The 143077-nt window shown below is 47.6% G+C and overlaps 2 protein-coding genes and 2 long non-coding RNA genes across 6 annotated transcripts in view; 3 read left to right on the top strand and 1 right to left on the bottom strand.

Moving 5' to 3' along the window:
- Nucleotides 1–23393: 23393 nt before the first annotated feature.
- On the top strand, nucleotides 23394–37193 carry LOC144737847 (uncharacterized). 3 transcript variants are annotated; one of them, XR_013589082.1, is made up of 4 exons: nucleotides 23399–23463; nucleotides 23792–23882; nucleotides 34090–34800; nucleotides 35663–37193. It is a non-coding gene; the product is annotated as an uncharacterized LOC144737847 (long non-coding RNA). The 3 variants fall into 3 exon arrangements; XR_013589080.1 differs by lacking the exon at nucleotides 23792–23882 and having other exon boundaries at nucleotides 23394–23463; XR_013589081.1 differs by lacking the exon at nucleotides 23399–23463 and having other exon boundaries at nucleotides 23486–23882.
- An 18938-nt stretch (nucleotides 37194–56131) lies between these two features.
- On the top strand, nucleotides 56132–98416 carry LOC144737849 (uncharacterized). Its single transcript, XM_078620722.1, has 6 exons — nucleotides 56132–56248; nucleotides 76773–76909; nucleotides 79877–80096; nucleotides 81955–82108; nucleotides 82887–82941; nucleotides 97709–98416. The coding sequence occupies exons 1-6, from the start codon at nucleotides 56185–56187 to the stop codon at nucleotides 97745–97747; spliced, it is 669 nt and encodes a 222-aa protein (XP_078476848.1). The 5' UTR covers nucleotides 56132–56184; the 3' UTR covers nucleotides 97748–98416.
- Nucleotides 98417–129859: 31443 nt separating this feature from the next.
- LOC144737851 (uncharacterized) lies at nucleotides 129860–132215 on the top strand. The gene is made up of 2 exons (XR_013589084.1): nucleotides 129860–130493; nucleotides 131326–132215. It is a non-coding gene; the product is annotated as an uncharacterized LOC144737851 (long non-coding RNA).
- Nucleotides 132216–141908: 9693 nt separating this feature from the next.
- The window catches only part of LOC144737846 (very-long-chain (3R)-3-hydroxyacyl-CoA dehydratase 2-like), a 40000-nt gene continuing 38831 nt past the window's right edge, over nucleotides 141909–143077 (bottom strand). The window contains exon 7 of the mRNA XM_078620717.1: nucleotides 141909–141988. Coding sequence (XP_078476843.1) covers nucleotides 141909–141988 — 80 coding nt within the window. The remainder of the gene's footprint in view (nucleotides 141989–143077) is intronic.

Here is a 143077-nt window from a genome sequence, read left to right as displayed (position 1 = left end):
GACTGCCTCTTTGATCTGGGTCCGTTCAGGCGCGCCCACTCGGTATGCGGGGAGTTTGATGGGTCGGGCTGCACCTGTGTCAATTTGGTGCTTGACCAGGTCGGTCCGGCCCACGTCCGAATCGTGCTCACTGAACACGTCGGCGTACTCCCGCAATAACCCGCGCAGCTGATCGGCCTCCCCCTTAGGTAAGGCTGCCCAAGGCACATGTAACGCATCCTGCAGTGGAACAATCTCGGCTCGGGGGGTCGGGCCGACCCGCCAGGCCAGATCCTGGCTGTCCTCGGGGCGGCCAGGGTCCTCCGCCCAGAGTGCGAACACCGAGTCGTTCGAGTGGCAAGCGTGCAGGGGATGTACGGTGGCTACCGGGGTGCGTCGTCGTATCATTGCCGGGGTACTGTGTGGGTTAAACACACGTATAAACAGCCGGCCCCCATCTGCGTTTACCAGTGTGGCTGACCCTACCACCCCGTATCGCGATGCCAACTCCGGGTGAGGAGTCAGCATTACCTCGCCCGATGGTCGGTGGGTTGGGTCGGTGGAGAGGGTTGCCACTGGCACCAGCATCTCGGCGAGAGGCCCGATGGTGACGGCCGACACCAGCGTAGCGGCCACGGGTGTGAAGCGTGGGCGATTCGGCTCCTGCCCTAGGAACGGAAACCGCTCCCCGCTGCCCTCCACCGTAGCGCATCGTTGCCGGGGCTGTACGTTAAGTCCCAACTTTTCTAGGAGGTCCGTTCCTGCAATGCACTCGTGGCACAACACACTCGAAACGTAGAATTCCTGGGTGCACACCTGGCTGCCTATGCGGACGTGGCTCTCCCTAGCAGCCCCATTCCGGCTCCGCTCGCCGTGTGCAGCGCGCGGTCCGGGGCCTGCAGGTGACGCACGTCGACCCCGATCGCGCTGCAGTGCGCTGCGCTCACGAGCGAGGCCACCGCCCCCGTGTCCAGCAGGATTCGGGTACACACTCGGTTTACCTCCCCTTCCACCAGCGACGTGGCCCCCGTGATCCCCGCCACCAGCTCCCGCAGCCAGTCGCCAGGAGTCACCGTTTCCGTGGGCGTTGTTGCTGGAACCTGTGTGGAGATCACTCGCTCGCCATTATCACTACAGCTTGTTTGTGTCGGGGCTACGTCGATTTCACCCCCCGGTGGTCCCCTCTCTAGGGAGGCCTTAGTGTTTGACCTTAGCTCTTGTCTAGCTCGGGCGACCTGAGGACAGTCCCTCCTGAGATGCCCTCGCCGATCGCACACATAACACGCCCGGGGAGGGGTGGCGGCTCCGTAGTGGGCTCTCTGCCCACTCCCTCCTCCCCCAGTGCGCTGCTGCTCATACTCTGCTTCTAGTCGGGCTATTCTTCCAGTTAGCCCTCCTACCGTGGAGTCTAGTTCCCCCATCTCGGATCGGATGGTCTCAACGGAGGATTGCAGTTTGGTCATATTCTCACCTACGTGGGTTACCCTCTCACCTACGTGGGTTACCCTCTCACCTACTTGGTTTATCATATCTCCCATACCTGCCTGTAACCCAGCTACCCACCCGGAGTTGTTTCGCTGGGTCTCTGGGGCTCCCTTGCCCGTCCCCTTACTGCGGTGGCGAGCTCCTCCTCCTCGTCCGAGAGTAGGCTCGCTACGGCGCACTCTCGTCCCAGCCCCCGGAGCTGCGCGCGTTCGCTGTGAATTCTTTCACACTTACGTGCGCGCTCGACAAGGGTGTTAAAGGGAAGACGTGGGCAGCTCATGTCTGGCTGCCACCACGCCGTGCGAGACAGGTACCGCTGGATTTTCTCGGCAGCCAGTCCCTCAATAACCTCAGTTGCGTACCCCGGGCGTGCGATTTTTGTTAACTCGCGCACATCCTCGGCGTAATCACGTAGATCTTCGCCAGGTTGGCGACGGCGCGCCTCTAAGGCCGATTTTGCTTCCTCCTCGTCACGCGTGCCAAAACGCGGATCGAGTCGGCGCATCAGCTCCTCTAGCTGTGTCTGTGCGCTCGCGGGTAACGCTTCTACAAAATCGGCTGCCCGCCCATCAAGATTCATATTAAGTTGACGTACTGCCTGCGCGTCCGTCCATCCATTAATTTCCTTGGCCCCTAAGAGATTGCGGGCGAATGCCTTCCATGAAGGGGCCCCCCTGCCGGTAAATATTAGTCTTATTTTAGCGTGAGGTAACGCTGGGGTCCGTACCCCACTTCTGACACCAATTTGTGGGGGTCGCTAGCCCCCGAGATCCCTCCCTCGATAATACTAACGGCCGGACTAACATCATCAATCGCCCCCCCGCTGCTAAGCGAACCGCCGCTAGGCTCCTCACCCATGGTGTGGGAGCCGTCACCCGAGGATTCCCCTCCACCGCGGGTCCGCGTAGCAGGCATGGTTAACCACGTACGCGCACACCAGTTCAGATCTTGCTTCCCGCCTTGGCTATTATTGCTGCTGCATTAACCACACAGATACACACCCATTCCGTCACAGTGGACGTTCAGGATCTCTATCGATGCCATTTGAAATGCTTAGGACATTATGTGCAAGAGGTCAATTAGAATATACATATAGAAAGTTTCAATCTAGATTTGAAGTTTTCGAGAGTACAGGGATCCATACTCTTTGGTTATATCGGTAAATTTACGTAGGCATGAAATAAAATAAATTAAACTAAATCATGACGTTTCGATTGCCATGTCGTTATTGCAAGAATGTTTCTTGTTGTGGTTTCCCACCTGATGATGATTGCTTGTGTTGCAATCGAAACGTTGTGATTTAATTTATTTTATTTTATACCTACGTGACTTTACCGAAAAAAACAAAAAAATGTCACTTAAAATTATTCAGCTAAATTTGCACAGCAACGCCACCCACTACTGTGAAACTACAGCAGTCTGTGTGAGACACAGCTGCACCTATCTAAAGGATAGTCTGGCGCCATGAGAATGACAGCACCAATACTAAGCACACTCACTGGCCATGTCGTTATTGCTGTTTCTATTCAGCTCGAATTAATCCGCCACACATTCCACCCACGGACGATGGGAAGATGGCGATGTCTGCCGTAGCAGCAAGGTGGAACGGTGTCGTGTTTGACAGACAACCATCACAGTTTTACCATGTCTAGTGGTGGTCTCCCTGTTACAGGTTGAGTCACAAACCGCACCTCTCCATAACAAAGGCTCAGCCTTTGTTATGGAGGCTCAGCCTTTGTTATGTAGTCTATTCTTAGTCTTAAGTCTATTCTTAGTTTTAAGCATCACCTTACAATATTAATAAAAGTATGCGGCCCTTGCCCCACCACCTTCTCCAACCATTATATAAACGGAGTGTTAGCTTCTGCAATCTCTCATTTACTTGATACAGCTGTCGTGGCTGTGACGGTACCACCTGAAGACGGAAGCTTGTGTTGCCTCCGAAACGTCGTGATTTTAATTTTTTATGTTATTTTATTTTACTTTTTAATGTTTTTTACCTACGTGACTTTACCGAAAAAACCTAAGAATATGAATCATTGCAGTCACGAAAGCTTCAAATCTAGAACGGTGTCGTGTTGTCTCTTCACAGATCTGAGCCAGCTCAACCCTCCTCCTCACTCGTCCAGACCTTTGAAGTGAAGACAGAGGTTGTGGAGAAGGAGACGAAGGAAGAGGTGAAGAAGGAGATGATGGAGGATGAGGTAGAGACAGAGGAGGAGAAATCGGAGGAAGAGAAGGCAAAGGAGGACGAGATTGTGATGGTGACAATGGAGGACACGGAGGGAGAGGAGAAAGACAATACAGAGATGGAGGACAAGGAGACAATAAAGGATGAACAGATGGTCGTGGTGGAGGACATGGAGACGACGGACAAAGGGGAAACAATGGTTGTGGAGGAGGAAGAGAAAACGGTGGTGGAGATGGTGGTGCCGGAAGTTGAGGAGATGAATGAGGAAGAGATGGTGCTAGCGGAGGAGAAGAAGATGGAGAAGATGGAGGTGGCACAGGAAGAGGAGGAGGTAGAGGAGAAGATGGTGGTGGAGGATGAAGAAGAGGGGATGGAGGAGGATGAGACGGAGGAGAAAACGGAAGAGGTGCAGGTGGAGATGCACGAAAAGAAGAGGAAGCGAGGGAGCCTCGCTCACTTGGCGACAGCGATCGCCTCACTCCTCCGCCGCGTGCTGCTTTGTGGTGGCAGGTCCACCGCCCAGTAGAGGTGGTGGCGGTGGTGGTGCATCGGTGCCAACCACTATCCCCACACTACCCGCCCACCCCGTGATACTCGCTACACAAACCACACGGGGACATTGTGCCGATGCCATAGGTTACGCACCCTCAGTGTCAACATCAAGCACTCGGGGGAATATGGACGTGTTGTTGTCACTGCTCGCTGTCACGCAATACAATGACAATGTACATTTAGCATGAACAAAGGCAAACATTTCTACGGGCGGGAATAGAGATTTGTTATATCAAGTATTCAATAGATGAAATACTCCCAAATATACACATTGAATTTATTAAATCGATAAATTCAACGCCAACCCAGGGCAGGTTCGTGCATTTCTCCCAAGTCTGGGTTCATAGCGTAGTGCTCTATCCACTGCGTAATCGCTCCACTGTGACACATTACCGGTATATTTCAGGTGTGGGAGTCTGTTGTAATTGTATACATAGAACCCGTTATTTACATGAAGGCCAAAATATCAACCGTTTCCCAATTGTGGCTTGCAATATTTATACTGTAATCAGGTTTCTTTAACAATTTCCAACTGCGATTAGGCGCCTGGTGCGAGCGCGATACCGTAGCAATCACAAAAAATATACCGGAGGGGGAAAAAACGCGTGTTTAAAACTGTTATATAATCCGTGCATATGCCTGAATTTTCAATACAAATAAATAAATCAATATAACGGTCGCAGAAAAGAACAACTGAGACTACCGTATTCACAAGCTAATGGCTGAACGCAAAATCCAATGTTTCGCTGGCTACAGTCCCATTCCTCAACTGGGACTTGCGTGATGCTTTGCGTTTCTGCGCGGCCCAAGTGACGCAGCGAATAACAACGGCTACTACGACAAATCCGCCCTGCGCTAAATAGAGCAATAGTTTATATACTATGAGTAGAATCTAATACCGTACATGCGTAGTGCTTAATTGTTTATTTTAAAAATGGTAAACTTTAAACGGCCAGCGTGTTTATTTGCAATATTTAAGTCGGACACAGAACTTAAATTACAGACGCCTTTCCACGTGTGACACGCGCGAGATCCGCGAAAAGAACGGCGCTTTCCTCTCATCCATCTTGCTGCAGTCAATGACGCACTTGTGTTCAACAGTTTGTGCCGTGTAAGGCAGCACCACTCCTTCGGCCCCTGCTGGTGGGCTCGCGGATCAGGTGTTTGTTCGGCACGTAACTTGAAATTCGAATGGCGCAATGTTTGTGCCGCGTGTATCCAAACGATTTAAATCTCAGCCTTGAATGCAGGATCTTGATGAGATAATTGTTAAGAAACGTTTGTGTAGGCTGCTGGTCAGTGCAGTTCATGGAGTGTCGCAACATCGTGGCGAATATCCAATTGTACAGGAAGCCAAGGCAATGGCGCCGATTTGAAAGTTCATCTGACAGTCCACATGTTCACTTTGGCGTCGATGAATCGACTATTTGATTGAGCAATTGCTTACCTAAAGTGGCAAATAGAAACGGTGGATTTCTCACATGCTTATGTGACGTGGGAAATATAGAGTGCGGATCGGATGGCCCCTGGTGTGTCCCGCGTGCCCGAGTGTGATGATGCATGGTGAGTTAGTGAGTATCATATGAGTGCTGGAGGGTACGTGTAATGTATCTGGTCAGTGTTGTGTCTGATCAGTGTTGTGTCTTGTGCGTGTTAGTTGAGTAGTGAGTGATGAGTGTGTGGTGCATGGTAAGAAGTGTCTTATGGCGAGAGAGGTGGGTATTGAATGAGGAGTGTGAATTGTGGTTGTTGAGTGTGAAAATTGTGGTGATTTTCGATTCGTGAGTGTGAGTAGTAACAGATGGGTCGTGAGTGTTGCATGGGGAATGTCTTTTGAGTGGCATCAGCTAAGCGATGGAAGGTGAGTGTCTGGTAAAATATGAAGCCAGTGGTACGTGTGAGTTTTGAGTAGTGGCAGGTGACTTGTGAATGTCTGGTGAGGGTCTGGTGAGGGTCTGGTGAGGGTCAGGCGAGTGTTGTCTGGTGAAAAACCAAAGCACATTTAACATGAAGCCTCATACGGACATAGCAAGATGTGCATTGCACAATATTGGCGGCTGGTGTGCATTTCGGTTAGAAAACAAATCCAAACAGCGATCGCGCGCTGCCCGTCTATATTTAGCAAAATCACGCCAAACCTGTTTGACCAGGACTCGTACTCGAGGTGCAGGGTTCGGAAAGGGCCAGGGCAGCGGAGGAATGGTTAATGGCGTGGATAGGGGGACAGTGTGAATTTAATCTCCATTTTATTTTGTAGTCTTATTCAAGTGGATGAAAATCCATGGCATTTTCGTCGATTCTGAATATTCGGATTTAATTTAGACGTTATCTTCGTCTTGTCAACTAAAACAGTCAAACATTTACTCCACTCATTAAATTTTGTGTGAGAGGCGAGCAGGGGACTTGGTAATAATTTTCATATAAATACTAGAGGCAGCCCATCTTATTTGCGGGGCGAATTTGTCTAGTCAGTCCGTGCATTTCCCTTGTTTTCTAGACCCCGGACCCTCAGACTCGTAGTCACTCAGATTCCCAGTCCTCGTATCCCCTTTGGAGACAGCAGACAATGCAATACACATTAAGTCTGATGCACTGATAAAATCATACTTTGCACAACATTTGCATGTGTCCCCAGCCAACTGAGACGCTCCCCCAACTCCCAATACAGCCCCTACAATACATGTATCCCCCCTATCTCCCACTCTAACCCACATCACCACTCCACACCTAAATGACCCCTCCTTAACACCACAACCACTCTGCTACCCTTATGCAGCCTTAATGTATCCCTACTCATACCACCACTCATCCACACGCCACTCTCCGCATATACCACCACTCACCCACACCGACACACCACCACTCCCCTCCACACAACACTACTCACCTCCAGAACCCACTCACCCCATCCTAGACCACAACTCACCTCATTCCACACCACCACAATAACAGCCGCATTTCGCCAATAATTACTCGTGGCAACATTACATCACTTGTGCCAGGCTACGTGCACCTAATGGCCACGTAAATTGTCAAAGGACTGCTGACGGGCTAGACCCAGGTGGGGTAATTGCCTGAAATGACTGAGATGCATCACCTGCGCTCCCCGTTGTGCCAATTGTTTCGTTTAAGCTGCCCGGCACTCTGCTCGTTGTTGTGAGTGTTGCTCCTCTGCCCTCTGGTGTTATTAGAGGGCAACTGCATCAAATGGCCAGCAGAGTCCTTCATGAGCCGTCTCCACAGAGACTGATTTTGACATAGCTGGTACCAGTCATCGGAGCATCCAATCAACATCACATTCTCCTGTACCGCATTGATCCGGCCAAACAGAAGCTCCTTCGACATGTGGTGGCTGGGCATGCAGGTTACATGATTCAGTCAACACAGCTTCGCCTGTCGGAGTAGCTCACTGATGGAATTGTGTCCAGATCGTTCAGCGATCTGTGAGATACTCATAATCCAGCCTGCTTAAACCCAGGATAGATTGTAGGCAGACCAGCCTGAATGTTTCAAACCAACTGAAAAGCGGGGCCTTTTTGTCTTGTCTGCCTACGTGTGGTTCGCGTCAAATGAGTTACTTGAAGATGCTACCTACAGTGAGCTGGGTCTCTTCTGTATGCCTCTTCAAAGAGAAGAAACAAATCCCCCATATAGCCTTTAACAGACTGCTAGCGAGGCCAGCACAGTTACAAACAACACAACAAACTCTCTCACATACGCACATAAAGACAGTCCCACTCAAAGTAACACACTTCCAACAGAAACATAATACATTCTCACACATAAACAAATGCACGCAAAATCACACATTGCAAAACAAAACATGCTATTTACATCAGCCCGACTCAATGACATCGAAGTGGCCACGTAACACAGGGAATTGATGCAACAACAGCAATCATGTTGTATCAGGTTTGTTTTCCTACCAGCTGATTATCTGGTGTAGCGGGAGTGAAGGCGCAAACCACCCTGTAAAGACACCTGGTTGTGCAAGACGCGTTTTTGGAGCCTACGTAAATCTATGCCTAATAGGTGTACTGTATGTAGTTGTGTTTACTCATGCCCCGGGTCCTCATTGCTGTGAGGTGTGTGGGGGTCGCTAGCCACCGAGATCCCTCCCTCGATAATGCTAACGGCCGGGCTAACATCATCAATCGCCCCCCCGCTGCTAGGTTCCTCACCCGTGGTGTGGGAGCCGTCGCCCGAGGATTCCCCTCCACCGCGGGTCCGCGTAGCCGGCATGGTTAATTACGTACGCGCACACCCACACACAGCTCTGCGCGGCACTCACTCAACACTGACCACTCGCGTTAGGATCGCGCACCTGTATTATACACGTCGTGAACGTGCGCGCACACACACATACAGCTCCACACGCGATACCCACTCTTGCGCCGCTCTGCGCCGCGCTGGCCGCTCACGTTATGATCGCGCACCTGGGGTACGCCGATTACGCACGCCGAGAGCTTACGCATACACCGTACCACACGCGTTCACACTTATAACACGAGATTACACGAGGCCACGATCAGCTATTAATGATTTATTATCCGCTACCTGGAACTAGATGTTAAATCAGTGAGTCGACGAGGCTGGCCTACGCTGATACCTCTATACCTATTCCCGATTTATCTGCTATGATTCTAATTCACCTTCTTACTCACTGTTAAGTGTCCACGGCGGTCCGCTGATCCTTGTGCTAACCGCGTGCCTCGGGGCGTCGCACGGACGTCCGGGTCGCTGGCTGGAGCTGCGTCTGGTCGCCTAGCGCTGGAGTAAGAGAGCGATTTCCCCTTTGCGCTCCCCATTTATCCTGATTCCCGGACCCGGGCCCCTACCCCCTTCCCACGCACCGTGCGCCTTCGCTATGCTAATTAATCCTTTGTCCGCGCGGCGTAAACTCCAAACAATGGCACGCGCCCCCCTCGCCCGGGCCAGGCAGCTCCGCGGTGCCTTTGTTCCGCTAATCAATGAGCGACCTGCACGGCGCAAATTCCAATCAATCCTTTTCTCACGCACCGTGCGCCTTCGCTATTATTGCAGTTCAGATGCGCTGCGCGTTTTCTAATGATGCTCCTCCATCACAATGCTTATTCCCTCTGCCTGCCCCGTCGATACTCGCGTGTGTGGGGGGAAATGCGCCTCAACCGCGGTGGCCGAATGCCCCACGCCGCGACCACACCATATTAAGGCCGGCCGCAGCGCCGCGGTGCCACGTAGCACGGGGGAGGTCATCCAATTCCCTGATCGCCGGAAACCGTGAGAGTTAATCCCGATAAGGATTTCTCGGATAAAAACCGATCGATCAGGTGACCTTCCCTTCCAGCTCTATGGGGGGGGGGGGGGAAATGTGTGCGGGTGTGTTCATGTGAGGTGTGGTGAGGGGGACGCGGGGTCGGCTCCGTCGCTTGGTGGTGGCGAGGTCATAGGTGGGGCGCCTGCTGAACGGCTTCGTGGCGGCGGCATGACATAGCTCCCCGAGGTGCTGGTCCCCGTCCCGGGTTGACTGGAGCACCTCGCTTGGGCCGCGCCCACGAGAAAACGTTGCGGGGTCCGGGGGATCCGTCTGGACCTTGTGGCTGGTCTCGGGGCGGGTGGCGCCGTCCTCTGTAGCTCCTGCGGCGGCCTCCTCCTCCACTCCAGCGGCTCTCCCTGTCCCTCGGTACCTGTGGGCTGGGGCACAAACTCAGCAGCGGAAGGGTTTAGGAGCCGTCGTCCGCGCCGCCCCCTGGCGGGGTCGGGGCGTCTCGGGGGCCCGGCGGGGCCCATGTAGGGTGCGAGGCCCCCCAACACGAGGGGTGCGGGTACTCGGGGATTTCGGGGCCTTCAGGTGACGGGGTTCTCTCTCGCCGGGGCCGCTTTCCACGGTTTTAAGCGGCAGACGTTGACCACCGTCTCTCGATCCCTCTCCCCGCCATAAATTAGTACCGTCCAGGGGGAGATCTGTCGCACCACGGTCCAGGGTCCCCGCCAGTAGGTCGTCAGTTTCCCCACCTGCCCGGCCCCGACGCGAGGGGTGTGTAGCCACACCTTAGCGCCTGTCAGGAATAAGGGGGGTTCCATGCGGGGTCGGGTGCCCTGTTCCTGCCGCCGATGCGCGGCTTCCCCTTGCGGGTATGCTCGGCCTCGGGCTTCTCGCAGGGTCTCCAACAGGTGTTCCACGGGGCGGCTTCCCTCCTCCGGCTGGGCGGGAGGGACGCCGAATAGCAGATCTGCGGGTAAACGAGACTCGCGGCCGAACATCATTAAAAACGGGGTTTGTCCCGTCGACGTGTGTACGGTGGTGGCGTAGGCGAAAAGGGCGTAGGGGAGGTGTTCATCCCAATCCCGTTGATTTGCGGCCGCCATACGTTTGAGTTTCCCCGCTAAGGTCTGATTCATGCGCTCCACCATACCGTTCGCCTGGGGGTGGTACGCTGTGGTTCGGTCCTTCTGGATTCCGAACTCTCGGCACAGTGCCTGGAACAACTCGGCCTCGAACTCGCTACCCTGGTCGGTGAGGACTCGTTCTGGGATCCCGTGCTTAAGTACGTAGTGTTCCACAAATGCCCGGGCCACCACCAAGGCCGTTTTATCAGGGATGGCCACTGCCACGGGGTAGCGGGTGAAATACTCTACTGCGACTAGGATATATCGGTTGCCTCGATGGGATCGCGGGAATGGCCCCTGTAGGTCGATCCCGACCAGCTGATTCATGCGGCTGACGCGGAATGGCCTTAGGGGTACCTGGTATTGTGCCGGTTTCGGCCCGCACTGCTGACAGGCGCGGCAGCCCTGTGCCCAGGCCGCCACGTCTTGTGCCAATTTGGGCCAGAGATACTGGCAGCTGCTCGTCGTTTAGGCCCGGGAAGGCGCAGCCGACGTCCTCCTGGATCCGTCCGATCGGGTCCCGAGCCGCGGGTCCCGCGCTTGCCGGGCGGTCGACGGGATCCTCCGTGCCACCTGTGAGGGCCTCTGTGGCGCACACTGCACTCTCTCTCGCTGGGGGGGGGTCAGTGGCCGCGGCCTCTCGGGGGTCCGTTGCCTGCCGGCAGCGTCCCCCCGTGAAACACGGGCAGGCCTCCTCCGCCCTCGTCTCGGCGTACACCGTGGGTCGCCTCGACAGGGCGTCCGCGTTTGCATGCGTCCGGCCAGCCCGATACTCGATTTGCAGGTTGTACTCCTGAAACTGCGCCAACCACCGGGCCATCTGCCCCCGCGGCTCCTTGAATGTAAGAAGAAACTGCAGAGCATAATGGTCAGTGCGTACGCGACATCTCCTGCCGTACAAATACGGCCGGAACTGTTTGCATGCGAAAATCACGGCGTACAACTCTTGGCGGGTCACGCAATAGTTCAGCTCGGCCCCACTCAAGGTCCGGCTGGCGTACGCGATGACTCGTTCCGTCCCATCCTGTACCTGTGACAACACAGCGCCCAGCCCGCTGCTGCAGGCGTCGGTGTCCAAAATAAAATCGGTGGTAAAATCGGGGAAAGCGAGGGTGGGGGCGTGGGTGAGGTGATCTTTGAGAGTGGTGAAGGCCATCTGGCAGGCCCCCGTCCACTGGTAGGGGTGCTTAGGGGAGGTGAGTTGGGTGAGAGGGCGTGCAATCTCGCTGAATCCCTTTACAAATCGACGATAATAGGTGGCAAGCCCCAAAAATGATCTGATCTCCGTCAGATTCCTTGGCCGTGGCCACTCCACTATGGCGCGTACCTTCTCCGGATCGGTGTGCACGCCTGCCTCGCTGACGCGATGCCCGAGGTATCCCACCTCGCGTTGTGCGATGTAACACTTACGTGGCTTGAGCTTGAGATGAGCCGCTCGCAGTCGCTGGAACACCTCTCGAAGCCTGGACCAATGCTCAGACAAAGATCTACTGAACACTATCACATCGTCCAAGTAAATCAGGCACTGTTCCCATTGCAAGCCCCGCATCACCAACTCCATCAGCCGCTGGAACGTCGCAGGCGCATTGGTGAGTCCGAACGGGAGTACTCGAAACTCGAATAGCCCCATCGGGGTGGTGAATGCGGTTTTCGGCCGATCCTCCTCCGCCATCTCCACCTGCCAGTACCCGGACGCGAGATCGAGGGTGGAAAAATATCGCGCTCCGGCGAGGCTGTCGAATGTGTCGTCGATGCGGGGTATGGGGAAGGCATCGCCGAGCGTGACTGCATTTAGTTTACGGTAATCGACGCAGAACCGGGTTGACCCATCCTTTTTCGTTACTAGTACCACTGGGGCTGACCAGGGGCTCGCCGAGGGCTGAATTATGTTATCGCGAAGCATGTCCCCAACTGCCTCTTTGATTTGGGCGCGTTCGGGTGCGCCCACTCGGTACGCAGGGAGTTTGATGGGTCGGGCTGCACCGGTGTCAATTTGGTGCTTAACAAGATCGGTCCGACCCACGTCCGAGTCGTGTTCACTGAATACGTCGGCATACTCCCGCAGTAACTCGCGCAGCCGATCGTTCTCTCCCTTAGGTAAATCCGCCCATGGTACATGTAACGCGTCGAGCAGGGGAACGACCTCGGCTCGGGGAGTCGGGCCGACTCACCAGGCCAGGTCCTGGTCACCCTCAGGACGACCGGGGTCTTCAGCCCAGAGTGCGAACACCGAGTCGTTAGAGTGGCGTGCGTGCAGGGGGTGTACGGTGGCTATCGGGGTGCGCCGTCGCAGTATCGCTGGGGTATTGTGGGGGTTAAACATCCGCATAAACAATCGGTCCCCATCTGCGTTTACCAACGTGGCGGATCCCACTATCCCATACCGTTTTGCCAACTCCGGGTGAGGAGTTAGCATTACCTCTCCTGATGGTCGGAGCGCGGGGTCGGTGGGGGATGTTGCCACCGGCACCAGCATCTCGGTGAGCGGGCCGATGGTGACTGCCGTCGCCAGGATAGCGGCCACAGGTGCGAAGCGGGGGCGCGTCGGTTCTCGTCCCAAGAACGGTATCCACTCGACGTTGCTCTCCATGGTGGCGCATCGCTGGCGGGGTTGCACGTTGAGTCCCAGCCGTTCTAAGAGGTCGGTACCTGCGATACACTCGTGGCACAACGCACTCGACACGTAGAACTCCTGGGTGCACACCTGACTGCCTATGCGGACCTCTAGAGTGGCTCTCCCCAGCAGCCCCATTCCGGCTCCGCTCGCCGTGTGCAGCGCGCGGTCCGGTGCCTGCAGGTGACGCACGTCGACCCCGATCGCGCTGCAGTGCGCTGCGCTCACGAGCGAGGCCACCGCCCCCGTGTCCAGTAGGATTCGGGTACGCACTCCGTTTACCTTCCCTTCCACCAGCGACGTGGCCCCCGTGATCCCCGCCACCAGCTTCCGTAGCCAGTCGCCAGGAGTCACCGTTTCCGTGGGCGTTGTTGTTGGAACCTGTGTGGAGATCACTCGCTCGCCATTATTACCGTCTTTTTGCATCGGGACCGCTTCGAATGCACCCCCAGATGGTCCACTCTCTAGGGGGCGTTGGGGTTTAACCCCGGCGCGTTTCTAGCGCGGGCGATCTGCGGACAGTCTCTCACGAGATGCCCTCGCCGGTCACACAGGTAACACGCACGGGGGGCCGTCCCGTAGGAGCCCCCCCGTCCGTTCCCTATCCCCCCTCCGGCACGCCGCTGCCCCGACTCTGCCTCTAGTCGAGCCACTCTCCCAGTTAATCCTCCTACCTCGGCCTGGACCGTCTATACCATTGTCTCCAGCGCAGTCATGTGTGCCCGTACTTGGGTTACCTTGTTGTCTACTTGGGTTACCTTGTTGTCTATCTGGGTTACCTGGCCGGAGACATCCTTTATACCCGTTTGTATACCGGCAACCCATCCCGGGGTTGTCTCGCGGGACACTGGAGGCTCTCTTTCCCGGCCCCTTACCGTCCTCGCGAGCTCCTGTTCCTCCTCCTCGTCTTCCGAGAGCAGGCTCGCAATGGCGCGCTCTCGTCCAAGCCCCCGGAGCTGCGCGCGTTCGCTGTGAATTCTTTCACACTTACGTGCGCGCTCGACAAGGGCGTTAAAGGGAAGACGTGGGTAGCTCATGTCTGGCTGCCACCACGCCGTGCGAGACAGGTACCGCTGGATTTTCTCGGCGGCCAGTTCCTCAATAACATCAGTTGCGTACCCCGGGCGTGCGATCTTTGTTAACTCGCGCACATCCTCGGCGTAATCACGTAGATCTTCGCCAGGTTGGCGACGGCGCGCCTCTAAGGCCGATTTTGCTTCCTCCTCGTCACGCGTGCCAAAACGCTGATCGAGTCGGCGCATCAGCTCCTCTAGCTGTGTCTGTGCGCTCGCGGGTAACGCTTCTACAAAATCGGCTGCCCGCCCATCAAGATTCATATTAAGTTGACGTACTGCCTGCGCGTCCGTCCATCCATTAATTTCCTTGGCCCCTAAGAGATTGCGGGCGAATGCCTTCCACGAAGGGGCCCCCCGGCGGTAAATATTATTCTTATTTTAGCGTGAGGTAACGCGGGGGTCCGTACCGCTTCCGACACCAATTTGTGGGGGTCGCTAGCCCCCGAGATCCCTCCCTCGATAATGCTAACGGCCGGGCTAACATCATCAATCGCCCCCCCGCTGCTAGGTTCCTCACCCGTGGTGTGGGAGCCGTCGCCCGAGGATTCCCCTCCACCGCGGGTCCGCGTAGCCGGCATGGTTAATTACGTACGCGCACACCCACACACAGCTCTGCGCGGCACTCACTCAACACTGACCACTCGCGTTAGGATCGCGCACCTGTATTATACACGTCGTGAACGTGCGCGCACACACACATACAGCTCCACACGCGATACCCACTCTTGCGCCGCTCTGCGCCGCGCTGGCCGCTCACGTTATGATCGCGCACCTGGGGTACGCCAATTACGCACGCCGAGAGCTTACGCATACACCGTACCACACGCGTTCACACTTGTAACACGAGATCACACGAGGCCACGATCAGCTATTAATGATTTATTATCTGCTACCTGGAACTAGATGTTAAATCAGTGAGTCGACGAGGCTGGCCTACGCTGATACCTCTATACCTATTCCCGATTTATCTGCTATGATTCTAATTCACCTTCTTACTCACTGTTAAGTGTCCACGGCGGTCCGCTGATCCTTGTGCTAACCGCGTGCCTTGGGGCGTCGCACGGACGTCCGGGTCGCTGGCTGGAGCTGCGTCTGGTCGCCTGGCGCTGGAGTAAGAGAGCGATTTCCCCTTTGCGCTCCCCATTTATCCTGATTCCCGGACCCAGGCCCCTACCCCCTTCCCACGCACCGTGCGCCTTCGCTATGCTAATTTATCCTTTGTCCGCGCGGCGTAAACTCCAAACAATGGCACGCGCCCCCCTCGCCCGGGCCAGGAAGCTCCGCGGTGCCTTTGTTCCGCTAATCAATGAGCGACCTGCACAGCGCAAATTCCAATCAATCCTTTTCTCACGCACCGTGCGCCTTCGCTATTATTGCAGTTCAGATGCGCTGCGCGTTTTCTAATGATGCTCCTCCATCACAATGCTTATTCCCTCTGCCTGCCCCGTCGATACTCGCGTGTGTGGGGGGAAATGCGCCTCAACCGCGGTGGCCGAATGCCCCACGCCGCGACCACACCATATTAAGGCCGGCCGCAGCGCCGCGGTGCCACGTAGCACGGGGGAGGTCATCCAATTCCCTGATCGCCAGAAACCGTGAGAGTTAATCCCGATAAGGGTTTCTCGGATAAAAACCGGTCGATCAGGTGACCTTCCCTTCCAGCTCTATGGGGGGGGGGGGGGGGAAATGCGTGCGGGTGTGTTCATGTGAGGTGTGGTGAGGGGGACGCGGGGTCGGCTCCGTCGCTTGGTGGTGGCGAGGTCGTAGGTGGGGCGCCTGCTGAACGGCTTCGTGGCGGCGGCATGACAGGTGCACGTGATACCACTACGCCACCTGCCGCCCGAGCCATCATAGCCATGTTTAATTATTTGTGTCTACTCAACGTAATTTGTTGAATCAATTAAATAATTCATTGATTAATTTTTCTAACTCATTCGTTAAAATAAAATTAACACTGGTGTGGTGAAGAAAAGCGTGGATGGTGCAGCATATCCATGTGTGAGTCACAGGAATGTGAATAATCTTCCTCCAAGGTTACAACATCCATGCCACGACAGGATCCTTCCAAACATGCAAATTGTGAAAAATAACCTGCAAATTACTCAATTTGCATTACACAATAGTATAGACCCCTGTTACAACCTTTTATGGTAATCCTGAAAAGGATTCTTGAGACTCGGTAAGGAATATTGGGTAAACAAGAGTGGTACCATCGAGGACTCCGATTTCATGCTGTACCGTCCAGGCGTGCGCTTGTGAGATTGCCTTCCATGTATATGTGCGAGCTGATTTAGTAAGATGAGGTGCAGAACTATGAACAACAGTAAAGACGACCATTTCCTGGGTAGTTGGTCTTACAAGCTATATGGCAGGTGTCAGCATGAAGGTCAATGACCTTCAGACCGATACTGGAGGCCGCTTCAAGCTCACGAAATATGGATGGAATATTAATAATAATTTATGAAATTTAGGATTTGCGATATTTTTGTAGTGTAAGGTTATCACGAAAGCGTTATGTTTCACAAACATAGTCTGCAGACGTTTAACAGTCGGAGTAGATGTTGCTATGTGCAATCCCAATTGAGTAATGTGTGAATAACATTGAATTTTTACTATGATACCGGCACGCAATGGTCTACTATTTTTAAATGACGTAATGTGAAGTTAACGTACACTGTGCAACAGAAGAAGTGTATTTTGTGGTTAAAATACCTGCAGTATTTGCCAGGGCCGCCTAACAGATTTCAGTGACGAACCTCTCCAGCAAGTGACGAAAAATCTACTGCTGGGCCATGTCACCACCCAATGTAAAGTAGAAGACTTGGACTATGGGATTGGCGGCTTTCACGAAATAAAGATCTCCCGTATAGCCTTAACAGACTGTAGGGGCAAGTGCTGTTAGCGAGCACCTATGAAGGCCGCAACGATACACAAGGGGGTGGGTGGCCAGCACCACGCCCGACCGCCTTTGTCTCCCCAGTGGCAATGTTTACACACCGCACCAGGTACTCATTTGAGGCTGAGTCGACCAAGGGGAGGCCCGGGACCGGTTCAGATAATCGTCACTGGTGTTGGCCGTGAGCGGGAATCGAACCCATGTCGCCGGGTTCATAGCGCAGCGCGCTAACCGCTACACTACCGCTCCCCACGAAATGACAACTCGGTGACCCACAATGTGGAGACTGTTATGGGGTCATCTATTTAGTACGTACGCAAAAATCTGTCAAAACTTGACTCTTCCTCCCCTCCCTCGACGCACGCGTACTTTTTACACCTCCCCCCCCCCCCACCTGCGTACGTATGGTTGACGCACCCCTCCCCCGAATCCTATAGAACGGCCGATATTTAATCCACGCAGAAACAATCAAGGATTAATGATTTTAACGTGTTTAAGCAAACAGATAGTCCACCTCCGGACTATCTAACTCATTTGAAGGGCAATGTAGACAAATTATTATCGAGCCCCCCCCCCCCGTTTCCTATGCATACGTACATTATCAGTAGATCTCCCATATGCAAGCATACGCATTTGGGTTAATCCCCCCTCCCCCTCCATGCGTACGCACTAAATGTATGGCCCCTATCTATATTTTCAATTACTTTAAAAATATGAATTGAACAAAGAAGAAGTGAGAAAACCACTTGAAAATAACTAAAGAAAGAAATCCAGTTTAAACAGATACGTTTCAGTCGAGATTTAGAGATTTGTCGTGTCTCATAAGTCCTGACCTCAATGGAAAACGAGTTCCAGAGTTTAGGTGCCGCAATTGCAAAGGCAACGATCACCCAAGTGTGAAGCCTAGACCACGGGACTGTGAGCAATGCACAATCTGAAGATCTTAATGATCTTGATGGAAAATATAGCTGAAGGAGATCATGAATGTAGAGAGGAGCAAGTCCATTTAAGGCTTTGAATACCAGCAAGAGAATCTTCAAATCAATACGAATATAGACAGCAGCCAGTGAAGGGACAGGAGCACAGGTGTAATGTGATTCTTAAAGAGTGTACGTTTCTGTAAATAAGAGCGAACACATTGTGAAGTAACACCAGCAATCCCTATTGAGTATTCTAATCGCTCAAGAAGGACCCCATGGTCAATGGTGTCAAACTCGGCACTGAGGTCAACCAAGACCAGGACACCGGCCTGGCCATTATTTGCTGTCTCGGTGTTATGCAGAGCCCTGAATCCTAATCGACAGGGGTAGGATATGTTATGAGGCCAGATGCTGGTATAAACGAGAGGCCACAGCACATTCTAAGATATTAGATAAGTAAGGAAGGTTGGAGATTGGACGTGAGTTGTTGGGAAGCTTAGGGTCAAGACCTGGCTTTTTCAGAAGTGGGGTGACTGCAACCATCTTAAAAAGTGGTGGAAACCATACCGGTGTCAAGGGACTTAATGAAGAGGCCAAGGACAAAAGGCGCAAATGCAGAAATAGGGATCAAACGGGCAACATGTAGGTCGAGAATCAGGGATCAAACAGGTGAGTTCCGCAGTTGTAATAGCGAGGAACGGAGCCAACAGAATGCACTCGAACCGGGAAGAGGGTGGGGGAGATCAAATGGAAGCAGAATCCAGGGGACAGATGTAAATTGTGAAAATATAGTTCAAATTGTAACCTCAAAGAACTGCTGAATGGTGCCGCAGTCATCACTAGAAGAGGAAGAATTTGAATGTTTTTCCTTATTCATAGGATGACTGCAGGTAGAATATAAGATACGGGATTATCATTGATTTTTGCCATCCGAACAGCAATATAGGGTAATTTAGCTACTGAGATGTTGTTGGAATTACATGAAGCTGTTGTTTAAAAAGCTGATAAATGAATGGTAAGAAAAGACTTTCTCCAAGCACATTCAGCACTACTAATATTTGATTTGTGTGCCCTCAGATCAGTAATGACTAGAAGAGATCCACTGATTTTGGAGGGGAACCAGACGATCACGTATATTTGACAGAACAGAATGACTTAATTAAGCAGTTTCCTCAACAGAGAGATGATATTCCTGAGAGAGGGGAGAACGGGAGAGGGCCTGAATAAGAGATGTCGGGGTCATGGATGTAATTTTGCGTTATAAAATGCTGTGTTTCGTGGACAGACCAAAAGGGGGCATAGGGACATCATAACGAACCAGTGAATGATCGGAGATTTCTGGGTCCATGACATTTAGTTCAGTTATTGACAGTCAAAGACAACACACGAGGCTTAAAGTGTGTTCACCAGCGTCAATGGGCATTTTAATATGCTGAGTGAAGCCAGATACTTTAGGATGGTAAAAAAAAACCCTAGCAGGTGGTATAGATGGGACAACGACAATGTTTATTGAAGTCACCACATGGCTAAATACACAACCGGACGATTGCGTAAAGAGGAATTTCACTTCTAGATTTGAAGCTTTCGTGACTGCAAGGATTCATATTCTTAGGTTTTTTCGGTAAAGTCACGTAGATTAAAAAATTCAAATTAACAAAAGTAAAATAAAAAATAAAATACAAATCACGACGTTTCGGAGGCAATACAAGCTTCCATCTTCAGGTGGAACCGTCACAGCACGATAGCTGTATCAAGTAAGAGAAATTCCAAGAAAACAGTCCTTGTTTATATACTGGTTGAGGGTGGGAGGAACCAAGGTGGGCTCTGAATATTATTTTTGTGAGGAAGGTGAGTGACGTATTTATTCAAATTTAGCCAGGCAGGTGCGCATAATGCATTTCCCAAAAGGGTTCTGACGCACTATGTTTGTGAAATGACGTCAGGAGTCCCGAATATGACTGCATTTTTCAGAACAAGAAACATCAGTTAAAATGACGCAGGTACATTCTGACAGCTCTCGAGACAGGAGAAACATTATTTAAGTCAGTTTCTAGCCTTCGTCGTATATTTAAAATAGTATTTTCGGTACTAATTAACATGTTGCATACATTGATGTGGGGTTAGTAATGAATATGGCAACCGAGTGAGTTTATCCTGAGAATTTAGCAGTTTGGAATAAGTTACCTGTTTTTGTTGGTTAAATATTTTATGTTGCCACTAAACCCTACGAATTTTTCATACGACAGTGAAATTCCTATTCTTATGTTTTTTCGGTAAAGTCACGTAGATACAAAATTAAAATTAAAATTAATCAAAGTAAAATAAAAAAAAAAATCGCGACGTTTCGGAGGCAACACATGCTTCCGTCTTCAGGTGGAACCGTCACAGCACGATAGCTGTATCAAGTAAGAGAAATTCCAAGAAAACAGTCCTTGTATATATACCGGTTGAGGGTGGGAGGAGACAAGGTGGGCCCTGAATATTATTTTTGTGAGGTTCGGTGCAGCTGAAGCACGCTGTTAGGAATGAGCCTTTGTTGTGTAAACTAGGTGCGGCTGATGTAAAGGTGCGTGTAAATGGGACTGAGCCTTTTGTTATGTAGAGGTGGTGAGGCTGAAAACGCTGCCAGGAATGAGTCTTTGTTGTGTAGAATGGTTGAACTGGGAGGTTCTAAGAGTTGTTAAGGTGCGGCTGATGTAAAGGTGCGGCTGCTATGAATGGGACTGAGCATTTGTTATGTAGATGAAACAGCACTTTGCTACGTTGCTGGGATTAATTCTAGATTTGCCAAATATGTGTGGTAACACTTACGGCAGGAAAACCAGTGTGTTAAAAAAGAAGAAACTATACGGTAACTGAAGAATGGTGCCAGTCAAATAAGGTGGTCCAAATATGTGTAGTTAAATCTTTTTAGCATATATATGTGTGTGTGTGAGATTACTCTGCTGAGCTATTTAAAACGTAGTTAATTTAAAATTTTACCTACGTGACTTTACCGAAAAAACCTAAGAATATGAATACTTGCATTCTAGATTTGAAGCTTTCGTGACTGCAATGATTCATATTCTCAGGTTTTTTCGGTAAAGTCACGTAGGTAAAAACATTAAAATTAATGAAAGTAAAATAAAACAAAACAAAATAAAATGTGTTGCCTCCGAAACGTCGTGAATTTTATTTTGTTTTGTTTTATTTTACTTTCATTAATTTTAATGTTTTTACCTACGTGACTTTACCGAAAAAACCTGAGAATATGAATACTTGCAGTCACGAAAGCTTCAAATCTAGAATTGATAGCCAACATGTTCATGGAAAAGTTTGAATCAGACCCCATCCAGACATCCACCCTGCGTCCTTCGCTGTGGAAGAGGTATGTGGATGACACTTTCGTCATTTGGCCACATGGCCTCTCAGCATTGAACCACTTCTTGGACCACATCAATTTCAGACACCCATCCATCAGATTCACCATGGAAGTGTAGAAAGATGGTAAACTACCATTCTTAGATATTCTGTTTGAGAGGAGACCTGATGGATCCTTGGGACATTCTGTCTACAGGAAAGCCACCCACACAAATTCCTACTTGAAACCTGATTCCCACCACCACCCATCTCAAAATATGTATCTCATCAAAACGCTATACCACAGAGCTCAAAGCATTTCTGACCAACACCACCTGGCCAGTGAATTCAGACATGTACATCGGGCCCTCAGGATGAACGGATACTCTGACCGCACCATCCGCCAAGCTGTTTCTCCCACCATACAGAAACTCCGATCAAAACTATCACGTTGCCATACATAGCAGACGTGACCAAAAAGATCTCCAAAATTCTAAACAAACATAAGATCCAAGTCCGATTCAGTACAGTACATAAAATCCGTGATCTAATTCCAGCTGTGAAAGATGTCATTCCTGACTTACAATACCCTGGAGTCTACAAACTGAGTTGCAGTTGTGGTGATTGCTACATTGGAGAAACGAAACGTCATATCTCTGATCGTGTCCGCGAGCACAAGTCAGATCTGAAACTGATTCTTCCGCCGTTGCCGATCATTGCTACAACGCTGTGAGCTCTCATGAAATTGTCTTTTCCGAGACCAAGGTGCTCTGCAAACCTCCTGGCTACCATCAAAGGTTTGTACACGAAGCCATCCAAATATACAAACACAGACATAATTTCAACCGTGATGATGGGTACAAACTTAGTAATCATTGGAAAGATGTTATTAACCATGCTAAAAAGATGTAACTACACATATTTGGACCATCTTATTTGACAGGCACCATTCTTCAGTTACCATATAGTTTCTTCTTCTTTTTTCACACACTGGTTTTCCTACTTTAAATTTTACCACACATATTTGGCAAATCAAGAATTAATCCCAGCAACGTAACAAAAGTGCTGTTTCATCTACATAACAAAGGCTCAGTCCCATTCATAGCAGCTGCACCTTTACATCAGCCGCACCTTAACAATTCTACACAACAAAGACTCATTCCTGGCAGCGTTTTCAGCCTCACCACTTCTACATAACAAAAGGCTTAGTCCCATTTACACGCACCTTTACATTAGCCGCACCTAGTTTACAAAACAAAGGCTCATTCCTAACAGTGTGCTTCAGCCGCACCGAACCTCACAAAAATAATATTCAGGGCCCACCTTGGCTCCTCCCACCCTCATCCAGTATATATACAAGGACTGTTTTCTTGGAATTTCTCCTACTTGATACAGCTATCGTGCTGTGACGGTTCCACCTGAAGACGGAAGCTTGTGTTGCCTCCGAAACGTCGTGATTTTTATTTTATTTTTATTTTACTTTTATTAATTTAAATTTTTTATCTACGTGACTTTACCGAAAAAACCTAAGAATAGGAATTTCACTGTCGTATGAAAAATTCGTAGGGTTTAGTGGCAGCATAAAATATTTAACCAACAAAAACAGGTAACTTATTCCAAACTGCTAAATTCTCAGGATAAACGCATTCGGTTGCCATATTCATTACTAACCCCACATCAATGTATGCAACATGTTAATTAGTACCGAAAATACGATTTTAAATATACGATGAAGGCTAGAAACTGACTTAAATAATGTTTCTCCTGTCTCGAGAGCTGTCAGAATGTACCTGCGTCATTTTAACTGATGTTTCTTGTTCTGAAAAATGCAGTCATATTCGGGACTCCTGACGTCATTTCACAAACATAGTGCGTCAGAACCCTTTTGGGAAATGCATTATGCGCACCTGCCTGGCTAAATTTGAATAAATACGTCACTCACCTTCCTTACTCACTTATAAAGCCCCATGCAGGAGACCACAGCGAGACACCTGGAGAGAGCATCCATCGTGAGGAAACGCATTTCGGAACTGAGTCTCAAGGTTCGTTTTTTAAAAGCCCTTGTGCAAATACAGAAAATATATATTTGATATGTATATATTTATAAAGGCTCTGTTGGTCAATTTCTCAAGCTTTCCCTCTTTTGGCCGGTACTCCAAGGGTGTGTAGCTATTGTTAATTATTAGTTGGCGTGTTTACCCAGGGAAACCTCACTGAGTCTCAAGACTCTATTCGAGGAGGTTTCTGCCTCGTTTTCACAGTAGGCAGTGATGTTGCTCTGTGTATAATCCCACTTGAGTAATTTTAAAGTAATTTTCAGCATTGGAATGTTTTGGCCAAGACAAGCTTACATTTTTTTTTCACAATCAGACCATTTCAAGTTCATGAGCTTGGCGGAGTGTTGCAGTGCGAGGACCATAATAGATGGTGACCGACTTGGGAAGGACTTAACCCACCCATGGTAAGATCACAGTTGATTGTGATGATGGGATGTGGTCAGAAAACTAGATGTGGGCGACTTTGTGATGTGTGCGTTTGAGTTAATTTAATTTGTTTACATGGATGTTCCCGTTTAGCCAGGTTCCTGACTGTTTTACAAGGAAGATTTGGTGGTGCGTGAGCACAGCAACAATACAGACAAAAACATCAATATTGCAGACAAGTACAGGGTCCTGAAGGAATATGGCACAACTAACAAACTCGGTATTTAACGGTCGTGAACTAAACACATGCGAAAAAAGTTTTAATATAATGGAAGCAAGATGCGCCAAAAAAGTTAGGTAGAGGTGAAAAAAAGCTCTGTGTTTTGGCCTAATAGGGTTAAACAGAGGGGGAGTGAAGGGAGTTAGTTTTAAATATTAATAAAAAAGACACATCTGAGGCTACGGGAGGGAGTTAGAGGAACAACATGATCCTTTTTTTAATTGGCTGATTTGATTAAACCCTTTGGGTTGAAGACAGCCCATTGATGGACTCTCTGGATTTCCATCGGGGAGAGATTCGAGTTGATGTACAGGTTGCAATGATGAGTTCTATAGGGAGCGTCAAGGGAAAAATGGAGGGCAGAGTGGAGGGAATGAGGAAGGCGAATTAAGAGGTGGATAAATAGTCGTATCACAAGGCTGGATTTCAGTGTTGATGTGGCCTGCAGATGTAAAAAGCTTGCGTGCTGCCACGGCCGTATAATTATGAACTGCGAGCGCATCACAATTTATGCAGATATTAGCATCACGTGCCGCTTTACTAATGATTAACTCTCGATGAATCAATACTCTAACGTGGCTGTCGGTTCGACACTGAGCGGAATCGATATTATAGACACCTAAATTCAGGTTTCACAAAACCTTATACAGTATTGGCAGAGACGCGCCCCTATGGGACAACATACTTTCTTCCATACATAGGCAGATAAATGATCGGTATTTTTGTCAGGTTTCGATTTTAAATGTTTCGAGTGCAACACCTGGCAGGCTTATGAGCACACAAAAGTTAAATTAAAAAGGACTGGCGTATCCTGAGCTGCGTTGCCAGGGAAACCGAGTCGATCCGTATGCTAATTACAGTCGACTCAATTATCCAAGCTAATGACGGGAAGGACGGCCGCATATAACACTGGTCTGCAGCCAAAATGCTTATGAAATAAATGTAGTCCAACCTTACTAATTCTGGGTCACTGAGAATGAAAACGATGCTTAAAATTGTTGATTGGCTCTAGTTTTCAAGATATGCTACTGGGTCAGTATATATAACCCTTGACTTGGGAATGGCGGAGGATTAGTGAGTTATTAAGGGAAGGGATCTCAGTTTAAACCAGAAATGACTAAAATACATCTTTGACTGGGTTTGGACAGTACTTGCTTTTTGAGTAAAACAATTAATGATGCAATCTGAACCTGGTATTGCATCATACGTGATATGAATTGCATAATCTTATTCCTAGAAGTCATGGATGATGCAATCATAACTATACTTACATCCCTCTGGTGAAAAAAATGCCCTATATCAGCTCTAGAAATCACAGTGTCGTGCTCTCTTATTTGTCAGTGTTTGATTTTGCAAAGGAACACATTTATGTTTAGCCAAAGCGAACAGAGATGCCTCGTACTTCTCTGAACAAACCAGATAACTACTGCTATGTTTGTGGTGAAGCCACTTTTGCATCACAAAAGCCCAGTATAACCACTATGGTTAAGAAAGCCTATCACCTTTATTTTGGCTGCAAAATTGGAGATCAGGACAAGATGTGGGCCCAACCCATATGCTGCAACACTTGTGCAACAAATTTTCGCCAGTGGTTGAACAGGAACAGGAAATCTATGCCCTTTGCAGTGCAAATGATTTGGAAAGAGCCAACAGATCATATCAGCATTTGTTACTTCTGCATGGCACCTCCAGTTGGGAAAGGTGTGTCAAAGAAGAAAAGTGGACTGTGCAGTATCCAAACATTCCATCAGCTATATGCCCAGTACCCCACGGAGAAGGACTGCGGATTCCTGATGCACCAGAATCATTCTCACCTTGAGTCTGACGAGGGAGAGGATGAAACTTCTGGTCCTGAACCATCAAGGTCACATGACTTAGATTTTCTCCCATCCTCCTCCTCTGAACCACACCTCATAACACAAGGTGAACTGAAAGACCTTGTCAGGAATTTGGAACTACCCAAGAGAAAGGCAGAGCTGTTGGGCTCAAGACTACAGCAGTGGAATATCCTGGCAGGTGATGTTAGGGTTTCCATGTTCCATGACCATCAAAAAGACCTTGTCACATTCGTTTTCATGAAAGGTGATCTTGTTGCCTGCAACATCGATGGTGTGATGGCAGCCCTCAACATCGTTCATGATCCAAATGAGTGGAGACTGTTCATTGATTCATCGAAGATGAGTCTTAAAGCTGTTTTTCTGCATAATGGCAATGTTTTGCCATGAATTCCAGTTGGTCATGCAGCCCATATGAAGGAAACTTATGATAACATGAAACAATTTTTGAGGTGCATAAACTATGACCAACATCGGATGCAGCTTTGTGGCGATTTTAAGGTTGTGGCTCTCTTGCTTGGTCTGCAGACTGGATACACAAAGTACTGCTGTTTTCTCTTCGAATTGGATAGTCGTGCGAGAGATTCCCATTACATCAAGATAGATTGGCCACTCCGACCGTCATTGGAGCCTGGGAGGAAAAGTGTTCAGCATCCACCACTTGTTGAATCAAGGAAGATTTTGTTACCACCCTTTCATATCAAGCTGGGTCTGATAAAGAACTTTGTCAAAGCCATGGACAAAACTCAAGCAGCTTTCAAGTACATCCGTGAAAAATTTCCAAGGTTAAGTGAAGCTAAGATAAAGGAAGGTGTCTTTGTTGGTCCTCAGATTCGTGAACTTCTTCGAGATGATGCAGTTGACAGTGCACTGCGTGGCAAGGAAAAGACGGCATGGAAAGCATTCCAGTTAGTGGCAACAGATTTTCGCGGAAACAACAAGGCAGACAACTACAGGGAGTTGGTGGAAACCAGAGGCGGGCCGTCAGGGCCAGCAAGGCCTTCTCTGCTGGCCTAGAGATTGTCAGAATCAGAAAATAATAATTTTATTTAAAAAAATCATTAATGCTATATGTATTTTTCAAAGTTCGTTCCCATCAGTCTATTAACGTAATTTCATTGCTACTCTCTCCCTCAGTTGCACTGCTTCCAGTGCAGCTCATATAAATTCGAGCTTTTATCCAATCAGATTTTCCACCTGTGCTGTCTCCGGGTGAAAAATCTACCCTGAGGCCTTCAAAATTTCAAGTGAATCCCCTCTGCTGTTGAAGCATTTGGGGACGATGTTGTTGATTGTCATATTCTTTAACCAATCAGATTTCGAGTTTACCATGTTGGGCGTATTCTTTGACACGCCGGAGTCTTCTAGCTTGCCTAGCCGCCTACATTAGCACTTTTCGTGTGGCGTGATCGGAGGGCCAGATAGCTAACTGAAGTAAAACTAGCTAGCACATAACGTTGCATCATCAAAAAATTATTTAAACTTCATTTCGTGACGTTTAGATTTTTAGATGTAGTACTTTAGATTTTTTGTTTAGATTTTTACTTAGTCCTGTTGTTTTTTAACGCACAATGGCTGAAGGAGGAGAATAAATGGATTTGGTGGCAGATTTACTGGCAAAGCCTTTTTCGAGGAGGACCTTTCAAGAAAAGCCGGGCCTGTTACTAGCTATTTATTATTATTGCTTGCTTTAGGTCATTGCTGCTGGTGTGAATTATATTCAAATTCAGTGGCCTGACTGTGCCTTTGAGTGTGCGTGGTGGCATGTGCGTTTAGGCCCAGCAGCTTGGCTGGAATTTTTGGGGAAGCCTGTTGAATCCTGATTGTGTTATTTGTGTTTTACGGCATTTTTGCTTGCTTGGTGGTCGTATGAGCAAATGTGAGTGGTTGTTGTGAGTTTGTTCTTGTTTCTTTGGTAATGACATTGATTTGAGCTATGCGATGTCTATTTGTGATGCAGCCTCCTGTCGTACTGTGTAATAGTGGAACATCCTTGATGGTTTCAGTCACTATGTATTTATGTCTCTGCAATTAGTGTATTTTAACTCTCATAGGTGTTGAGCTTCATGTTAAATCACTTTATTCCACTCGATAAAGGTTACTGTCACTGTAAATATGGGGTGGTTACGTCGAATGACAATGTTCTTCATCTGAGGACGGCTGCTTGCGTTGTGGCCGAGACGTCGTGAGAATTATTTTATTATGTTTTATTTTTATTATTTTATTATTTCCATTCTACGTGACTTTACCGAAAGAACCAAGAAGAGAAATATCCTATAGCCCTAGTGTCATGAGGAGGTTATTCGAAGGCAGTTTAATTGCGGGAGGATAGCATTGAAGGCCTCGGTGTAAAATACACGGCCCTCCACTGGTGGAAACCCTCCTCAAGGCATACAAAAGCCTTGACTGCAACATTTAACCAAGACATTGCAACAATGGATAAACGCTATCAGGGCAAATGGAGCCCATCAATGCTTGTGGACTATTGCTGGGCAGTGACAAGAGATGCTCCATTTAATGAATACAAGAGACAAGCCAAGAAGCGCCGAGTAGACACTGAATAAGGACTAAACTATGTACTTATAAGGGAAGTAATAAAATAATAAAAATAAAACATAATAAAACAATTCTCACGACGTTTCGGCCACAACGCAAGCAGCCGTCCTCAGGCGAAGAATGAGAACATTATCAAGCTAGGAGCTTATGTAGGTGTAGCGAGGAGGAGCGCCTTAACAAAAGAATGTGCATATGAAGAGGAATTTAGCATACCAATGGGCAATGAGTAGGAGGTGGGCGGAGGGGTTTCAAAGTCCCATTATGCCCATGCATTATGCAGGATAAACAGCACCACGGGGGGGCGCAAGGAACAACGTTAATAAAGGAAAGGAATGTTAATGATATGTAGCTGCATTTACCCAACAACCACGTAGAAAACCAAAGTAAAAACTACATAAAAAACTAAAATATAAACTGATACTTACTATACTCTACAATAAGCTGAGTTGCTAACAACAAATAATAACTTACAATTCTACGTCGTAAGAAGTATATAATATACTTCCATCTAAACTTTATTCTCTTAGCATATACAGTACTATATACTGCCATAGATAAACCCAACATTAAATTATATACTGTATTGCTGTAAACCACCCTATACTTTATACATTTTAATATAACACTATGTATTATTCAACTCACCCTAATGTGTATCGAAATGGTTTATTACGTCCTTCCAATGATTGCTAAGCCTGAATCCATCTTCTCGGTTAAAATTGTCTCCGTGTTTGTATATGTGGATCGCCTCATGAACGAATCTCTCATGATAGCCAGATGGCTTGCAGAGAACCTCCGTCTTGGAGAAGTCAATGTCATGTGAGCCCACTGAGTTGTAACAGTGGTCTGCCACGGCTGAGGTGTTTGTCCTACCGTGTTTTAGATCAGCTTTATGTTCACGAATGCGGTCTGAGACGTGTCGTTTGGTTTCCCCAATGTAACTGCTACCACAGAGGCAACTTAGTTTGTAGACGCCAGGGTACTGTATGTCTGGAATCACATCTTTTACAGACGGTACCAGATCACGGATTTTATGTACTGTGTTGAATCGGACCTGGATCTTGTGTTTAATCAGGATTTTGGAGATCTTTTTTGTGACCCCAGCAATGTAGGGTAAGGTGATGGTCTTGAAAGGCTCCTCAACAGGATCTTTCTTGGTGGTTGGAGTGATGGCTTTGCGGATTGTGTAGTCGGAGTAACCATTAGCCTTAAGAGCTTGGCGTACGTGTTTGAGTTCACTGGAAATGTGTTCATGGTCGGAGATGCATTGGGCTCTATGATATAGAGTCTTGATGAGGGAATTCTTCTGGGATGGATGGTGGTGGGAATCCGGTTTTAGATAAGCATCCGTGTGGGTGGCTTTCCTGTAGACAGAGTGGCTCATTGAACCATCAGGTCTCCTTTTGATTAGGACATCCAAAAAGGGTAGCTTGCCATCATTTTCGACTTCCATGGTGAATCTGATGGCTGGGTGTATGGAATTGATGTGGTCGAGAAATTGGTCTAGAGCAGGCCGGCCATGTGGCCAGATGACAAAAGTGTCGTCTACGTACCTCTTCCATAAGGTCGGGCGTAGAGTGGCAGTCTGGATGGCGTCCGTCTCAAATTTCTCCATGAAGATGTTGGCTACAACCGGAGATAGGGGGGAGCCCATTGGGGTGCCCTCAATTTGCTTGTAGAAGGTTCCATTCCAGGTGAAGTATGTATTGGTTAAGCAGTGTCTCACCAGGGGGGGTACCCCAGCATTTAGTCCTTGATGAACCAAGTCTTCAATGATTGCGATGGTGTCAGGCACAGGCACCTTGGTGAACAAGGAAACCACATCAAAACTGACAAGCAGGTCGTCTGGGGACAGGGCAATCCCCTTGATTGTCGATACCAGGTCAGTAGAGTTTAGTACTGCAGAGGTGGTTTTTCCAGTGAAAGGCCGTAGGATTTCGGACAAAAAACGAGCCAGTTTGTAAGTGGGGGAGTTGATAGTAGAGACAATGGGACGAAGAGGTGTATCTTCTTTATGTATCTTTGGCAAGCCGTACAATCTTGGTGGCCTAGCTGCAGAAGGTTTCAACGAGAACTGTTTGGTCTGATCAATTAATGCGGTTGAAGCAGAAATGATGTTGTTGGTTTTGGAGACGAGGCTGTTGGTGGGGTCTCTTTTTATTTTTGTATAGCTGCCATCGTTGAGTAGTTCTTGAATTTTGTTGTTGTATTCTATTTTAAATAAAAAGAGACCCCACCAGCAGCCTCGTCTCCAAAACCAACAACATCATTTCTGCTTCAACCGCATTAATTGATCAGACCAAACAGTTCTCGTTGAAACCTTCTGCAGCTAGGCCACCAAGATTGTACGGCTTGCCAAAGATACATAAAGAAGATACACCTCTTCGTCCCATTGTCTCTACTATCAACTCCCCCACTTACAAACTGGCTCGTTTTTTGTCCGAAATCCTACGGCCTTTCACTGGAAAAACCACCTCTGCAGTACTAAACTCTACTGACCTGGTATCGACAATCAAGGGGATTGCCCTGTCCCCAGACGACCTGCTTGTCAGTTTTGATGTGGTTTCCTTGTTCACCAAGGTGCCTGTGCCTGACACCATCGCAATCATTGAAGACTTGGTTCATCAAGGACTAAATGCTGGGGTACCCCCCCTGGTGAGACACTGCTTAACCAATACATACTTCACCTGGAATGGAACCTTTTACAAGCAAATTGAGGGCACCCCAATGGGCTCCCCCCTATCTCCGGTTGTAGCCAACATCTTCATGGAGAAATTTGAGACGGACGCCATCCAGACTGCCACTCTACGCCCGACCTTATGGAAGAGGTACGTAGACGACACTTTTGTCATCTGGCCACATGGCCGGCCTGCTCTAGACCAATTTCTCGACCACATCAATTCCATACACCCAGCCATCAGATTCACCATGGAAGTCGAAAATGATGGCAAGCTACCCTTTTTGGATGTCCTAATCAAAAGGAGACCTGATGGTTCAATGAGCCACTCTGTCTACAGGAAAGCCACCCACACGGATGCTTATCTAAAACCGGATTCCCACCACCATCCATCCCAGAAGAATTCCCTCATCAAGACTCTATATCATAGAGCCCAATGCATCTCCGACCATGAACACATTTCCAGTGAACTCAAACACGTACGCCAAGCTCTTAAGGCTAATGGTTACTCCGACTACACAATCCGCAAAGCCATCACTCCAACCATCAAGAAAGATCCTGTTGAGGAGCCTTTCAAGACCATCACCTTACCCTACATTGCTGGGGTCACAAAAAAGATCTCCAAAATCCTGATTAAACACAAGATCCAGGTCCGATTCAACACAGTACATAAAATCCGTGATCTGGTACCGTCTGTAAAAGATGTGATTCCAGACATACAGTACCCTGGCGTCTACAAACTAAGTTGCCTCTGTGGTAGCAGTTACATTGGGGAAACCAAACGACACGTCTCAGACCGCATTCGTGAACATAAAGCTGATCTAAAACACGGTAGGACAAACACCTCAGCCGTGGCAGACCACTGTTACAACTCAGTGGGCTCACATGACATTGACTTCTCCAAGACGGAGGTTCTCTGCAAGCCATCTGGCTATCATGAGAGATTCGTTCATGAGGCGATCCACATATACAAACACGGAGACAATTTTAACCGAGAAGATGGATTCAGGCTTAGCAATCATTGGAAGGACGTAATAAACCATTTCGATACACATTAGGGTGAGTTGAATAATACATAGTGTTATATTAAAATGTATAAAGTATAGGGTGGTTTACAGCAATACAGTATATAATTTAATGTTGGGTTTATCTATGGCAGTATATAGTACTGTATATGCTAAGAGAATAAAGTTTAGATGGAAGTATATTATATACTTCTTACGACGTAGAATTGTAAGTTATTATTTGTTGTTAGCAACTCAGCTTATTGTAGAGTATAGTAAGTATCAGTTTATATTTTAGTTTTTTATGTAGTTTTTACTTTGGTTTTCTACGTGGTTGTTGGGTAAATGCAGCTACATATCATTAACATTCCTTTCCTTTATTAACGTTGTTCCTTGCGCCCCCCCGTGGTGCTGTTTATCCTGCATAATGCATGGGCATAATGGGACTTTGAAACCCCTCCGCCCACCTCCTACTCATTGCCCATTGGTATGCTAAATTCCTCTTCATATGCACATTCTTTTGTTAAGGCGCTCCTCCTCGCTACACCTACATAAGCTCCTAGCTTGATAATGTTCTCATTCTTCGCCTGAGGACGGCTGCTTGCGTTGTGGCCGAAACGTCGTGAGAATTGTTTTATTATGTTTTATTTTTATTATTTGATTACTTCCCTTCTACGTGACTTTACCGAAAGAACCAAGAAGATGAATCCCTGCAGTCACGAAAGCTTTAAATCGAAATTTATGTACTTATATATACATAATAGTTTTTTTGCCTTTTGTTTCATAATACATTTTATTTATACAACTATTTTGCTGATTTTTAAAGTGTTACATGAACAGGACAGGTGACATGTTATCATGTTAAGCAACCATAAACACATGAAAAGACCTAGGTTTACAATTTATGAGTAGAACTCTACTATCTACACAATATACATAGACGTAAAATGTAAAAATTTGGGAACAGTAGCCAATCAGTTGTTTTAATTGTCATATTTGAATTCAGCACATCAAAATCCATAATAAACAGCACATTTCATCTCTGAAGCAGACGACGTCAAAAAAATTGTAGACCAGTGGAAGTAAAAATCACAGATAATCCAATTCTTTTAATTTTTACGCGGGTCTCTATGCCAAAAACGAACGATCGACCAATCGATGCGCGTGCTCAGTGATAACACTTTCCTGCTCCCGCGCAGATGAATCCGCCCACAAAGTGGACAGCAGCATAGCCACGCCAATCAACATCAAACTCTGCCCACTGTTGTAGAGATATGCAACTACTATACTGTTGAGGCAATAACGTGGGTTTTGGATTAACCGGAGCACATATTTGTTCAGTTTAAGCACATGACTTTTACTAAATATTTCCAGGACTAACAATGTATAAATGCTTTTAGATGTTTAATTTGGGCCTAAGGGAAAATCCATGAGTTGTTAATTTATGTTAAAATATGAGGTGCCTGAGTCGTGACGTCACTGAGTCATGGCTTTGTTGTGCGCTTCATTGTGGGCAGCTTGAACCATGGAAACGACACATTTGTTTTGAGTGAACAAGAGTGTGAAAAACGGTCTAACAAATATTAATCCTATCCCATGCACCAGTTTTGCTACTTTGTGAGCGATCACACAAATCCCGATGTTTTTCATCGACAAATTATTAACTTATGTGAAAGTTCTTGATCTCTAGGAGTGACATTCGGAAATTCAAATGGTTAAATGAAGGATACTGACTGACGGACAACCTCCCTGGGTTTTAGCATGCAATGATGCAAATCCACGACTGAGGGTTATGATTCGGTCTGAGAATGATGTCTCATTTGTATTGTTACTGAATGGTTCTGTCTCGTTTATACAGGTTTTTTTCTCACCGTGTGCATTTTTCATTTGCAGTGGCTGTCTCTACAGTAGAGTGGCTTTGGCAGAATACCCATACACAGAAAGTGACGATGCAATCCCATCATCTCGCACCAGGTCTACGTATCAGGACAGATGGTCGGTCCTTTATTCCACTTGGACTTGCACGGAAACCCATCTCGGTTTCCCGTCTAATGATTGGCCACGACGCTGCCAATGCACCACCATTGGCGGTAACCTCACAGCAGCAGGAGAGTTCACGCTCACACGTTAGACCCCCATCACACGCGGAGCCAGATTTTGCCAAAAATGAGTCACAACGCCAACATGTTCCACATCAACCAACTTCTGCCACCCGTCGAGCCAAAGCCTTTAGTGAAAACGAACTTGAGATACTGGTCGTTGAGTTTTTAAAGAGGCGTCATAATTTGTTGAAAACTGGTGCGAAGAAACCCAGTAATCATATCAAAATGTTTACATGGAACCAAATCGCTCAGGCTTTCAAGGCTAAGGGGTTCGACCACCGCAATATTTCAAGCTGCCAAAAGCGGTGGCATGACCTGAAGCGGAGTGCCTTAAATAAAGTGGACCTCGAGAAGCTAAGGAGGTCGAATCCTGGTTGGCAATTTGAAGCATCTCCATCACCCCTCACTAGAGCTGAGAATAAGTTGTTGAAAAGCTTATATCCAGAGAAGTGGAAGTGGATGATTGGTGTTGATACAGCAATCACAATAACTACATCTACAGGTATAACCATTCTTCGTATGTTCTTCTTGTCGCAATTGCATATTGAATGACATATCATTAAGATAGAAACACGCACCCAGTTACACAAATACACAACAGCAATAGCAACAATTTAGTGCTACATGATGGCATCATCTTTTCAATGGATATGCCAGCGTTATTACGCTTTCACGGCACGCAGATTGGCAACGGCTAACTTACAAGTCAGTCAATTCTTAATTGTACGCCGTAATCCATTGAGGAAGGCCTATTCCGCAAGATAACTCTGAGGTAGAATATTACCAATGCAAACATGAAGATAGCATGTTGCAAATATGATAATAACGTACAAATCAAGACAAATAGCTCAAAGATGTTGGGGGAAAAAAACATATCACTAGGTCGACAGAGACCAGGCAAGTAGTTCGCTCATGATAGCGAAATAATTTTCAGCGATTTTTAATCAACAGATGCTCGACTTGTATTTTTTTCATGATCGTCACTCATCTGCATCCTGTTGTTGCTGGAAGGCACCTGTTTGACTCTCTTTCACCGAAGATGATTTTCATACCACATACATCGGCATGTTCTTTGAACTACCTCTACTATATCTTGTGCAGATTCCACTCCACGTCCAACTGCCCAGACACCCTAACCCCAAGCGACTAGTCTGATAAACCAAATTTTTCAGCTATGAAGGATCCCATTAAGGTTACTTCAATACAGTGCCATTTTCTGTTTGACAATCAGCAAAATAATATTTGCCAAAGGTAGAGAAAGTCACACATTCCTTACGAGCACTTTCAATTCTTTTCAATATATTTATCATTATAGAAATGCAATAATGCTGATCATTCTGGTGTGTATCTTTTGTTATTTTCAGGAAATTATGACAATCCGGAAGAGAACCAACACCGGTATTCACCATTAACGGAATATGAAAATACAGCTGAACAGCTGGAAATGGTTGAGGAAAGCGAATATATATCGAATGATATGCAGGGCAACGACCATCAGTCTGATGACAAAAAAGAAACTTGGAAATGGGTGGAAAGCCAGTTATCACAGGCGAGTGTCAAAGTAGAGGAAAGGGCAACATCACTAGCAGAAGCTCTCCATGAGCTTAGACAGCTAACACAGTCGCTGCGGCAAGAGCTTCAAGGTTCTGCTGCTGGGCCCTCTGGCTGCCAGTAATTAATTTAATAACAAGCTCCCTATAATGCTATACTATGTAATTATGAGTCTAATCAATAAGTATAATCTAATCAAATAACATGCGCGGATTATTGGTTTGCATAATTCCGTATATTCAGTGTGAATTTAACTCAGATGTTTTCCATGATAGTACAATGTCTCATTTCCAACTTGCTGAAACTAAAGTTAGATGAATATGTGAAATTATCGCATACGTTAACGTATATATAATATAACAGTGGCACTGCGTCCAAATACGTTACTAGACAAAGGTAAATAGCTAACTGCTTGAGGCATGGGGAATGCTTTACCTGAGTTTACAAGTAAGCCAATGTACTTGAGATGAATACATTGCTGGATGTGAAAAGGTCGATTTGTTAAAATATAAAGAAAGTGACCTACACATTGCACGAATCATGCACTGTGCGTGTTTAATTGGTCAGGGTAGATGTGTGATGGTGGGATTTGCGTCATTGTGCGGTATTTACAATATATACAGATGGTGTCTCTATACTTACGTGTATAGGCCCAACAATAGCATGTGAAAACAGAGCAAAATATGGAAAACAAATCAAAATATTGCTGAAGTTCTCGAGAACAGTGGGGTGGTGACATTTCCCAGCAGTACCGCATTCGCCGCTTTTTGAAAAGGTTCGCAATTTGAAAACGGTGGCCACCATGGTTATTATTGTACGTTTACTAATATTAAAATACGCGTAATCCACTTGAAATGGACGTTAAAGATCCCTGACCTCAGTGAAAACGAGTAGGCTATTGTTTGCTGGCGTTATGGACCACATTTTCCAAATTCTAAATATTACCCAAAAATGCCTCCAGTTGGGATTACATTCACAGAGCAACAATCACCGACCTCTACTGGCAAATTTAAGCCTGATTGCAGGCCAAGTGCGGTGTCACCTTATGCCCCATAGGGGCAGCTGCCATTGGGGGTCGTCGAGACTGGTCCACATAGCAAGTATAGCCCCCGACCGGCACATATACCCGTTTCTAGCACAGGTGCTGAGTCACCTTTTTTCTGCCACTAGGGGTGCTCATTAAAATGTGTTGAGATGAGATGTAATCTTCATCGCTCATTGTTTTGAGACGCTTCAGTGTAAAGGCGCGCGGCTCTACCAAAACAAATCTAAATTATTATGATTATGCTGTTGTACGTGTTATTGTTTGCATGATGTCTTGTTCATAAAATATTCATACATCAATCTTTTTGTCGTTTCTTGCTTCATTACATACGTCACTTATATTTTCTTTTAAACTTTCCATCAATAGAATTTGCAAGAACCAACAATGTGCATGTATGTAAAGGAGGCTGAGTCTCGTGTCCGGTATAGCGTCATTACCTGCAATTAGACGGAAAGCTGCTGGAGATCTGTGCCAGGTCTTTCCCTGTCTCGTGACCCTTGTGAAGAATTTGACCAACCAAGAAGGAGTGCGTGGGCCAAGGTGCTTTTAGAACTCAGCAGAGAACTTGTCATAAACCTACAGCGGTGCCAGATGTAATACCGTTCAAAACATTGTTCAGTTCAGTCACTATAAAAAATATCTGGGCAGGTTCTGGTTTGATGTGTCTGGCGAAAGGTCTTCCATCTCTTTATAGGTGCCTTTTAACTTCCTTTTCCAATTGCGCTCTTGTCATATGGAATAGATGGCTAGTTACTTAGTTTGATGCCACTGCAAAATGACATAGTAGACTCCAACACTTCCGGCTGGAATTAGTCAAGTCCAATTTCTCAGTCATTTTCACCAATCTGACTCGGCAAGCTGCTTCCAGATATCTGATCAGATCATCGGCCACGTTTGGGCCGTCGAGATAGGGAGTGTAGGCAGGGTGGCTGCCACGTGGAATGTCCACGTAAGCTACTTTGTAGATGGCGCCATGAAAATATCTGTAAGCTGCATCCATTATAATGTAAGTTTGCTGCGTAAAAATGCACCTCGCAGGAACAGTTTCTCAGGGTGCATCTTCCCCACCAGCGGTGCAGCTTTAGAGGGAACCGGATGTGTTTCATGCTGGCCAGCCCCAGCACCACCAAGAGCTGGACGCCTGTCTGGCAGACCCACAAGCACCGAGACCCCACCTGTGAGCAACACCGTTTGACAGTGCCCCTCAATCTCTATCTTGAGCTCCCTCCTTCTCAGCCAGTTGCTTGGCCAAACTTAAAGTTAAATTTTTTTGTTAATTTCATTTGTTGCACGGTGGATACCGTTTAGCTAATTCTCTGGCTATTTTACAGTGGAAATCCGCGGTGTGTGAGCACCGCACCAAAAAAAACAAACACAACATCGTCAATTTTGCAGGGTCCTTAAGGAAAATTGCACATATAACAAACGTGGTATTCAAAAACAGTGCAAGTGTAATATGAAAAAGTTAGTTACTGTTGCATGCAAGCTCTTTATTTTAGTCTAACATGGAGCTCTGCGACGCATCTCTGTAACTACGAGACGCGCTGACGTAACATCGAGGCTATAGAGACCCTCGGATGCAACGCGGATAAAGTAAAAGTGATGTGTTGCTCAGAGGAGAATTGAGACAGCGCTCACCTTTTTACAGTCCCAAGTCAGTAGTGGAAATTACAAGTTCTTATGGCAGAGGACAGTCCATCAATAATACTGGTAGGAACCACCTGGTTCCACCAGCCCACAGGGGATTATTGTGTCCATCTGTCCGTCGTGCATACAAAAATGGGAGGGGTGGGGCTGGGTGGAGAGGGGAGGGTGGGGAGGGGCTGGGTGGGAGGTGGGAGGGGTGGGGCTAGGTGGGGAGGGGCTGGTCACCCCGTGGTGCCCTTATAAAACTCAACGTTTAACCTACTCACGCCGGCTTGTGCCCGCCCTCACAGTCGGCCATATTTGCGGAATACACCACGCCGCCGTTGACCCTGGCCATTGACCGAGCAACCCAACGCTCCTACCAGCTCCCTCCGCAGGAATGTGTTTTTTTCTTTTTTTTTTTTGCTGTGGTTATGCACCACGGATCTTACTTGTAAAACATCCAGAAAACTGGCGATACGGGATAATCTGAAACAAATCAAATTAACTCAATAGGACAACCACTGTTGACTTCCCAACAAAGGGATAGTAATTTTATCGACCCCCGAAGGGGTTATAGGCCGAGTCGACTCCCAACCAGGATCACAACTCGCAACCTTCAAGATTGCGAACCGCTCACTCGACCCGGCTGGTGACGTTATCACAAATAATAATAATTCAATTTGTAACGCGCGCAAATTTGCGGACGTAACGGCCGTAACTCAGAGGCGCGGAGCCAAGCTCAGAGTCGCTCGAAAGCGCGGTTATAGAGGTGAGTTTGTAAGTCTATCTTGAAGGATACGATTGAGGTGATGCTGCGAATGTGCAGAGGGATAGTGTTCCAGACTGTTGGGGCTGCCACCGAGAAGTGGCGCATAGACATGACCATCCTGGATCTTGGTATCAAGAGGAGGTCGTGAGTCGTGCTGCGCAGGTATCTGCCGTGTGCTGAGCTGCAAGTTGTCAATAATGAAGAAAGGTACGGCGGGCAGGCAGATATGAAGGCATTGTGGCAGAGGCGATGGGTAGCCAGTTGAGGGCACGGAGACAGGCTAGTGAGTCGAGACGGGGATGAGTGTGCCAATGACGACGCGTGCAAGGTTGTTTTGTAGTCCTTGAAGTTTTTTTAGGTTGCCAGTGGAGGTCCGGACTAGGACGAAGTTGCAATAGTCAAGGCGAGACCCAACTATGCAACATGCCAATGTGTTGGCAATTTCAGTGGAGATGAGAGGACGTAGGTGTGTGAGAGCCTTCAGGTGAAAGTTACATGAACTGATGATATGGTTGGTTTGACGGTCGAAGGCTAAAGTTGAATCTAGGATGACGCCGAGGTAGCTGAAGTGATCGGTGAACCTGATGCTGTGACCGAAGATGTGTATGTGTGTTGGGAGTGCTGATGAGTTGAGACGTTGCTTGGTACCTAACATGATGGCCACTGACTTTTTCGGATTAAGGGCTAGGTTGTGTGCAGTGAACCACTGTTGCAAGGCAGTGGTACATTCCGAGAGCCTCTCGAATCCAGATGCATTGCTAGAATCGATGGCGGTGAATAGAATAGTGTCATCCGCGTATGAGTGGTGCTTAACACTGAAGCTTGCGATGAGCCGGCCGATCGGGGAAGTGTAGGCTGTGAAGAGCAGGGGACCTATTACAGAGCCCTGGGGAACCCCGCATAATGCTATTGTTTCAGGCGATGTGGACGTGCCCACCCTGACTGAAGATTGCCGGTCAGAAAGGTACGAAACTATCCACTTGAGTGCTGAGCCACATATACCGAAGTCAGATTTCAGGAGGGAAGTAAGGAGCGAGTGGTTGATGGTGTCGAAGGCTAACGAAATGTCCAGACTTACAAGTGCAACAGTTGAGCCAGAATCAATGATCGTTAAAATGTCATCCGGCACTCTAGTGAGTGCTGTTTCTGCAGAGTAGTTTTGACGGTAAGCTGACTGGAAGCAGCAGTAGTTTGCGGAGGAGGTGATGTGTGGTTTTAGCTGGGCGAGGGCTAGTCGTTCAAGGAGTTTAGAGAGGTTGGAGAGATTAATGATGGGACGATAACGAGATGGGCCATCCGGGTCGAGACTTGGTTTCTTTAACAAGGGAGAAACCAGGCCAGATTTGAGGTTGGATGGAAAACACCCCATAGAGAATGAGGCATTTGCGATGTTCCTGATCATGATGGAGAGTTCCGGAGCACATTGCTTGAACAAGGAACCTGGGAGCACGTCGAGTGGAGATGACTTCAATTGAAGTGATTCAATTAAAGAGAAAACGTCTTTTGTAGACGGCCTCGCTCCTGTTCATTGCTCCCCGGGTGTGATCGTGTGCAGTCAACAGTATTTTACCTTATCTCTACCTCGCGTCGTTTCCTGTGGCGTGCGTGCACCTGCGTCTTAATTTCTTTGAATTACCACAAAGGAAATGTACGTACATGCTGTGGTTCACACACACATATCGACTTTTTCAATCTAAGAATGTATTAATTTGAACTGTTTAAAACATGTGAGAACTCAAGACACCAGGATACATCTCATTTTCAACAGTAACCTACGTTATCAACATAACTAAAGAAATGTAAATAAATATAAAATACAGCAACCCCCCTCCTCCCAATCAAACATATATATATATAAACAAAACCAACTGTTCACTTAAGAAATCGAAGCTATTTCACAAACATAACTGTATATGGTATCAACATTAAACATTTAATCTAGATTTGAAGTTTTCGTGACTGCAGGGATCCATACTCTTACCCGCCGTAGCTAACCATTGTTATAACGCTGTGGGCTCTCATGATATTGTTTTTTTCCGAGACCAAGGTACTCTGCTAACCTTCAGGCTACCATCAAAGGTTTGTACACGAAGCCATCCAAATATACAAACATAGAAATAACTTCAACCGAGAACATGGATATAAATTGAGCAATCATTGGAAGGATGTTATTAACCAGGTAAAACCCAACTGATTTTGTAGTGGTTGTCGTCTATCATATTTGCCGGGTACTACTACTCTATTTGTTCCCCTCTGCATCCCCAGCTCTCTCGGCCTCCCACTCCCAGCCCCGCCCACTCCCCCCCAGCCTCGCGTCCCTCTCCTGGCGTCCACCCAGCGCTCCCCTCCCCCTACCCAACCCCCTCCCCCCACACCCCCACCCCTCCCTCTCCCCCTTGCTCCTCCCCCTTTCTTGCCTGTATAACCTCTTACCACGGCAACTCTCTCTCCCACTTCAGCAAAACATTATCTTGCTGTGGTTTTCCCACCTGATGATTGCTTGTGTTGCAATCAAAACGTCGTGATTTAATTTATTTTATTTCATACCTACGTGACTTTACCGAAAGAACCAAAGAGTATTAAACATTTAATTCCTTTCAGCACCAATTGGCTCCAGCAAACTCGTTTTATACTGATCATAGTACAACTTCAAAATTAAGTTGCAGAATCATAATATGTTCAACAAATCGCATGTAACTATCGTATAAATTTAAAAGATTAGGATATTTGTCAAATTGTGATTGAGATCGAAGAATAGCCAAGGACGGGTGTAAAACAATAGGTGCTTTGGTGAAGTAGGGGGATTAATTGAGAAGGGGTGTTGACGGTGAAGCCTACCTGACATGATGAGACAGTTCATAAGTTGCACTAATGAGCTCTGACAAATCACTTACAATTGTTTGAAGATAGTTTAAACGAAAATAACTATATACTGCTTTGAAACTCAATAATTATAATTGGCAGTGACTTACACATTTGATCCAGCACTCTGTATGCGAGGGTTGGTGGATAACGTAGATTTGTGGTAAATCAAAAGCTCTTGAGCTGTGAAGTAGCGAGAAAATAGTATTACGGATGTGTTGCTTACAACCATCTTTGCAGATATTTTGTATTATCCCCTCACAGGCATTGATTGTCTCCACTTAGACCTCTCTTCTCCCATAACAAAAAAAGACAAACGTATAATGAAACTGGTATTGCAAGCCAAATATCTCAATGCCGAAAATGTACCTGCAAATTACCCAATTGGGATTAAACACAGCAACATCGCCACTTACTGCGACAAACTTTGCAGGACTCTCTTGGAAAATAATCATGAGACTCAGTGAGGCATTCCTGAGTGAACAAGCGTAATACATTATACGAAAAATGTCCACTTTCTGTGAAGACAGACGTACAAAAAAAATATTTTACAAACACGTGCCAGCAACGAGTTCTCACTTTACGACGAATCTCTCAAGCGTAACTGATTTCCCCACTTCCTCTCTGTTTCCCTCTTGCCATCCTTTATTTATGCACCAATCCCTTCAACCCGTCTACTTGTCACTGATGATTCGCCAGGGAGCTCCCACCCTTAGTCCGCTGTTGTTTTAGTGCAGTAAGGCTGAGCGAGGGATGCCGAGTTGAGAGAATCCTTTTACAAACTCGCGCATAGCAAGTGCTTTCGTTGTTGCTGCATTATGCCTAAATAAATCAGCAGTTGTGTAACTCTGGGCTGCTCATTTGTGTAAATGTAAAGCATTGGTCTTGAAGTTTAATGACACCTGTATTGCTGCTTTTATCATGCAGATAATGTATTTCTCCGTATATGTCTAGTATAATGACAGTAGACTCTACCTGCGGTGTAAGTCAACTAGTGGCCACGGGAGGTAATGACAGGGGAGTCAGCCTACAGTGCGAATGCACTAGTGGCCACGGGAGGTAATGACAGGAGAGTCAGCCTACAGTGCGAATGCATTAGTTTCCACGGGAGGTAATAACATGGGTGTCAGCTGTGAGGACGAAGGGATTGGTGGCTACGTGAATGAGCGTGGTCAGGTGACTGAAGAGGACAGTAAATCTGCAGGTGGAGTGAGCGTCCAGAGTCCGTGAGAAGGTTCGGGAAGGTGGGACACGGCCTCGGTCCATATATAAGGGAGATGCAGTGGGGTCTCCCATCTGTTCAAGTGAACATGTCTTCAATAAAGAAACCATCTCAAGAAAAGTGTGTCAAGTCGTCTTTACAACTAATGTCCAAATTGGAATGTCATCATGCGACGGCATAGCCGCAAGGAGAATTCACTGATGATGACTTCGGACGGGGAGGAGACCCCATTGCAATAAGCCCCGGGCAGCAGGGACCCGGTGAACAATGCCACAGGTGAGGAGAGAGCGGCGGCGGTAAGGAGGATGGAGGAGGCCAGCCAACAGAAACAAATAAACGAGGAATGGGTCGAAGTGACAGGACGGCTGGACCGGCTGTTAGCAGCGGTCTCGCAGCTCACCATGCAACTTGTCGCAGCTGTGGCGAGAGGAGGAGCAGTGGAGAGCAAGGTGGGAATCTCCGCGATAGAAACCGCTTAACCGATGGCCGCCATTTCGCGAGTGAACCAACTGGCGGCCGAAGCAACTACAGCTCTGGTGGCGCAGGAAAGAGCAACTGACCGCCTGTGGCAGATGACGCCTGTAAAATAATTTGTAGCAGTGGGAGGCGACTGCGGCGCCTTCACTCGAAGGTTCGAGGCAGTGTATTAAGCCATCGGTTGGAAGAGTAAGCATTGAGAGCCCTGCCTACCGCCCTTAATGATGATGCCCTCGCGGTGTTTTGAGCTGTGCCGGAGGAGCGAAAGGCTATGCTACAAAAGACGTATGGTGAGATAATGGCCATGTTTGATCCCCCATCAAATACGCTGAGAATGTTCCTGCAGCGAAAGTGGGGGGAGGCCGAGACATCCCTCACTGATCGCAGCGCGTTGATGGCGCTGGGCCAGGTAGCGTACCTGCGGATAAACGAGATGGTGCTGGATTATCTGGCGATGGAGAAAATTCTGATGTTGGTGCAGGAGATAGGGGTCATGCTGCCAATTATGGAGGAGGAGGCGCAGGCCTCCCTGTGGGTGGCCCGATGTTTGGAGGTGCACGAGGGGATGATCTGGCAGCCTCGTGTGGTGGCATGGACGGGAGATCCCATGTCGGGTGAGGCCTCGACAGCCCGGTCAATGGAGAGTGCAAACACGCCAACAGAGGAGGATCCAGAGCTGGGGGAGGAGGTGATGGCTGCGGTACATGGGTGGGTTCGACGCCGGAGGGAGACTTCGCGATGGCCTCAAGGATGGGGACCAAGGGGGGAGGTGACCGCTCCGCAATGAGGGCCCACGATCGCCTGCTTCAGGTGCGCTCAACCGGGGCACATTTTACGGGGATGTCGGAGCAATGCCCGGACAACGACGTCGTCAACATCCATCTTCTCGGCAATGGCCACTCCACAACTATGCAGGCAAGTTGTGGCCCGAAACATCAATTCATATATCTAGGCGGTCGTACCCCCCGGGCTCCATTATCACCCAGCATCCTTTGTCGGTCACATCGGTTGCGTCGGTCGTGGGTGAACGGCGAGTTCCGACTCTAGGCGGGTGGCCCAAGTCGGGCATTCAAAGGAGGACTTTGGCTCGTCGAGTAGTAGTGGCTCCCACAGACACATCAGCAGTGGCCGGCTCAAGTGATGGGATAGAGGTGCGTGTCTTGATTGACATTGGCACATCGGCCACCATTATTTCGGAATTGATATACAGCATGCTGTCATCGAGTGGCCGCTGTGTGACACTGGTTGTGAGCGTGTGTGTGGTGGCTAATGGAGGAATAATGGGGATCATGGGCCAGGTTAAAGCATTGTAAAGATTGGGGGGATTGCGATGTCGGCACCTGTTTTGATTTAAACAACGCTGGCTGTCCCATACCTGTTGCGCACTGACTTTTTAAATAGAATGCCCCTCAAAATCTTTATGGACCAGAAATATATAGAGATGCCATCGGGGCATCGGTTGTTTTTTCTTGGATTCTGTTGGAAGAAAGGCGGGTGAAAACGTCGTAGTTCAGCCCTTGGTGAGGGAGTCGGTAGAGATCCTGCTAGGCATGCAGATGTTGGTTCCCTTGCGGTACCGCAAGTGGTCACATTTAGCTGACCCAGATGCATCGGTTCTCCTTACGCCGTCCAACAGAACGACCCATGGGCTTATGCTGGTCGGTGCACAGATGATCCTGAGCGTGAGCCAGGAGCCGTTCCTGCAAGTGTTAAATGTGGGTGGAAGGACAGCTATGGTCCCAGTGGGAACCGTGTTGGCTCATGCCATGTCCGTGTGTTGCGAGGCAGGAAACCCAGCAGCGACAGATAGCGCAGGAGTAGTGGAAGAGAGAGACGAGTCAGATGGAACTTGGGCAAAAAACCTTTTGTAACGAGAATCCTAATTTGGCTAAGGTGCAAAGCAGCGAATTTAAGTCGTTGTTGCTGCAGTTTTCGGACGTTTTTATTAAGGGCAAGTTCGACATCGGTCGTTCTACTCTATTGCAGCACCACATTGATATGGGAGACGCAGCCCCTATTCGCCATAACTCATATCGGATGAGTCCGGTGGAGAAAGAGCATGTGAAACAGATGGTAGATGAGATTATGCCGACGGATATAATTTCGCCATTGAGCAGTCCTTGGGGTGCCCCTATAGTGCTGGTAAAAAAAGTCAGATGGTATTCAGAGGTTCTGTGTTGATTTCCATAAACTGAACAAGCTATCAGTGATTTAAAGCTTTCATGACTGCAGGGATTCATCTTCTTGGTTCTTTCGGTAAAGTCACGTAGAAGGGAAGTAATAAAATAATAAAAAATAAAACATAATAAAATAATTCTCACGACGTTTCGGCTACAACGCAAGTAGCCGTCTTCAGGTGAAGAATGAGACACTACCAAGCTAGGAGCTTATATATACGCTGGGTTGGAGGTGCAAGAAGAGCGCCTTAACAAAAAGAATGTGCATATGAAGAGGAATTTAGCATATTAATGGGAAATGCGTAGGAGGTGGGCGGGGGGGTTTCAAAGTCATATTATGCCCATGCATTATGCAGGATCAGCAGCACCAAGGGAGGGTGTACGGAGTAGCATTAACAAAGGAAAGGAATGTTAATAGTATGTAGCTGCAGTTACTAAACAACCACGTAGAAAACTAAAGTATAAACTACATAAAAAAAACTAAAGTATAAACTGCATAGCACCATCAGTGTACTTACTATACTCTACAATAAGCTGAGTTACTTACAGCAAGTAATACATTACAATTCTACGTCGTAAAAAATTACATAATATGCTTCCATCTAAACTTTATTCTCTTACATCACACGAGCATACACCGTACTATATACTGCCATAGATAAACCCAACATTAAATTATATACTGTATTGCTATAAACTTCCATGGTGATTCACCATGGAAGTCGAAAAAGATGGCAAGCTACCCTTTTTGGATGTCCTAATCAAAAGGAGACCTGATGGTTCAATGAGCCACTCTGTCTACAGGAAAGCCACCCATACGGATGCTTACCTAAAACCGGATTCCCACCACCATCCATCCCAGAAGAATTCCCTCATCAAGACTCTATATCATAGAGCCCAATGCATCTCCGACCAGGAACACATTTCCAGTGAACTCAAACACGTACGCCAAGCTCTTAAGGCTAATGGTTACTCCGACTGCACAATCCGCAAAGCCATCACTCCAACCATCAAGAAGGATCCTGTTGAGGAGCCTTTCAAGACCATCACCTTACCCTACATTGCTGGGGTCACAAAAAATATCTCCAAAATCCTGATTAAACACAAGATCCAGGTCCGATTCAACACAGTACACAAAATCCGTGATGTGGTACCGTCTGTAAAAGATGTGGTTCCAGACATACAGTACCCTGGCGTCTACAAACTAAGTTGCCTCTGTGATAGCAGTTACATTGGGGAAACCAAACGACATGTCTCGGACCGCATCCGTGAACATAAAGCAGACCTGAAACACGGTAGGACAAACTCCTCAGCCGTGGCAGATCACTGTTACAACTCAGTGGGCTCACATGACATTGACTTCTCCAAGACAGAGGTTCTCTGCAAGCCATCTGGCTATCATGAGAGATTCGTTCATGAGGCGATCCACATATACAAACACAGAGACAATTTTAACCGAGAAGATGGATTCTGGCTTAGCAATCATTGGAAGGACGTAATAAACCATTTCGGATCTTAACTGATTGTGTTCACGTTTACGGTGACTTTCAGACCGCGTTTCCACTCACTGGCATTGTATTCTCCGCAGGGAATGGATTCTTTGCTCCGCTGCAAGTTTTCCCCCCACGACTCACCCATTGACACGACGGTCAATTGTACAGTGTATAATAACAAATAGTATAACATTCATATGCTTAATACAATGTACAAAGTAATATATAGTATCGTAATTGTATAGTAAACATATAGCAGTGTGATACACATTAAGGTGGGTAGAATAATACATAGTGTTATATTAAAATGTATAAGGTATAGGGTGGTTTATAGCAATACAGTAAATAATTTAATGTTGGGTTTATCTATGGCAGTATATAGTACGGTGTATGCTCGTGTGATGTAAGAGATTAAAGTTTAGATGGAAGCATATTATATAATTTTTTACGACGTAGAATTGTAATGTATTACTTACTGTTAGTAACTCAGCTTATTGTTGAGTATAGTAAGTACACTGATGGTGCTATGCAGTTTATACTTTAGTTTTTTATGTAGTTTATACTTTAGTTTTCTACGTGGTTGTTTAGTAACTGCAGCTACATACTATTAACATTCCTTTCCTTTGTTAATGCTACTCCGTACACCCTCCCTTGGTGCTGCTGATCCTGCATAATGCATGGGCATAATATGACTTTGAAACCCCCCCGCCCACCTCCTACGCATTTCCCATGAATATGCTAAATTCCTCTTCATATGCACATTCTTTTTGTTAAGGCGCTCTTCTTGCACCTCCAACCCAGCGTATATATAAGCTCCTAGCTTGGTAGTGTCTCATTCTTCACCTGAAGACGGCTGCTTGCGTTGTAGCCGAAACGTCGTGAGAATTATTTTATTATGTTTTATTTTTTATTATTTTATTACTTCCCTTCTACGTGACTTTACCGAAAGAACCTAGAAGAAGCTATCAGTGGCTGATGCATACACGCTTCTGCGTATGGACGATTCGTTGGACATGTTGTCGGGTGCTTGTTTTTTTTCTATGCTGGATTTGTTGTCAGGATTTTGGCAATTACCCCTGGATGAGTTATCTAAACCAAAAACTGCATTCCGTATACCGCACGGACTGTATCAGTTAAATTTTCTCCTGATGGGGTTGCATTCAGCACCTGCCACATTCCAGAGGCTCATGGAGTTGGCTCTGGCAGGACTGCAATGGGACTTATGCTTCATTTATTTGGATGATGTGATTGTGTTTGGTCATACATTCGAGGAGCATTTGCAATGGTTGCCTACGGTGTTATCCAGAGTACGCTCTGCTAATTTGAAATTGAAGCCAACTAAATGTAATTGATTGCAATCCTCTGTACAATACTTGGGACGCATTGTGTGTGCTTCTGAAATAGCTACAGACCCCGATAAAATGGCATGTGTGCGGGATTGGTCGACCCCAACGTTTGTGGGTGAGGTGTGCAGTATTGTCGGGTTCGTGTCCTATTATCGACCATTGCAAAGCCATTGCATGCATTGACTGCCAAGAACCAAAAGTTCATATGGGGAGAGGAGGAAGAGGTTGCGTTTGTCGGACTACGCGACTGCCTCTCCAATTTCTCTCTGCCCTTCATCTTAGACATGGACGTGAGTGACCTGGGTATCGGGGCTGTCCTGTCTCAAGTAAAGAACGGAGTGGAGAGGGTCATCACCTGTGGTAGTCGCGTTCTGTCGCCTGCTGAGCAGCAGTATTGTGTTACCTCGAGGGAGCTGCTGGCAATGGTCTGTTTTTTTCCAACAATACAGGCCCTACCTCTATGGCAGGGACTTCAAGATCCACACTAACCATGCGGCCCTGCAGAACTCCCTGTGAGTAGATCAACCTTCTGGCTAGCTCTCACGCTGGTTGGAAATACTGCAAGAGTACTCCTTCTAGGTGGTTTATAGGAAGGGAGCGAGACAGTAACAGGGACACGTTATCTCAGCTGCCTCGTGGGGAACTGTGTGTATGTGCGTCGGGCATGGCGCGGTGTAAACCATCTGCATCTGTGTAGCCAGAAGTTGTGGCTTCGCTGGGGGAGGCAGAACCCACCGTGGTGAATGTGCATCGAGACAGCACACTGGGGTTGATGCATGCGGAATGGGGACAGCTGCAGATAGAGGATGGTTCGTTTTTGACTTTGCGGCGTCGCACGGAAACAAACTGGTATACCCCTGCCTCGGCAGGAGTCCCGCGGTTCGTTATGCACGAAGGACTTTTAATGCAGTGGGATGGGGTCACTCAAAATTGGTGCCTGGTGGTCCCTACTTCCCGACAGGGTAAGCTGATGCGTGCGGTGCATGACACCTTAGACGTCATAAGACGCTCTTGACTTTGCAGCGAGATTTTTACTGGTCTGGATTGTTGACCAATGTCCATCAACTGGTCGCGGGTTGCACGGAGTGCGCGCGCCGGAAACCCCCGTTGCAAAAATCTCAGCCCCTGTTGCAGTCCATCATGGTGTCCCATATCAACGAATTGGTCGTGCTAGATATCCTGGGCCACTTTAAGGGTTTCACAACAGGGTAACAAATTTATCCTTGTGGGGGTGGAATATTTTACCAGGTGGCCAATCGCTTGGACATTACTGGACCAAACAGCTGCATCCATTGCTGGCACGTTCCTGCATGGCTATGTGTTGGACAAGAGTGTCCCAGAGGAGCTACTGATTGACCAGGATCGAAGTTTTTCATCTAAGCTGCTGTGCGAGGTGTATAACGCATTGGGCACTAAAAAGATTAGAACGTCCCTACACCACCTTCAAACGAATGGAATGGTAGAGCGCTTGAATAGGATGATCACATCCATGCTTTGTCAGCCAGTGAATGAGGCACAAACGGACTGAGACTTGCATGTTCCAGGGGTTCTGGCAGCATACGGGATGGCTCCACATGCCTCTACGGGGTTTTTCCCTTTTTTTCTAATGGATGAGAACACGAGCCCTCCATAGAGGCTCAAGTGGGTTACGGCTTCAAATAAACAAATGTTGCACACTCGAGATGAAAGACGTGGGCAGGTGCTCCAAATCGAGGGCAAGCACATTTATTTATTGGGGTTCATATGAATCTTGGGAAGAACAGCACCGTCACTCTGTAAAATGCAACAGAGCGTGTTACACGCAGCAATCCTTCCGAGACGCCATTAACCATGTGGCTGGTTTACACGTGCGGTTATTCATTAACCCTTTCTCTTAAACCCAATTCTACTGCTGATAAACCATCTTTGTCTTTGACAATCACATTTGCACATCACTATTCGAATATTACTTTAATCCTAAGCTGTATGTCTATCTATACCATCCACTTCTATCGGTATCTTACACCCATTATATGTACTGTATGTGTACAGTATACGTACTGTATATCACCATTGTACAGCTCACTACTTTACATGTGTTCTATGCTCAATAGCATTGCAAGTAGTCATACTCTGGGTACATGGGCATGGTTATAGACTAAACAGTATTAGAGTTAGAGAATTACAATGACAGTAACTAATTACAGTGCGTCATCCCTTTACAATGCACAGTGCTAAAACGCCTCTAATTGCATATATCACAAACGAACAATTCAAAGCCAAGCTTAAAATCTAGAACAAGTCTAGAACATTTATATAACGATCAAAAACAACCTTTGGGTCCTTTACCTCCTTTACCTGTAAAATGCAACAGCGCGTGTTACACGCAGCAATCCTTCCGAGACGCCATTAACCATGTGGCTGGTTTACACGTGCGGTTATTCATTAACCCTGCCAGCCACCTACAGGCCCGACTCAGACATTACATGCTGCTGTACACACATGCATTGATGCATTGCACAGCACATCAGGACTTTCACAGAACCACACTTTACTCCCTTGCTGCACAAGGACATTTAAAAGAGTGATCCATTCCTAATGTGCTACACAAATACAGGACGTACCCGTGCCACTGCAGGTTACGTTTGGGCGGGTGTCGGAGGTACGTGCTGCGGCGAGGGAGAATATTGCCTGGGCAAGAGCCGCTAATGAGAAGAGTGCAGGGTGGCGCGAGCACTTGCTTCCTTGGGCTGTCGGAGACAGAGCGTGGCTGCATTGCCCGCAGGTGCCGCTGCGTACATCACCTAAGTTGCACCACCCGTGGAGGGGACCGGTCGAGATTGGGGAAATTAATCGGCCGCAGTGTGTACGAGTACAGGCGGGGCGTCACTTTGGTGCCACAGCAACGGAGCAACTCCGCCGGCGCCGCCATCCCCTCGCACCAATACACACAAACGCACGCACACCCCCAATTAAACACACACACGCACCCACGTATCGATGGGGGGGGGGTGCCTGGCACCACGGGTTTTCATCCAAAGGGCCCCTAGCAGGGATGTCCCCCAGTTTCCCGTTGACGGGAGATTGGCCGACCAGCCCCCAGGCTGGATTACATGGCGGCCCCCCTAAAATCAACTTCAAAAGTGGCAGGGGTGCATAGAGCTTTACAGGCTGGCCGCAATGAAGTATATACAACACTGGAGGTAGCGCCTCGAAGGCAAACACTCTACGGGCAGTGCAAACAGTGGGGGAAAAATCCCTGGGCGCCCAAGGAAGAGTGATTTAAAAGAGAGACACAGGAAATTACCGGTGAATCAGAGATGAGAAACGCAGATACGGGGACAATGGAAACGGGGGGAAGAGGAGGGGGGGGATGACGTGATGCCCCCTCCCCCCGTAATGGCTAGAGCGTTCAAAACTCGGCAGGTAAAGCACTTGATTGGCCGTGCAGGATGACATCATGTCACCCGGGGATTAACGGGCTCTGAGAGGTTAAGAGGGGAGGGAGAGAGCATATTTAGATCAGAGTTCTCCTGCGACTGTCGAGAATCCCAGCCGCTCTTAGCATCCTCGTAAAACCTGCCGGGTGTAGCTGCGAACCGTCGGCCAGGCAGAGTCTTCGCTGTACAGCGTCCTCCCCAACTCCCACCGTGTCCGTGCGACACCGTGAGTGTGTCTGCGATGTGAGTGATCGTTCGTTGGTCGATTCAGCCCAGTTCGCTAGTTATACCTAGCCTGAAATAGTCGCACATCGCGAAGGGTAGGAAATAAGAGGCTAGACGCTGCCCCATAGGGTGTTCGCTGGGGGCCATAAACAGGGGTTCACTATTTGCGCCGGGAATAAAACCTTAGTACAGATTGATGGTTGATGCGTTGTGCGTGTGTGTTAAGAGTGTTGGAACAGCGATTGGCGCACTGCGGTGTGTGGGTGATACAATCAGTGGGCGTGGGTGATATAAATCAGTGTGTGTATGACGCGTGCACATATTAAAATATAAACGGTCGCCCACGTCAGTGCGTGCACGTGCGAGAACCGCAGTATTAACGGCGAGATGCGCGTATATCGCGCAGAGAAAATCAGTGGGTGGGTATCGCGTGAGCGCAGATTAATTAGTTAATATCCGAACAGCGGCGAAGCCGAGCCGTGGCTGCCAGTGGGTTAATCAGTAATCACCCGTGGGCCGTTCGCCGTGTTGACACAACAGCTTAGCCTCCAATCCGCGGGGAGAGCACGAACACACACACACACACGTGTATTGGGCAATCAGCGCGGGCAGGTGGAACGCCGCGAGTGCTGACGTGCGTGTTGTGGAGTGAAGAGCGCCCATAGGGGCGCACGCGTAATAATCCCAGGGCGGTGGTGAAGCAGCCGTGAGACATATCTCTCCAAGAGGGTGCTGGCACGGGGGGGCCTGTCACCAAATCGGCGGTGGCCCGGCAAGAAGCTCCCGCGGGGAGGGGGGGTGGATCAGCCCCCACATCACAGTTGGTCTGTCCACCCATTGCGCCTCAAATCACATGTCCATCCTCGCCCAGCCATCTCATCTCCATATACTGTGCGGCCAGAGACTGGTGTATCCGATGTGCCAGGGCAGTCGTCCAAAGTAATTGTACAACCCGGGAAATGCATTGTGCGACCCTCTGATTCTCAGAGGCCCACAAAACTCAGTCATGTGCGATGGACCAACATCAAGGACCCGTTCAATAACTTTACAGCTGCGATAGTGGCTCTCCAAACCACGAAGTGGACTTTCGATTCCCAAGGCCAAATATTTTTTTTTGTGTGGACCCCGGTGTAGTTGTTCTGTTCGTGTGAGGTGGCTTGCACCACTCACTTGTCATATTGTATTGTTGGTTTCTATAGTCGAGCAGCGGCTTCATTCGATGCGGATGTGTTTGTCATTCTGCCATAATTGTTGATTTTTCGTCTTTTTTAAGTCTTGGTATTAGCCAGGACGGCTACATTTTTAAGTAGGGGGGAGGGCTGAGGTAATGACAGTAGACTCTACCTGCGGTGTGAGTAAACTAGTGGCCATGGGAGGTAATTACAGGCGAGTCAGCCTACAGTGTGAATGGAATAGTGGCCACGGGAGGTAATGACAGAGGTGTCAGCTGTCAGTACGAAGGGACTGGTGGCTACGGGAATGATCGAGAATAGAGCGTGATCAGGTGGAGCGAGCGTGCAGATTCTAGATTTGAAGCTTTCGTGACTGCAAGGATTCATATTCTTAGGTTTTTTCGGTAAAGTCACGTAGGTAAAAAATTAAAATTAATAAAAGTAAAATAAAATAAAAATCACGACGTTTCGGAGGCAACACAAGCTTCCGTCTTCAGGTGGAACCGTCACAGCCACGACAGCTGTATCAAGTAAATGAGAGATTACAAGAGCTACCACTCCGTATATATAATGGTTGAGGGGGGAAGGGCCCGGAAAGGCACACTTTTTATTAATATGGTAAGGTGAGGCTTAAGACTAAGAATAGACTGCATAACAAAAGACTGAGCCTTTGTTATGGAGAGGTGCGGTTTGTGACTAACGCCTAGCCTACATAACAAAAGTGTGAAAAAAGAAAAAACTAAACCTGGTAAAACAAAACTGGCTGTCTGTGATAGTTGTCTGTCAAATAAGATGGTCCAAATAAGTGTAGTTAAATCTTTTTTGCATGGTTAATCACATCTTTCCAATGATTACTCAGTTTGTAACCATCATCACGGTTGAAATTATGTCTGTGTTTGTATATTTGTATGGCTTCGTGTACAAACCTTTGATGGTAGCCAGGAGGTTTGCAGAGCGCCTTGGTCTCGGAAAAGACAATTTCATGAGAGCCCACAGAGTTGTAGCAATGATCGGCAACGGCCGAAGAATCAGTTCTGCCGTGTTTCAGATCTGACTTGTGCTCGTGGACACGATCAGAAACATGACGTTTCGTTTCTCCAATGTAGCAATCACCACAACTGCAACTCAATTTGTAGACTCCAGGATACTGTAAGTCGGAACAACATCCTTCACAGATGGAATCAGATCACGGATTTTATGCACTGTACTGAATCGGACTTGGATCTTATGTTTGTTTAGAATTTTGGAGATCTTTTTGGTCACGCTTGCTATGTATGGTAACGTGATAGTTTTGGTCGGAGTTTCATGTGGCTGTTTCTGTATGGTGTATGGTGGGAGAGTCAGCGAGAAGGTTCGGAAGGGGGGCGTGGCCTCAGTCCGTATATGAGGGAGATGCGCGAGAGATTCGGGGTTGTTGCAGTGGGGTCTCAGTCTGTTCAAGTGAACGTGTCTTCAATAAAGAAACCATCTAAAAAAGTGTATCAAGTCGTGTTTACACTTGTATATTCGATCGCTGGCCGATTATGCAAATATCTCCCGTCAATAGAAACTTAAAAAAACCCAAGTGGTAATGTTTATCTGAGACAGGATTAAAATCCGAAGCTTCCACTTAGCAAACCTCAAGTTCTCCACACTCTCGATCGTGGCATCCTCTCCTCCATCCCGGTACTTCAAAATTGACACATGTTAATGTTGCACGTAGATGTTTGCTCCAGGCTAGGCCTGGTGTACTTGTGTGAACTATTGGATATGTAATGACAATGGGGCCTGCATGCAGTGTGGAAAAACTAGTGGCCACGGGAGGTGGTGACAGGGGTGTCGGTTGCGAGTGCGTGGGGACTGGTGGCTGCGGGAGTGTTGGAGAGGGGAGCGTGGTCAGGAGACGGAAGAGGACGGTGGAGTCTGCCGGTCGAGGGAGCATCCAGAGTCAGCGAGAATGATCGAGGGGGGCGTGGCCTCGTATTGATATGTGGGGGAGATGTGCAGCAGACTCGGGGCTGTTGCAGTGGGATCTCCGCCTGATGTCAAGTGACCGTGTCTTCAATAAAGTACCAGCTCAAGAGAAGTGTGTTAAGTAATCATTACAGATAGAGAAATGTTGCTTCTTTCTCTTGTGTGAAGTAAATACAGACCACATTTACCACGTAAATGTGTTGTTTCTATAATGATAACTTTCACCCCGTGTGTCAATCCACTGCTGGATGAAACCTTCCTACGCAGTGTCGGTCATTGGGGCTGTTTCCCCATTAGCCGTCGATTCCTAGCGCAGTGAGTTAACTACTGTGCTCCCTCTCCCCTCAGGCATTTTTTTTTACATTGTAAATGGTCAGCGCTGGTAGGAATGCTTGCGAACTATGTGTGGGTAATGTTAAGGGCAACCGGAAAATGTGCAATATCCGCGTTATGAAAACTGGACTTTCCCTTTATACAGCTTCGTGTGAAGTGCACGACCACACAGTTGGTGTTAAGCGGGCTGTGTGCCCAAGGACTGTGGGGCACATGGCTCACCCGGAGCTGCCGAGGGCCGTTATCGCGATGGCTCTGTTGGCGACGTGCGGAGCAGGTAACAGATTATCGTTCTCTTATGCACGTGAATGCTATATGTTATGTGCAAGAGCCTGCTTTGTTTGCTGGTACACCAGAATATACGCGTGTAGACACTCATAGCTTCACAGCCGTGGAATGCACATGTTTGCTTTTAGAGGTCGAATGATTCGGACGAGAGGCCACCCTGGCTATAGATACAGTGAGGGAAAAAAATATTTGATCCCCTGCTGATTTTGTACGTTTGCCCACTGACAAAGAAATGATCAGTCTATAATTTTAATGGTATGGTTATTTAAACAGAGAGAGACAGAATAACAACAACAAAATCCAGAAAAACGCATGTCAAAAATGTTATAAATTGATTTGCATTTTAATGAGGGAAATAAGTATTTGACCTCTCTGCAAAACATGACTTAGTACTTGGTGACAAAACCCTTGTTGGCAATCACAGATGTCAGACGTTTCTTGTAGTTGGCCACCAGGTTTGCTCACATCTCAGGAGGGGTTTGTCCCACTCCTCTTGGCAGATCTTCTCCAAGTCATTAAGGTTTCTAGGCTGACGTTTGGCAACTCGAACCTTCAGCTCCCTCCACAGATTTTCTATGGGATTAAGGTCTGGAGACTGGCTAGGCCACTACAGGACCTTAATGTGCTTCTTCTTCAGCCACTCCTTTGTTGCCTTGGCCGTGCGTTTTGAGTCATTGTCATGCTGGAATACCCACCCACGACCAATTTTCAATGCCCTGGCTGAGGGAAGGAGGTTCTCACCCAAGATTTGATGGTACATAGCCCCGTACATCGTCCATTTGATGCGGTGAAGTTGTCCTGTCCTCTTAGCAGAAAAACACCCCCAAAGAATAATGTTTCCACCTCCATGTTTGACGGTGGGGATGGTGTTCTTGGGGTCATAGGCAGCATTCCTCCTCCTCCAAACACGGCGAGTTGAGTTGATGCTAAAGAGTTCCATTTTGGTCTCATCTGACCACAACACTTTCACCCAGTTGTCCTCTGAATCATTCAGATGTTCATTGGCAAACTTCAGACGGGCATGTATATGTGCTTTCTTGAGCACGGGGACCTTGCGGGCACTGCAGGATTTCAGTCCTTCACGGCGTAGTGTGTTACCAACTGTTTTCTTGGTGACTATGGTCCCCGCTGCCTTGAGATCATTGACAAGATCCTCCCGTGTAGTTCTGGCCTGATTCCTCACCGTTCTCATGATCATTGCAACTCCACGAGGTGATATCTTGCATAGAGCCCCAGGCCGAGGGAGATTGACAGTTCTTTTGTGTTTCTTCCATTTGCAAATAATCGCACCAACTGTTGTCACATTCTCACCAAGCTGCTTAGCGATGGTCTTGTAGCCCATTCCAGCCATGTGTAGGTCTACAATCTTGTCCCTGATATCCTTGGAGAGCTCTTTGGTCTCGACCATGGTGGAGAGTTTGGAATCTGATTGATTGCTTCTGTGAACAGGTGTCTTTTATACAGGTAACAAGCTGAGATTAGGAGCACTCCCTTTAAGAGTGTACTCCTAATCTCAGCTCGTTATATTAATGAGGGAAATAAGTATTTGACCCCCTCTCAATCAGACAGATTTCTGGCTCCCAGGTGTCTTTTATACAGGTAACAAGCTGAGATTAGGAGCACTCCCTTTTAGAGTGTGCTCCTAATCTCAGCTCGTTACCTGTATAAAAGACACCTGGGAGACAGAAATCTTTCTGATTGAGAGGGGGTCAAATACTTATTTCCCTCATTAAAATGCAAATCAATTTATAAAAATTTTGACATGCGTTTTTCTGGATTTTGTTGTTGTTATTCTGTCTCTCACTGTTCAAATAAACCTACCATTAAAATTATAGACTGATCATTTATTTGTCAGTGGGCAAACGTACAAAATCAGCAGGGGATCAAATACGTTTTTCCCTCACTGTATGGAACTTTCCTAGAATAGAAAAGAATGTCAATACCTGGTGATTAAAACTGCTTTATAACAATAAAAACCAGAGTTGAAACGAACCCAAACCACAACGGAAATACAAAATTAATCGCCAAAACCAAAAATGTAACTAAAATTTACTTTATTCTGAAATGAATCCCCCAAACAGGATTTGGTTACATTTTTTTGCGGCTGGGGCATTAAAAGTGGAAATCGCCGGGATCCTTCGGCCACGATCACTGTCATTACCTCTTACACTAGAGCAGCTGCTCGTTAGCTGTGGGCCCTCAGAGACTCAATAAGAGAATTTGTACATGGAGCTCAGCACATGGCAGAGGGCACAAGAACGACACAATTAGAAGGTGAGGGAGCTACCCTCACTTAGACTTGAAAATAGCCATGTACACTGGTGACAAAGACACAGAGACAAAGACGGGCTAGAGCCGCCAATTTTGCCGATAACATCTAATTAAATTTGACCCCATGTTTGACATAAACATGACATTGAAGGGGTTAACTTTTGCTTTACTTATTAACATAATCATTCAAGAGTAGATTTCAGTCTTTTCAGCTGGGCAGTGGTGGTTAGTCCAGCGCTGCATAGAGACAGCAGTGAGGGTTGTTGGATCACACACAGATGCTGTGAAATTCCCTTCCTACGGGTGTCGAGGAGCATCCATAACCCTAGCATGCCAGGAGAATGCGGTAGAGTAAATGGATTTATATTATTTGTCCCATTTTCTCTATCGCTGTAGGATAGAATTGTCTGTTTTTACATATATGGTTATGACTGTGATGGCGCTTTGGGTAGCAAAAAAAAACTTTACTTGACTGCGGTGTTGCTACCTCGCACGCATCGGTTTTCCCTAGGTTATGTGATCTCCTCTAATATGTAAGTGTAGTGGTTTCACACGCGCTAAGGGGGGAAATTGCACACATGTGCGTGTGGGTTACAGTGGGGGCATATCGGGACACGTGGCTGTTGCCAGGGGCCGAAGGGTGCGTCGGAGACGGGCGGCTGGGCAATTAAGGATGCAAGGCTGTGATTGGCTGGTTGTTGTTGTTGTTGTGTGTGAGATGGCGCCTCCAAGTCTGGGAAAAGAGGCAGGTGGCAGCGGGGGCTGGGGGCGAGGGGCGTGGGGGGGATGCCAACTAATTAATTGGGAATTAATAAGGGTGGGGATAAATAGAAGGGAGTTTTGGAGTTGCGGGGAGTTGGAGTGGAGTCGTGCCTGGGAGCGGATGCAGATGGTCGGAGCTGAAGACAGGGAGTAACAGAAGAAGTATAGGGTAGCAGTGGAGTAACAGAAGAAGTATAGGGTAGCAGTGGAGTAACAGAAGAAATATAGGGTAGCAGTGGAGTAACAGAAGAAGTATAGAGTAGCAGTGGAGTGAAGGAAGAAGTATCGTGTAGCGGCTGGAGTGAGACGGAGAAGCTGCGAGAGAGTGGCTGGAGTGAGACGGAAAAGCCGTGACAGAGCGGCTGGAGTGAGCCGGAGAAGCCGTGATAAAACGGAGTGAGACGGAGAGACTGCGAGAGGGCGGCTGGACTGTGACGGAGTAGCGGGGAGGAGAGTCGAGAGAGACGGCAGAGCGGACTGAGCGAGGCCGGCGGAGCGCGGCGAGCGAGCAGAGAGCGCGCCAGAGAGTGTTACTGAAATGTGCTGCATTAGTAGAAATAAAGAGACGACAGAAAAGCAAGAAATTGTCCGTGTAACGTACAGCACTACATAAGCACTAATGAATTGGCCGATAACATCTTCATATATAGAGGACCGCAGAGCTGGAGTGGGGGGATTTAGCGCCTTGTTGGCTGCTTTCCCGCTCATGTGTAGTTTCTCCTCGTGCGGCGGCACGTTACAAGTTGTAATTATAACTATTAAAGTATATTTGATAAACACTGTGCAGCGTGCAATATTTATTGCTTTGACTGCCCATGGTGTATGTGTAGTGGTGGTGTTGACGTGCGCCGACAGTGATGGATCACGGGGCGGCACGGGGTGCGGGGTTGGGCACGCGATGTGGGCGTGGTGTGGACGCGCGCGCCGGGAGTGAGGGATTACGGGCGGCGCGGCGTGGGTGGTGAGGCGCGCTGACACGAGGTGGGAAAAGAGGATCGTAGCCAGCGCCCGGTGATTGGTCAAATGGGATAGGTGCTCTCAGCGACGTCCGCAGGAGGGGTATAAAGGGTGACGCGCGAGAGCACTCGGGGTTGTTAACCAGTTGAAGATCGAAGACGGAGTTGAAGGAGTAGAGCCCGAGACCCCTAGTCCCGCCGTCCTTATCGGGACCGGGGCCCTGTGTGGCTCGAAGGCGAGACTGTGGGACCCGTGGTCCGACGCCCATGTGGGTCGGGACTGTGTGACCCAGAGTCGAGACGGACACCCTGGCTGGGTGTGTTCCGAGAGGCTACGGGGCGTAAGAGCCCGTGTTGGTGTAGCCAGGAGAACTGTGTAGGGTTAGGCTGGTGTTAGCCACCCGAGTAACTGAGTGGGTGTTGGTCACCCGAGTAACTAAGTGGGTGTTGGTCACCCGAGTAACTGAGTGGGTGTTGGTCACCCGTGTAGCTAAGTGGGTGTTGGTCACCCGTGTAAATATCGTTGGTTCAAATAAAAGAGTGTGCTACCCGTGAAGTCGTCTCCCGCCGAGTTACTACATTACAACTGGCGTCAGAAGAAAACCTGTCTTCAAGAAGAATGGACACTAGGAAGACTACCCGTACCCACGAGCGAGGTCGGGAAGACGACGGCGTACCGGAGACACCAACCTCGGGAGGAGAGGACGAGGAGTTGCCGCCGATGCAGCACTTCGCGGTGATGGCCGACGCTCCGCTCGCCTCCGACACCAGCCTACAGGACGCACACTCCCGCCTGGCGGAGTTGCTGCTCGCCGCCGCAGCAATTTTGGCGGAAATCTCCGTTCCAGCGGGCGGAGGGACGGCTGCGGGGTTGGAGGAGGGAGCGAGGCTGGAGGGATCCCGCCAGAAGGCGCTTCGCGCCAAAAGTTTTGAAGTTGGCGCCGTTTTTGAGGCTCCGCCATCGATTGGCGGGAAGCGCGGACACCACGTAGCCGGAGATCTCCACTCAGCGCAGCCCGCGTCATCAGCGCGCCGGAGCTCTCCATTTTGTGCCTGCAGACGGAGCCGACATTTTCCACAACCACAGCGGCGCGCGGGAAAATCGCTCCGACATCGACGACGATCGGGTCCTTCAGCAAAGATTGCCCGCGCTGTCGGCGTTCAAGGCGGATGGGGGCGACTGGGGAGCCTTCCAACGAAGGTTCCTCGCACATCAAGAAATGTCGGGGTGGTCCGACACCACTGCCCTGCGCGCGCTACCAGCGATGCTCGACGACGACGCGCTTGCAGCCTTCACATCTGCTGCAAGGTCGTCCCGCTCAACGCTCCAGGCCGCGCTACACCTAATGGCTAAGGTGTTCGGGCCGCCCTCCACCTGTCGCCATCAGTTCTACGATCGGCGAAAGGCGGTTGGAGAAACAACGCTCGCCTATCGCACGGCGCTGCTCGCCCTGGCGGACGCAGCTTTTCCCCGCATGGACAAGGAGGGGAAGGACGCCATGGTGACGGAGCAGCTGCTGGCGTTGGCTCACAATTTGGGAGTCCCCATTAATGTGGCGGACGAGATGGACATTTGCTCCCTGGGGATCGCCACGAGTATTCACGCATACGAAGTCCTCAAGCACAAGCCGACAGTCATCTGCGCATCGGCGGGGAACGCGGCACCGGCCGCCATGGTCGCCGAGCCTCAGCCTGCTGCGGCTCGGGAGGAGGCTTTCACCGTATCGAGACCGGGGGAGTGGAGAACGGGAGGTCGTTCGCCCACACGTTTATCCCGCAAGCTGGAGCAACCGAAACCTACGACGTCCCTCGTCGTCTGCTACAACTGCGGGCTTCGGGGTCACGTCGCGTCCGGGTGCCGGGCTCCGCGTCAGCGCGCCACGGGACCACGTCCGGATGACGACCAGGGCCACAAGTCATCCCAGCTGAACCCGGCAAGTCGCGGCACCTCACACGCTCGGTCCACGTACGCGGCACGTTCGGGTCGCCGCTTGGCGGTGGGGGAACCGCGTATGGGCACCGGGGGTTCGGTTCGGTGAGGGGGGTTCGTACACGACCCGAAAGCAGTTCAATGGTCCGAATTGGCCCACAGGATAGTGGCTGCGTCGGCCGGGTCGTCCGTGGTAACGGGGTTTATTGACGGGGTTGAGGTCCGGGTGCTTGTGGACACGGGTGCGTCGGCCACTATCATTTCGGACCTTATTTATAACATTCTTCCCGTCCAATGTCGACCCCTTCTGCCAGTGGACGTGCCATTTTACGCGGCGAACGGGGGTTCCTTGGGAATCATCGGCCAGATTCGGGCGTCTATTTGTATTGGCGATATCAAATTGGCGGGTCCTATTTTTGTATCATCATCGCTGGCCGTTCCTTGTTTGCTAGGTACGGACTTTCTGTCTAAAATGCCCATCAAAATTCTCATAGATCAGGCCTGCATCGAGCTTCCATCGGGACGGCGGGTTGCGTTTTTGACGAGTCCTACTAAGATACGCACGGTTTGTGCGACGGTGCAGGCGTTGGCGACTCGGACTGTACGGGTGCCCCCGGGATCGCAAATGTTGGTACCCCTTCGGTTGAGGAAACCCCTCGGGGTGGATGCGGGGGCACAGGGAGTTCTGTTGGGGCCGTCTAATAGGGCAAAAGGGGACCTCGATTTAGCGGTAGCTCAGACCATGGTGAGGGGGGACAGTGAGCCGTTCGTTATGGTCCTGAATACGGGGTCGCAGCCGGCCGTGATTACACAGGGAACGGTACTGGCTCACGCCGCGCCGCTACCCGTCGAGGAACAGCTCGTTGCTCACGCGGATTCGAGTGTCGATACGCATCCTCAAAGTGAGGAGGGGACTGAGTGGTTGGACTCGTTGTGTGCCGGGTCTAGTAACTTGTCCAGTGTGCAGTTGGGAGCATTGCGGGGCTTGCTACTCGAGTTCGCTGACGTGTTTAGCAGACACAAGTACGATTTTGGCTGCACAGACCTTTTGCGCCACCACATAGCTACGGGGGACGCGGCCCCTATTCGACAGAATCCCTTTCGGCTCAGCCCAGCCGAAAAGGAGCATGTGCAGTCGGCGGTTAATGACATGTTGGCGGCAGACATCATTTCGCCCTCTTCCAGTCCGTGGGGTGCTCCCATCGTCCTGGTTAAAAAACAGGATGGGTCCTTGTGCTTCTGTGTCGATTTCCGCCGCCTAAACAAAATCTCAATGGCCGATGCGTATCCGCTCCCCAGAATGGATGAGTCGCTGGATGCCTTGGCGGGAGCACAGTTTTTTTCGACGCTCGATCTGCTTTCGGGATTTTGGCAATTGCCCCTCGATAACGAATCAAAACCAAAAACCGCTTTCCAGACACCGGGTGGCCTATTTGAATTCAATCGATTGCCCATGGGCTTACATTCCGCTCCTGCCACGTTCCAGAGGCTCATGGAATTGGTTTTGTCAGGTCTCCAATGGGACACCCGTTTGATCTACCTCGATGATATCATCGTTTTCAGCCGGACTTTTGAGGAGCACCTCCAGCGGCTGAGAGCGGTGTTCCTCAGGATGCGTTCCGCTAAGCTTAAATTTAAACCGGCTAAATGTTATCTGCTTCAGGAATCGGTCAGGTACTTGGGCCATATCGTTAGTCGTACAGGGATATCGACAGACCCTGCTAAGACGCAATGCGTCAGCTCATGGCCAACGCCAACCTCGGTCACTGAAGTCCGCAGCTTCATAGGATTCGCCTCCTATTACCGACGTTTTGTCAAGCAGTTTGCCACCATAGCCAGGCCCCTGCACGCTTTGACGGCTAAAGGTGTGCGGTTTCACTGGGGGCCCGAGGAGGAGGCTGCGTTCTGCTCCCTTCGTGACGCCTTGGTGCAGGCTCCCCCCTTGTGTTACCCCGATTTCACGCAGCCGTTTTTGCTCGACACGGATGCCAGTAACACGGGTATCGGGGGAGTGCTCTCACAGGTGGTCGGGGGGGTCGAACGGGTGGTCGCCTACGGTAGCAGAGTTCTGTCCCCTGCGGAACAACGCTACTGCGTGACACGTCGTGAATTGCTGGCGATTGTATTTTTCATACAGCAATTCAGGCCGTATTTTTACGGCCGTCATTTTACGGTTCGTACGGACCATGCGGCTCTCCAATACGCTATGCGGGTGGCGCAGCCGTCCGGCCAATTGTCCCGATGGTTGGAGGTCCTTCAGGACTACCAATTCACGACGATTTACCGCAAGGGATTGCGCCACTCGAATGCGGATGCCTTGTCGCGGTTGCCACCGCGCACGGAATGCGCATGTCTGCTGGGATCGGCGCGGTGTAAACCTCCTGTCGCCGTTCCCGCGGAAGTTGTGCTCGCCGCCACTGATACTACGGGAGTCGACGCTCCCACGGGGAGGGACTCGCTGTTAGCGTTGCCTCTCATCGAGTGGGGCTGTCTCCAAATGGCCGACAGCTCCCTACTCACGCTACGTCGGAAGGTTGACGCTCCCGAGGGGGGGGAAACGCGGGTCGGTTTCTGGGTGTGCAGACAGGGCCTCTTGATGAAGTGGGACAACATGTCCCGGCGTTACGCGCTCGTTGTGCCTTTTGCCATGCGGGGTAGGGTCGTCCTGGCTGCTCATGAACGACTCATGCATCTGGGTTTTCACAAAACGCTCGCCCTAGTCCAGCGAGACTATTATTGGCCGGGGATGGGCAACGACGTGGCGAACATTCTTAAGGGATGTGTAGGGTGCGCCCAAAGAAAACCGCCACCGATAGCGGCTAATCCACCCCTGCAATCCATTCAGGTTTCGCGCATAAACGAATTGGTTGCGTTAGACATCTTGGGGCCCTTTCCCGCTACACCTAGGGGAAATAAGTTCCTGCTGGTTGGCGTTGAGTACTTCACCCGCTGGCCCATGGCATGGCCACTCGCCAACCAGTCGGCTGCGGCGGTGGCGGACGCCTTTGTCCAAGGTTATGTTTTGGACAAAAGCGCCCCCGAACGCTTGCTGACGGACCAAGGGAAGAATTTTTCGAGCGTTTTGTTGCGCGAGGTGTGCGACCTGTTGGGTACAAAGAAAGTGCGTACCTCCCCGTACCACCCGCAGACTGACGGGATGGTTGAACGTCTGAACAGGACGATTACGTCTATGCTGTGCCAACAGGTCTGCGACGATCAGGTTGATTGGGACTTACAGGTACCGGGGGTACTCGCAGCCTATCGAATGGCCCCTCATGCGGCGACGGGGTTTTCCCCATTTTTTCTTATGTATGGGCGGGAGGCCGATCCGGCCATGGACGTCCAGCTGGGGATTTCCCAGCCACGTGCAAAATCAAAATTGGCAGACCACATCAAGTTTAATATCGCCAAATTGGCTGAAGCGCGAGAGGCTGCGAGATTGAATTCGCGGTCTCGGCAGATCGCGAACGAGAGATTGCATGGACGGAGGGTGCATACGCACGATTGGAAACCAGGCGATAAGGCCTGGCTGCATTGTCCACATGCACCGTTGGCTACGTCCCCCAAATTGTTGAGACCATGGAGGGGACCGGTGGAAATTGTGCGGGTTACACGACCCCAGAGTATACAGATTAAATGGGAAAAACGCCGTTGGTACGTGCACCCCTCCCGACTGAAACCCTACGTGGCACCGCGTGACCCCGCTTTGTGCCGTAACGACCGGGCGTGTGATGTGACCGTCGACTCGGGGAGGGATGTGTCGCAGGCTGATCCTCACGTGTCTCCACCTGACCCACCCCCAGGTGTCTCGGGCCTGACGGCTGCTGACCGTCGGGAGCCGGAACCCCGCGGCACGCGCGGATCCCCGATGCCTGGCCAATGCCTTCCTGAACTGCCGGCACCACCGGACGGTCAACCGCGTCTAGTGCCGTACGACGGACCGGCTAGGCGGACTCGGGCTAGGACACAACACTTTTTGTGAAGAAAAAAAAAAAACATAAATAAATAAAAAAAAAATTCAAACCTGAGCTCGCCCCCGTGTTCCCCCTCTCCCAGGGTAATGTCCCGTTCAAGGGACGCTCGGAAAGAATGGGACGCTGCACGAGTCGAAGAAACACATTTTTTTTCCGCATACACATTTATTGTTGTCACTCGCCGGATTGTACATATTGTTCTTGTTATTGTAGTGGCATTTGCCGATCTTTGCGGACTGCGGTGTTCGTGTTGTGTTGTGTTGTTATGTTTGTTGTTGTGTTACGGGGCACACATGGGGGCTAAGGGGGTGTTGTTATTTTTATAGCAGCCGGGTCGGCTGCGAGCTATGTGGTAGGGGGTGATGTAGTGGTGGTGTTGACGTGCGCCGACAGTGATGGATCACGGGGCGGCACGGGGTGCGGAGTTGGGCACGCGATGTGGGCGTGGTGTGGACGCGCGCGCCGGGAGTGAGGGATTACGGGCGGCGCGGCGTGGGTGGTGAGGCGCGTGGGAAAAGAGGATCGTAGCCAGCGCCCGGTGATTGGTCAAATGGGATAGGTGCCCTCAGCGACGTCCGCAGGAGGGGTATAAAGGGTGACGCGCGAGAGCACTCGGGGTTGTTAACCAGTTGAAGATCGAAGACGGAGTTGAAGGAGTAGAGCCCGAGACCCCTAGTCCCGCCGTCCTTATCGGGACCGGGGCCCTGTGTGGCTCGAAGGCGAGACTGTGGGACCCGTGGTCCGACGCCCATGTGGGTCGGGACTGTGGGACCCAGAGTCGAGACGGACACCCCGGCTGGGTGTGTTCCGAGAGGCTACGGGGCGTAAGAGCCCGTGTTGGTGTAGCCAGGAGAACTGTGTAGGGTTAGGCTGGTGTTAGCCACCCGAGTAACTGAGTGGGTGTTGGTCACCCGAGTAACTGAGTGGGTGTTGGTCACCCATGTAGCTAAGTGGGTGTTGGTCACCCGTGTAAATATCGTTGGTTCAAATAAAAGAGTGTGCTACCCGTGAAGTCGTCTCCCGCCGAGTTACTACATTACATATGCATTACTGAATGCACATTATAGCTACCATTAATGCATTGATATATACAGTTATTCCGTTTTCTGTATTCTGGGTATGTACGTGCCATTTGGAACAACTTAAACAATCCACAGTTTATATTCTATGGGTATTTCGGTAAAGCCACTTAGATAGAAATATAATTAAAATATAACGATGTTTTGATTGCAACTTAAGCAATCGTCTTCAGGTGAGAGAGAGAGAGAAAGCTGCTGAGACAAGGTCTTATATAGACCTGAGATGGGTGCATTAAGGTAGGTAGGTGGAGCTAGAGATGGTCCAACCACAGAGGCTAGGGCAGTGGCCTTTGTATTGTGAGAGATTAACATGTCAATGGCTGGGGCAGTGGTCTTTGTGCTGAGAGATTAACCTGTAGGGTGCCACCAAAGCTGTGGAGGTGGCCATTGTATTGTAAGAGATTAGCATATCAATGCTAGTGAGACATTCAGCCTGTCAATGCAAAGACATCCAACCTGGCAATGCAACTCAGAGAGTCGAAAATAACAGCTAACATCGGCAGGTGGGATGGAAACATCATAGCCAGTTATGACTTAAACTGGTTAATAATCCACAGTTTGCATGCTATGTGCACAAATTTAGATGTCCAAGAAAAAACATCATTTTTGTCCAAGCCCTTTCCTTGTCAAACTATGTGCGCTAAACAAAACCGCGCTTATATCGATGACAGAATAAAAAAACTATGCTCCGCTGACATGATAATGCACACTCCAATTAAAATGGATCTCTGCTGGCGGCAAGGCCCAATCATTAGCCAAGCAAAATACGTCCTTAGCAATGGCCTCATTAGCAACAGGCGTGCCTAACAACAGGTTTTGTTAGTAACAGACATCCCTAGCAACGGCTGGGCCTGCAGGAAGTCACAAAGAACCTGGTAGACAGAATGATGGATTGCATGATGCAATAATCAATCAGAGCAATTGGTGAATGATTGAGGTTACAATTACAGGAATTGAAGCCAGTACAGATTGCAAAGAGTGGAAGTAATATGCTCTAAGTGGGGGAGGCACCTTAGCATTCGAGTTGCCGCATTCCATACTAGCTGAAGCTTCTGCACCAGGACAAATGGAAGCTCTGCATGAACGACATTACCATAATTCTTTAGTTACTGTACAGTTTACTGATAGACAGCCAGTTTTGTTTCATCATGTTGAGCTTCTTTTTTCACACGCTGGTTCCCTGCTTTAAGTTTTACCCACCAAGCAACATAGCAGGAGGCTGTTTCTTCCTGACCTGCTTTTTTGCTTTTACCATCTACATGGCAGGGGCTCGGTCCCATTAGCAGCAGTTGCACTTTAACAACTCTGGCACCCCCCCCCCCCTCTCAGCCGGTCTACATAACAAAGGCTCAGTCCTTTGTTATGTAGACTAGCCATAGTTTCAGCCGCACTAACCTTACCATAATAATAATAAAGGGGGCCTGTCCTGGCTCCTCCCCCCTCAACCAATATATATACGGGGTCAGATCTCTTGGAATTTCTCATTTACTTGATACAGCAAGCGTGCTGTGACGGTTCCAACTGAAGACGGAAGCTTGTGTTGCTTCCGAAACGTCGTGTTTTTTATTTTATTTTTATTTTACTTTTATTAATTTTAAGTAAAATTTTTTACCTACGTGACTTTACCAAAAAAAAACAAGAATATGACATTACCATAATCAAGACGCGTCGATATACGCAAGCTGACAATAAGAGGGCGAAAACCACGGAGTTGTCGAATATGAAAAAAATCCAGATTTGACCACAGCTGCTACCTACGTAAGCATGTTAATGCTGCGGTCAAATAAATCCAAATACAGGTTTTTTTTGGGGTTAGATTGCGTAAATATATAAATGTGTCGTTAAACCCGCCACCACCCGACACAGCCAATTAGTAAGGTTTGTCACGTAAACAGAACATGCCAATTCGTTACTAGTGTAATGACTCAACTCGGAGACAGTAAGACTTTTATTTAACAAGCACCATCGGGATAACACACACCCTACGTGGGTGCACACTATTATTATTAAGTCCGTCTATTGTCGGCGGCATTACTTAGTTAGAACAGTTGGTAGGCTGTCTGACTCGCAAAGCCCCGGGATGGTGAAGACGGAGATGACGACGAGGAGATGGTCACAACAACGAGAAGGTGACGACGATGGATTTGAGCAGCACGACGGGGATCCCACTTCCAGCAACAGCCACAAAGTCCCCCACACTCTTATATTCTCAGCGTGGACTTGCTCCACCCTGGCCACGCCCCTTTTCTGGAACCTACTCACGGGTTCCCGGGGCTTCCCGATGGGCCCCTTATGTGACCTTTCCCCTAGATGTCCCTCTCTTGTGTATATCATGGCCTGCTGACTTGAGTTCCTCACATACACCGCAGTTCCCCTTTTCCCCAGCAGCAAAGCTATGCCACTACACTAATACAGCACATCGGTGTGTTGGAAAGCAAAGCCACAACATGGGCAATCAGAGTACGACGTTTCGCCAGTACTTACAACTAGCTTCATCAGGCGACAGACAGATTTGTGGAGAAAACTTCCTGTTTCGTTCTTTAAATAGAGTGGTAGATTTGATGGCATCACTTGTGAGCCCTTCTTGAGCGATGTAGGGGTGGGGGGATTTAATGAATGCATATGTAGTGACATAGAACGGTCACTACTGTGTCGGCCCGTACGAGGGCTGGGGGCCCCAAGGGGGTGCCTGGGGGGTCACGTGGTGGAGGGATCCGAACCTTCCCAGAGGTGGGGGAAGTGAGGCGTGGCCTGGAGAGAGCCAGCCACGCCTGGGCGGAGCCGGTCACGCCAAAGCAGATATAAGCGTGGTGTGAACGCAGAGCGAGGCTGTTGTACTGTACTCCAAAGAGAAGACATCATCGGTCGTCAAGTCCCGAGTCATCGTCCTGGGCCAGGCAGGCCGTTGCCTGCCTGGTCCAGTCTGTGTCGTGTTCCAGAGTGTTAGTGAGTTGAGGAAGGTGGTCACCACCTCATGTACAGTGTTATATTACTTACCGTTTAATAAATAGTGTTGCCTCCAAGCTGCGTGTGTGTGCACCTAATTCGAACCCACTACACATATAAATGACAATGGGTATTCATTGTCGGTTGGGTTATTTATATGGTAATCAACATACGTTATGCATGCACATTATGCAAACCCATTGTTCTTGTACCTCCTGTCGATTTTCTTTACTAATATAGTCGTACCAAGTATGGTGACCTGTATAGGCATTCATTTTAACAATCTATTATTTGATTATTCACTTCCAAGCAGCACTAAGGCTGTAGCTATCCGAATGCTTAAAATAATTTAAATTTCTCTCACTTTCAAAAGAATCCCGAATTAGTCTTGGCCAGTAGTAACTAGTTTTGCACAGAACTTCAACATTATCGAAATCAATTGAGTGTCCTTGTTGGCATGCGTGTTCTGCCACTGCCGACGGTTGTTTTTGGGAGTATTTAATATCTATTGGTGTTCTTTAAGTCTCGTGCTGATCATTCGTCCTGTTTGCCCACCATAGCATTCGCCACAAGTGCAATGAATCCGGTACACACCTTCTGTTGATATCTTCAGTAATACATATTTCGTACCAGATATTAATTTCTGTATTTTATGAACCATACCAAATCTGAATCGGATGTGACATCTGGCTAGTTTATCTTCCTGAAGAGCTTGGCAGGGTGGTTCCTTGCCGATTAGATCTTCTTGGCAACAAAATATGTTTTTGCCAGGAAGACCGCCTTCAGATACTCTCATTGGCAGATTACCAGGCCTGCCTGGTCAAGATCACAGTATGATAAAATCTGGACCAACAATGTTCCTGCTTCTGTAGTTCTTGCTTCTGCAAGCAGAGCTTACCGGAATTCCAAGGGGCGCTCACCAATAGGCGAGAGGAAACTATAGATGAGGTGCAACATTATCTATGGAAGAGCGGAGCATACAATCATCTGTCTTGACTTACTCATCGGTGGAACCATGAAACGGGAATAAAGATAAATAAGTCAGGAAGGCCATATCGAACCAAATAGACTCCATTTGCCTCTTGAACCGAATCCAAGGAAGTGTCGATCCACCACAACGTTTAAGAGGGATATAAGTTCCTCTAATTATACCCAGAATTACCCCGTGATCAGTCTATGAGGGAAGATTGAAGCCAAGTTTCCGAACTGTTAAACCCTGAGCGAATATTAGGTGAGGTGTATGTCCATGATCATGAGTTGAATCACACACAGGCTGGATAAACCCAATGGACACCATGGCGTCCAATACATCAGTGGCAAGTTCATCTGTGGGATCATCAACCCAAGAGTTGAAATAGCCCAGCACAATAGTGTGGGGACATTCCAAAATTATCAGGGAGATCACCTCTGAGGGAATGCATCTTCCAACATACAGAGAAGTGAGGATATAAATACTCTGACCAAGCCTAAAAAAACCACCAAGACTACCCAATCTTAAGTAGACAATACAAAAAATTAAACCGTTGAAAAAGGGGACAAATACTGATGAAGGTGAAGGGGCAAATACCCTAGCACTGGCCTCTGGGGGGGAGGAAGGGACATACGGCCTCAACAACAACTGACATTCGCCACTAAGTGGCGGTGACGTCACCACGTCGCTTGTGTCGGGCTATGTCCATGTTGAGGCCACGTGAAGTGTCGAACGCCTGCTGGCAGGAGGTCAGGGGGCAGACCCAGGTGCCACGGGTTGTCTGATTGAGATGACTTGCTGATGAACCACCTGTACCCCTACTGTGCCAACTTTCTGTGCTTTACCCACCCGGCGCTCTGCTCGTTGTTGTGAACGTCGCTTCCCCCCCCCCCCCTCCGTTATTTTTGGAGTGTGACTGCCTCCAACTGCCCAGTAGCGTCCTTCACGATCCTCCTCCACATAGGCCGATCTTGACACCACTGGTATCAGTCATCAGCAAGTCCACTCAGCTCCACATCCTCCTGTACCACATCACTCCATATCTTCTCTAGCCTGTGCCGTGCCCATTTAGCCCCCTCGATCTGGCCGAACAAAAGCTGTTTCGGCATGCGGTGGCTGGGCATGTGGGCTACATGACCCAGCCAACGCAGCCTTGCCTGCTGGAGGAGCTCACCGATGGGACTTTGTCCACATCTTTCAAGGATATGTGAGCTCCTCACACAATCCATCCTGGTTAAACCCAAGATGGATCGTAGGTAGGCCAGCCTAAATGTTTCTAACCGGCGAAGATGTTCCATTAGGGGGGTGACCATTTCACAAGCATAGAGAAGGGAGGGCATGACTGTGGCCAAGAAGACCTGAAGCTTCGTGCAGAATGACAGACCAGGTAGCTTCCACACAGCGTTACACACTCGATGAAAATATAATGCCACTCGCCTGATTCGGAGTGAACCCTCTGCTGTCAAACCGGAGCCAGTCATGAGCACACTGCCCAGGTATGGGAAACCATCCAATCTCTCCACAACTGCCCTATCACCAATTGGGAGTTGTGCGGGTGGAGTGTCCGATGGTGCAAAATACCCAGGCAGGTGCTTAGTTTTGGTGGGGCTGATAGTAAGTCCCCACCTCTTAGTAGCAAGCTCCAGTTTCAGCAGCAGCGCCTCCAACTCCTTCTCTGAGTGAGCAGCAATTACCAGATCATCAGCATACATAACATGGTTGAACAATAGGGAGCCATCTCTTAACCGCACCTGGGCATCGATCAGCCTCCCATTGTATCTGTACCAGATGGAAATTCCTCCAGTACAACTGACGTGGTCGAAAAAGATGTTAAATAATGTGGGAGCCAGAGGACATGCCTGTCGCACCCCAAAGTGAACAGGGAATGACCCCGAATCCCGGCCACATAGTTTTACCCGGATTCACTCACCATCATGAAGGTCTTTAATGATCATGAGCAGTGGGTCAGGGACTCCGAAAGCACGAAGAACAATCCAGAGCCCAGGCCTACTGATGGTATAATAGGCCTTGACCAGGTCAATAAAGCAGAGATGTTGGTCTTGTTGGAATTCCCTACACCCCTGCTATAGCAAATGGACAAAAAATATGGCCAATGTGCAGGACCGCCCTTTCCTGAAACCACATTGGGGCTCCGCAATTCTCTCCTCAGCGTGCCTGGCAAGGCGATGTTGAATAATCCTTGCCAGGACCTTTCCCGGCACACTGAGGAGTGAGATGCCCCTGTAGTTGTTACAATCTGTGCGGTCCCCCTTCTTCAAGAGGGGGAACACCAGGGTATCCTTCCAATCCTGTAGAACCAGTCTAGTGGTCCAGACTGTTGTTATGATGTCATGTAGTGCAGTCTGTGCACAAACGCCACCCTCTCTCAGCATTTCGATTGGGAGATAATCTATGCTCGGTGCCTTTCCTGGTCTCAGGCTCTGGATCGCCTTCAGTAATTCCTCAACAGATGGTACCTCAGCCAGCACCACAGTCTCAGCAGGGTCATCTCCACTTTGATCCACGATGTTTTCCAGACTGAGGGATTTCCACTCTCCCAGGACCTCACAGAAATGCTCAAAAAATCTGCAAATCTGTTCCTGAGGGTCGTAGATTGGATCACTGTTCTTTCCCCTAATGATGGTAATAGGTGTGGCGCTGCAGGTTACTTTTTGGATGGAATTAAAGAGCGATTTGTGATCGCAGGCCATTGAGGCATACTCCATCTCCTCAGAAACCCGCGACCACCAACTATCCTTGCAGCACCTCACGGCTCTCTGAACCTCTGAGCGAAGGCTGCGGTAAGCCTCTCTAATGTGAGATGCTGTAGACGATGAGAGTGGTCCTGTCGTTTTTGCTCAGCTAGCCTAAACACCTCCTCTGTCAGCCAGGGTCTCCGAGGAGGTCTGGACCGTGTACCCAAAGCAACCACTGCAGTCGCATGAGTCACAATCCTAAACCTCGCCCATTTCCCCTCAACATCAGGAGGAGTGGGGGACGATGCCAACCCCAGCCGCAAGCGATGATGTAATTCTCGCTTGCAACTTTCATCAGCTAGCTGAGACCATGCCGCTATGAGTTTGAATGAGGTCCTGGGTGTACACCAAGGCCGTAATTATAATATATATTGGGGGGGACACATCCCGCCCAATTTTCAAATATGCTGAAAATGTCCCCCCAATATATTGCTAAAAAAACTATTTTGCTATGCTATGTAAATAAAATATACAAATTGCTAAACCTTGACCACAATATCTGGACTTGTCTTCATATAAATCAATGCGTAGATGTCTGTGCATATGATTGTGGTTATGGTTGTACTTTATTAATCCATAATCTCTGCCATTACATACAATGAATCAATAAATGTAAAAAATAAAAGTTGAAACAGAGCAATGTAATACAATACATTATTGTAAAAATTTAAATAAAAAGTCCATCCCATGTGTTAGTGAATTTTTTTATATTTTAGGCAAGAAATTAGTTTTCAAGATTTGGTCTCCCCCAATGTTGACTCCGTGGCTACGGCCTTGGTGTATACCTCCCACCGGAGTGGAAGAATGGCAGGCGCATCTTACAGATGACAAGTCGATGGACAGTGGGCAGATCAGCTCCACGGTAGGTCCTGATGTCAAGGACATGGGCCCGCATCCACTGTTCCATCACTATGTAGCCCAGCAGATGTTCTTTCTTGGACCCAGAATGCATCCATGATGTTGTGTGGATGCGCAGGTGCCGGAACAGCATCATGACCAACAAGATGACTCGATCCCGAGGGGCCACTTTAGCCAGCACCTGTGACAGGAGGTCATAGAAGGCATCTGACTCATCAGCCTTGCCTGCATCCCTCCACGGATGTTCGTCGTCGGTTGGGGCATAATTAACCATGACCACCACTCCTCGCCTCTGGTTGATGGAAAGGCGTGCCCAAAGTAGCCTGGGGTTTACAGCTTCCCACACCTCACTGCCACGCTCCCATGCCCCCTTCATTATTTTGTTCAGGAGAAGAGCCACTATCTGCTGTTTGGCAGTCTCCTGCCCCACATAGAGGAATGTCCTCTCCTCATGGTTGCAGGAGCCAGAGCCGGTCCACCGGACCTCCTGAATACCACAGAGATCCAGGTGGTACTGATCCAACTCCTGACATAGGAGTGGCAGCCTCTCTTCTGCAGTGAGCGTTCGAACATTCCACATGGCCATCCGAAGTGGCTTTTTGGTGTTTCTGGAGGAGCTCCGAGGGTAAAGTCTCCTGGCTCCGCCAAATGGGGTTTGGCCAGGAGACGTTATAGACGCCTATCCCCCCGGGGCATCCAGCACACGCTTAATACGTTTTTTGCATCGTAGTTTAGTGGTAGTTAATTGAAGGTGGAGGGGTTACCAGCTCTTCGCACCCATTCAGAGCCCCCATTTGGCCGCTGTGGTGGTTACAAACGCCATGAAGGGAAAGGCCAATACAAATTGGACATCCCACCATTGCACTGCCCACCACAGCATTGCCATCCGGCACCACGAGGAGGTAGGGGGTTGTTTTTCCAGGACAGACAGCCTCACGCACACAAACACGTGCAGTCTCCTAAAGACCAGGTAGCCTAAACAGCGGTGGAGGTGGCCGAATCGTTGCAGAGACGGCTGTATAAGTGATGAATCGGCCGAGCCGCGGTGGAGGCAGTTGAACCACGGTGCAGTGGCATGGTATAGGGGTGTAGTATATTATTGCAAAATTTGGATTTGTCATAGGTGTGTGGGTGTTTCGTCAGTTGGTCTGGTGAATGTGAACGATTAGACTGATGGCTGGTTTGTGTCAGGTTAGCGGTGGTGATGTTTGATGAATGTCAGGAGAGTAGTGCATCTGGTGAGGGTCAGGTGGACTGGTAAGTGGTGTTGTGAAACCAGTGAGCAAATGGGGAAGATAAGATACCCCGATAGTACAAAAAAGACGTAGCATTCACAATTGTACAGTATTTCCAACGATTACTTTAATCTCTACTTTACAAATTATATTGTAGGTAACGCAATAGTTAATCCCCCAAAATCATAGTTTAATTGGTAATTTTAACATGAAAATAAATATGATAAAGGCATAATTTAAATGTTTTCATATGTATCAATGTTTATCTTTGTGCATCTCTATTCATCTCTGTTTGGGGCGCCACAGTAGCGAGGAGATGTGATCTCCCTCGCCTGGTACGCAGGAGCCTGTAGTCCTTTGGTATTGCCCTCCACATTTAGAAATGTGTGTTTAGATTATTTGGCTACTATAAATCCGAATATAGGTTAAGCTAATTTAATTAGCCACTATGTGTGACCAGGTCATCAATGAAAATAGCGAATAGCTCAAGTGGAATTTACCTGCTAATTTCCATCTCTGTTTTCATCTGTGCATTTCGCAAAAATAAAGATATTGCACATTTGTCACACACAGACCTCCCGCGTGAGACAAGGCATGCTGCTGCTGCCTTACATGAATGGGCAGTGGTGACAACGACTGTGGTCAGTTTTAGTCTCAGATTCACGAACAGCTGCGCTGGTCAGTCTGCAGCACTTATGATATGGACTCAGTAAGCGACGCCAGCTGCATACTATGTTATTATTATTGCATGCGTTCAAATTACATGTTTTTGGAAGATGTTTGCACAGGTCATGCGAGGAGCGGCGTAGTCGTGGCGTCCGAGGGAGACAAGGTCGTCTTGAACTGCGCTCTGCCACGGAATGTGACAACCCGCAGTTTGGAGAGTATACAATGGCGAAAACACGACGTGAATGTGAGTTCGTGCGAAGAGTGAAGTCGCGATCGAGCGACATGAGTGCAATGTGAGCATTATGGGTGTCTGTAAGGGTTTGTGATTGATGCAGCTGGTGAGCGGTGGCCAGAGGTCACAACCGGGTACCCGATACCCGTACCCTACCCGATACCCGGCTACCCGTACCCGGCCGGGTACGGGTATCCATTTGCCACCCTGGTGCGGCCGGATACGGGTAGACCGTGAGTCACTGGTGAGTAACCATTTGTCACTCATTTCGGGTAGGGTACGGGTAGGGAACGGGAACCCGTACCCGACCGGGTACGGGTACCCATTTGCGACCCTGGTGCGGCCGGGATATGGGTAGGGGTAAGGAATCAAAACCCGTTTGCGACCTCTGGCGGTGGCGCAGTGGTGAGTGCACCAGCGGGTAATTTCCCGCCAGGACCGATGTTTGATGTTACAATTGTTAAAATCGGGGATGGGGCGAGTTGTATATCCAGTAACCGCATTCAAAAGGTAAAAACACCGTTCCCGGTTTGCGGCACACATATGGATTTACAATGCAACATGTTCACTTTTTAACTGAGAAACGAAGGGAGTAGCCATTGTGTGATATGTAGCACATCGGACTCATCGATAGACAGGTCGCGTGTTTGGTACACCCACCCTTTCCAAGACGTCTAATTAGCGTGGAAGAGGAGGCCAAATACCCTCTAAAGAACCCTCTAGTGGAGGCGCTTCCACCAGCAGTGGCGCAAAGCGAGAAATTACAGGGGTGCACCTGTATCCTTTCAAATGAGATACGAGGATAAAATACCCCACGGCGGCTTTTGTACTGTGACGCGTGCGAACCGGTGCATTTGTAGTAGAGTTACCAACTCGATGTTCACAAACTGGGAGAGCTAATCGTTGACAAGGTTTTCCCGCTCAAACTAACGGTCAGGGTCTCACAAGTTGTGAGAGCTGACCGTAAACAAGGTTTTCCCGCGCGACCTAACGGTCAGGGTCAGATAGGGTGAATTGGGATCCTAAAGCAGATTGGGAACGACCAATCACAGGGTTCCACAAGGTGGCCGGGGATTGGACAACCCGGCCACGAACAAGTATAAAGCCAGAGCGCTCAGAGCTCTCGGGGAGTTCGACTACACGAAGACCCAAGACGGCGGAAGAAGCCTAGGACCCTGGACCAAGCCCTCCAGCCCTTATAAGGGCTAGGGTTCAGAGTAACCAGTGGTCGGGGAGACATCTCCCTAGGTCCAGTCAGAGGACACTGAAAGAGCGGGATATTAAGTAGCCTGTAGGGTGCCGAGGCTTGTACGTTCTGAGTGTAACGAGTGAGGGGACCGTATACCCCTCAGTGCATAGGGACTGTGTTCATAAGACGAATAAAAGTGTGTGCTACAAAAGACGTTGAAGAGTCCGTCTGTACAACACTACACATTCATTACTAAAATTCCAATTAAAACGACTGCATGTTCTATAATTTCGAAACTGGCAATCGACTAGGATACGTTTACCCTTTAACAAGTTGATTTGTTATCCATGATCCGCTGTAGCGGCCGGCGAGGAAGATGGGGCTATTCCCCGCTTCAGGGCGTTCTCACTCACACAAAAGACAAAGATCCCCCGTATAGCCTTAACAGACTGTTGGGGCAAGTGCTGTTAGCGAGCACCTATGAAGCCCGGCACGGTACACAAAGAGGTGGGTGGCCAGTACCACGCCCGTCCGCCTTTGTCTCCCTAGTGGCAATGTTTAAACACCGCACTTGGTAGTCATTTGAGGCTGACTCGACCTAGGGGAGGCCCAGGACCGGTTCAAATAATCGTCACTAGTGTTGGCCGTGAGCGAGAATTTTACTTGGGTGGCCGGGTTCGCAGCGCAGCGTACTGACTGCTACACTACCGCTCCCCGCTCCCTCCTCCCTCTACACTACCTCTCTCTCACACACATGCACACACGTGCGTACACCCGTGTGAGAGAAAGTTCGGAGACACGTGCACGTGTGTGCCTGTCCTCGCAGAGCGGACTCGCCGGTGGCGGGAACAGCTATGGGCGTTGGGAACCCAGTGCGCTGAGCATCTCCATAGGCGGCCATGAGTCAGCGGTGGAAATGTAAAATTCCCATTACGAAGGGGTGAGTAGGGGGGCAGTTTCCCATAGCCACTACCCAAGCTGCTGATGATGTTGTTGCTCTAGCTGATGTTCCTGCTCCTCCACTGCTAAAGATGAGGGAGGGAGCGGCGCTGCCGATCTCCTGTGTGGACATCTGATGAATGTGTGCGAGTACATTATACGTGTGCTCATATTCTATATATATAAAAGGGAAATTTGTGAAAATGTGTGTCTGTTCGAAATGTTTAGCATACTTCCCAACATGCAACAAACTTGAAATTTGGCATGTTGGTAGCTTCCAGACTGTATACAATGCAAAACGTATAAAAATATACTTTTGTATTTTGGTGGGGGGGGGGCGCAAAAATGTATATATTTTGCACGGCAAGTGAGCGGTGATGTCACATCTGTAATGTTACCCGCATGCGGAAGCGTTACGCAGTGTGCCTGCTGACGTCACGCACCCCCCCACCCTCCGCGTAAGTCGTGTATTAATCCAAGACAAGAATCCTAGCTGCTCGCTAAAACCACTTTCCACAACAGCATGTGAAGGCTATATTGGGAATAGTTGTCTTTGAATATATGTCACGTGTATGCTAAGAACCTTGTAGCCTGAATTTAAATCCATGGCTAACATCAGTGGCGAGCGACATTTGAATCGCTCCTGGGCACTCTCTTCACTATCCCGCACTGACCAGGGGTGAGGTAATGGTCACACAACCCTCATGTCCGAAAAGGCGTGCAGTGGCCTTCATTGACCAGTTGATTGACAAAACATAAACTGTATACAGCACCTTCAAAAACACTCAATCTACGTTCAGGGTGAGAACCAAATGAATTGTCTTGATGGTCTACACGTGTCATCTGCTTAGATCATTTACCACTCGAAGAAACTTGAAAAGCCATCTGTTTTTCATGGACTCGCCTTTACGGGGAACATATCAGATGGGAACGCTTCGATGGCTTTCCTCAACATTCAAGTCAATGATTCTGGGCATTACACTTGTACCCTGGAAGGGAAAAGCACTTCAATCGTCAACAACTTCTGTCTGGATGTCGAAAGAACATACACCACCACCACCACAGCAACAGGTATTGGAGACTTGTCTGTCTACACAAGCTGACACGCCCTACACGTCCATTATTTACCCAGGATAACTTCAGTAAGTCTCAGAACTTTTTCAGGAAGGCCTCGCATTAAGATATATGGATAATTCCATTAATGAGCGCATATAAATGTGAGCAGAAACTGGAGTTCCCGGAGAAAACCCAGGCATACGAGGGGGGAGAAACTCAGCGCTTCCGTCAACCTCGCTGAAGCTGTTGCTCCATATACGCCCAATGTACGTGCTGAAGAATGTTCTCTTTAAGCAAAATTTGGGTGTCTATATTCCAAATAATGGGGCAAATCACCATAGATGATGGCCTCAACTCGAATTGCCTCGATAGTGTTTTGAGAAAAATGTATTAGTGCACTGTAGTTGGCTATTCCCACCCATAATAGAGGTTTTTAGGTTAGATCATGTAAATATATAAATGTGTCGTTAAAACCCGCCACCACCCGACACAGCCAACTAGTAAGAGTTGTCACGTAAACAGAACATGCCAATTCGTCACTAGCACAGCACACCGGTGTGTTGGAGAGCCAAGCCACAATATTTACAAGGATTCATGTCTGCATTAACCACAATACTTGCAGTCAAAATGCAAACAAAAACACACTCTGATAATATATAAGGGGAAAAACCCTATTATTATATTTTGGTACTGGCAAAGGAGGTATAATGATGTAGATGCTTACCCCGAGCCCTCATTACTTTGATAGTGCAGTGTCTTTAAGCTGTACGCCTTTTGGCGTCATTTGGTCTAGCACCAATTGAGACGAGGCTCAAAAGAAAGCTGTCTCTGGTGTGGACCGACCAGTTTCAAGGACAATGCCTCTATTATCAGTGTGTTTTTTGTTTGCAATTTGACTGCAAGTATTGTGGTTAATGCAGACATAAATCCTTGTAAAAAGGTTTCAGTTTTGTTGCCATAAAAAAGGAGAAAACCCCTATTATTATATTTTGGTACTGACAAAGGAGGTCTAATAAAGCAAATAATTATAACATTTTATATTTGAGCCTTGGCCTACAAAAGGTTGAATATGAAAGTTTTAAAGGATTCTGAATGTAAAAATGAAATTAATTTTAAAATGTAATGTTTGAGCACGTTTGACACGAAATCCAATACAATGTAAGGCCCGTTACTATTTCTCGTGATGTGACGAAATAGGCACTTGCTAAATTCTTAAAAAGAGCCTAGAAATTGCACGTTTTTATCAAGGCCTTGTCCAGCTTCGGTTAAGAGTGATTACAGGTTCTATTCCTGACTCGAGGGGTCGAGTTTGTACGTATGTTCTACCCTTGATTTGCATGAGTTTCCTCCAGGTTTTTCGATTTTCTCCCCATAGCTAACAAAAAAACATACGATGTAACCATTGTGGGCCAAACATCCCAATGCTACAAATATCCTGCAAGTTAACTCAATTGTGATCAAACACATAGCAACATTGCTTCCTGTTGATAAAAGCCTGGCAGGACCCTTCTGAAAAATAGATGAAACTCACTGAGACTTTCTTTGGTACCGAAGAGTAATGATACATAACCCCTGCCCTTTATTCTGTAACGCGGAAAATTGCCAATCAAGCTCCTATCATCGGTAAGATTGGAATCGCACGATAGATTTTTAAAGGTCCGTTCCCCATAGTAGTCCGTCCGTAGGTCTGGATGAACGAGAACGTTTCCTAAGTAAACATGCACACGTTAAAGTTTGTTTTTAATGTGAAAAAGTGAAATCGAGAAGCGTGTAGGGGAAGTTGCGTCGCTGATTAATTGGTCGGGCTTCCCGTATTATAGCCGATATTGAGTCTGAACATTTTGTTCATTTGAGCGTTTAATTGCCTGCTCAGAATCTACAGCCACACAAGCCCTGCACGTTGAGAACTACTGGAGTACGAGGATGACAGTGATCGTGGGAATCCCTGTGTTCGCCATCATCCTCATCGTCCTTCTCACATGGGGATACCACAAACATCATAAGACCGTTAGAGCTACAACGCAAAGGTGATGACCCATTGTCTGATTAAATAGTAATGCTACATACCGTATTCATATAACGTCGTCCACGTAAATTTAATTTCAAGACGCTGTACAATTTGTAATGTGATGCTTTCGAAATGGAGGCGCAGGAAATTACTGACAGACGCTCGGGAAGGCAGCCAAAACTGACGCTATTCACAACTGTCCAAGCTCTCTGGTCATATATTGGGATGTTTGGCCAACTCCAACATCAGCTAAGCGGTCAAAATCCGTATAAAAATGCTTCTGTAAGTAAACTGCTGTCAGTGAGCTAAGGATGATTAGCATAATCTCCAGCAACCACAATCGATGTAAATAGGAACCATTTTGAAGTTGCAGAGAAAACGTGATCTGGGCTGCACCTCAAATGCAGGGCTTGCTCTGCGAGTGAAATAACACTTACAGCAGTAGCAATGGTTTCTTAGTGTAGTCGTCATAAACAAATGTGACCAATGTAACTGCTCACTAAGCATCGCTCAATTATGTCACTTTCACGTCCCTGTAATGAGGCAGATAAAGATGGGCATCCAGGAACGAAGAGTGAACAATTTATATGTCAACAGATGTAAGTGGCCATATTTGGAATTATCTCGTGAAATGGATGTTACTTTCACCGTTACGTGGCAGTCAATATAATTACGATTAATGCATGTTTATCATTATCATCATCACCATCAGTTACAATCTATTTGCACTTTTATTAAGTGGATGTTAGCATTGAGACTGATGTATGGCTTTTTCTGATGACTACTATGCCCCACAGAAAAATGCAAGAGCGGCCATCACACATGCAGGAATATGCTAACATTGACAAGTCTGTAAGTATTATACCATTCTCCGTCCTCATACTTCAGGTTTTATTGAATTTATTTTAGAAAACTTCGTCTTCCTTTGGGGTATTTACTATTGACCATGTTCAGCGTCAAAGTCAAAGAATATAATTCCCATCTTGACAATTTACAATTTATGGGGACATTTTCCCGCTGTCAGCGGTACAATATAAAAAATATAGGCATATCTCGCTTAATGAGCATTCCTTCTACAATAATTTGGTGTTACGAAAAAAAATTATTGAGACTTATTTGTTCGCAAAACGTCGCAAAACGAGCAGATGTTCAGTTTGCAAGCGGAGACTGATCGATAAATATGCGTCCCGTGGCACAGGGGGCACCCGGTGGCCCACAGGTGTTTGTTTAGCTGGTCTCTTGTGCTGTGCCCGTGTGTTTCGTCGTGTGGGGGAAGGGAGCCTTATGGTGATTCTGTAACAAGTGGCTGGGGGGCGGACGGTGGCGCTTTGGTGAGCAGTGCCATGGGGGGAGGGCCATTTTCTATTGGCCATTCCCCTCATGGCGTTGGTCGCCACCACAGTGGCTATGAGGGGTTCTGGATTGGTGCGAGGGGCTGATGGCCCCTACACCTTGAAATGGATTACCACTAAACCACGAAAAAAATATCAAACGAAGCTTGTGTTGGAGGGGAACAGGTGTCTATGACGTCTCCTGGCCAAACCCCATTTGGCAGAGCCAGGAGATTAAATCCTTACCCTCGGGGGTTCCTCCAAAAACAGCAAAAAGCCACTGTGAGTGGCCACTCGAGGAGAGGCTGCCACTCCTCTGTCAGGAGCTGGACCGGTACTGCCTGGATCTCTGTGGTATTCAGGAGGTCAGGAGGACCGGCTCTCTCTCCTGCGATCATGGGGAGTGGACAGTCCTCTACTCGGGGCAGGAAATTGCCAAACAACAGGGAGTGGCTCTTCTTCTGAACAAATGAATTAAGGGGGCGTGTTAGTGGAGCGGTGAGGTGTGGGAAGCTGTAAACCCCAGGGCAACTTTAGGCTCACCTTCCCATCAACCAGAGGCGAGGAGTGGTAGTCGTGGTTACTTATGCAGCAGCAACCGGGTCACTGGAGTAAAGTGGACCACCGCAGAAGCACTAGAGAGATCGGCTGCAGGGGGGGAGAGAGAAGGGGGGGGGGGAGGAGGCGGGGCAGATAGTGGACCCCACATCAGCACCCGGGTCACTGGAGTAAAGTGGACCACAGCAGCAGTACTTGAGAGATCGGCTGCAGGGGGGGAGAGAGAAGTGCTGCTGCGGTGGTCCACTTTACTCCAGTGACGCGGGTGCTGCTGCGGGGTCCACTTTCTGCCCCGCCTCCTTCCCCCCCACCCACTTCTCTCTCCCCCCCCTACTGCCGGGTCCTATATAACCTCGTGCCACAGCAGATCTCTCACCTACTTCAGCAGTTTTTTCTTGCTGTAATTGTCTCACCTGATGACGATTACTTGTGTTGCGATCGAAACGTCGTGATCTATACATTTTCTACCTACGTGACTTTACCGAAAGAACCAAAGCGTATGGATTCCTGCAGTCACAAAAGCTTCAAATCAAGATATTAGACATCTGTTTCGACCACGTGGTTTGTGAGGCCTTCAGTGGCTGTGCCGGAGGGGCTTCCACGTGGTGCAGATACAGTGGGGGCTGGTCGGTGCCCGGGTATGGTTGGGGGATTGCTCCTTGTTGGTCAGACATGTTGTGTATGCCGATGGTCTGGTAGTTGCTGCTCGCTCTTGGGGGGGGGCAGGTTGGAGGCGCTACTGCTGAGCCTGGAGCGTGCCGCTGAGGGCTGGGGCCTTACCATCAGCCCCACCAAAACCGAGCACCTGCCTGGTTGTTTTGTGCCATCATACGCTGTGCCCCTGCGGCTCTCAGTTGGTGATGGGGCAGTTGTGGAGAGAGTGGAGAGTTTCCCATGCCTGGGCGGTGTGCTCATGACTGGCTCCGGTTTGACAGCGGTCTCGTTCCAAGTCAGTCGGGTGGCATTATCCTTTCGTCGGTTGTGTGGCACTGTGTGGGGGCTGCCTGGTCTGTCACTCCACGTGAGGCTTCGAGTCTTCTCGGCCACAGTCATGCCCTCCCTTCTCTGCGCTTGCGAGGCATGAACCCCCCTGGTGGAGCATATTTGCTGGTTGGAGGTATTTGGGCTGGCCTGCGGTCCATCCTGGGTTTGACTGGGCTGGGTTGTGTGGCAAGCTCGCGGATTCTTGAGGGATCTGGAGGGGGTCCCATCGGTGAGCTCCTCTGGCGGGTGGGGCTGCATTGGCTGGGTCATGTGGCCCACGTATGCAGCCACCGCATGCCTGGCAGCTTTTGTTCAACCGGATGGCGGGAGCTGGACGGGCGCGGCGTGGGCTGGAGGGGAGGTGGAGTGGTGTGGTGTGGGAGGATGTGGAGCTGGGTGGACTTGCTCATGACTGGTGCCAGGGGGGTTGGGATCGGCCTCTTTGGAGGAGGCTCGTGGGTGATGCTGCTGGGCAGTTGTAGGCCGACGGTGGCGGAGGGCGGAGGAGCCATGCTCACGATGGCGAGCGGAGCGCTGGGTGGCTAAAACACAGCAAGTTAGGCACAGTAGGGGGTACAAGTGGTGCATTGGCCAGTCAACTCAGTCAGTTGACCGATGGCACCTGGGTCTTTACCCGTTACCTCCTGCCGGCGGGCATTCGACACTTCACATGACCTCAACGTGCACATAGCCTGGCACAAGCGCCGTGGTGACGTCACTGGCTGTTGTTGTTGGGGTGGATCGTGAAGGGACAGAAAGTCACGCTCCATCTCGCATCCCTGCCTCGTAGCTATGAACCCAGCAATCCTGATTCGATTCTGAGCCACGGCTAACATCAGTGGCGAGTGATATTTGAACCATTGGAAGATCATACAATGTCCACATGGAAAGGTGCTGGGATCATCATTCAAAGCCAGGCAGGCGCTTCTTGCTGGGAGGCACGAGTGTTGACACTGTGCCACCTTGCTGCCCTTATATAAGATTGAATACATGGAAGCATAGGGTGCAGTTATATGCTGTACCAATCATACACTTAATCCATACATGTGAATGCAATTGTGAAATAAACAGCTGTAAATTGGAATAGATCAGTAAAAATAAATTACACGGATAAATGTATTTCACAGAGTTGGTGACAATGCAAAATTATATGCACATGCCATGTAACTTAAAACCCTTAAGCGAGACTTCGAAACGAATTTGGCACAACCCCCGGCAAGGTCTACGATCCCTCCCTCTCAGGACAATTCAAATTAAGTTCCTTCATGACACATATCTCACTAACCAATGGAGGACTAAATTATCTCAGACCATATTTCCGCAGACTGCCGAAGGTGCCCCACGAGCACCATCCAAACTTAGATTCACGCCTTCTGAGAATGTCCAATCATCAGGACATTCTATGATAAAATAACCGATCTGTACAAGGTGATGTCTGGCACTGAGATACTACCTGCCATTGAATCCTCCCCCCTGGGCCTTAAACCCAAGGTATCACCAAGCACCAACACACCCTTCTCTATGCATTAAACATTTCGGTGAGAAAACCCATCTTCAGCTCCTGGAAAAATCATGGGACTCCTTCATTCACCCTGTTGTATATGTTGGATTATGAAATTTCGCCCGGGTCGTGCTGCTGCTGTCGCTCTCTCCTTGATCGCTGCCAACTTCACACGGACACTCGCCCTTGCTTCAGGCTGTGTTGGCTTTTGGCTCTGGACGACGCGGCTCTGCGCGCTCACTGGCTTGGAGCGCTCTGGCGATGAACGATGGCCTTTGTTGCTCATTCGCTGCTGCTCGTCCTTTTCGATGCTCGCTTGGTCGACGCTTGGCGATTTCCGCCCTTTTACAGGTTGATTGCTTGTCGTCACTCATCACTCTCTCTTCTCCGTGCTTTCCTCTGTTCGTGAAGCTGCCAGCTTCACTCGCATTTAACTTCGTTCAGCGAGATGCGACACCTGCTATCGGCATCGGTGTTTGCTCCCTCACGACGCTCCGCCAGCCGGAGCACGGCTGAAACCCAGCCTCGACCCAGGTTGAACTCAGACTTCTGTGACTCGAACGACCCCTCCTCGTTCCATCACTTCTCGAGGCACGACGCGCCCCAGCTCCCTTGCGAGTCCCGTCGCAATGCTGCGTCGCAAGCCGAGTCGCGAGACTGAGCGCGACTTGAACAGACTGCACTCAGGCGGTCACTCTACGACCCCTCGTCGTCCCATCTCTCCTCGAGGCACGATCTGCCCCAGCTCTCTTGCGAGCCCCGTCGCAACGCCGCGTCGCAAGCCGAGTTGCGGGACTGAGCACGACTCGAACCAGACTGTTCATTCGTGATGTGCGCTTGTGCTTAAACTCAAAACGTGACTCCCCTCTCTGCGCATCTCTTGCGAGAGAAAACAAACAGAAAAAAAACAAATGTCCCAGCTATGCCAGTACAGACCCCCCCCCCCTCGCGACCCTTTGACTCTCTTTGCTCCCCGCTTGCCCTGCGTGGGTCATCCCGAGGCCAGACCCCGCTGGAAGACAAAGGTGGTCGAGGAGATTTATGCAATACCTTATGTGGTCCTGTGTGTTACATTTATTCTTGATATTTCTTAAAAGTTCTCTCGGTCTTAGTATCGTGGTTGTTATTTGTCTATGTTTAATGAATATTCGTAATGATCCTCATTACATCATTATTTTGAGGGCTTCGCCAAGTTTAGTTCTCCAGAGATTGGTGTTTTATTCTGAGTTATATTTTAATGTCCTGAGGTTAAGTGTAACTAAGTTTCCACTTAAGCTTTCTGGAATTCGTACTCTTTAGTTTTTAGGAAGGTCATGTAGATATAAAACATATAATTCTAAATAATATGTATGCGGTGAATACGAGTAATATAAGGGAATTACTAATAAAAAGCCCCTATTGTTTGTTGGTTAATTCTTTTTGTTAAGTTTCTACTTTTCGGTAAGGAAAACGTTAAGGAAAACGCGAGTTGCAACCATTGTTATCCTTTACTCTGCACCTTATCTGTGCATCTCCAGATGTCTTGGGAGGTTAGTCCATCGATCTTTTGTCCATCTGGCTGTCTGACCTCTCTGTGACCGAATTCTTATCGTTTTAATGGCCCTCCATGTTTCATAGATTCCTGGTGTGCTTGTGAGTGTAGTGGGTTATTTTCATTATTTAATTAAAATATATATATAAAAAACATTTTTTTCTTAATTATTCTTAATATTAATAACGGAAAACAGGGCATAGATACAACAATCCGCCCTTTTGAAAATTATCAGGGGTCGATTTGGCCACTGGCGAATTTTCAAACAAAGTAAATGCCCTTTTTTTCCGTTATGAATCCATCAGCCGCCCTCACTCTCGGCAGTTATTCCTTACCACGCGCGCGTACGTATCACAATCTTAACATGGTTACATTTGAAATAAGCAAAGAAAATAAAACAAAACGTTAAACTTCGATATCACATGTTACATCGGTTCTCATCCCTAACGCATTCCTTACAACGCGCGCGTACGTATCACAATCTTAACATGGTTATATTTGAAATAAGCAAAGAAAATAAAACAACGTTAAACATCGATGCCACATGTTACATCGGTTCTCATCCATCATAACTACGGCGAATATTAATTTTTGTTTTTGTTAAATCCTAGGAAACGCTAGGTAGCGGTTTCGGATGCATTTCTGCGTTACCTTCCTCATGTTACCTCCTGGCCATATTTTTTTCAAGCTCCGAGTGTCTGGTTTACCACTTATCACTTTGATCATTCGATCACGGTTTTCAGGTTCGTTTTTGTAATTTCCTCTATCACTCTCTCGCGTCGTGGGAGTGTGTGGTGTAAAATTGTGTTGCACATAATCAGAATTCGCGCACACAACCAACTTCTGCACTCCATTATCAATGGCATTCGCTCTCTCTGCGATTACATGCACATTTGCCCAGTCAGCGTGTCGATTTAATTCCGTGCCTCGTAATGTTGCCCTTTTGGTTTTTACGAGTGGGTTGGATTTCAACACCATTCCCGATACGTCATGGACATTCGTCTCCATTTCAGCACTCCGATCCACATTAATTTTTGTTTCATTTGGATATTTTTCATTCAAATGCTAACGCCTGTACTCCAAAGGGCGTGTCTCTGTGTTACATCTCCCTGCACCATTATCGCGCTCTCCTGCGACGTGCGGCACTGTTTTTCCTGTGCGCTCTGGTTGTCCTCTTTGTCTCTGCTGTCTGTTATCTACTGTCCGATCACGCTTCAGTGCAGCCCTGTCCTGGTATTTGATCTGCGCGTCATTTACGGGAACACTGTTCGCGTTTCCTACCGCATCGTATGCATTTAACGTTTCCCGATCGTGGTGGTATTTGTCCGGCCTGTCACTTGCAGCCTGCTTGCATTTCCCAATGAGCCCCGGATTTAGTTTCCACTCAGCGGGTGGGGCGCGTATGGGCCGCTCGCTCTCAATCACTGTGGGTGGTTCATCACGTATTTGGACCGCATTTGGTGTTGTCTCTCTATTCCCTTCTGGTATAGCCGCTGGAGAAATTGGTCGGAATTGGACCGATTGTGTTTGACCTCCCATCCTGCGATTCTCCTGAATGTTCGCCTCCGTACCTCCGCAGTCTATGTACCACCTTCCCGCTAGATGGTTATCTCGCCATCTTTGTGTGTAATTTTGACCTTGCGTGTGTCGGGGCATGGGGTGCTGATATGATTCTGCCCTTGGCCTCCGCATTCTGCGATTTTCCTGAATGTTCGCCTCCGTACCTCCGCAGTCTGTGTACCACCTTTCCGCTAGATGGTTATCTCGCCATCTTTGTGTGTAACTTTGACCTTGCGTGTGTCGTGGCATGGGGTGTTGATATGGTTCTGCTCTGAACCTCCCCCTCCTGCGATTCTCGTACATTTTTGGCCCAGTGCTTCTCCCATTTGGGTGCCAAATTTTTCCTGGATTGTTACTTTGCCATCTTTGTGGGTAATTTTGACCTTGCGTATGTCGGGGCATGGGGTGCTGATATGATTCTGCCCTTGGTCTCCACATTCTGCGATTCTCCTGAATGTTCGGCTTTGTGCCGCTCTCATTCTCGTGCCAACCTCTCTCTGGGTTATTTTGCCATAGGTGCGTGCGTGTTTGCTCCTCCCTGCATTGTGGGACTGCTCGGTGATTTTTATTTCTCTCTGAGAGGCTGTATTCTGGATCCGAATTATGATTCTTAGCTCTGTATAACCATGCCATGTACGCCTTGCTCTCTATGCGGCGTAAGGATGCGGTTTCCGGATTCAAAACCATTCTCACCCTTTCTGTAATCTCTGGGCTCAAGGATTAAAAAAAAAAATTGAATATGTGTTCCCCTTCGTGGTATTGATTCACATCGCCTGCGTAATACGCTCTTTTAAATTGTACAAGGTAGTCACGTGGGTCCTGGTCCATGCTCTGGGTCATCGATTTTACCGCATAAAAACCCTCAGTGAGTGTCGAATATTCTTTAAACTTCCGAATCACTGCCAGACTCAGTTGTTTGAAATCATTTCTAATGGTATAGATTCTCCATGTAAGCTCCTTTTCAATAGACTCGCTTTCTCATCCCGTCTCACCAGCCCTCTAATCATTGCCTCCTCTTCTACTGTTGCGATATGTGTGTGTATATCCATGGTCTTATTGTGTGGGTCAAAATCGGGAATTCTGACGAGAGCTTTGTCCATCAATTTAAGGGTTTTACTGTTGAATAAGTATTCCGAAAGTTGATCGCCGTCAGCGTCATCATCAAACAAGTTATCATCAGGCAATCTGTCACTTTGATCTGTGCTGTGTCGGGCGTGTTTTAGCGGCGTGCATTTTTTGTGTGAGCCCTCTGGGCTGTGTCGCTCGTGTTGCCATTTCCCTGCAGTTTTTGCCTCTGCCCTTAGTGAAGTATCTCCTGGCGACTTTACTTTAACATTTTGCCTCCCTCTAGCTGTGAAGTTGTCAGTCCCACATGTTTTTGTTTGCATCTGTATCTCTCCATCCCTTTCGAGGGTGTGAGGACATTTTTCCTCGTTTATTAGAGACGATTTCTCTCCCGTTTCCTTTCCTAATTTTTCCTCATTCCACAATCCCTGCCTGTATGCCTGTGTGGGAAGGCATGAGTCCTGTCCTGCCTTCTCTGCAGTTTTTGCACCGTGTTCGCCTTCATTACATTTTATCCAGTCAATTAGTTTCCCCCGAGGTGTGTTCGCGTTATCGATACAGCTCCCTTCCCATATGTCTCTCTGACTGTCCTGCTTTGTAACAGATCGGTCAGTACGTTTTAATACGAGTTCCCAGTATCCCGTAATCCATTCAAATATTATTTTTAATCCGAGCATCTCAAGTGTGGCAGGAGCTACTTTGACATTCCCTTTCAGAGTGCATATAAAACCATTATCTCACAGAGTGTAGTCAGTTTGACTCGAGCTATTCTGTTATTTTCCGATTCAGAGTGCGTATCTCTAACACCATTTATCACAGGATGCAATCGGTTCCATATGATATTATCTTAATTCCACTGTCTTTGTTCCAACCTGCTATTCTGGAGTTTAACCTCAGAGGGCGTTTCTTTGTTTTACGCCCGTTTACAGTCACAATGCAATGTTTGATCACGATATTCTGGTTAACACGTAGTGATTCATTCCTTCATCCATGCAAAACACTGTCTGCGAGAGATCCCGGACGACGCCACCCCATTATGTTGTATATGTTGGATTATGAAATTTTGATAAAAATAATAAAAATTAATAAATTTCCGAAAAATGCGTAAATCGCATAAATTATTCTTTGGTTTTTTCGGTAAAGTCACGTATAAAAATAAAAGAATAAATTAAATAATAGCATACGACGTTTCGATTGCAACACAAGCAATCATCATCAGGTATAATGAAATAGCGACATAGAATCTAACCAGAAAACTATAGACAGACATGTAAGCAGACAGATATCACCAAGATACATAGAGAGAGCAACCCAGGAACAGAGAGGGGTGATCGTCTCTGTGGGGTGGCCTTAAATAGACAGAGGGGGGGCGGAGGCAGAGAGAGGGAGGGGGTAGGGAAAAAATTTACATGTCAATGAGTACGACGGGAGGGCAAGTAAGGTAAGCAGGCTTAGAGGGAGACAGAACACACTAAATTAAATAACCTAGCAAAGTATCGAAATGTCATGTAAAACAACACAGAGAGTCGGTCAACACATAATTAACGCATAGCCTGGTCGATTACGTATTTCAAAGATTGCTAAGTTAGAATGTAAGTGTGAAAATTCCAAAGAAAGACAAAACATAAAAACAAGAGGAATGGAGACGCACAGACAGAGCAGAACCTAAGAACGATAAAAAACGAGTGTAGACAGAAAAAATTACACTAAATATACAGGCAGAGAGAGAGAGAACAAAAACCCAGAGAGAGAGAAAAAGGTAAACTTGGAACTTCCCCATAGAAGTGGTTCAATCTTAATTTTTGAAGCTTTCGTGACTGCAGGAATTATTCTTTGGTTTTTTCGGTAAAGTCACGTATAAAAATAAAAGAATAAATTAAATAATAGCATACGACGTTTCGATTGCAACACAAGCAATCATCATCAGGTATAATGAAATAGCGACATAGAATCTAACCAGAAAACTATAGACAGACATGTAAGCAGACGGAAAAAAAAAATTTAAGATCGCATAAATTATGTTAATGTTTGTATTAATATGCATAAATTATGATAATCACGGAGATAATCGTAGTAATTTATGCGGATGCTTGCGATTGTGTTAATGTGAGCAGTTATGATAATTAGGCTTAGTTTCGTTTATCCAGAGTTGTATCAATCAGGATAACACGATTATCATTGATTAAACATTTACTGATTATCTTAGTGTGTGTTATGTTATATTAGGTCTCCAGTTTCATATCTCATCACAGGATACAGTTCTTAGGAATAAGACAGTTTTGCATGGACTTGGAAAGAAGCACTCGAACAGTTGGTGTTAAGCAATTTTAATTCTAAACAAACACATGACACTCTAGTATGCAAAGGCGAAAGCATACGTCAATAAATCCATGGGCAAGATTATGCAATTAACGAAATTGAATGACTAAAACACTTCTTATTCATGTAACTCGACGGCAGCAACTGCTTTGCACGATCAGTTGATTTGAACGCACCACCTTGAAATGGCAACCCTTTTTGAAACGCAAAGATAACTTTTGAAAATCTTATTCGTGCGCGTGTTGTGTGTGCTTTGTCCCTTTGTAAAATTAATTAAATTTTTCTTAGAGCCGGGAGTTGTGTCGTTAGCTTGTGGGGTGGGGGAGATACAACCAGCTCTTTAGAGGTTCCTCTCGCTTGGGCGTGGCCGCAGCGAGCTCATGCTGTCTCCCTTTCTCGAGTCGGCACGACGCTCGGTGACGTCCGAGTCGTGCTGCTTGTGCGCTCTCTCTCCCTCTACTGCTGGACGACGAGTTGGCACGACGCTCGGTGACACCCGGGTCGTGCTGCTGCTGTCGCTCTCTCCTTGATCGCTGCCAACTCATCCGCTGCTGCTCGTCCTTTTCGATGCTCGCTTGTTCGACGCTTGGCGATTTCCGCCCTTTTACAGGTTGATTGCTTGTCGTCACTCGTCACTCTCTCTTCTCCGTGCTTTCCTCTGTTCGTGCAGCTGCCAGCTTCACTCGCACTTAACTTCGTTCTGCGAGAAGCGACACCTGCTATTGGCATTGGTGTTTGCTCCCTCACGACGCTCCGCCAGCCGGAGCACGGCTGAAACCCAGCCTCGACCCAGGTTGAACTCAGACTTCTGCGACTCGAACGACCCCTCCTCGTTCCATCACTTCTCGAGGCACAACGCGCCCCAGCTCCCTTGCGAGTCCCGTCGCAACGCTGCGTCGCAAGCCGAGTCGCGAGACTGAGCGCGACTTGAACAGACTGCACTCAGGCGGTCACTCTACGACCCCTCGTCGTCCCATCTCTCCTCGAGGCACGATCTGCCCCAGCTCTCTTGCGAGCCCCGTCGCAACGCCGAGTTGCAAGCCGAGTTGCGAGACTGAGCACGACTCGAACCAGACTGCCCTCAGACGGTCACTCTACGACCCCTCGTCGTCCCATCTCTCCTCAAGGCACGATCTGCCCCAGCTCTCTTGCGAGCCCCGTCGCAACGCCGCGTCGCAAGCCGAGTTGCGGGACTGAGCACGACTCGAACCAGACTGCTCATTCGTGATGTGCGCTTGTGCTTAAACTCAAAACGTGACTCCCCTCTCTGCGCATCTCTTGCGAGAGAAAACAAACAGAAAAAAAACAGATGTCCCAGCTATGCCAGCACAGACCCCCCCCCCCCCCTCGCGACCCTTTGACTCCCTTTGCTCCCTGCTTGCCCTGCGTGGGTCATCCCGAGGCCAGACCCCGCTGGAAGACAAAGGTGGTCGAGGAGATTTATGCAATACCTTATGTGGTCCTGTGTGTCACATTTATTCTTGATATTTCTTATAAGTTCCCTCGGTCTTAGTATCGTGGTTATTATTTGTCAATGTTTAATGAATATTCGTAATGATCCTCGTTACATCATTATTTTGAGGGCTTCGCCAAGTTTAGTTCTCCAGAGATTGGTGTTTTATTCTGAGTTATATTTTAATGTCCTGAGGTTAAGTGTAACTAAGTTTCCACTTAAGCTTTCTGGAATTCGTACTCTTTAGTTTTTAGGAAGGTCATGTAGATAGAAAACATATAATTCTAAATGATATGTATGCGGTGAATACGAGTAATATAAGGGAATTACTAATAAAAAGACCCTATTGTTTGTTGGTTAATTCTTTTTGTTAAGTTTCTACTTTTCAGTAAGGAAAACGTTAAGGAAAACGCGAGTTGCAACCGTTGTTATCCTTTACTCTGCACCTTATCTGTGCATCTCCAGATGTCTTGGGAGGTTAGTCCATCGATCTTTTGTCCATCTGGATGTCTGACCTCTCTGTGACCGAATTCTTATCGTTTTAATGGCCCTCCATGTTTCATAGATTCCTGGTGTGCTTGTGAGTGTTGTGGGTTGTTTTCTTTATTTAATTAAAATATATATATAAAAAAAAACATTTTTTTCTTAATTATTCTTAATATTAATAACGGAAAACAGGGCATAGATACAACAACCCTCTGGCATAACTCCCTATTCGCCCTAGCAGCTTTAGTACACCTGAGTCCAAAACTGAGGAATAAGGAAGTTCACCCAGATCTGGGGCCCCCTCGTGAATGCCACTCCAGAGACCCTGAGTTTACTTGATTTAACTTGAAATGAGACTGACCCCCCTACCCCTTCCTCTCTCTTTCACCCTTCCTTCCCTGAAGCAAATGGATCTGACGCACATACTACATAACGCTCCGGTCCTACACGTCCGTGTTGGTTTTCTATCTGAGCCGCTTGTCCCGCTGTGCACCACTCACCTGTCACAGAAGTTGTACACCGCCCCCCCCCCCTCGAGGTTGGATCAATAACAATCGTTTTACAACAACAAAAAACACTTCAGCGAAAAATGTGCCCCTTGAATAACATTGCCTCCAGAGTTGCATTGACTCTAGAACAGGAGCTGTGGATTTGTGTCAATCATGGGTGTGGATAGGTTTTAGGGCTCCATGGCCTGCCCAATGTGCAGATGAATAGCTCAACAATAACAGGCAACTCGACCATTTTGTATACACGTGCTACACCCATTCACTCCATCCTCTACGGGTATGGCGCAATACAAGCACGCGTACATCACTGTGCTTCAGTGATGTACACTTGACTGTATTGCTTTTGTCATTTTCGTGGCCCATGTCGCTCTTATGAAACTCAACCGGTCTCTTGAGTTTTCACCTGTTTAAACAAAATCAATTTGAAACTTGACGTCATGAGGTGTTTGAACGTCGTGATTTTACTGAAGTTCCTCTTCGGCAAAACCACAAACTCACGTCAGGACCCGGATTACACAGTGCAGGTTTAAGCTGCACACAATTAGTTTAGATCAGAGTCGGATCGGATATGATTTATCTGATAGGATTGATAAATCCAATCCGATCCAAAGATGAGAATGGCTGAATGTAAATGGAAACCGAACATGATTGGGCTACGTCCTGATTGGTTGAACTGTATTCCACAGCATGTTATTACGAAATAATAATCAGCTGATGGTGATAATTGTATTAATTTCGACCTGTATTCCATGTTTCCTTTAAACGAGAGAAAGCCAAGAAAACATGGATCAGATTTGATTGGCTCAAAATCGTATTTAGGGTTTTATCACACCTGATACGATCTTGTCCAATCAGATTCGAAGTGTGCACCCTTTAGACCGTGTAGTCAACCATAAATAATTTATCGTAATATACATTTGTTGTTCGTGTTTAAACCAAGTAACATTATACTCTTTGGTTTTTCGGTAAAGTCACGTAGGCTAAAAAAAAAAACAAATAAATAAAATCACGACGTTTCGGAGGCAACACAAGCTTCCATCTTCAGGTGGAACCGTCACAGCAAAATTACTGTATCAAGTGAAGAGAGCTCTAAGAGACACGACCTTATATACTGGTTAACGGGAGGGGGGAGGAGCCAGGATGGACCGTGGGAGGGGGTATAAGCTGGTGAGGTGACGACCTGTGCTGCAGCTGTGGCTACTCCTGGAGCTTTGTGATGTAGATGGCGGAAGTAGATAAGCAAGCTAGGATTAAGCCACCTTTTGTTATATTCCAAAGCAGGCAAGCAGTGTGTGAAAAGCTTAAAAAAACTACTATGGCTGTACAATTATAAGGCAGCTAGAGTTTGGCTTGGTTGATTACATTTTTCCAATGATTGCTTAATTAAAACATGTACATCTGACCCTCATGATGAACGGATACTCTGACCGTACTATCCGCCAAGCTGTTTCTCCCACCATGCATAAACAACCACCTGAAACTCCGATCAAAATCATCACGTTGCCATACATAGCAGGTGTTACAAAAAAGATTTCCAAAATTCTAAACAAACACAAGATCCAGGTCCGATTCAATACAGTACACAAAATCCGTGATTTGATCTCATCCGAAAAGGATGTCATTCCTGACTTACAGTACCCCGGTGTTTACAAATTGAGTTGTACCTGTGGTGACTGCTACACGGCAGAACGAATTCTTCGGCCGTAGCTGATCATTGTTTCAACACAGCGGGTTCTAATGATATGGTTTTCTCCGATACCAAAGTACTCTGCAAACCTCCCGGGTACTACCAAAGATTTGTCCATGAAGCCATCTAGATATGCAAACATAGACACAACTTCAACCGAGAGGATGGTTTTAAATTAAGCAATCATATATAAGGTCGTGTCTCTTAGAGATCTCTTCACTTGATACAGTAGTTTTGCTGTAACGGTTCTGCCTGAAGACGGAAGCTTGTGTTGCCTCCGAAACGTCATGGTTTAATTTATTTGTTTTCTTTTTTAACCTACGTGACTTTACCGAACAAATCAAAGAGTATTGATTCTTGCAGTCACGAAAACTTCAAATCTACATGTAACATTTAATTTGAATGGATTTAATAATTGTCCAAATTAATATTTGGTGTATGGTTAGAGTAATGGATTGGCAATAATATGTCAGTAGTATGGTCCTAGTTGTGTAGTTTTACTCACATCAGCATTAAGATACATTATCTTCTATCAATCTGTGTAGCGAGCATGGAATAAAGAGTATTGCATTATTTTCGCACTCCTCTTGTTAAGCATTCTCCAATTAATCCCCAAATTTGTTTCTGTTTCTCAGGATAATCTGCAAGATGAAACGTACGAGAATTTATATTAGCAAAAGTGAAACGGACAGTTGGCTTAATAAATATACTAATCATGGAGTCGTCATTTTCATTCTCATCTTCTTTGGTTATTTCAGTAAAGTCACGTAGATAGAAAATAAAATGTAAATAAAATGAACAAAAAAAATAAATATAAACGCAAAAAACCCACGACGTTTCGATCGCAACACAAGCTGTCTTCACTGAAAGAACCAAATAATATAAATTCTTGCAGTCACAAAACTTTTAAGTCAAAATTCATGATCATCATTACAGCAGGAACAGCAGCAGTGTTGCCCTCAAACGCCGAGGCTTCTGCCCGCTCAATCGACCACCTTCGATTAATCTCGGTCATCTTAATCCGCCATTGTTCCTCTCGCTTGCTTGTGAAGTATTGGAAAATGACGGCAGGAAACTCCTTGACGGGAACACACTTCTTTTATTAAATCTTGACTTGTAACGATACAACGCGTGGCCTCTCTTCTTCACAATGCGGTCACCATACAACGGTACAACTCGTGACCTCTTCTCTCCGCCCTACGCTTCTCTCGACTCTCGTAGATTCTGTGCTGCTGGCTCTCTGTGCCTCGTGTAGACTCCGCGCCTCGGCTACACTCTTCTCTCGTCTCGTGTAGACTCTGCGCCTCTGCTACACTCTTCACTCGTCTCGTGTAGACTTTACATCTCTCTGGCTACACTGTATGCATACTCGGCTCGTGTAGACCTTTCTCTCTCTCTGGCTACACCGTATGCATACTCGGCTCGTGTAGACCTTTCTCTCTCTCTGGCTACACACTATACATTACTCAGCTCGTGTAGACCTTTCTCTCTCTCTGGCTACACACTATACATTACTCAGCTCGTGTAGACCTTTCTCTCTCTCTGGCTACACACTATACATTACTCAGCTCGTGTAGACCGTTCTCTCTCTCTGGCTACACACTTATACATTACTCTCCATTACTCTCCTCTCCGGGCTCTATCTCTGCACCTTCGTCTTCATTCTTAGATGGTTCCACTTCTGCCCTCTACTCCTCTGTGCATCACCTTATATATCTCTTCCTCCCGGGAGACGGAGCGAATGCGGACCTCAACGTCGGCACCGCTCCTCAGTTACCCAATCACCACGCGCTATCTCTACGATCCGTTTCCGCCCAGCGCGTGTTTCCACTCCCCGACCAATCACACCGCGCTGCCACCCGATCACTCCCTCTCAGCGCGTCACCGGCACACAGCCAATCAGCAGCACTACCCCCACCCGCGCACTGACGCCTGCTCCTCCCCGTCAGCGCGCGTCACCACACACACACCCGTACATACGCGCTGGCACACAACGTATACACCCAGCGCGTATCACCACTACATCACCCCCTCCCACATAGCTCGCAGCCGGCCCGGCTGCTAACAACAACCAACCGCAACGATAAGACGACAACCAAACAAAAAAACCCTGTAACCCCCCAGTGTGCCCCGTAACATAACAACAACAACAACTATGTACAGATTGACAATGAACACGAAAAGTCAACAATAACACAATACAAACAAATTCAAAAAAACGAACGCGCCCCACGTCCCTGCGACTACACGCAGTGACGAGGCGCTCCAACTGCCCCGACTCCTCACGAGGCAGGTCACGCAAAGTAGCACGACCTGGCGCGAGTCCGTCTGGCTGGTCCGTCATATGGGACGGGACACTGACGACCGTCCGGCGGTTCCGGCTGCTCCCGACGGCGCGGAACGGGCCTGAAAGGGCCGGCCCCGCCGCGGAGATCCGGCCGCCGGTGATCGGCAGATGTCAGTTCCGAGACACCTGGGAGCAGATCAGGCGAAAAAACGTGTGGATCAGGCAGAGACATTTCCCCCTCTGGGTCGCCGGTCACGTCACACGCCCGGCCATCACGACACAAGGGGAGGCCATATGGAGGCGAGAACGGTTTCAGTCGGGAGGGGTGAACGTACCAACGGCGCTTTCCCCACTTTATCTGAACGCACTGGGGCCGTGCAACGCGCACGACCTCCACGGGTCCCCTCCACGGTCTCAACAATTTAGGCGACGTAGCCAAGGGTGCCTGAGGGCAATGCAGCCAGGCCCTGTCACCTGGTTTCCATTCGTGCATGGACACCTTCCGTGCCCGCAACCGTTCATTAGCAATTTGGCGAGCCCGCGAATTAAGCCGTGTGGCCTCCCTCGCCTCTGTCAGCTTGTGAATATTAAACTTAATATGTTCTGCCAATTTAGAATTATTTCGTGGAGCGGACAGGCCAAGTTGCGTTTCCATTGGCGGGTCAGCTTCCCGACCGTACATCAAATAGAATGGGGAAAACCCCGTAGCTGCATGGGGGGCCATTCTATACGCGGCAAGGACTCCCGGGACCTGCAGGTCCCAATCTACATGTGCCTCGCACACCTGCTGGCACAGCATGGAAGTCAAAGTTTTGTGGAGTCTCTCCACCATCCCGCCTGTCTGCGGGTGGTACGGGGAGGTACGCACCTCCTTGGTACCCAACAGATCGCACACCTCTTGCAACAATTTACTCGAAAAATTTTTACCTTGGTCGGTCAGCAGGCGTTCGGGAGCCCCCTTGTCCAGGACATAGCCCTGGACGAAGGCGTCCGTCACAGCCGCCGCCGACTGGTTAGCGAGAGGCCACGCCATAGGCCATCGGGTAAAGTATTCGACCCCCACTAACAAATATTTATTCCCTCTCGGCGTGACTGGGAAGGGCCCCAAAATATCGAGTGCAACGAGCTCGTTAGTACGCGAGACCTGAATAGATTGCAGCGGTGGATTAGCTGCCACGGGCGGTGGTTTACGCCTGGCGCACTCAACGCACCCCTTCAGAATATGTACCACATCACTTCCCATTCCCGGCCAGTAATAGTCACGCTGAAGCAGGGCAAGCGTCTTGTTAACTCCCAAGTGCAAGAGGCGTTCGTGTGCCGCCAAGACAACCCTCCCCCTTACAGCGGAAGGCACCACGAGTGCGTTCCGCCGTGACAAACTGTCCCATCTCAATAACATGCCCTGCTTAAGTACATAGGAGCCGGTACGCTCCTGGTCCCCCTCGGGACCCCCAACCTTGCGGCGCAATGCTAGCAGCGAGCTGTCCGCCATCTGGAGACGGCCCCATTCGCTGAACGACAACGAGAGCAGCGAGTCCCGACCCTGAGAGGCAGTGGAATCATCCACGATCGGTGCGCCCGCTGTCGCAGCCAGTGCCCCCATCTCCCCCGCAAGCGTCGGTTTACAGCGCGCCGATCCCGACAAACACGCGCATTCATCACAAGGCAACAACCGCGACAAGCAATCGGCATTTGTGTGTCGCAACCCCTTACGGTACGTAGTCGTAAACTGATAGTCCTGGAGGACGTCCAACCAACGCGACAACTGGCCCGAGGGTTGGGCGACCCTCAATGAATACTGTAGCGCCGCGTGGTCCGTTCGGACCGTAAAGTGACGACCATAGAGATATGGCCTAAACTGCTGCACAAAAAAGACAATGGCAAGCAGCTCGCGACGGGTGACGCAGTAGCGCTGCTCCGCCGGAGACAACACCCTACTACCGTAGGCGACAACTCTTTCGACACCCCCAACGACTTGGGATAGCACCCCCCCAATGCCCGTGTTGCTAGCATCCGTGTCCAGCAAAAAGGGACTCGCAAAATCGGGATAACACAAGGGTGGGGCACCCACCAAGGCGTCCCGGAGGGAGCGAAACGCGGCCTCCTCCTCCGGTCCCCATTTGAACTTCACTCCCTTCGCCGTTAGAGCGTGCAAGGGTTTTGCAATAGTGGCGAAGTGCTCAACGAACCGCCGATAATAAGAAGCAAACCCGATGAAACTACGCACGTCGGAAACGGACGTAGGTGTCGGCCACGAACCGACACAATCCGTCTTCGCGGGATCGGCGGAGATCCCCGAAGAATCGACAATGTGACCCAAGTATCTAACCGACTTACGAAGGAGGTGACATTTGGCCGGTTTAAATTTCAGCTTAGCCGATCGCATTCGCAAGAACACCCCTCTCAATCGCTGGAGGTGTTCTTCAAACGTTTTACTGAAAACAATGACATCGTCCATATAAATCAAGCATGTATCCCACTGCAAGCCCGACAAAACCAACTCCATAAGTCGCTGAAACGTCGCTGGAGAGGAGTGAAGTCCCATGGGTAACCGGTTAAACTGGAACAGCCCCCCTGGAGTCCGAAATGCTGTCTTAGGTTTCGACTCTTCGTCGAGCGGCAACTGCCAAAACCCCGATAACAAATCAAGAGTCGAAAAATATCGCGCACCAGACAATGCATCGAGGGACTCATCCATCCTGGGGAGCGGATACGCGTCAGCCACAGAGATCTTATTCAGGCGACGGAAATCAACGCAGAATCGCAGGGACCCGTCCTGCTTCTTAACCAGCACAATAGGCGCTCCCCACGGGCTAGAGGAGGGCGAAATAATATCGGCTTCTAGCATTTCGTTAACAGCCGACTGAACGTGTTCCTTCTCCACGGGACTCAGTCGGAAGGGATTTAGCTTGACCGGCGCCGCATCGCCCGTTTCAATGTGGTGGTGCAACAAATCCGTGCACCCAATGTCATACTTATGTGTACTAAACACATCAGAGAATTCTATGAGCAACTTGCGCAGCGCACCCAACTGCGCCGCCGACAAATCGTCCGAGGCGGCGCATAGCGAATGGACCCACTCAAGGTCTTCCCTTGGCTCAACGTTCCGCGCGGGGCTCGAGCCCACCTGCGCAACCAACCCATCATCCACAGGGACCCGCGCCGCGTGAGCCAGCACGGTGCCCTGCGGAATGACAGCTGGCCGCGACCCCGCGTTCAAAACCATCACAAACGGATCCCTGTCAGCCCGCACCAAAGTGTGAGCCACCGATAAATCAAGACCCCCGACAGCCTTGTTAGAAGGACCCAACAGCATACTTTGTTCCGAAGCCTCCCTCACCCATGGTTTCCGCAACCGGAGGGGAATCAACATCTGTGAACCCGGGGGCACTTGCACGGTCTGTGTCGCCACCGCTTGTATCGTAGCGCACGCCGTCCGAATGTCAGTAGGGCTCGTCAAAAAAGAAATCCGGCGACCCGATCGATGGCAGTTCAATGCATCGTTGATCGATAAGAATTTTAATAGGCATTTTAGCCAAAAAATCAGTGCCCAAAAGACACGGAACTGCCAAAGAAGACGAAACGAAAACGGGTCCCGACAATTTGATATCTCCAATGCAAATGGACGCCCTAACCTGACCGATAATGCCCAACGATCCCCCATTAGCGGCGTAAAATGGCACATCCACTGGAAGCAGCGGACGACATTGGACTGAAAGAATATTATAAATGAGGTCCGATATAATAGTTGCCGATGCCCCCGTGTCCACTAACACCCTAATCTCGACCCCATCAATAGATCCCGTAACAACGGACGAACCCGCCGAAGCAGCCACAATTCTATGCCCCAAATCCGCCCATTCAATGTCTCCCTGGTCCCGGCCGAACCCCCCTCGCCGAACCGAATCCCCGAACCTTAACCGGCCCTCTTCCGCCGCAACGCGGCGTCCCATGTGTGCCGAATAAACAGGCCGAGCGTGTGAGGTGCCGCGACTTGCCGGGGATTGTAGAGATGACTTGGGCACTCGGTCGTCGTCCAGCCGAGCTCCCATGGCGCGCTGACGCGGAGCGCGGCACCCGGACGCCACGTGGCCCCGGAGGCCGCAATTATAGCACGTGACGAGGGTCGGAGTAGATCTTGGTTGCTCCGACTTTCGGCCCGATCGCAGAGGCGACCGGGCCCCCGGCCTCCAGTCCCCTGGTCGTCCCGTGGCGAACGCCTCCTCTCGTGGGCTGACGACTTGGGGTTCGGTGACCACCGAACCCGGGGCTGCGACGACAGCAGCGTTGCAACCAACGCCTTGTTTCCGTTGTAGGGCCTCGTGCGCTTGAATACTCGTGGCGACTCTCAAAGAAGAAATATCAATCTCGTCAGCTGTGTTGATAGGGACCCCCAGGTCCTGTGCCAACTTAAGCAGCTGCTCCAAAACCATCGCGTCTTGGCCCTCCTCGTCCATCCGAGGGAACGCAGCATCAGCAAGAGCCAGCAACGCCGTGCGATAGGCTAGCGCGGTCTCCGTGGCCGCTTTCCGTCTTGCGTAGAAATGATGGCGGCACGCCGAGGGAGGTCCGTAGACCCTGGCCAACAGACCCAGCGCATCCTTCAGCGTGGAGCGGTCCGACTTCCGTGCGGACCTGAAGGCCGCGAGCGCGTCGTCGTCCAGCAAGGCGGGCAACGCCCGCAGCGCCGTAGCATCGGACCAAGCGGCCATTTCTTGATGTGCCAAAAACCTTCTCTGAAATTGGCCCCAGTCTCCGCCTTCCGCCTTGAAGGCTGACAACGTGGGCAGACGCTGCTGAAAAATGAAGTCATCCGCCTCGTGGTTCCTCTCCGCCTCTCCGTCGGTGTGTAAGATGGCGGCTCCAGCGGCAGACGTAAAATGGCGGACCCCCTCGCGCGCTGATGACGTCGATGCGCGCGCTTGGGAACCCACCACCACGTGGCGCTCGCCGTTCCCGCCAAAAGTAGGCCCATGCGCAATGGCGGGAATCCCCCATTCGTTTTGGCGGGAATCTGCGGGGCGACCTTGTAAAATGTCCCCCACCGTCCCCGCTCCTCCCGACGAGCTGATCTCCGCCAAGATGGACGCGGCGGCGAGCAGCAGCTCCGCCAGTCGGGAGTGCGCCTCACGAAGCACGGCCTCAATGTCCGGTCGCTCGCCCGGCGCCGTCGACGGATCCTGTAGCGTGGGCAAGTCCTCCTCCTCGCCCCCCGCCACCAGCGGCCCCGAGTCGTCCAGGTTTTCCTCGCGGTCAATCCCGTGGGTCCTACGGGTCTTCCTTGTCTCCATGCTTGGAAGCCCGTTTCACTTCTGACGCCAGATGAAGTATTGGAAAATGACGGCAGGAAACTCCTTGACGGGAACACACTTCTTTTATTAAATCTTGACTTGTAACGATACAACGCGTGGCCTCTCTTCTTCACAATGCGGTCACCATACAACGGTACAACTCGTGACCTCTTCTCTCCGCCCTACGCTTCTCTCGACTCTCGTAGATTCTGTGCTGCTGGCTCTCTGTGCCTCGTGTAGACTCCGCGCCTCGGCTACACTCTTCTCTCGTCTCGTGTAGACTCTGCGCCTCTGCTACACTCTTCACTCGTCTCGTGTAGACTTTACATCTCTCTCTGGCTACACCGTATGCATACTCGGCTCGTGTAGACCTTTCTCTCTCTCTGGCTACACCGTATGCATACTCGGCTCGTGTAGACCTTTCTCTCTCTCTGGCTACACACTATACATTACTCAGCTCGTGTAGACCTTTCTCTCTCTCTGGCTACACACTATACATTACTCAGCTCGTGTAGACCTTTCTCTCTCTCTGGCTACACACTATACATTACTCAGCTCGTGTAGACCGTTCTCTCTCTCTGGCTACACACTTATACATTACTCTCCATTACTCTCCTCTCCGGGCTCTATCTCTGCACCTTCGTCTTCATTCTTAGATGGTTCCACTTCTGCCCTCTACTCCTCTGTGCATCACCTTATATATCTCTTCCTCCCGGGAGACGGAGCGGATGCGGACCTCAACGTCGGCACCGCTCCTCAGTTACCCAATCACCACGCGCTATCTCTACGATCCGTTTCCGCCCAGCGCGTGTTTCCACTCCCCGACCAATCACACCGCGCTGCCACCCGATCACTCCCTCTCAGCGCGTCACCGGCACACAGCCAATCAGCAGCACTACCCCCACCCGCGCACTGACGCCTGCTCCTCCCCGTCAGCGCGCGTCACCACACACACACCCGTACATACGCGCTGGCACACAACGTATACACCCAGCGCGTATCACCACTACACTTGTGTGCATGTATCGGGTAACATTCGCACGACCTACCGAGCCATGAGTGTGTCGTTTCTGATACTTTGTGGGTCTTGAATAAAAAAAAAAATTATTGCGTAAATATTCGCGGTCCATTCAACACATTTCACCACACTCCACTCCGGTTTTTGCGGTTAACATTATTAAAATAAAAATATGCTGACATTTTCGCACTTAGACATTCCACCACCTCTTACGTCATGCCCGTCGGTATTCACAACTTAAGACGGTGCTGGCATCTTAGCACCTGTGTTATGCCACATATGCCCTAGAAACTAGACGAGTGGAAAGATCAGAACCCGGGTGGTATGAGATAAAAGAAGCGATAGCAACTACAATTGTGCAAAACTGAGCACTTCCTCATCTGGTTAAGTTATACGAACTTGACACTTGGGTATGGTAATTCTATTTCGGAACGGGCTCCCATCAGCCGCCCAGCTACATTATTTACAAGTCTGGTCTAAAGAACATACAACCAGCATAGAAATATCCGCATTACATACCATGTTATGGTTGTAAAGAAAGCATTGCTCAACTTCAGCACGTCATGCCTGGAAATCTTTAGAATTAAATACAAACATTTCCCATATGAGTTGAATGGTTCACCTTTAACATTCCATGAGCACTGATGCCCTCCAAGTCTTGTACAAGCAAAATACATTCGTTTGGCACACGGATCAAAGGAGAACGTTGTCACCAACATAGATTTAAAAAAAGACAAAGGTGTGTATTTGTAATAAAATCTCTCATCCAATCCAGACCACCAGCTCATAAGAACTGCATGTGACCATATTGTCCCTTTAGACCACCAACTTAAAAACTTTAGAAAATGTGTCCATCCCAACTGGCAGCAGTGAAACAAATACATCAGCACAGCACAGTCATCAATATTCGCTTGTGTCATATGCCTGTTGGAGCCTTATTTATTGAAAAGACGTATAACCTTCATATTTTGCTTGCAAGAGTTGTGACGTGGTGTGACGTGGTGATGATGCGGGCCCGGTTTGGAGCACGCTAATCCTGGACCCTTGATTGGCCACTCCGACAGCCACTCCGGGAGCTGCAGAGATTATTAATGCGCCAGGAAATTGGCCAGGGAATTCAAAGGCAAAAGAGTGGGAAAGAAAGGACAGAAGAAAGAGATGGCGGTTAGCGGTGAAGGTTGTGTAGAGAGGATTATTGAAGGAGGAAACTTGGGTCGAAGTTCGAGGAGATTCAAGAAGGTTAGAGAGAAAGATCGAGGACATATATAAAAGGGTGTGTGACGTGAGCACGGGCCTCTTGCCGAGATAATGAAAGAATAGACCTGTGGTGGAACGGAGCGGAAAGAAGAGTGCACGTGAAGTGTCAAAGACTGTTGGACAATAAAGTATCTCCATTGGAACCTCATTTGCCAGTAAAAAATATGATAATTGTTTTTTTACCCTTTTATCTGGCAACAAAACTGACACCTTTTTTACAAGGAGTCATGTTTGCATAGACCACAATACCTGCAGTCATAATGCAAACAAAAAACATAACTCTGCTAATATATGCACTGTCCTTGAAGTTGATTGGTCCACACCCGAGACAGCTTTCCTTAGAGCCTAGTCTCACATGGGTTGGACGAGATGACGTCAAAAGGCGCACAACTCAAAGACAATGCACCATCAGAGTATGAGTGCTCGGGGTAAGCATTTACACCATTGGAACCTCATTTGCCATCTGGTCCAACCCATGTGAGACTAGGCTCTAAGAAAAGCTGTCTCGGGTGTGGACCAATCAACTTCAAGGACAGTGCATATATTATCAGAGTTATGTTTTTTTGTTTGCATTATGGCTCCAGGTATTGTGGTCTATGCAAACATGACTCCTTGTAAAAAAGGTGTAAGTTTTGTTGCCAGATAGAAGGGTAAAAAAACAATTATAATAAAGTATCTCTCAAAGAAAAAACGTGTGGACCTCATTTACACAATATTTAATCTAGCGTTGACCTAGATGTAATGTTTAACCTTGTATTCATTTCGTGGCGCAATATCTGGCCTAGCGTTTACAGACATGTCTCACCTAACGAGCGAGATATGTTCCGTAAAAATTGTTCAGTAAGCGAAAACTAATTAAATAATCATCCTTTTCCCATTGATTCCCATGTTAAAAACTGAGATACGTTTCAGTCCCAAAACTTTTTTTGTTGAGAAATACATATAATTTTTAAATGAAGCAATAAAATGTAATACTTACCATACATAGAGAACCATAGTGATTGCCTGGCATTTATATTATTTTGAGGATAGATGTTAGTGGGTGGAGGGAGCAGCAGAGGCCATGCAGGACCGCGGGTTCAAATATCACTCGCGCACTGATGTTAGCCATGGCTGGGAATCGACCCAGGGTCGCTGGGTTCATAGTCACGTTCACAGCGTCCGTAATTAGTGTCGCCACCCACCATTTCCCTCAACCCACCCATTATAGTGCCACCATGAGGCACCTTCCCCCACACGACGAAACACGCGGGCACACAGCACAGGATAGTTGTTAAACAAACAGTTGTGGGCCACAGCGCGCACCCTGCCACCACGGGACACATTTATCAATCGGTCTCCACTCGATAAACTAACTTTTGCTCATTTTGCAAACAAATGTGTCTAAATCCAAATTGCTTGTTATCGTGAATTATCACAGGATGAACGCTCGTTCAGCAAGACACGACTGTAATTAGTGATACTGTGTTTTGGTTAAGCGTTTATTAATACAGGTGAAGTATTGGAAAATGACGGCAGGAAACTCCTTGACGGGAACACACTTGATAATTGGTTTTTTACCCTTCTATCTGGCAACAAAACTGACACCTTTTTACAAGGAGTCATGTTTGCATAGACCGCAATACCTGCAGTCATAATACAAACAAAAGAACATAACTCTGATAATGTGCACTGTCCTTGAAGTTGATTGGTCCACACCCGAGACAGCTTTCCTTAGAGCCTAGTCTCACATGGGTTGGACCAGATGACGCCAAAAGGCGCACAACTCAAAGACAATGCACCATCAGAGTATGAGAGCTCGGGGCAAGCATCTACACTATGGGAACCTCATTTGCCAGTAAAAATATGATAATTGGTTTTTTACCCTTCTATCTGGCAACAAAACTGACACCTTTTTACAAGGAGTCATGTTTGCATAGACCGCAATACCTGCAGTCATAATACAAACAAAAGAACATAACATGTTCTTTTGTATTGCGGTCTATGCAAACATGACTCCTTGTAAAAAGGTGTCAGTTTTGTTGCCAGATAGAAGGGTAAAAAACCAATTATCATATTTTTACTGGCAAATGAGGTTCCCATAGTGTAGATGCTTGCCCCGAGCTCTCATACTCTGATGGTGCATTGTCTTTGAGTTGTGCGCCTTTTGGCGTCATCTGGTCCAACCCATGTGAGACTAGGCTCTAAGGAAAGCTGTCTCGGGTGTGGACCAATCAACTTCAAGGACAGTGCACATTATCAGAGTTATGTTCTTTTGTTTGTATTATGACTGCAGGTATTGCGGTCTATGCAAACATGACTCCTTGTAAAAAGGTGTCAGTTTTGTTGCCAGATAGAAGGGTAAAAAACCAATTATCATATTTTTACTGGCAAATGAGGTTCCCATAGTGGGAACACACTTCTTTTATTAAATCTTGACTTGTAACGGTACAACGCGTGGCCTCTCTTCTTCACAATGCGGTCACCATACAACGGTACAACTCGTGACCTCTTCTCTCCGCCCTACGCTTCTCTTGACTCTTGTAGATTCTGTGCTGCTGCTGGCTCTCTGTGCCTCGTGTAGACTCCGCGCCTCGGCTACCCTCTTCTCTCGTCTCGGGTAGACTCCGCGCCTCTGCTACACTCTTCACTCGTCTCGTGTAGACCTTACGCCTCTGCTACACCCTTCACTCGTCTCGTGTAGACTTTACATCTCTCTCTGGCTACACCGTATGCATACTCGGCTCGTGTAGACCTTTCTCTCTCTCTGGCTACACCGTATGCATACTCGGCTCGTGTAGACCTTTCTCTCTCTCTGGCTACACACTATACATTACTCAGCTCGTGTAGACCTTTCTCTCTCTCTGGCTACACACTATACATTACTCAGCTCGTGTAGACCTTTCTCTCTCTCTGGCTACACACTATACATTACTCAGCTCGTGTAGACCGTTCTCTCTCTCTGGCTACACACTTATACATTACTCAGCTCGTGTAGACCGTTCTCTCTCTCTGGCTACACACTTATACATTACTCTCCATTCCTCTCCTCTCCGGGCTCTATCTCTGCACATTCGTCTTCATTCCTAGATGGTTCCACTTCTGCCCTCTACTCCTCTGTGCATCACCTTATATATCTCTTCCTCCCGGGAGACGGAGCGGATGCGGACCTCAACGTCGGCACCGCTCCTCAGTTACCCAATCACCACGCGCTATTTCTACGATCCGTTTCCGCCCAGCGCGTGTTTCCACTCCCCGACCAATCACACCGCGCTGCCACCCGATCACTCCCTCTCAGCGTGTCACCGGCACACAGCCAATCAGCAGCACTACCCCCACCCGCGCACTGACGCCTGCTCCTCCCCGTCAGCGCGCGTCACCACACACACACCCGTACATACGCGCTGGCACACAACGTATACACCCAGCGCGTATCACCACTACACAGGGACAGGAAATGTGAATCAATATCAGTACATGTGTAGGGCTTGAGATAACACGCGTCACACGTTTGGTTGTGATACGGATGTGCGGCCGACAGTGAGGGCAACCGGGGACACAGGGGGCGGGGCGCCATACAGTTGTTGTTGCGCCAATTAAGGGGATGAGGTAATTAAGGGACGCCGCAGGTGTTAGGGGTAACTGAGGACACAGGCCGGTGATTGGTCGAGAGGGTAAGTGTCTGGGACCAGCGTCGGAGTGTCTACAACAACAACATCACGTGAGGCTGGGGGCCTGGGGACGAAGGGAAGAGCGGGGGATGACATAATTAAGTGGGGCTAATTGGTTCAGGGATAAAGGCAAAGAGTGTGGCGGAGAAACGGGAGTTGGTGTTGGAGTCGGAGTTGGAGTTGGTGCCTGGGACGGAGACGGAGCAGCAGAGAGTATAGATACGATAGCAGCGGACAAGAGAGTATAGATACGATAGCAGCAGACAAGAGAGTATAGATACGATAGCAGCAGACAAGAGAATACAGTATCGGATAGCAGCGGAGTAACGGACCTTGATAGAGAATCTACGACGGAGTGAGATGGCAGGGGGATAAAGAGCGATCGAGCTGGAGAGAGAGAGAGCAGAGAGGGAGGTCGCTGGAGGAGAGGAACAGAGGGAGAGCGAGCGGAGCCAGCAGAGCGAGCGAACGGAGAGACATGGAGTGATGTTGATGGGGAGTTGTGCATTGAGGAGAACGGAGAAACATGGAGTGGTGATGACGGAGGAGATGTGAACTATATGCGTTAATAAAAGAGACTAAAAAGACAAAGAAGCTGTCGCGTCAGTAGGAGTCCTACACATGTGTAGTGACTGACTCAGAGACACTAAGAGTAGGAGGCACTGTTTATTAACACGGCCTAACAGTTAACACTTGGTAACTATGGTTCCCAGTCAAGCCAGCTGCATGGTAGACTGCCTGACTGGCGACGCCGAGATGGTGAAGACGGCGACGACAGTGAAGACTCCAGCAGCACGACGGGATCCCACTCCAAACGACAGCCTCGAGGTCCCCTCCCAGGGCCCCTCTTATACCGTCAGCGTGGCCTGGCTCCACCCCCGGCCACGTCCCCTTCTGGAACCTACTAGCGGGTTCTCGATGTGCCCTTTCCGTAACCTTTCCCCTAGATCCCTCTCTGGTCGATCACGTGGCCTGCTGTCAGTCAGGGCTGTTGTATTCTGCAGATCCCCTTCCCTGCCAGCAGCAAGCGCTATGCTGCTACGTGACCGATTCTATGTCACGACACGTGTTATAGTGCCAGTGGCTGGAAGTACCTGAGAATTAGTCTCAGTACAGTGTTACAGTGTCAGTGGCATAAGGTGACTGACAATAGATAGGCGCCAGTGTAATCAGACCCCGTAATGTGTATTCACAAACAATTGCCGGATCCCCCGCGGTGAGAATTGTACACTTCCAGAAATAGCGCTGTGGCGGGGGACGGAGCGGGAGGACGTGGGAAGACACAATGATTAACAGATGCAGGTAAGCGCGCGATTGGCTGCGCCGAAATCACTGGTTCAAGCCTTTGATGTTCGGGGATAAGAATCACGAGACGGAGGGAGGTGACGACGTGGAGGAGAGGGAAGAGGGGAGGACGGTGGCTCGCCCTCCCCGTGAGGGTGACGAGATCGACGTCAAGACTCGCAATAGATCACCTGGGAGCCTATCTTCAATGCAACTTTGGTGCCATGACCGCGGAGCAACTCTGCAAAAGGTAGGCTCACTATTGGCTGCGGAAGATGACGTAATGTAACCCTGGATTTTCGAAATCCCAGGGCCTAAAAAGGGGGAACCCGAAACGGTTCAGGACTCTTCTGATCTCCAGCCGCTCGGTGACCCAGACTGACTCCCTGCCTCTTCGAGCTGCTCACAGCGTCTGTGAGACGCCAGCGAATGCTGCCACGAGACAAGCGTGAGGCATGGTTCTCTCCCATCTCCATCCCTCCGCCTCTCCCCGCGTCCATGCGACGCCGTGTGAATGGTTGCGAGGTACGTAACAGGGTGCGGTATGCCTTTTGGCGTCCTCTGGTCTAACACCGTTTGAGACGAGGCTCAAAAGAAAGCTGTCTCTGATGTGGAACAATCAGTTTCAAAGACAATGCATATATTATCAGAGTATGTTTTTTATTTGCATTTTGACCACAAGTATTGTGATTAATGCAGACATGATTCCTTGTTAAAGGTTTCAGTTTGGTGATTGAACAACTTAACACCTGTTTTGTTGCCAGATAAAAGGGGAAAACCCTATTCTCAGCACAGAGTATCGGTGCGGTGTGATTTGTGTGTGTGTGGAGCAGCTGCGTGGGTGGACGAGCGGCGAGGGTAGAGCCACAGCACGAGGGCTCATTAAATGAATCTCCTGCAGGTGCGCGCGTGTTTGCGCTGCTGCTGTAGCGTTAACCGTGGGGCATGCGCGTATTAGAATACAAACGCCAGCAGGGGCGCGCGTGATCACGCCGCCGCTGTAGCATTAGTCATATAGGCCGCTGTACGTGAGCTGTATCGTTCAGTTTCATTCCGACAAACGGGGCACTACTTTTTCTTTTGCTCAATATGTTCAACGTTAATAAAAGTATCCAAGCAAAAAGTTCTCCACGCATTATCCTGCAGTTAATGAGAAAAGTGTAATTTATGGGCGCACTATATTGACTGCGTATTGAGACATATAAAACTGTTGAGCTAAATTTTCAACCAATCAGCATCGAAAATGTAAGTAGGTCACAGCCAAAATCAAGCCAATATCACTACGCACATGTAAACATGGAGGAGGACGTAAGCAGCGCAGCTTCATCTGATAGCGGTGATCAAGCTCGATTAACACCCGTAAAGTGTATTCTTCATGTCGGAAAAGATGGTGGGAAAGGTCCGCAGCCCTTTACTGAAGTCCGATGGAAACAAATCAAGCAATGTGCGAAGGAATGGCTCAAAACGTCGGACACTACGGAGCTAGCTATTGCTAATAAACATGTTGCCCTCCTGGACAAACCGGTCTCTGATGTCCCAACAAACTACGGGTTTCACCCGGCCTGCTATCGGCGTTTTATAGACAAAAAACGCTTGACTTGTGCACTAAAGCGTCAAGATAAGACTGAACGGTTGAAAAGACTTGTAACCCCGGTTGAAAGCTCTGAAACAGTTTCGCCAAAGAGGCTGCGTTCCAAGTACAGCTTGATGAAGGTTACCCCTACCACAACAACCACTTCTTCAAAGCCATCAACAAGCCAGCACGTTCTGCCTAAATTGTGCATAATTTGCAAAATGTTTGATCGGCTTATTACAATCAACAGAAAGTACCAGCTTGACAAGTTGGTGCAGTCTGAGACAGAAAATGCAGGTATGTTTACTCACTTGAATTGAATGATATGCAATCTAATATATTGCCAACTGGGTTTATAATTTATTCTTCATATCTTTAATATAGGACTTCTTCGTGAGGCAACTCAAATGAAATCAGATGAGAGCATTCTGACACACATTCGTGGGAAAGACTGCATTGCAATCGAGGTCCGATACCACAAATCCTGCTATCGAGATTACACAAGATTTCTCAGCAAAACTGAAAAAACAGATAGGTAGGTACAAAAAAATGTTTGTTCACAAATCTGTGGGGTCACTCCAATTACATTTACATATTGCGTGTGAATGCAATGTAATTCCATAATCAAATTATTTCTCTATAGAAGGTAGGGCTTTAAATATACATGTCCTATCTAATGCTCTTGGTGCCCTTCACATTTTTCTATACATACAAAAGGACCAAGACTATTTCAAATTAAATTTCAGTGACATCTGATATTCAAATTTAATTAATTACTTGTTTATTTGGTCGTGACAATGCATGTTAATTAATCTCTTACCCCCTGCCTGAACCGAGTGCATTTTTTCCATTTTGGCTTTACCCAAATCTAAAATCTTCTCAACTGGAGAGCAACAGTGTAATGCCTCAAAAAACATAGAAACCAAGGCACTCTCAGCGTAATACCTCATTTGAAAGCTATGACCTACTAAAGTGATTGTAACTTTGTTGTCACATTGTTGCCGCGTTTTTGTCACATTTTGTTGCGTTTTCGTCACGTTTTTGTGTCACCTTTTTGTGGCTTTTTGTCATGTTTTTGTCGTTTTTTGTTGCTTTTTCATTGCTTATTTTCATTGCTTTTTGTCATGTTTTTGCCTTGTTTTTGTCACTTTTTTGCTGCGTTTTCATCCTGTTTTTCGTCTTTATTTTGATGCTTTTTTTAAGCTTTTATGTTTTGGGTTGCCAAACTGGAGAAAATGTGCTCGGTTCAGGTGGGGGTTAAGAGGTTAACATACATCAGACTCATGCATGTAAACACGCCACACGGATTGTATTCATGGACTAATTTGCATCTGTTTACCCGCACTCACACTCTAAAACACACAAACTCATTCATCCTAACATATTGTACATGTTTTCATTTGCCTATCAGAGAATAGTTGCTTTGCAGGTGACTCATTATGACTTTCTGAGCACGTTACTCAACTGTCCTGCAGTATCAGAGAGGCTACAAAGCATTCTGCAAAACAGTGATTGAGGATCGCCTAATCGAGAAGCAAGAAATTCTCCGGATGACGAGGCTTGTGCAGCTGTTTTGTAAGGCTATAAAAGAAGAAGAAGGATATGACGTGAGATCATACAGGTAATAATTATACAATTGTGAAGTTTGTGTTCCCACATACATGTTGGCTATAAAAACCCAAGTTAGAACAGTGATTTATTTTCTGTGAAAATATGAATTGTTGTATTGTTTTCTTCTATGACAAATATCTCTTATACCTCGTATCTCGTGCTCCTGGTTAAATGTGAAATTGAAAAATATTGTATTCACCCACAAAAAGGTATCTCTATTTTACAGGTCCGATCTGCTGAAGCGTTTCCTACAGCGAGATTATCCACAACTACTCTTCCATAAACCTGTGAGACGGAATCTCAGCGAGATGGTGTTTTGTGAAGGACTGTCAGCTACAGACTTTATGGAGCCAAAGTCGACCTCAAGTACTGAGACTGAAAAAGATAGTGACAGTGCAGAAGATATCGGTGAACTCTCTTGTGACACTGCACCTTACACAACACATGAGGTCTACAGTTCAGACAGAAAGCATACTTTGTTCTCTGCTGGCATCATAGTGCAACAAGCTATGCGAGGTACTTCTGGTATGACAATGCCATGGCCACCACTGTCAACAGATCTGAATATTGATGCAGCAGATACCATGGTACCTGTGGAGCTGTACAATCTTATTGGCTGGTGTACTGGAGCATAAGATGAACCTATGTTTGATAAGAAAGTACAGTTGCCTGAGGATACCAACAGGAGATTACTGTCCATCTGCCAAGACATAGTATACCTGGCATCAAGTGGTAAAAAGCCTACACCTAAATCCCTTGCATTAGGACTGACCGTTAGGCACTTAACTGGCTCTTCCCAATTGTTAGATATTCTGAGCAGACTTGGACACTGTATATCAATATCAAGTACCATTGGTTTTGAGACAGCCTTAGCCGAATATCAGCTGGCTACCGGAACAGATATACCAAAGTGTATGTCAAAGCAGCATCCAACCGTTTTGGTGTGGGATAACATTGACTTTGGGGAGGAGACCCTGTCTGGACGAGGTACTACCCACCACACCAATGGTATAATGGTTCAGAGTAAAATGAAAAGCGAAGACCATAGGAGGACTGTGTTCATCAGAAAAGGTGTAAGGACACTGCAACCACAAAAGAGTGTTCTGGACCTATACATTCATACCAAGAGACAGGGCCCTCAAGAGCTAAATGTTCCTCTGCTGGAGTATAAAACTGTCCCATCTATGGAGCTGGCACAAAAACACTGATACAATCTATGTGCTGCTAAAATATAGCTGTCATGCAGTATCAGACACTTCTCTTCCAGTATGGACTGGGTTTAATTGTTCTACTCAGACTAGCTCACTGCCAAAATCTGCTCTCTACTATCTACCAGTTATAGAGGCTTCCCCTACAGAAATGACCACTGTAAACACCATACTCACTAGAAGTGTGGAAATTGCTGAACGACTAGAGTTGGAGAGTATTGTCACTGTGTATGACCAGGCTATATACGCTAAAGCGCAGCAAATAAGGTGGAAAAACCAAAATCTGATGCAGCGTATCATCCCAAGACTAGGTGAGTTCCACACAGCCATGTCCTTTATGGCAGTGATAGGCAAACGTTTCAAAGAAGCAGGACTACAGGATATGCTGATTGAATCAAATGTGGTAACTGTTGGTTCAATAAATGGAGTCATTAGTGGACATCACTACAACCGTAGCATTCGTGCACACAAACTCCTATTTGAGGCAATGCATATCTTGCGGTTGAGGTCATTTCTTCAGTCCCTTCCTGAGCAACAGCACACTCGTTACATATCAGCCATGGAAGATCTAGTACGAGAGTACAAGTCTGAGGCAGGATTTTCATCTAACTCAGTGTCTGACATTTTCAGATATGCTGTCCTGCTATGATAGATAGTACATGAGATGAACTCTGTTAATCCCACCTTTGGACTTTGGAGCTCATACATTGAAATGGTTCAACTGTTACTGAGTTTCATTAGAGCAACCAGAGACTCTGACTGGAGCCTTCACTTAGCAACAGTGAGACGTATGCTGGCATGGTATTTTGCATATGACCGCCAAAATTATGCAAGGTACCTATCAGCATATTGGGTCGAGAGGATCAATCTTCCAAAGACTCATCCACACTGCTATGAAGAAGTTACTGCAAAAGGAAACTGGACAGTACAGCGTAAGGATGCTAACAGGTTCTCATCCATAGCTTGTGACCAAGCAATAGAACAAACCTGCAACCGTGATTCAAAGACCAAAGGTGGCATAACTGGGATAACATTGAACAGAGGTGCCGTCCAGCGATGTATACTGTCTCATCCTGAACGTTCTGCAATCACAAGGCAGTGTGAAATGATGGCTGGAATGCAACATGAAGAGAGGGGTCATAAAGAGTTGGATGCAACAAGAATTGCAAAAGACAATGCCGCTGTTATATCTTTGGTTTCAGCGGTTGAGTCTATGATCAATCCCTTCCTGTCTCATTAAGATCTTGTATGTATTAGCTCTGGTGTTGTTGCTACTGTAATGCGAGCGTAAATGGGAAGGCCGGATGTGACGATCCGGAAGGGAGGAGTCAGGGTCACGTGGGAGAGAGGTTATAGAGGGGAGCCCGGAAGAGATCGGGGCGAGTCGATGGAGTGAGTAGGCGGGACCACGTTGAGTGGCCGCCGTGCCATCAGCCACGTGGCTGATGGGGCACGGGCCAGCGGGGTGGCCAGCAGAGTGTGCGGGGCACACGGGCTAGCGGAGTGGCTAGCGGAGGGTGCGGGGTCGCACGGAGTGAGGAGAGAAGAGTGTGCAGGGCACACGGGGCTAGCGGGGTGGCTAGCGGAGTGTGCGGGGTCGCACGTAGATAGCGAGGGGCCAGCAGGGAGTGCGGAGCACCCGCAGCAGCGGTGTGGCTGGCAGCGTGTGCGGAGGAGCACACGGAGGAAGCCGGGCGGACCCGGCGTGGGCGAGAGCCACACGGAGGCAGCGAGTGCGCGGGGTGCGTGAGGGACGACGCTGGTCCGAGGAGGAGGCCAGAGGGGGTGCGGAAGAGAAGAACCCAAATAAAGGACTAACGGAGACTTACATCGTGTGAAGGAGTCCTTTATTACACTACAAAGACTGGCAGAGATGATTATACAAAGTGTTTGTGATAAAGGTGAAACAGCTCTGAAAAATTTCATCCAAGATCGAGTCCAGTCATCAAAAACAGACTTCTTCTCTCCAATAAAGTCCTTGAAGCTCACTACGTTTGGGGATCAAATGAAGAAATCATCCAAGATAAAAGATGGAAATCAAGTCATTCTAAAAAATGACAGGAGACTCTTTGCACGACTGTTAGTGATAAGTCAATCCCGGTCTGTAAACTTGAAAGAGATTCTGACATATTCACTTGGCAATATCTCATCCCCGCTAGCAAGCACTGATGGGTCATTAGCCAAAACAAATAAGGCTGCTCTTCTAGCTTGTTTAGAATCAAAGATCAAGGACTGTCATGTGAACAAGACTGTTGGTGATAATGGTGCCCTACTGATAGATGGCATGGCATTGATCAGGAGTCTCAAGAATATACCAGACACATTCAGTGAGCTTGCTGATGATCATCTTCAACTTATGATTACGATGGGTAGAAAGTTCAGTTGTCCAAGGGTCGATTTTGTCATTGATCGCTACCCGACAGTGAGCATCAAAAATCCTGAACGATCAAGACGTGCTGTTGCTGGACAACAATTACTGCAAATATACAGCATCAAGCAGAAGACTCCAAGTCAGTGGAACAAGTTACTATCCAGTGGTGAAAATAAAGAAGCCTTGACAGACTTTCTCTTTGAGACATGGAGAACTGTGCCTTTACAAGCAGCTGGAAAAGACATAGCTATCTTTGTGGCACACAGAAATGTATGTCATCAACTCACTCTTAAAGATGGCATTATGTCTGTCAAAGAGGTAGAATCTTTGACTTGTGACCATGAAGAAGCTGACACGAGGCTCCTACTTCATGCAAAACATGCCTGGAGTGAACTTTATAATAAGATAATCATCCAGAGTCCTGACACTGATGTTGCTATCATTTCACTTTCAATAATGGCGAAGCTTCCCTCAGCAAAGATGTACTTTCTGACAGGAACAAAAGACAGGCAAAGAATGTTAGATCTCCAGGCTATTGGTTCTGCTTTGGGTCCTTCACTAACAGAGGCACTGATAGGACTACACACATTCACTGGCTGTGACTCAACTAGTTCCTTTTATGGGAAAGGAAAAGAGAAACCACTAAATATAGTGTCTGGAAATGCAGAGTACATCAGTGCATTTGTTGCTCTTGGGAAGCAATTTGAAATGGACAGCACCACATTTGTGACCATAGAACGTTTTGTGTGTGAGCTGTATGGAGAAAAGGTATCAGATGTTAATTTGGCCAGATACAATAGGTTCTGTGTCCAGGCCTCTTCCGAACAGGCATTACCTCCAACAAAAGATGCACTTACAGAGCACTTCAAGCGTGCTAACTACCAAGCTGCAATCCACAGGAGAGCATTGGATCCTTTTATAAATGCTCCCAGTCCAGACGGCTTTAGATGGATTGTAAAGGATGGTGATCTCATCATATCATGGATGACTAAAGATCCAGCTCCTCAACAGATTTTGGGATCACTCCACTGTGGGTGTAAGTCTGGTACTTGTACAGGTGGAAGGTGCTCATGCCACAAGGCTGGCCTGGCCTGCACTGACCTATGTAAATGTGTTCATTGTGACAATGTGAGATTAACTGAGGATATTGTTTCATGTTAATCTGATAGTGAGGACAGTGATCTTGATATTTAGTGATGTGTATATGATAATAAAATTAATATAGGACATATATATTTAATATAAATCAATCAAAATTAAATCTTGTTTACAATAATCATTCCTGTGAATATGTACATGTAGTGCAGTTACTGCTCGTGTATGCGAATTGACAATTCACCATTAAATGTGTTGTGTTTTTTATATATTATATTTTGGCTTAATTCTATTTGAATTGGAACAACATAATGAGAAGTAATTGGAATGTTAATGCTACAGTAGAAGTTTTCTTGATAATCTTATGTTTACTGTGCATAGATAGCAACTTCAGGTATATCACACATTTCAAACTGGTTTATTTTGTACTTCAAGTGGTAATTCTGCATTTTTGGGTTTATATGATAAACAGGTTTGAAAGTGCAAAATTCCCTATGGTTTCCCTTTTTTTCAAAATGGGCACCTTTAGCATCATTTTTCTCAAAAACTGGAAGGTTGTGTGCGGATAACTTTTTCCTAAGGAATCTCTATATATTTCTGATGTTAAATATAAAAAAGTAGGTAGTGCCCCACTTGGTGGAACGAAACCCTATTTCTAGGCCTCTTTTAGGCTACCGACAGCGGCCTAATAGTGCGTGCACGGGTTAGGAGATAAACCGGCCGCAGAATCGCACGCGTTCGCGCTGCCACTTTAGAGCGCGTCTTAGCGCGGGTGCGGGGCAGCGATTAACCACCCGCCAGCGCGCATATTCGCTCGGCCGTTTAACGCCAGTCTTTATGTGGAAGCGGATTAGCATATCACCACCCGAAGACGATTGTGTGCATTCACGCCGCCGTGTAGCATCAGGCTTAGTGCGGGTGCCTATTAATATTTAATCACTGGCAGGGGCGTATTAACGTTGGTGTACGGGCGCGTGTGGAGTAACCTCGTGTGGCGGTGAACCAGCGCTATAGCCACGTCTCTCCAAGAGGGCGCTAGCGCGGGAGAACCGATCACCCGATCAGCGGGGATCCGGCGGCAGCTGAGCAAAGTGGTGGAGGAGGGAGTGGAGGGGGCAAACGTAGCGCCCCACCTGCCCGGCCGAGGGTGATGGGGCAACTCTGCTCAATCCGTGCTATATGCCTTCGAACCCTGAGAGCTGCCCAACGTTTTAGGTAAGTGCCCAAAACCTTAGTGCTCTATGAGCTTGCAAACCTCTACAGTTTGCTCTGCTTGTGTCGAGACCTGTAAGCTCATGACCCGTGCAGCCCTGCTCAGCCTGTCTGCGACCTCCGAGGTTATGACCTCCGCACTTGCTCGACTTGTGCTGACTGAAACCGGCGAATCTGCTCAACTCGTGTCTGAAACCTGAGCTTGCAACCTCAGCCGCCATGTGTTTAGGCCTGTGTCCAAGACTTGCTTCCTTGACAGGACACTCGAGTCTGGAGTTTCATCACAAGCTATTCGGACTGTGTTGACAAAGTACTTTCTTATGCCATCAACAGTGATCTCGTTCACATGACTTGCGTTAATTCATTGCCCTGTAACCTGTGAAACCTGTGGAAATCCTCGTGTTGTTCTTTGTAGAGGTCGTGCAGGGACATGCCAATATTGAATGCAGGGGTCAAGAAAGGGACCACACCCAGAGAAAAAATGAAAGGCATGGATAGGGAATTGGGGGAAACCCCCACAAAACAAATATTGGCATAAAGAGGAGAGGAAAAGAGGCTATATAAATAGGGAATGGATTCATTGCTCCGTTGCAAGTTTCCCCCCACGACTCACTCATTGACGCGACGGTCAATGGTACAGTGTATAATAACAAATAGTATAACATTTATATGTTTAATACAATGTACAAAGTAATATATAGTATCGTAATTGTATAGTAAACATATAGCAGTGTGATACACATTAGGGTGGGTAGAATAATACATAGTGTTATATTAAAATGTATATAGCAATACAGTATATAATTTCATTTTGGGTTTGTCTACGGCAGTATATAGTACGGTGTAGACTCGTGTGATGTAAGAGAATAAAGTTTAGATGGAAGCATATTATATAATTTTTACGACGTAGAATTGTAATGTATTACTTACTGTTAGTAACTCAGCTTATTGTTGAGTATAGTAAGTATACTGATGATGCTATGTAGGTTATACTTTAGTTGTTTATGTAGTTTATACTTTAGTCTTTTTACGTGGTTGTTTAGTAACTGCAGCTACATACTATTAACATTCCTTTCCTTTGTTAATGCTACCCCCCTTCCCCCTCCCTTTGATGCTGATAATCCTGCATAATGCACGGGCATAATATTAATTTGAAACCCCCCCGCCCACCTCCTACGCATTTTCCATATGCTAAATTCCTCTTGATATGCAAATTATTTTGTCAAGGCGCTCTTCTTCCCAACCTCCCCCCCTCCAACCCAGCTTAAATATACGCTCCACGCTTGGTGGTGTTTCATTCTTCACCTGAGGACGGCTGCTTGCGTTGTGGCCGAAACGTCGTGAGAATTATTTTATTGTGTTTTGTTTTAATTATTTTATTGCTTCCCTTCTACGTGACTTTACCGAAAGAACCAAGAAGAAGATATCAAAGGCTTAGAGGCTCCAGGAAGAAAAGGCTGTAGTCAACAACAGTTTTGTTACCTGCAAGGATCAGTGATGTCTGCCCTGCCCGACAAGTGTTTGTCTTGGTGTTGAAATGGAGGAAAACTCCCTTACCAGGTCGACTCGTTTCGACGCCAATTAATTTGCAAACGCCAGTTGTTTTATCTTTGCTTTGAATCATGCCTTGGAATTTGGCTAGCTAGATAGGTCCATGGATTGAGACAAAAACTTGTATGGTTTATTTTACATCGGATCATGACAAATTCAGATGAGGCCTAGAATATATTTTGAGAACACCAAGTTGTGACTGGACTCCATTTCGTGTTTATAGATGCCTATTTAGGTTGTCTGAGCTCATGGTTTCGGCATGATCGGAGTTTATCCTTTTTCACTTTTGGGAGGCAATAATTCCCAACCCGATCGTCACAGTGTATACCTGAGTATATGTGTAGTGACACCGTTCACACCATCTACAGCAGTGCAGTGGAAATGCAGTACCGGCCCTAGCAGGGGGCTGGCTAGGATTGCCAATCGAGGATGGATGGCACTGCACTCCACGTGCAGTGCCAGCCTCTGGAGGTTAGGGGGCAAGAGTGCCAGGAACAGTGCACAGGGGGCAATGGCACTCCTTATGAACCCGGAGGCCTAGTGACCGGAGGTACCGGCCGAGGGGCCCAAAAGAGGGGGCTGGAGTACCACGGGACCAGGACCAGGTCCCTCTTGAAGGCTCTAGAAGGGAGGCATGGCTAGGGGCGGAGTAAGCCCCAGGACTGACAATATAAGCCGGACCCCTGAACGGGTCCGGCTGCTGTTGTACACCTGAAGATCTGAAGCTATCACCCTGAAGAGAAGCCCCGAAGACAAGACCCGGACCCGAGTCGGGGTCCGGTCTCTGATAAGACTCCCTAGTTGTGTTAGGGCTCGATTAGCCCGAAGGGGCTACCTCCTTAGGTTACCTGGTGAAAGGGGCAGATACCCCTTTGTGTTAGGCCTTTTGTTATTGTTATAATAAATGTGTTGCCTCCAGAGGAGTCTCTCTCCATTTGTACCCACTACATATGTATCCGTCTTTGTACCGATGTGTGTGTACTTGTGCGTGTGTCTGTATGTATGAGTAATGAGACGACTTGCGAGACACAACTTGTAAAGGGTTTCTGATTTATTTCGTAATACTTTAAGGACCGGATCACAGAGTAGCATAAGTGCTGACTGACTTATAGCTTAGCCACCCATAAAGTGACGTCGGTGATATACAACTATATAGGTGAATGACTATATAGTGATGACAATGATGAAGACTGTATAGCCGGCCGGCTATGCAGCGACGATGACAACAAAGAGATGGCAGCGATGACAGCGACGACAGCCAGGACCCGAACCTCCGTTTGCCTTTCCCTTATATTCACCCAGCGTGGCCGAGCCCCACCCTTGGCCATGCCCCTCTTCTGGAACTCTCTCGCGGGTTCCAGGAGCTTCCAGGTCGATCCCCTCCTTGACCCTTGGCCCAGTTACGCCCCCCTTGTGGTCGCTTGCATAAGTGTCGTTCTATAACGCACCCATACACGTAGTTAGCCCCTATGACCACCAGATGGAATCCTGTCACTACATATATATGTATGTATGGTTGCAAAAACATCTGCTAGACTACATAGGTATGGAACAGCGAATGCGGGGCCCAATGTATGGGTGCCACGGTGGCAAGATGTTAATTACCTCGTCTAGTATACAGGTCGTGGGTTTGATTCTGACCCTGACGCCTGTATTTTTTCTCCGTGTCCTCTGGGTTTTCTTTCCACATTGAATGAAACCCTGGAACAATCGGCAATGGCAGGAGAAGACGGAGCCAGACACCAGCAGTCGCAGACACAAACTACGGAGGGGTGGCAGGAGGTTGCAGGACGGCTCGACCTGCTCCTTACAGCCGTTGCGCAGCTCTCACTGCAGGTGGCGGCGAGCAGGGGGGCCGGGGAGAGCGCGGGACGAGACGCAACTGCAGAGCCCGCGCGATCGCCAGCCACCATGCTTGCTGCGGCGGAGCTAGTGCCATCGTCAAATACAAATGCTGCCGCGACCACGGCGTACGCAACGCAGAAAGCGGCCGCCATTTTTCCTGCGACCGACATGACGCGGCAACTGGCCACCATGGCAACAGTGTCCCGGGGAGCGACCAAACCGGCTCCGAGGACGCAATAGAGAGCATCAAATCGGCCGCGACGGCTGCCCCCCCCCCCCCCCCCCCGTCAAAGAATTCGTTGCTGTGGGCAGGGACTGGGTTGCTTTTACTCGCCGTTTTGAGGCAGCCTACCAGTCCATAGGTTTGACGGAAGAGGAGGCTCTGCGGGTCCTGCCAATGGCCCTCGACGACGACGCTCTTGCGACATTCCGAGCCGTTCCAATCGAGTCGAGGGCTCCACTTTAACGGGCCTACAGGGAGATGGCAGCCGTCTTCGAGCCACCATCCAACACGCGGCAGAAGTTCCTGCAACGGAGGTGGGGGGAAGCTGAAACGCCCCTCGCTTACCACAGCGCTTTGATGGTGCTTGGGCAGGAGGCATATCAGCGTATGGATCTGGCTGCACTGGACTCTAACGATAGAGAAATTGCTGATGTTGGTGCAGGAGATGGGGATCGTGCTGCCTGTCATTGATGAAGAAGTGCAAACGTCCCTATTGGAGGACAGGTGCCTGCAAGCTCATGACAGCATGAACTATCGGCCTCGGGTAGTAGCCTGGGCAGGTGCGCCCCAGTTGAGCGATGTCGACGTAGCCCTCAAAGGCTTGGGACACATCCCGACAGATGTGGCTAGATCTGAAATTGCCACCATCCTTTAAAAATGCTAAGAAACCCATTAGTAACATCAGCAAGGATGAGTGCTCTGAACTCGCAAAATTTAAAAGGAGAGATGACATAGTCATTCTCTCGGCCGACAAGGGCAATGCTACTGTCATCATGGATAAAACTACATACAACAAAATTCAGGACTTTCTTAATGATGGCAGTTACACCAAAATCAACAAAGATCCTACTAACAGCCTGGCTACAAAAAACAACAATATCATTACCAGTTCGACTTCTCTAATCGAACCAGTGAAACTGCTCTCCCTAAAACCTTTTGCTGCTAGACCACCCAGATTATATGGTCTTCCTAAGATCCATAAATAAGGTACTCCACTTCGGCCCATCGTTTCCACTATCAACTCACCTACCTAAAAACTGGCCTGTTTTCTGTCTGAAACCTTGCTTCCATTCACTGGCAAAACGACCTCAGCAGTACATAACTCAGCTCACTTGGTCTCTCTAATTAAGGGCATTTCACTGTCCCCAGATTATTTTCTCGTCAGCTTTGATGTAGTTTCTCTGTTCACCAAGGTTCCTGTGTCTGACACCTTAGCAATAATTGGAGATTTAGTCCAACATGGACTGAATCCTGATGTTCCTATTCTGGTTAGGCACTGCTTTACAAATACTTACTTCACCTGGAATGGTACTTTCTAAAAACAAAATGAAGGTACCCCCATGGGTTCCCCCTTATCACCAGTGATAGCGAATGTTTTCATGGAGAAATTTGAAACAGATGCCATCCAGACATCCACCCTACATCTTTCCTTGTGCAAGAGATATGTATATGACACTTTCGTCATTTGGCCACATGGCCTTCCAGCATTGAACCAATTTCTCCACCACATTAATTCCATACACCCATCCATCAAATTCACCATGGAAGTGGAGAAGGATGGTAAGCTACCATTCCTGGATGTTATGTTTGAGAAGAGACCTGATGGCTCGTTGGGACACTTTGTCTACAGGAAAGCCACCCACACAGATTCCTATCTGAAACCTGATTCCCACCACCATCCGGCACAGAATTCCCTCATCAAAACACTACACCATAGGGCCCACTGCATTTTTGACCAACACCACCTAGCCAGTGAACTGGAACACGTACACCAGGCCCTCAAGATGAATGGGTACTCGGACCGCATTATTCGCAAACCTGTTTCTCCAACCATGGAGGCACAACGCAACAATTTGCGGTCGTTGCTACAATAATTTTCTGACATTTTTAGCAAGAGCAAATTCGACATTGGTCGTACCTCACTGCTACAGCATCACATTGATATGGGCGATGCTGCTCCTATCCGCATAACTCATTTCGATAAGGAAAATGTACAGCTGGCAGTAGAGGAAATATTGGTGGCAGATATTATCTCACCGTCAACAAAGCCCTGGGGAGCACCGGTGGTATTGGTTAAAAAGCAGGACGGAAGTCTGATTGTGCATTGATTTACGAAAATTGAACAAAGTCTCAGTGGTAGATGCGTATCCGCTTCCACGGATGGACGACCAAAATCTCAATTACATTTGCCAAGTCAGGGTAAACAGATATCGCCACATTGCGAAGTGTAACATTGTAACGTATTTAGAAAAATTATATACATACCATTCGCCACTACATCGCGGTGACGTCACCACAGCGCTTGTGCCAGGTGAAGTGCACTTTTAATCCACGTACAGTGTCGAAGTTTCGATAAAAGCACAACAAATGATGTTCGCGTAAATTTCCCTAAACGTAGCTGGAAAAATATGTTGAGACTAAAATCTATCAACATTGTAGACCAGATGTATTTGCTGAGCCCGTAGCAGTGTATTTTTGTTGATACATTTCTGATGTGCAACGATTGCCATCTCGTTGCCGTTTGCATCTGTAGTCATCACTTGAAGTCGTCATTGACTGCAAACAAACAAAACAGCCCAATGATAATACATTTGGTTTTCCACTAAATTTGCCTAAACTCGCAGCTCTGTCATGCAATGAACATTACTGTCAAGTGGCAGCGTAGGGTGGGGATATCCTGCCCCGGTATGGTGGACCAGATATATCTCATCTCATGTCATGTTGTCGATAGCTAAATTGGTAGAAATGCATAACTCTGTTGGTAAAGCCTCCACTGGATGGCGCTTTGGAAAGCCCATCTTGAGGGTATTTTTCCTACTCTTCCACGCTGGCTAAACGCCTTGGAAGAGGTGGGAATACCCACGCTTTACCACACCAGATACAACCTGGCGCTTGGCTGTGGTATACCCATTTATACAGCTAGTTGGATAGATTTAAGAAACCTGCTCATTGCTTAAATTGCCACACAGGTCAATCCAGCGACCTATGTATTGCCAAGTCAAGTGTGCTAAACATTACATATGATAAAAACATTCTTCTTCAGGATACAGTGGGAGGAAATGCATTTGTAAAGAAGTGTATTGTTTTGAGACAAAATTTTCCAGACAACACGTAAAGTCCGTATCACCAGCTCTTTTATAATTTCTACATTTGGACGTATTGGCAGTACACTAGTGCAGCATAACATACCAGTCCTCATAATACAGTTGAAAATCAACATTTGAATCAGCAAATCGGTTTATCAGTCTTTAGTTGACTCTGTAACCAAGTTTGACGCGATTCGAAGGTTTATTCAGTCGACTGAAACTTGCTAAAAAAAGGTAAAGACTCACCGTTTATTTGGGTCCGTTAGATCGAGGAACTGTCCGATCAAGTCTAGGGCATGAGTCAAATCTGCCTTTGGAACACGGAGCCAATAGCCATCAGGCTGGGTGCTGCAATACGGCAACAGACTGTGAAGCGTCATGTTCAGCTGCTCTTGATGTTCGTCTTCCAACTGCTTCGACATCAGGAAAATTGATTTTGACGCACTCCACAAGATTTTCTGACCGGGGTTGCGAACCGTGGGAAAATAAAGGACTATTGCGCGAAAAATGTGCTTTATTTTCAAAACCGTGCACCGGTGTACCGCCAATACTTAATTTGATCTATCCCGGTGTTACAGTGGAGTCTGTTGTGAAGGACAAGATAATAAGTTTAAAAACTTGCATGCAATGGAAAAAAATGTTTACGCCTTGTTACAACCATAAACCAAAGCCCATATTAGAGGACCAATTGATCCGTACGAAGGGTATCCAAATGCAAAACAATACAGGGGGGGGGGGTAAATACATCCTGGATGGACTTCAAAAAGTTAGTGCAGTCGGAGGTCTGGATCGATACTGGCAAATTGCCGAAAATTATAGAAGCCATAGCCATCTTAAGCAGAGAATGAAGGCTGATGACTCCCAAAGCTTTCTGCTAATACGGGCATAACTGCTGTGAACATCTGCTAACGCTGATGATCCACATAGAAGCAAACAAAACCATTTGCTTACAGAAGCTGAACAATCGACTGTGACGTGGTTTGCTCAGGCTCAACCCTTTTTGAATCTTTACGACATCCCTCCAACCAGATTGTACAAATTCATCAATGTGAACTATATATGTATATTTTCATCGCATTGTTTCTTTTGAGGTGCCAACATGGGACAATCGCAGGAGATTTCCAATGTTGGATAGCTATATCAAGAATCGATGTGTGAAGCCCAAAGCACAATCCACTTCAACGAACCAATGTCACTAAATCTCATGTGGGATTCTGCGATTTTCCTCTCATGCAGAAAAGCAAACCAAAGTGCCTAGGCGTAACATTAGGCCAGACCCTCAGCTACCAGTAATACTTAGAAAACACCTGCAACAAAACAAACGCCTGCATATCATAATACAGAAATTAGCAGGTGCATTATGGGAAAACAACACATATCTCCGGATGACGACACAAGCGCTGGTTCTCTTGAGAACAGAATATTGATGACCAGTCTGGTGTAACAGTCTGCATACAAAACTCGACAGACAAATCAATGCCATGAGGATAAAAAATAAGAGGCACACTTAATCTGTGCCACTACCATGGTTTCCATTGAACATTAGGCAAGAATCCGCTGTACTTTAAGAATACAGATACCTATATATATACAGGACATATGATCTGTGCCGGTGATCCGAGTAATGTCCCAAACACTTTTTTGACCCCTGATGACCGACAAAGACATCATTGATTTGTCGTTCTAAAGCTGGATGACCTAAGAAATCCTGAAGAAGTAACTCAAAGGTTTGGCACGTAATTTATCTGGCTTTAGCCTGCATAGAAAACAATGGGCTGTGCTTAATTGTGTAGTGGCTGTGAATATCACCGTGTGGTGCCGGGCTTGCGAGACCACGGCAGATAATGTTGTCATTATGTGCAGCCCGGTTACTGGGCGTAGTACCAGCCCTAGCGGGGCTTGGGTGAGCACTGGTTAGCGCAGAGGCACCACGTACAGTGTGCGGTGCAGGCTCCCGGTGAGGCAGCGAGAGAGTCAGCCAGCCAGGGTTACGTTGAGGCATAATACGCTGGTTGACTTGCCGACACGTGACCGGATGATATTGGTGGGAGGCCACCGGTGGATGGGGGCCGCTGGGTGGTTACGTGGTATAGCGGAGGTCTTGGCAGCCTTCGGGAAAGGGCCGGAGAGATCGAGAAGGTAGGCGGGGTGAGAGGCAGAGCCAGCCCCAGCCCGATATAACGGGGGCCCACGTGGGGCTCGGGGTTCTTGACTGTTGGTGAAGAAGATCCACGTCGGGTTGAAGAAGCCTCTAGCCACGCGGTCCGGGACCCAGCTCGTGGTCCGGACCGGGATAGCGGGACCGTGTCTAGTTCTGCCGTAGCGTGGTTAGATTGGCGTTCAACACCTGAATTATGTTTTGTTGTGTTGAGTTTATGTAATAGTGTTGCTACCAAGACAACGTCTGCGACTCAGTTGGACTCACTACAATTGTATCTGAACACACGGTAGCTGTGGACATTTGCTTCACAAATGGAATATAAAAGAGTCCGATCTGTGCATCACATAAGAGACCACTGCGAAAATATGCTTACACAGGAGGTAGAGATTGAATGTTGTGAGTTGCTCGTCAAATGCCATACGACTGAGATAAAGCCTGTGACATCCAGAACTTCCTCTTCTCAGTATCACAATAGACTGGTGAAATATCCGAGCGTCATTGCAGCTAGACATACCTTTTTCCTCGTTCTTGTAAAACCAGTCACTGGGTGTCACCATTCATCCAAGCACAAAAGGGTATCACAATAACCATGCCACCTATCACGCGTAAAACTCATGGCTATTTAAAGCTCCACCGCAAGACAGTACAGCAAGACTCCAGCAAATAGCTTCCTCTCTGTGAACGTCACCTCGTCACCGTGAGTCTTTTCTCTACCATCACACACATCAAACGACGCAAACACAGGCATTGTTTCTAGTTAAGTGCTCGAGTAATTTCTTCCATAAGAAGTTTTTTAGGTTAGATCGCCTAAACATATAAATGTGTTGTTAGAACCCGGTCACCACCCGACAGCCAACTTGTAAGGGTTGTCACGTAAACAGAACATGCCAATTCGTCACTAGTACAACACACCGGTGTGTTGGAGAGCCAAGCCACAACATTTACAATCCGAGTACGACGTTTCGCCAGTAATTACAACTAGCTTCATCAGTTTGAAGAAAAGTATCCTCCCCATAGAGGTTAGTAATTACATATTTACGCGATCTAACCCAAAAAACCTATTATGGATATTGGTCGCGAAAGCCTATGTGTTAAACCAAGAAATATCTGTTTGTGGAAAAATGGTTAAAAAGCTGATTTTTTTTTTACATATATTGTATTGAAAAGTACATCAATGTTAGCCGAGTATGGTATTAATACAGTAACGCCTGAATTATTATATTTTGCAAGCATATTTAGGACAGAATAACATGCAACACACTGGTGTGTAAATAAGAAGCACTTTATGGCCAATTCAAAGTTTACAACAGCACCATGGAGATTATTTAATTTCGTCCATGATGCTTCAGGTGCACACAGATTTATCCAAACATGCCAAGAGCGACTCTAACCCGAAGAAGCATATGCAAATATGGCGTTGATTTCCTCTAATTATTTGAAACGGAAATCACTTTGAATGCATTTCCAGTCTTGTCACAGTGGACGCTGCTTCTCTTGTTCGCATTAACCCCAGATTGTGTTTCCCTTAGGAAATTAACTATCGTGGAACATCGCACATATTCACTGCACATTTGTGATGTTTTAGAAAAGAGTTGTGGATACGCTTTGTCAAGTTCTCAATAGAAAAACCCCAAGGATTCCCACAATAATGGCTTCCAGGTGAATACTACGCAACAGTTCCGCTGTGTATGCCATGTCTGGTAGGCCACTGAGTAGGCAGTAGCTACTCCACTCCCTGTATTTGTAGATGCAATTGGAGACATCTACTTTTTTGTAGTTATAGTGCAGCATGTCTAATAGGCATCATCCAAAATTTGAATCGATTCGACAAAAGTTATAACTTTGACAACATATTTCTTAAATGCTAAAGTTTTGTTTTGTGACCTCCAGGTGAAAGATGCTATAGAATTATAAATCATCATGATTAACAACTAGCTTGCTGAAGTGGTCTTCAACTGCACATAGACGCATGTGAAACAATCAAACCCGTGAATTTGGCAATAACCTAAGCAACTCTTGGTACGACGTGTCGCCAATAGCATGACATACGTGTAGAGGACTAAGAACCCCTTTCCCGGGCTTTTCGCCCTTCAAACGAATCCAAAAGGCGGCTCCCACTCACGACCTATGAATCCGTAAGCCACTCGCGGTTAGCCGATCGCACGAGGCGAGGTTCACATTCGAACGCGTGAGCCGTTGCAGCATCCTAACAACTTGCGTTTGAGCGCAGGCTCTCATAATCGATTAATTAACTAATTCAAAAGGAGTGAATCTACACAAGTGTTAATGGACGTTACAATTTATTAAAGTGTTTTTGCTAACTTTCAGTCCTTCTTTACCCGATCCAGGTCCACTGCAAATCAAGGTGCTGAAACGGACTCTTCCACAGATTTTTTCCATATTAATAATGTAATCAAAACAGACGTGTACAAGGGAATTAATTGGAAAAAAACACAATACACGTTCTATAGATCACAAAAAGCCAATGAACATGTTTTAAAATTAGTTACTTTACATGGTTCATATTTTGGAACAACAATTCAACAATGTGTCATCAAAATGTTGGGGCTGGGCAAGGCATCTCATAGACAGCACGACGCAACGTATTCCACAGGAGGGACGGAGAAGAAAATAGAAATAAAGTCCTCTAGGTATTGGGTGCAAAAAGAAGATTTCAGATGGCAACATATTGATCCAAAATATGACTTTGATGATTTAGTGTGTATAGGTCTTCATTATGATTGCTTCATGGTGTACATGATATCTAAGAAGAGTGTGAAAGAGCTTATAAAAGATAAAATAATAAAACCCCAAGGAAATCAGGGATATTGGTTTTTCAGAGGGTCAGTTAAAGATAAGTTGTGCACAATTAAATCAAAAGATGATATAGAAACATATTTCAAAAAACAACGTGAAAACGGTGGAGTGTAATTGTAATGTAGTCTCCCGAATCCCCCCTCCCCTCTGATTGGGTCTGGCTAACTGCAAGGGGATAGTCAGAGAGGAGGCCAGGAGACTACAATCAGCCGAGCAGGCCACTCCAATCCCAAGTGAAAATTCAGGAAAGCAGGCTGTAGACGTGGGCCTACATCAATACCACCAGTATTACATAATGATGCCATCCTAAGAAAGCAACTCTCATAGTATATAATGCATATAAAAAATGAGCGTTTTTCACCATTAACACAGCCGATTGCGCCTTTTAAGGATTTCGCTTCCGAGACTAGAGCAAAACATCGTACACTATATCTAAGCACAATTCAATGTAAAATCATTAATATAATTTACAGCATAGAGCAATAACGCGGGAAATCTGCGGGTGGTAAAGTAAAATAGGGGGTTAGAACTAAACACTGAATAAAATATAGTACATTACACAATAACATAACACGTAAACATTACATTAATTTTACATGCATTTTATAATACATTCCTGCGGAGGGAGCTGGTAGGAACGTTGGGTTCCTCGGTCAATGGCCAGGGTCAACGGCGGCGTGGTGAGGGCAGGCACAAGCCGGCGTGAGTAGCTTAAACGTTGAGTTTAAGCTGGCCATTGAGTTTTATAAGGGCACCACGGCGTGACCAGCCCCTCCCCGCCCCACCCCTCCCACCCCCCCCACCCAGCCCCACCCTCCCCACCCAGCCCCTCCCCATCCCTCCCCACCCAGCCCCTCCCCTCTCCACCCAGCCCGACCCCTCCCATTTTTGAATGCACGACGGACGGACAAAATAATCCCCTGTGGGCTGGTGGAACCAGGTGGTTCCTACCAGTATTAACAGTGATGACAGTGTCAATGCAGTGATGGGGGAAGGTCGGGTTAGAGGGGCTCAGCCCACCCTCTCTTCTTCTGGGCCACAGATGCAACACTCACCGCAACGCTTCGGGTCCACAATTAAGGGCAAAATTAACCCTTTCGCAGAATCGGAACAAAACATTTAATAACTATCGGCACAGCACGTATTTATGTCGGAAAGACGTACGGAGGCTCCCACCAGGCAACGGAGGAGGGCGTGTGGCACAGTTTGGCGCCAGTTGTCGTGAAGTGCGGTCGTGTCGCTGCGGTTCTCTGCGGTGAGTACATTGCATTTTTTTTTTTAAACGGCGGTGCTACGCCTCCTGAATAAAATGAACGGCCACCGCTTGCGCGTTCCGGGGTGGAGCTGTAGCGCCAGAACCACGGTCCCGCGAAATTTGTAACAATGGCGTTACGCAATGCAGTGATGTCACCCTGTGATGCAATGACATGACACATGCATCATGTGACTTCCTGAACACCGTGTTTACACGTGGATACCCAAATTTCCAGGCCACGATTGATAAATTGGGAAACAAATAATAAACCGTTTATTAAACCCTTCCCCCATCATCTCTTTGACGTCGTCGTTATCGTTGAAATTAAAGGTATGTAAAGTTAATGCAACGTTTATTTATGTTTTAGATTGTTATTGTGTAATTTAATGCATTGTATTCGGTGTTTAGTTCATAAACAGGCAAATCGAAAGGCAACCCGAGTTTAGCTATGACGAGTCTGACAGCGGCCGTGTACTTTTCCAACCGCGGATTTGCCTACCACGGGATTTTCCAGGAACCGAACCTCCGCGGTTGGCGAGGGATTACTGCAGGGGCGGTTTCTTCATTAGGGCGATTGGGCGACGCACCACCAATGTCATTCAACCACAGAGTCACGCTAGCCATCACTGTGCCTCTGGATATAGTCCAATCAGCGTCATGTCACGTTCTGTGGAGTACCGCCTCTTTTTGGGCGATTTCACTCCGGCTGAGAATCGCCCCGAGTGGCCCCATAGACTTACATTCAAAGATGTTTTTTTTCGAACGGCGGGCGCTCCAATGCATTCTCTATGGCTTCCGGGAGGGCTTGCACTAACGTGCTTACGTCATCATACGTGCTAACGTCATCATACGTAAGCACGTTTCATCCAACAATATAATTTATCGCCACCTAGTGGAATCTTTAATAAAATAAACTTGAGTGGTTTGTTTTAATAGTGAGTATAGAAACAAACAAGATGTATTGTAAGAGTCACTTTATTTTTCATTAATATTAAAGAAGTGAAGTTGCCTTTACATGCTTAAGCTGTTAATTTATCCATTGCATGGGTGGACAGTATCCTTATCAATCATCCAGACATTTGCCCCCCCTGAGAGATTTTGCAGGAGCCGCCACTGGATTACTGTATTGCAAAGTCAGTTTTGTGTCACCGAGTGACTTTTCATGAACAGCGCTCTCAGGTATTGCAAGTCAGGCAGTGGGTATTGGCGACAGAGACCTTGGCATTAGGTTTAAATCCCAACACATTTTTTTGCAAACAATTTTATTATTTTTTTACTTCAGGTTGGTAAAATGAATACATGCCATAACGCCCCTTTGTCACGTGATTGTTACATTTTCTCCAAATAGGTTGTGCAGATTAAGTAACACAAAAAACACGAGCATAAAACAATCTTTACAAAAGTACCTTTAAAGACCAGCATTAATTAAATTACAACCGGTAAACTAGTTTTAGAATCGATTTCCGGTTAGGAACGTCAGGAACCGGTAAGCATTTCCAGTGGAATTTTAGTAATGAATGCACTGATTGGTGCGTCCGAAAGGTGTACTTTATAATTGTATTTTTAAAAGGCACAGAACATTATCCTAATTATGGAAGTGACTGTTATCACCATCTATTCACACTGTGAACCCTAATTAATAAACTTAGTCGAAACTCGGGCTGATCTTCTGAAATGATGATAAACAAGTTTTACTTGTCTCGATTTAAAGCTTTCGTGACTGCAGGTATTCATCTTCTTGGTTCTTTCGGTAAAGTCGCGTAGAATGGAAATAATTAAAATATTAAATATATAGATTTGTTTTATTTTATTATTTCCCTTCTACGTGACTTTACCGAAAGAACCAAGAATATGAATCCCTGCAGTCACGAAAGCTTCAAATCAAAACTGTTAATCTGTGTTAGATATTGGAAATACTCAATGGTTGTTCCCAGGTCTTCAAACCAGGCTATCAATTCCACCTTGGCACGAATAATGTGGCTAATTTATGCATTGTTATGTGTACACGTAACATCATGAATATTAATGCCCGTGTGGGCTTGTCTAACGTTCTGTATACAAATGACTCATCCATTTCGCCAACATGTGTAATGGCAAGTTTACATTTGGGGGAAAAAAATGCTGAAAATTGTCTAAATTTATACAAGCAGACAATATTCAAACACATAAAACTCAAACTTACTGCCTTGTGTCAGGATATTTTACGATAGCTCACGTAAGACATTTATATGCTTTGCTAAGTGTTACAATCCAGTTAAAGAGTCTCTTTGACAGCATGCAGACGCATTCCCATTTATGGGCATTGTTTAATCCCTAGCCAAAAATGTAGTGGCCAAAAAGAAAACCAAGCTGAACTTTTTTTTTACAAATAATAGCATTTTAATAATGATGTAGTATTTGTGAGTGTGATTTTGTTAAGGCAATTTGTGTTGATTAATGGGATATGTACTTTGTAATCATGTTTAGCAATATAGTATTTGTGCATCACCGACCTTGATAAATGTGACTGGTTCCCTGTGTCGATGTAGAGCGATATGCACCGGTTTTAATTTATTTTACGGTATGTTCCAAGACATTACCAACAGGTGTGCGTGATTTTTTTGTATGTAACGTGAACATTTTGAACAATAACTGGAAGGGTTATAGAATGTCAGTTGTTTCCAAGAATACCAAGTTTGGAGATTGTTCCCTTTACAACAATGTTCTATGTGCATTGCTGTTTAGTTATCATAAATATGTAACCGAATAGATATCCTTGTGTGAGGGTTGCTCATTTTTTTAATATGGGAGAGGAGTTCCAATCCATTTCTCTCCCATGCAATGCCCTCAATATTATAGAGCACAAATGCGAACTTTTAAATGTAATTTAACGGTGACAGAAAGATGGACAATGACTCCATCCGTAATACAGAGAATCTTAACAAGTTTTGGAATGTATTAACTATGCCTTGGTTCGATATGCACTATTGATGCACTATGCACACGGGCACGGACTGTGGTGGATTTCCTGACAATATAACCAACTCTTCAAAACTCTTGGCAACAGCACACATTTTACATAACCCCGTAGTTCAGCTTAACACAGCGCCCCCATGTGTCGACAATCACAACTCTGAGTACAACCAACTCTTCAAACTCTTGGCAACAGTAACAAACACACACTTGTTCAACCCTGTAGCTCACAGCTTAACACAGCGTTCCTGCGTGTTGACAATCACAGAACACTGTGGTGACAAAACAGATTCAGCAAAACGTGACGACCGTTCGCACCCAGCCTTACGAACACACCATTCTTAGGTAAAGAGACAACGTGGCAGAAGCCCAGGGTACGTAACGGCAGTCTCAGGACTTGGTTGGCGCTTTCAACAGGGCTCTGAACAACTCAACGCAGCTGCACTATCGGGACTTGGTTTTGGAGCTTCCAGCAGTGCTCTGAGCGACTCAACACTTCAGCAGGCCCGGGTCCCGGCTCGCACCCAAAACAGCGCTCACAGCGACTCGGTGCAACAGCTGTCCCAGCCACCGACGCGTCCACCCCGCAGCACTGCACAAAGCGACTCCGCGCACCAGCAGCACCGTGCACCGGCCAGTCCACACAACTGCAGCAGCACCGACAACAGTCCCAGCCACCGAGCCCCTCATACAACATCAGCGTGCTGCAGCAACTAAGTAATGCCGGCCCGGACAAATATACAAATTTAGTCCCGCCCTCACAGCCTCTGTCAATCAACTTGGTACGTGCAGTGCGGAACCACACAAGCCCTTCAAACAATCACGCACAATTCTAGATTTGAAGCTTTCGTGACTGCAAGGATTCATACCGAACACTCACGCACAGCCCCGTCGACTGCCCCTCGCCCCACACCAATTGGCCTGCCCTGACTGGCCAATTCGTGTCCCGCCCCCAGTCAAGGTCAGACTTTGTGGCGCCTTGGCTTCCGGAGACGGTGGGCTTAGGAGGATTTTCCCCTCCACAATAGCCCCCCCCCACCCCGAGGCGACAGGATCCGTCCACACCGTTACACCTTGTCTATTTACATACAAGTGCAATAATAAACATTAATCCATGTTGACGTTTCTGTAACTTAATGTCACCAAGACATTTTCACGATGAAGAAGTGACTTGTCCTTACAAACTTTTGTTTCAGGAAATGTTATTTCATGTTTATTTAGGGGCCATCCATAAATGACATCACGCATTTGGGGGGGTGGGGTGTCAGACATTTGTGACGATGCATGACGAGGGGGGGGGGTGAGAAATGTGACGTGACATCAAAATGCGCAACTTTAAGTAAATGTAGACAACACGTTCTACTTAATTAAATAGATTTTTAAAATAAATGTTTTTTTCCTACAACATCAGAGTGCAGCGCCACATTAAATATGCACTACAATGACAATAGTTTAAAGCGAATTGAAGCATGTTTTATTTTCAAAATGGAAATATGGTTTGGGGGGGAGGCAGAGCTTTGTGACGTCATATTTGAGGTGGGGTCTGACTTTTTGTGAGGCCGTGTGACGAGAGGGGGGTCAAAAATCGTCCAAAATCGCGTGACGTCATTTATGGACGGCCCCTTATATTTGTGCACTGTTTTTAATGTATTTTGTATTGCGGTTGTTTTTTACCCTGGTTTTTATTTATCAGATTTTTATGCATTTAAGAAATGATGTATAATTTTAAAAAGTATAAGCAAAGCATATGCTGATGTACATTGAGGGTAACGGTGCAATATTAAAAAAATGTCTGAGTCCATTAGGACACATACCTCATTAATTAAGAGCCTAACAGCATCGTTAGCTGTCAGCGGTATTAGCTCTGCGGAGCTGAGCATAGTCTTCCCGCTCATGCCCAGCTGCAGCTGCTGTACAACAGTCAACGCTATGTCACTACACATATATGGGGATGCATTGCCGATGTTATTTCTTTTGTATGAGCAATATATCAGGGGTTCATTGGGGTATCAGTAATCGCACTAATAATACAAATGGTAACATTATTTAATAAATACAAATTCTAAATTATATCAACAGTATGTACTGTACTCATGAGTGGATTCTAACGTACTCATCCTAAAAGACAGCGGTGGGAGATGAGGTTGGAGGAGCTGCTGCTGCGCTCACAATCCGGGGTCTTTCTCTGAGAACTCCAGGACCTCCGTGATCTTAGTGATGCCCTCAGTCCTAATTTATGTGAAGATTCTTTTGGGGAGAGTCCGAGACTCTCTACTCTGCCCTCGTGAATTCTCACTTGGCTAAAGGTAATTTTGGAACAGTCATCGACTTACGACCACAATTAGGTCCTGATGCCCATTCGAATGTCGGATGGTTCGTAAGTCAGAACACAATACAGTAATGTGTTGTGTATATAAATGTCCATATGGTCAGTGTTATGAAACATGTTAAGGTTCAAAAAAAGGGAAGCATTATTAATCTCATAAATAAATATTGTAGATTTGCATGTAAAATTGTAAAAAATACTGTATAGAAAATAAAACATAAAGTAACAAATAAAAAAACTTTCATTTTCACTTACTTTGAGTCCTGATGTTGGCTTGCTTGTCAAAAACGGCGCAATGAGTAACCACAATTGTACACACGGGGGCACGCGTGCACACACACAAAGACAAAACACAAAGATCCCCCATATAGCCTTAACAGATCTTTGGGGCAAGTGCTATTGGCGAGCACCTTTGAAGGCCGGAACGGTACACGAGGGGGTGGGTGATCAGCACCTCGCCCGACCTCCTGTCTCCCCAGTGGAAATGTTTATATACCACACCAGGTACTCATTTGATGATGAGTCGACCAAGGGGGAGGCCCAGAACAGCTTCAGATAATCTTCACTGGTGTTCGCCGTGAGCGGGAATCGAACTCGGGTCGCCGCTTTCGTAGCGCAGAGTGATAATCGCTGCACTACCGCTCCCCACACACTTTCTCACACACACACGTGTGCATGCGCACACACAAACAATTACTCCCAGTGCGAGGCTGACTCATTACATCTCGTGGGAAATCGCTCCACTGTACAAAATAGTTCCTCGGTTCAATTTGCAGGTGCGAGTCTGCGTTTCAAGTCAGTGTGAAAATATATATTTCATGTAAGCTGCTTCGTAAGTGCGGGCGTTCATAAATCGCGTGTTCGTAAGTCGAGGAATGGCTGTGTAGTGGCGTTAATGATGGCACTAGACAGCACCAGCTACTACCCCAGGAGTGCGGCTGTGCGCCTGCAACCTTTCTCGGGGGGCCGGAGCGAGTGCGGCATGCGAGCAGGCCCTAGGGGGCGTAGTCCTGGAGACAGGGTAGCAAGGGGGCCCGGAAGGGGGCTCGAGCGCTCGTGAGGGGGAGCCGGGAGCCTGCTGTATGAATCCCTGGGGTCCTGCGCCTCGTCGTCTCCGAGTCTTCGGTCTTCGCTCGGCATCGTGGGTCAGGCAGCGTATTAGGCTCAGTGACCCGTTTGTGTAGTTAACTCGCTATTCACATAGTTAACAGTGTAGCCACACCTAACTATAGAACCAGTATACTTTTAGAGTTATCTCGTGAGGGAAAGTTGTTAATAAACGTGTTGCCTCAAACTCCAGAGTGTGTGTCTCCAAGTACACCACTACACCTGTAATATCAAAAATATATACGTAATCGTGACTATTAATCGTAATGAATTGCGGGGGGTGGGGTCTGGTTAGCTAAGAGCGTGCGTCACTCTCATTGGCTGAGACAATGATTGGGGCGGGTACATTTCCTCAGCCAGCACTCTTGCGTGTTATCACTCCTGAGCACTGTTTCGATTTTTGAATTTTCTTAATTTTTTCGTAAAAATGTTCTCCAGGACAAAGAGAGCTATAATGAATCAGTGTTCTATGGGGTCGTGCTAATTGAGGTATGCCTGTATTACTATTATACAACTGATAAAAATCGGGAATTCGAATGTCCCTAGAAGACTTAGGTCTTAGGAAAACCTCGGGGCACAACTCTGGTTCTCAAGAGCTGCAACTCGAAATCTTCAACTGCTTAGTGTACAGCTGAAAACGGTATGAAAACTGGGTCTGGTTAAGATAATTATTCAAGAGATTCAATAATTGAGATCTCAGACAGAATGAAGACCGGAAAGCCTCTGCGGCCTTTAAGGACCGGGTCAGTGGCACTGCTGCTTAGACACTCAAGAGTAAAAAAACATGACAGCACAACTCCTTGGACACATCGAATCCGTATATTTTGAGAAATAGACTGCATAAATCAGCAATCCAAAGTGTTCTGTAATAAATAACAACCCGGAGATAATTTCAACAATGAAATGGATCCATTGCATGAGAAGGTAAAAGCTGCCTTTGAAAGCATTCAACCAAGAAGCCTCGTTTCGTCTCTAACCGTACCGCATGGCGGCTCTGGGAGAGGGGAAGCTACACGGATCAGCTTTGCGAACCATGCCACCCCTGCACCGACTCCTTATCCTCCTGTGTCCTTGCAAGCAGACCACAATTATTGCCTATGGCACATGCAGCCACGTTTAAACAGACCACCAATTAAGTGTATGGATTTGCATTGATGGAGCACTTGCTTAAATACCTCGGGAACTCAGACCGCCTTACTTCACATCTCATCTCCACCATTCCAAAGCCCTGCCGCAGTCTAACTCAAGGGATCCCGCTGGCAGCTGTCCTCGTGCGGCGGCGTCAGGTGCCCAGAGCACAGGCCTACAAATGGGCATTAGCATCTGACAAGTCGGGGGGGGGGCGATGTTGCTATAGTCTCTTTCCAATTAAGACATTTGCCAATAGTTTATCAAATATTATGATCTTGTACCGTGGCGCCAGAACACATGGCCTACCACTACTATGACAACGAGGTGTACTCCATTGTTCAGTTACAAGAGGAGGGATCATTCTCTTGTGTGCCCACGTTGGAAAGTCGCCTCAGAAGGCCAAACGTGACTTGTCCAATTCAAGTAGGAGCTCACTCTCCGCGGGACCATGCAAAACACACGCGAGCTCATGCGCGGCGGGGTCGGGGTCACAATTGGGGTCGGGGGGTTCCGCGCGGCCAGGCTCAGTCAACCTTGTGCTCCTGCACTACTCTCAGCACCAGCCGCCTCTCCCGCAACAGATGCGCGTAGAGCTGAATGAAGCCTGCGGATCAACACACACCAGGGGAAGGGACCGGGCAGGGGATGAAGCAGACGACAGCAGAGAGGTGGAAGCAGCTGGAAACATAACCACCGAATGACAGACTAAGCATGGCATCAGTCTACCCTCCTCGTATGTTTTGTCACATTTAGTCAGTTTACTGAGATAAAAACACATAATAGAGGCATGAGTCCAAATAATAGCTTTTTAATATACTCTTTGGTTCTTTCGGTAAAGTCACGTAGGTATAAAATGAAATAAATTAAATCAAGACATTTCAGGCGCAACACAAGCGTCCGTCATTCGATGGGACAACCACAACAAGAAACAATTGCTGAAGTGGGCAAAAGGGGTGCTTGTGTCGAGAGGCTATATACAGGGAGGGAAAACGTATTTGATCCTCTGCTGATTTTGTACGCTTGCCCACTGACAAAGAAATGATCAGTCTATAATTTTAATGGTAGGTTTATTTGAACAGTGAGAGACAGAATAACAACAACAACATCCAGAAAAACGCATGTCAAAAAGGTTATAAATTGATTTGCATTTTAATAAGGGAAATAAGTATTTGACCCCTCTGCAAAACATGACTTAGTACATCTTCTTGGTTCTTTCGGTAAAGTCACGTAGAAGGGAAGTAATAAAATAATAAAAATAAAACATAATAAAACAATTCTCACGACGTTTCGGCCACAACGCAAGCAGCCATCCTCAGGCGAAGAATGAAACACCCCAAGCTTGGAGCGTATATTTAAGCTGGGTTAGAGGGGGGGGAGGTGGGAAGAAGAGCGCCTAAACAAAATAATTTGCATATCAAGAGGAATTCAGCATATGGAAAATGCGTAGGAGGTGGGCGGGGGGGGGTTCCAAATCAATACTATGCCCGTGCATTATGCAGGATTAGCAGCATCAAAGGGGGGGGAGAAGGGGGGGAGCATTAACAAAGGAAAGGAATGTTAATAGTATGTAGCTGTAGTTACTAAACAACCACGTAAAAAACTACAGTATAAACTGCATGACAAACTAAAGTATAAACTACATAGCATCATCAGTAAACTTACTATACTCTACAATAAGCTGAGTTACTAACAG

This window comes from Lampetra planeri, chromosome 74, assembly GCF_965212315.1.
Source record: "Lampetra planeri chromosome 74, kcLamPlan1.2.h2, whole genome shotgun sequence".
In the NCBI taxonomy this organism is placed as follows: Eukaryota; Metazoa; Chordata; class Hyperoartia; order Petromyzontiformes; family Petromyzontidae; genus Lampetra; species Lampetra planeri.
Note: the sequence above shows the minus strand (reverse complement) of the source record. Positions and strands in the feature narration are given on the sequence as shown.

Excerpts from the sequence above, each read along its gene's own strand:
- LOC144737849 (XM_078620722.1), top strand. The coding sequence starts at position 56,185 with ATGGCTCACCCGGAGCTGCCGAGGGCCGTTATCGCGATGGCTCTGTTG. Across the intron at positions 56,249-76,772 it reads GTTGGCGACGTGCGGAGCAG|ATGTTTGCACAGGTCATGCG; the intron begins GTAACAGATTAT and ends TGTTTTTGGAAG. Across the intron at positions 82,109-82,886 it reads GTTAGAGCTACAACGCAAAG|AAAAATGCAAGAGCGGCCAT; the intron begins GTGATGACCCAT and ends TATGCCCCACAG.